The sequence below is a fragment of the Xenopus laevis genome, chromosome 1S (genome assembly GCF_017654675.1).
Source record: "Xenopus laevis strain J_2021 chromosome 1S, Xenopus_laevis_v10.1, whole genome shotgun sequence".
Taxonomy (NCBI): domain Eukaryota; kingdom Metazoa; phylum Chordata; class Amphibia; order Anura; family Pipidae; genus Xenopus; species Xenopus laevis.
This window is the reverse complement of record NC_054372.1, coordinates 21,891,224-22,035,402: the sequence shown is the minus strand read 5'-3', so window position 1 is coordinate 22,035,402 and position 144,179 is coordinate 21,891,224. Positions and strand designations below refer to the sequence as shown.

Here is a 144,179-nt window from a genome sequence, read left to right as displayed (position 1 = left end):
GGTTCTGTATCTTGCTTCTTTTGATCCCCAATTATTTCGGTGCAAACTCCTATTTTTTTCCCTATCTGGCGTCTTCTCCCCCTATTCCTACAATGGATTTTTGGCCAAAGTGCTGTAAAGCATCAGAAGATAAAATGAAGTCTTTTTCTAGTTCATCTCTAAGGATAATATGTTTGTGAAAAGGGTGAGGACATGGAAATAATAGACAAAATGCACAGAAGAACATCTGGTGAGAATTGACTGAACATATGAAAAATACATTTTGGGGGTTATTCATTAAAGTCCAATTTTTTCTAGTCAGACGTTTAAAGGAGAAGGAAAGTTGTTTTGCACTTAGTTATGCCAAATGTTAGGCACCCCCAAGTGATTGTATTTACTTACCTGAAACCCCAGGCCGGTTCTCCTATCAGCAGAAAACTGCGCCGGGGTTATACCAGCGAGCACCACGGAACGCTTCTCGTCTGTCTTCCGCTTTCTTCGCATGGTTGCACATGTGCACTAGAGTGATAAGCCAAACTTTAACTAAAAAGTCGGCTATTTCCAACTACTGCGCATGCGTCTGCCCTGGGAAATTCAAAGAAAGAAGAGGCTGGAAGAGGATCGCTCCATGGTGCTCACTGGTATAACCCTGGGCCTGTGCAGTTTTCTGCTGATAGGTAGGGATGTAGCGAACCGCCGATAATGTGTTCGCGAACGCCGTTCGCGAACACCGGCAAAAAATGCGAACAGTTCGCGAACAGTTCGCGAACTTCGAACATCCGAAAATCGTTCGATTCGAACGATCGAAGGATTTTAATCGTTCGATCGAACGATTTTCGTTCGAATCGAACGAAAATCGTTCGATTTTAGCGGTCGAATGGTCGAACGATTTTGACGCGAACGCCTATTGGCGAACGTCGCGCGACGTTCGCGAACTTGCGGAGGACGCGAACATTCGATGTTCGCGCGAACAAGTTCGCCGCCGAACAGTCCGCGACATCCCTACTGATAGGAGCATTGGCCCTGGGTTTCAGGTAAGTAAATACATTCACTTGGGGGTGCCTAACATTTGACACCCCCAAGTGCAAGACCACTTTCCTTTTCCTTTAAAGGGGAAAAACACCATGTTTTTTTGTAGAAATGTATTAAACTCAGATGGTGTTAAAAGTCAGAATAAAAAAAGTACTCCAACTCAGACATGCCGAGTTCATGTAGAAGTCAATGGCAGATACCCCGTTGAAATCCTGATCTGCACTGGGTTTCGTTCACTTATTTATGTTTTCAATTGTTAAATCTGAAAAATTCTCATTTTCTGTTGCAAATCTGGAAAATCTGTACGATACAAATTTTTCCACGATTTTATCAAGTCTTTTCCCGCACAAGAAATTTTTGGAAACATTTATTAATAAATAGGAGGGAAAAGTCTGCACGGATTTGGTCGGAGTAGTTTTCAGAAAATAGTGAGAACTTTTCGGATTTTGATAAATAACCCCCTTAATGTCATGTAATATGCAAACATTGCACTAGGTCTTGTAAGCCATAGCAACCAATCATATGTTTGCTTTCCAACAAGTGACCAGTAAACACTACTTTCTGATTGGCTGCTATGGATTACGGTATCCCACTGTCCCAATTATAAGCAAAGTTACGCAATGTCTCATGCAGTATTTTTAGGGAATCCACCAGTGATTACACACATGGGAAGGGCTTTTTATCACACTGTGTTAAATGATTAACTATGAAGAAAACCGAGGGAAAAATGCCTGTGTAAAGTAAATGGCAACTTTATCAAGGTGACAGTTTTATTTTTCACCCCCACGAACGTCGTGTTTGACACATTACAAAGGGATTTTACAGAATAGTAAGTGTATATCTGTTGCTGATGGGTATATAATATGCAACATATAGCAGCAAAACTTCTCTACACTGAGTGACGAGAAAGGAAATATTTATATCCCAGTAGTTTTCCCTATGCAGATTCTCCGGCCATTTTCTTTATTGATTTGTGACAATGAAGAGCAGCCAAATCAAATATAAATACTGAAAGACGCCAAGTTTTATCCTTCTGTTGGAAACCTGGCACTAGTTGTCATATTCTGTAAGAATGGAAAATCGACTCTAATAATAATAATATAAAAGCAGAATTTCAGCATAAATGTTGAATACATCCCAGGTGGGAATGGAGTACACATAACAAAAAGTCCGAAGATTAGGGATGTAGCGAACGTCGGAAAAAAAGTTCGCGAACATATTCGAGAACTTGCGTCAAAAATGCGAACGGTTCGCGAACGTCGCGAACCCCATAGACTTCAATGGGAAGGCGAATTTTAAAAGCTAGAAAAGACATTTCTGGCCAGAAAAATGATTTTAAAGTTGTTTAAAGGGTGCAACGACCTGGACAGTGCCATGCCAGAGGGGGATCAAGGGCAAAAATGTTTCTAAAAAATCCATTGTTGACACAGCGCTGCGTTTTGTGCTGTAAAGGGCAGAAATCACACTACATTTCTAAACCTGTGTAATAAAATGCTTTAAAACGTCCGGCGTCTACATGCCAATCAAGTCGTGTAAAAGTTACAGCCTGTTCACACGCAAAGACGAAACGCGGTGCTTACTGCAACGCAAAAAGACGCAAAGAGCTTTAATGAATGATACCGTCAAGTGAGCAAATAATAGTTTTTAATTACTAGTTGCTTGTCACCTCCAGGATGTTCGTCCTGTTGGTGGCAATATTTCTGTAGTGGTGTGTTTAGCAGTCACCGTGCTTGTGCGCACGTGCACGGTCAGGCAGAGGTAATTCAATGTACAGTGAAGCGAACCAAAAAACACTGATTCTGCAGTGTGGGCCCAGTTTTGGTCTACTTTATTGATCACCTGCGGTGACCATAAAAGATGCGATTTTGCCACTGTTGCAGAACCCTGAAAAATTAGGCATGTGTACTTTCCTGAAAAATTATGTTTTTTTTGTCGCAGCCACTGAACCAGAAGTCCAGAAACAATATGCCATATAAATGCTGAAAATATTAATTTTTTTTTGTGGCAGCCACTGCAGCACAGAGGCCAGAAAAAATATGCCATATAAATGCAAACAATATTAATTTTTTTTTTGTCGCAGCCACTGCAGCACAGAGGCCAGGAAAAATATGCCATATAAATGCTAACAATATAATTTTTTTTTGTCGCAGACACTGAAGCACAGAGGCCAGAAAAAAATATGCCATATAAATGCTGAAAATATTCTGTTTTTTTTTGGTCGCAGCCACTGCAGCACAGAGGCCAGAAAAAATATGCCATATAAATGCAAACAATATAAATTTTTTTTTTGTCGCAGCCACTGCAGCACAGAGGCCAGGAAAAATATGCCATATAAATGCTAACAATATAAATTTTTTTGGTCGCAGCCACTGAAGCACAGAGGCCAGGAAAAATATGCCATATAAATGCTGAAAATATTCTGTTTTTTTGGTCGCAGCCACTGAAGCACAGAGGCCAGGAAAAATATGCCATATAAATGCTGAAAATATTCTGTTTTTTTTAGTCGCAGCCACTGAAGCACAGAGGCCAGAAAAAATATGCCATATAAATGCTGAAAATATTCATTTTTTTGTCACAGCCACTGAAGCACAGAGGCCAGAAAAAATATGCCATATAAATGCTGAAAATATTCAGTTTTTTTTAGTCGCAGCCACTGAAGCACAGAGGCCAGAAAAAATATGCCATATAAATGCTGAAAATATTCAATTTTTTTGGTCGCAGCCACTGAAGCACAGAGGCCAGGAAAAATATGCCATATAAATGCTGAAAATACTCTGTTTTTTTTGGTCGCAGCCACTGAAGCACAGAGGCCAGAAAAAATATGCCATATAAATGCTGAAAATATTCTGTTTTTTTTGGTCGCAGCCACTGAAGCACAGAGGCCAGAAAAACTCAGGATTTACCTGGATTCAAATTAAACCAGTAGGGTTTGCACCCTAGTTTGTAACGGTGGTGGAGGAAGTGTTACGTGGGGTGCCCATAGCAGTGGAGGATGAGGATGTTGTGGTAAAGTTAGAAACGGTAGAGGATGGGGTGTGCTGTGTAAGCCAGTCAACTACCTCTTCAGCATTTTGGGAGTTCAGGGTCATTGCCTTTTTAAAACTGGGCAATTTCCTAGGGCCACAGGATAGCATAGCAGCACGGCCCCTAGTGCCTCTGCGTGGCGGCCTGCCTTTGCCTGGCATTATTTTTAAAACAAAAACAACAACAACTCAGGTGGTGTTTCTGGAGACGGTATTATTATTGATATTTAGACAGAATGTGAACAAGCTCACAGAGCTAGATGGGAGTGGTTTGAAAATGAAGAACACACTGGGCAAATAATGCCTACAAGGTCAACGTATACACTACAGCAGTGGTGGATACGGAATATATTATTGCTGCTTGAAAAACGTCACTCAGGTGGTGTTTCTGGAGACGGTATTATTATTGATATTTAGACAGAATGTGAAAAAGCTCACACAGCTAAGTGGCAGTGGTTTGAAAATGAAGAACACACTGGGCAAATAATGCCTACAAGGTCAACGTATACACTACAGCAGTGGTGGATACGGAATATATTATTGCTGCTTAAAAAAACGTCACTCAGGTGGTGTTTCTGGAGACGGTATTATTATTGATATTTAGACAGAATGTGAACAAGCTCACACAGCTAAGTGGCAGTGGTTTGAAAATGAAGAACACACTGGGCAAATAATGCCTACAAGGTCAACGTATACACTACAGCAGTGGTGGATACGGAATATATTATTGCTGCTTGAAAAACGTCACTCAGGTGGTGTTTCTGGAGACGGTATTATTATTGATATTTAGACAGAATGTGAAAAAGCTCACACAGCTAAGTGGCAGTGGTTTGAAAATGAAGAACACACTGGGCAAATAATGCCTACAAGGTCAACGTATACACTACAGCAGTGGTGGATACGGAATATATTATTGCTGCTTGAAAAACGTCACTCAGGTGGTGTTTCTGGAGACGGTATTATTATTGATATTTAGACAGAATGTGAACAAGCTCACACAGCTAAGTGGCAGTGGTTTGAAAATGAAGAACACACTGGGCAAATAATGCCTACAAGGTCAACGTATACACTACAGCAGTGGTGGATACGGAATATATTATTGCTGCTTGAAAAACGTCACTCAGGTGGTGTTTCTGGAGACGGTATTATTATTGATATTTAGACAGAATGTGAACAAGCTCACACAGCTAAGTGGCAGTGGTTTGAAAATGAAGAACACACTGGGCAAATAATGCCTACAAGGTCAACGTATACACTACAGCAGTGGTGGATACGGAATATATTATTGCTGCTTGAAAAACGTCACTCAGGTGGTGTTTCTGGAGACGGTATTATTATTGATATTTAGACAGAATGTGAAAAAGCTCACACAGCTAAGTGGCAGTGGTTTGAAAATGAAGAACACACTGGGCAAATAATGCCTACAAGGTCAACGTATACACTACAGCAGTGGTGGATACGGAATATATTATTGCTGCTTGAAAAACGTCACTCAGGTGGTGTTTCTGGAGACGGTATTATTATTGATATTTAGACAGAATGTGAACAAGCTCACACAGCTAAGTGGCAGTGGTTTGAAAATGAAGAACACACTGGGCAAATAATGCCTACAAGGTCAACGTATACACTACAGCAGTGGTGGATACGGAATATATTATTGCTGCTTGAAAAACGTCACTCAGGTGGTGTTTCTGGAGACGGTATTATTATTGATATTTAGACAGAATGTGAACAAGCTCACACAGCTAAGTGGCAGTGGTTTGAAAATGAAGAACACACTGGGCAAATAATGCCTACAAGGTCAACGTATACACTACAGCAGTGGTGGATACGGAATATATTATTGCTGCTTGAAAAACGTCACTCAGGTGGTGTTTCTGGAGACGGTATTATTATTGATATTTAGACAGAATGTGAAAAAGCTCACACAGCTAAGTGGCAGTGGTTTGAAAATGAAGAACACACTGGGCAAATAATGCCTACAAGGTCAACGTATACACTACAGCAGTGGTGGATACGGAATATATTATTGCTGCTTGAAAAACGTCACTCAGGTGGTGTTTCTGGAGACGGTATTATTATTGATATTTAGACAGAATGTGAACAAGCTCACACAGCTAAGTGGCAGTGGTTTGAAAATGAAGAACACACTGGGCAAATAATGCCTACAAGGTCAACGTATACACTACAGCAGTGGTGGATACGGAATATATTATTGCTGCTTGAAAAACGTCACTCAGGTGGTGTTTCTGGAGACGGTATTATTATTGATATTTAGACAGAATGTGAAAAAGCTCACACAGCTAAGTGGCAGTGGTTTGAAAATGAAGAACACACTGGGCAAATAATGCCTACAAGGTCAACGTATACACTACAGCAGTGGTGGATACGGAATATATTATTGCTGCTTGAAAAACGTCACTCAGGTGGTGTTTCTGGAGACGGTATTATTATTGATATTTAGACAGAATGTGAACAAGCTCACACAGCTAAGTGGCAGTGGTTTGAAAATGAAGAACACACTGGGCAAATAATGCCTACAAGGTCAACGTATACACTACAGCAGTGGTGGATACGGAATATATTATTGCTGCTTGAAAAACGTCACTCAGGTGGTGTTTCTGGAGACGGTATTATTATTGATATTTAGACAGAATGTGAAAAAGCTCACACAGCTAAGTGGCAGTGGTTTGAAAATGAAGAACACACTGGGCAAATAATGCCTACAAGGTCAACGTATACACTACAGCAGTGGTGGATACGGAATATATTATTGCTGCTTGAAAAACGTCACTCAGGTGGTGTTTCTGGAGACGGTATTATTATTGATATTTAGACAGAATGTGAAAAAGCTCACACAGCTAAGTGGCAGTGGTTTGAAAATGAAAAACACACTGGGCAAATAATGCCTACAAGGTCAACGTATACACTACAGCAGTGGTGGATACGGAATATATTATTGCTGCTTGAAAAACGTCACTCAGGTGGTGTTTCTGGAGACGGTATTATTATTGATATTTAGACAGAATGTGAACAAGCTCACACAGCTAAGTGGCAGTGGTTTGAAAATGAAGAACACACTGGGCAAATAATGCCTACAAGGTCAACGTATACACTACAGCAGTGGTGGATACGGAATATATTATTGCTGCTTGAAAAACGTCACTCAGGTGGTGTTTCTGGAGACGGTATTATTATTGATATTTAGACAGAATGTGAACAAGCTCACACAGCTAAGTGGCAGTGGTTTGAAAATGAAGAACACACTGGGCAAATAATGCCTACAAGGTCAACGTATACACTACAGCAGTGGTGGATACGGAATATATTATTGCTGCTTGAAAAACGTCACTCGGGTGGTGTTTCTAGAGACGGTATTATTATTGATATTTAGACAAAATGTGAACAAGCTCACACAGCTAGATGGGAGTTGTTTGAAAATGAAGAAGAAGAAGAACACACTGGGCAAACAAGGCCTACAAGGTCAACGTATACACTACTACAGCAGTGGATACGGAATATATTATTGCTGCCTGAAAAACGTCACTCGGGTGGTGTTTCTGGAGACGGTATTATTATTGATATTTAGACAGAATGTGAACAAGCTCACAGAGCTAGATGGCAGTGGTTTGAAAATGAAGAACACACTGGGCAAATAATGCCTACAAGGTCAACGTATACACTACAGCAGTGGTGGATACGGAATATATTATTGCTGCTTGAAAAACGTCACTCAGGTGGTGTTTCTGGAGACGGTATTATTATTGATATTTAGACAGAATGTGAACAAGCTCACACAGCTAGATGGCCACTGGGCAAATAATGCCTGCAAGTGCACTACTATTGGTGCACTACTATGAAGAACAGCAAACAGTACTGGACACCTTAAAGAACAGTAAGATAAGTAAAATAAAAAAAGAAATTATATGTATATTAAAAAAAAAAATATTCTCGGGTTGGTGCTGCTGAACTACTAGGAGCAGCACAGTAGCACACCAGTCCCACTCCCCAACACTGCTAGACTAATAGCACTTGGCTGTTAAAGTAGCAAAGTAAAACAACAAAAAAGAAAATAAAAGCAGTCCTTACAAGGACTATTGGGTTATTACAGCAGTCAGCAGATGAGATCAGAAGAGATCAGTGCCCACAGCAGGCAGCTACATACAGAGCACTGCAGTAGAAGGTAGATTACTAGCCAGCAAAGCTACCCTAAAATGTCCCTCAAATCCCTGCAGACTTCTGTCCCTCCAATACAGAGCAGTATCAAGTAGATTACTAGCCAGCAAACTTACTATCAACTGTCCCTCAAATCAGTGAAATCACTAGCAGCTCTCTCCCTACACTAGCTCTTCCAAGCACACACAGGCAGAATGAAAAAACGCTGCAGGGCTTCAGTTTATATATGGAAGGGGAGTGGTCCAGGGGGTGTGGGGGTGGTCCAGGAGGGAGAGCTTCCTGATTGGCTGCCATGTATCTGCTGGTCTGGGGTGAGAGGTCAAAAAAAAGCTCCAGGTAAGGCGAACCCAAAATGGCGAACGTCGCGCGACGTTCGCGAACTTGCGGCGGACGCGAACAGCCGATGTTCGCGCAAACAAGTTCGCCGGCGAACAGTCCGCGACATCCCTACCGAAGATGCGATCAGGGTCATTTTAAGGCATTAGGTCAAAGATTTAGTGGGGCATCCAGCTTCCAACAAATGTATGGTAATGGTACCTTTAATATTGCTAATACATGCATTTGGAATAACTTGACTAAATAAAAAAAATAAAAAAGATTCCTCCCAGAATCAGCATAGCTGTCAATAGAGTCAGAGGTGATGCCTCTTTTATGACCTACTGGTGAGCTCTGACCAAAAGGCCATTTGACCATTTCTTAATGTGACCCTGGCTACTATCCCACCACAAACTAAGATACACACCACCTTCCCACTGATTGTGTTTAGACAAGACATTTGGTGGAGGGCTCAAAACAATGCCTTAAAATCAAAAGGGTTTTGGAGAAGGGCTACGTCTGGTGGATGCCATTCCTGTATGTGACTGCACAGATGAGGCGACATCAGGTGAAACTGATGGTTTTTGTTTTTAAAATCCGAAATGTTCTCATTATTTTCTGAAAACTACTCCGACCAAACCTGCACAGACTCCCCCCCCTTTTATAAACACATTTTCACAAAAATTTCTTGTGCAGGAAATGACTTGATAAAATCATGAATAAAATCCAAATCATACAAATCTTTTAAATTTGACACCGAAAACTGCAACTTTTTCATATTTCACAGCTGAAACTTGCAACTTTTTGGAATTTGATGCCCTGAAACCACAGGAAATTTTCAAAATGTCAACAGGACATCTGCCATTGACTTCTACATGACCTCGGCAGGTCTGAGTCAGAGTAATTTTTATTTGGACTTTTAACACTATCAGTGGTTTAATAAATCTTGAAAAATTTAAGGTTTTTTAATGAAAAAATTGTGTTTTTCCCCTTTAAAAGTCCGACCAGAAAAAAATTTCTTTAATAAATAACCCCCTGAAAGTCAAAGAGCAGAGGCAACAGCTCCAGTACACTTCATATCTAAAATCTCATATAAGGGGGGGGGGTGTGTGTGTGTGTGTGTAAGAATTTGTTTGTTAGATGCAGTATTGTGTGAAAGGTTCCTTATTCCCTAATTGCTTTTTCTCGCCTTGTTGTAGCTTGTGGCCACAAGAATGGAATATAATGCTATTCTGCACTTCCAAGTTCCTGCCCTATTCTTCTTACAGCAGTACAAACGTTACACAGGACTTTCTCTTGGGTGGGCTCTAGCTGCACTATTGGATGAATCTCTTGCGCACACTGTTTCACAATAAGTTGGGCGCCACGGTTCCTAAAAACACAGCTTTACTTGCTGAAACTGCACAAAAGACTTTCATCGACAGGTTGTCTTAATAGACTTCACAGATCTTACTAAATGGTACGCAGTATCTAGTTTATAAGTCATTATAGTCATAGACAAGGTATTAGTTGTATCTCCTCTTGTATTAGTGGTATCTCCTTACAGGAGCTAGCCTTCACTTTCTTTTCAGGACTATACTGGCCTAAACTTGGGATCTCTTCCCTGTTATTAACTATAGGATCCAACAGAGACCTCTGGCCAATTAGGAGGCTCGTATACACTACCTCTACTTACAGTATGTCTCACACTTCCCAACCAATAGCCCATAGCTTGAGTTAACCTAACTGGTGATTTTTAAGCAAGGGAAAGAAAAAATCCCTACACCCTACAACTACATACAGTATGCAATGTTTATATATAAATTGAAGATTATGGGAATATATATATATATGTGTAAAGAGTCCTTAATTCTGCCTCATTTATTTGTTGTATGTTCAAAGATTATGTTCTACCCTGAGAAGTAATGGAATAGAATGTTGTGTCCACTTTGGACACAACATTGTGCTCTTGCCCTTGATAGTAATGTCATTTAGTTGTGCCCTGAATGCACATTGATGAGTCTCCATTATACTTTATAATCACTTAATCAGAGGTTTGTTAATTTTTTGAATAAAAGGATAATTCAAGAGCTCAGCCTGACCATACTGAAGGGGGATCATAACAAACAATCCCAGATTTTAGTTTCCCTCTCTTCTAGTTACTCATACAGTACCTTTTTCAGTACAGCCTGGTGGTTGCTTTCCTTAAAAATATTTTTTGCTCCAATACTTGTTTTTAAGTTTAAGTTTCTATTAATGTAATTAGAAATCGCAAGCATTGATTAAAATGCTGTTTTTGCAGAAGTTTAGCATTGCTCGCAATTTAAAATCATTCGTTGGCGAATATTACTTGGCTAAGCAAAGGCTAGCGTTAACACCTGCTCTGGAGTTTTGATAAATATTTTGTCGCAAAACATGCTTTCCAATTGCAAAATGTTATTACATACACTGGGAATGTTCCCAAAAGTCATTTGGTTGCAAACTTTGCGAGGAAGTTGTTGAGGTCTGTAATCGATCAGAAAGGAAGCAAACATGGTCGCTAATATGTGCAATGGTCTATTTTTCTTAAATTTCCCTCTTATTCACTTTCCTTTGTTGTTGCTTCCAGTAACCTACTATGTGGTCTGTGTTTTCTTTTTGGAGATATGATCCTGAAATGCTTTATTTTTTATTGCATTAAATCAAATATCACAAAACCCCTGTCCATTCTTCTGTTTTCTGAAATCACTTGTGACAGAAGGTAACTAGCAGTCGTTGACCCCTCATTTTCTATTAGTTGTCCCACTCCAACATTTAGAAGCTTCTTTATCATGGGTCTAATAAGACTGATCGTAGTCGTAGCCCCTACTAAACCCATATGACTCTCCCGTGACAATATACATAAGTGTTTATGAGCTGGCCTAGACGTGATACTGTATTGAATGTTGATCTAAGAGCTGCCCATCACATGCTTTTGAAAGCATCTCCTTCCTCTATCTGACTTCAGACTGTGCAGTAGACCATGAATTTATTAAATTATATTCTGTTGGCTTTGTCTCATTACACATGGCTGTGATACTGTAACTCACAAAGAACAGCCCTAGGAAATTAGACAGCAGCAGTCTGAGAGATTACCTTCCTGGTGCTTTCTGAAATTTCTTCCACCAAGTCTCTAGACGCTAAGGCAGAAGCTTTCAAAGCAGCACATGATGTCAGGGAAGTCCTCTTATGAGTGAATGTGTGCTAGAATGCTGTCATTTTAGCATAATGGGAAAACATATATTTCTTTCTATACCAACATGGCAAATCAAATGTCTCCATATATCAATTATTCTTAATTATTAAATTAACCATATTTGTAAATGCCCTATATTGCTGGAAAGGTATCCAACAAGTTCATCAACCTAACTTTGTAGGAAATCCCAACTGTGGTTAAAGTAATGATGAACAACAACGGTGAACAATCTCAAAACAATTAAACTGGAATAAGTGTTTGGAAGGTGAACTACCCCTTTAAGGACATATTCTCATATGATTAGCAAGAGCAGTAATTCAGGTGCATTTTCTGTGTTCTTTTGACATTGCTTTGGTTTGTTTTACTCTAAAAAGTCTACAATAAGCATTTTATTTTGTCTTTTGCTGACTTTTCGGAGGAAATTATTATTAGGATGTGGAAATTGCAACATAGAGGAGGTGTGACCGCTGGCTTGTAACCCTCTGCTTTACTGGGTTGTTCACATTTGATATTTCAAATATGAAAACATGGTATTAAAAAATAAAACTGATAACATACATGCACCTTTGCAGCTTGTCCTAAGTTCCTTAGGAACTATGGGGCCGATTCACAAAGGGTCGAATATCGAGGGTTAATTAACCCTCGATATTCGACTGGGAATTAAAATCCTTCGACTTCGAATATCGAAGTTGAAGGATTTTAGCGCAAATAGTGCGATTGAATGATCGAAGGATTATTCCTTCGATCGAACGATAAAATCCTTTGAATCGAACGTTTCGAAGGATTTTAATCCAATGATCGAAGGAATATCCTTCGATCAAAAAAAACGTAGGAAAGCCTATGGGGACCTTCCCCATAGGCTAACATTGAGTTCGGTAGCTTTTAGATGGTGAACTAGGGGGTCGAAGTTTTTTCTTAAAGAGACAGTACTTCGACTATCGAATGGTCGAATAGTCGAATTATTTTTAGTTCGAATAGTTCGATTCGAAGTCGTAGTCGAAGATCGTAGTAGCCCATTCGATGGTCGAAGTAGCCCAAAAAACACTTCGAAATTCGAAGTTTTTTTACTTCAAATCCTTCACTCGAAGTTAGTGAATCGGCCCCTATGGAAACATATAGGGGCACATTTACTCTATTATATTCGACCATTCGATAGTTGAAATACTGTCTCTTTAAAAAAAACTTCGACCACCTAAAACCTACCGCGCATAATGTTAGGTCCCCATAGGCTTTCTAGCCAATTTCTGATCGAAGGAAAATCGTTCGATCGATGGATTAAAATCCTTCGATCGTTCAATCGAACGAATAGCGCTAAATCCTTCGACTTCGATATTAGAAGTCGAAGGATTTAACTTCGACGGTCGAATATCGAGGGTTAATTAACCCTCGATATTCGACCCTAAGTAAATGTGCCCCATAATGTTATTTGTAAGCCAGGGTAAAGATTTGCAGAGAGATACGAGGAAGGAGAGTTCTCTGTCGGCTGGTTATGAATGTGCAAGAGGAAATCATTGAAGCGCTTTATATACAAAGCACTTTGCACTGACTTTTTATTATGTCTTATGAACAAATCACAACAAATTTTAATGTATGAAACGCTGATTCTTTTTTATAAGCAATATTGTACTAGGTTTTGTTCGCGTTTTACCTTTTCTACATAAGTTCAAGTAAATGAGCTCATTTTAAAAAAGGGGGGGGTCTATTTTCTTTTTAAGGTTTAGTCCTTTATTAATAATCTTCTGTCTAGACTACTTAACCTCCTTCATATTGGCCTGCCACTCACCTGCTTATCCCCTTTCTATTTGCTTTAAAATACTGCTGCAAGATTCGTTTACTCATTTACCTCACCCATCAAACCACCTTTATTCACCAAGGGAGCCTCTGACTCGAAGGGGCAATTTCCCAATCCCTCCCCTAAACTCATAGTTATTCAACCCCTTCCTCACTTTGTTCCATTGGGAAGTGAAGGATTCTGGGACTTGAAGTGCCTCTGCTTTCTAGAGAATCTGTGTACCACCCACTGCAGAAAGCAGAGAGACATCAAGTCCCAGAATCCATCACATCACAATGCACTAAGGTAAGGAAGGGGTGAATGGCATGGTGTGCATAATAGGAAAGGACTTCAAAGTCAGAGACTTCCTTTCAATTCATTTTCGAGAGTTCAGGGATTATGAACTTTTTTTTACATAAACCCAACTGAATGAGCTCATGTCAAAAATCCCCTTTAACAACAAAGTAGCCCATACAGGGGAGGAGGCCAAAAAAGATTTTAGAGAAAGATTTTAGTTGATGAACTTACTTTGTATAATTATACATTGGTATCTTTAAACCTCCCTAATTCTTTATTATCCCCCACCCATAAGCCTTTTAAATCTACAGGTTTTGTTATAGGCTTCTGCACCAACCCAAACCAGCCATAGTGATTTAACAGTGAAGAGCTGTGCCTTTGTAGAAGCCCCAAAACAATCGAATGGACCGGTTTGCAACATACAGTGTGTATATCCAATTTATCACTTTAATGAGAAACAAACCTCATTTTGCTCATTACAAAGACTATTGTAGATAAAGGTGTTTTTGTTGGTCTATAAGACTATAAGATACACATTGTGGCCTGGTTTTTGGAACTGAAATAAGTTGAGGCTTCAGCAAATATATTCCCATCTTTTGCATGCCTGCTCAGTTGGTCGTTTTCTAGATCTTGTTGCACTACAACCCCCAGCATGCAACTGGCAGCAGAATGCAACTGCCAGCAGAACGGTGTCCCGAGGGTTTTAATTTGGTAAAGCACTGCGTATCTTGACAGCGCTATTTAAATAAATGATGATGATGATCTGCAAGGGTTCCTGTGAATTTGTAGCAAGAAAAACATCGGTGGGGGACTTGGGCCGATTTTCAGTAAGGCTAGGGAAGGCTAAGACTATTCTCAACCACGGTACATCTTTTTCTTTACTCCTGGATTTTGACTTTCCTCTGCCGCTTTCCCCACAAGAACACAGAAATATCGAGGGGGGGGCACCAAAAGGCAAGGATGGTGTTAAAATGAAAACAAAAATGGGGTTTAAACTGAAATTTAAAGAGGAAATTCCAATAAAAAGAGGAGTAGAGGCAGGATAGAAACTACAACATTCTCTCCTTTACTTTCTTAACTGGCGATTAACCTCCCCTGTACATTAAACACTGTCTTTTATTGTGTATAATGTCTCTGGAGTGTCAGTACCCATGGCCTTTCACTGCTCATTTTGTGCCACCGCTCACACTATATGATGTGTTTGGGCAGTCACTACCCACTGCTTTTTGTTGTATAATGTACTATATACTCACTGATGTCACATTATTACATGATGGGGGTGCAATGCCTTTACCCATTACCCTCAGTGTGCACTGGATTCTACTCCTTTCCACTTCAGGTGCTTCCAGGATTCATCCTGCAGACCCTAGTGTTCAACTACACTTCTCAATATTCTTGGACAGGCAAAGCCATATAGAGGGTTTTATTTGTTAAAAAAGGGAAGTGAAAATTGGAGCTACTCCATGTTTGGTCCTTACAAGGCAGATAATAAGATTGCCAGATTCCCCTTTGTTGTCAGTGTTTTCAAAGCAGCAGTCTCTTATTTATTTTATGCAGGAGGAATAAGCTCTACATATACCCATCTTGCCATTAGCCATAGGCTAATAGCGTTTTATTTATTACTGGGTACTACTAGAGATTCATCATAAAAACTATAACAGCTTCCTTTATTCACCTACCTGCCACAGATATGAAATTCTAGATTGTTAGCAATCCTGTACCTGCCAGCACCTGGCCACGATATCGATTGGGAAGCAGGCCCGGACTGGCAATCTGTGGGTTCTGGCAAATGCCAGAGGGGCTGCTATAAGGTCCCATAGAAAGTCAGTATTTAGTGGGCTGGTGGGGGCTGTGGGCCTCTGTGTGGGCTGATTGGGCCTCTGTGTACCTGAAATGCCAGGGCCTATTTTACTTCCCAGTCCGGACATGTTGGGAAGGTTTCATTTTTTAGGCGATCGACCATCAGAGCCTATTGCCGAACGTTCGGAATATAGCCCTGCTGTTGGTTGGCATATCGGGGAAAGATCCACTAGTTTGGCGTATCTTATAGTGTATGGCCAGCTTAAGTGCCCTTTCTTATATGACATACCCTGTGTATATGGGACATAAGAAAGGTACAATGAAAGTGTCCTTGTCAATAAGAGGTTAAGTAGCCTCCCCAAACACAAAAATCCCCCTCCACCCATGGTGAGGGTGCATCATTTTCTTTTCACTGGTATCTGGCACAATGAATGAATCTGAAGAAATCACGTGACTCAGAAGAAGTAAACTGCCATTTCTTATAACATATCCCCCGGCTTTCTGAAAAGAATTATCGCACCCAGCGCCTACAGGAAATGTAGAGTGGGGGGTGTTTCTTTCCTATAATCTATAATTGGGCCAGTTGCTTAACATGGGGGCAGTGACATCAAAAAATGAGAAGAGAAAATAGCGACGGAGAATTTGTTATGCATCCGGTTTCACTCTTCTCTGTAAACGCAGTTTCATTTATTTATAGGCGGGAGGAGCATTATTCTGGGTGCACGTCTTATTGCGCTAATTATAAACAAGGCATTTATTATCTGCCTTGTGCTGTGGTAACTGCTGTAAAAAGAACTGGTTTTAGGGGAATTTTTTTCTTAGAATAAATGCATTTTATATATGCTGTTTAAAGCAAGAGGTCTGGTATTTGTGAACGATGCCTTTATCTATTGCATTTAGTTGTTGTGTCTGTGGGCGGCACTATACTATTGCAGTCTGCGAAAGAGATTTGCTGCCAGAAAAATGGCACTGTAGGAGGAACCGTTGGCTTGGGATCAACATGCAATAGAACAGAGACAAGCATCAAAAGTTTTAATGGGGAATTATACCCCTTCCATTAACATATTTTATTGTAAATTATATTGTGCAAACAGCTTTGAGAACGTGAACTTATTGCAAAGGCTCAGTAGACCCGAGTAGCAGAAAAAGGGCTGGTCTATAGCCACCCAGGATAAGCATCCCAATAAATTGTATAATGTAAAATAATCACTGTGGTGTGGGAGTTGACCCAACAGTGTGCTCAAAGTTTTTGAAAATATCCATTGGATTTGTGAATTGTGCAAGGAGCTATCCAGATACAGAAAGATGCATATACTTCATTTGCACTCACAAAAGCACCTTCTACCTGCTGCACTTGGAATAGGTTTATAGTTGGGCAGCCACTGGTTGACTTGATCTATGTCAGTCAGGCTTGGTAATAATCTTGAAGTAAAGAGTTGTGATGTATTTGTTCTTGATGTGGTATTGCACCGAGTGAACCAACTGAGATGCTGATGCCTCATTCTCTACAGAAGGCATTTGGGTTTCCTCTAAAGTGTGAAGAGATAAGGTCACGGAACTTTCTTTACAAAATGCTTTGTTGGTGGAACCACAAGCATTTCTTAATTTTTTTGATATTAAGTACAGATAAAAAGCATACTGACTGCGCATTCATATTATGAAAAAATGTAAAGCCTCACACTAGATACTAACAGTACTCTAAATATAATGAATGGAAGAACAGTAGAGTAGCAAAGAGATGATAATCTAAATTAGAACATGGGAAATATATAAGGTGGGCCGATCTGTGGGGGAGCCGAGACCACTGTTTATTTGGATACTGGCAGGGAGTGTGTATTGCAAATCACTGAACAGTTTTTGTTGGGGGAAAATGTGGAAAGGGGTTACATTGCCTTTATGCAGCAAAAGAGACATTCTGTGGAAAGAAGAACAGGAGAGAAAGTTGTGTTTAGAACCAAGGTTGTTCATGGCTTAGTATTGGGAATTAAAAAGGGAATTGTAACGGACGGTGTCCCAAACCCAGAACTAACTCCAAGACCCGCTCTTGGCTCACTCTTTTGCCTATAGCAGCTGCCTTTGGCTTTGTAGGAGCCCTCCTCCAGGACTTAACGTGAGAGGACCAAGTAGAGAGTTCTGGGCGAGCAAGGGAACCAAACCTATAAGGAAGGGATGGGGGATTAGACAGCTAGTCGTTGAAGCCGGGTACCGAACAGAAGGCAGGATCGTAGTCGAGGGGGTTTCAGGTAAGTAAATACATATACTCACCTTAAATAGTTATAGGCTAAATTCTCCTGGTTCGCTTTGCTGAAAAATTTGTGAATTTCCCACAAAATTTGCGAAACATCGTAAAATTCACTGAAAAATCATGAAATTTGAACGTTCACGAAAAAATCATGAAATTCGTACGGTTTCACTAAAAAAGAGTGAAATTCGAAGGTTTCACAAAAAAATCTTGAAATTTTAAGGTTTTCACAAAAAAATCATGAAAATCTTAGATTTTCACTAAAAATTTTCACCGACGGTGAAATGGGGAAATTCGCCCCAAATTTGTGCCAGGCGAATATATTCGCCCATCACTAGCCTTAAACATCATGTAAGTAATATAGGCATTTATCCCTGGCTGCCCATAAAAGCCACTGGAATATCTTTGCCTTTGTTCTGACAAACATTGTAACATTGGGGAAAGGCATTGCCCAGCTTTTTAATGAATGGCCTCATCTAGCTTTCTTTCTAATCATTTTATGGACTCCATAACCAAAACTGTGGAGCGGCACCTGCTTTCAATACACTATGCAACAGTCATTTACTCAAGTGTTTCCTTTCTTTTGGAAATTACCTGTGTAACCAAACCTCTTGTTTGAAGAGTCTAAGTGGAGGGTTTGTGTAGGAAATTATCAAAGAGATGGATACGTCTACATCAAACTGTTAATAGTTGTAGTGTGTAGGAGGGCAGCTGTCTAGACTAATAATTCATACTGCTACTTTCTGTGGGCACATCACATATGACATTCAAATCTATTTTACAAGCAAAGGACCCACATTCTCTTACAGGCACGTCCTGCAGAGACATGAAAAGGCACAAGAAATCGAATCTTATGGTAAGATACATGAGGATTCTAAGTACATTTAGCAGGAACTTAATAGCTCTGAGTCACTGAACGGCAGCAGCCACAGGTGATGAAACATATGCCAATTTCTGAGGCTATACTTGTTGCTGAAGAGTAAAACAGATAAACCACAATGGGTAATCTTGTAGTAAGATCTGCTTTTGCAAGGTTGGTTTGCAAAATTGGAACATGGTATTATATAATGGAGCTTGCAAGCCCCGTGCTTCATTGATGGGAAGTGTGTAATAAGGAGAAGGAGGGAAATGTGCTGGTATGTACATTAATCAACAAAGCGCAAGATGTCTGAATGTGGAGTTGGAGTAAATCTGTTACATAGTTAATTTGGGTTGAAAAAAGACCAAAGGCCATCAAATTCAACCCCTCCAAATGAAAACCCAGCATCCATACACACACCCCTCCCTACTTTTAATTAAATTCTATATACCCATACCTATACTAACTATAGAGTTTAGTATCACAATAGCCTTTGATATTATGTCTGTCCAAGAAATCATCCAAGCCATTCTTATAGTCATTAACTGAATCAGCCATCACAACATCACCCGGCAGTGCATTCCACAACCTCACTGTCCTGACTGTGAAGAACCCCCTACGTTGCTTCAAATGAAAGTTCTTTTCTTCTAGTCTAAAGGGGAGACCTCTGGTACGGTGATCCACTTTATGGGTAAAAAGGTCCCCTGCCATTTGTCTATAATGTCCTCTAATGTACTTGTATAGTGTAATCAAAATCACGTGTCACGGTCGGCACCCGAAATCCAGAACCAATGCTAAGCACCCTGGTCTCGGCTCTTTCTTCAGCCTTTAACATCCGCCTTTCACCTCGGGAGGAGCCCTCGGCTAATCGGATGCCGCCAGGTCTTATTAAGAGAGGTGCCAAGCAAAAGGTTCTGGACAAGCAAAAACAGGCAGTGGTCACAACAGGAATCAGATATCAGAAGCTTTAAACAGCACCAGGAACTCACTAGGAGGAAACCTATAATGCAGGGGTCCCCCAACCTTTTTTACCCGTGAACCAAATTCAAATGTAAAAAGAGTTGGGGAGCAACACAAGCATGAAAAGGTCCCTGGAGATGCCAAATTAGGGCTGTGATTGGCTATTGATAGTCCCTATGTGGACTGGCAGCCTACATGAGGCTCTACTTAGCACTATACTTCGTTTTTATGCAATTAAATCTCCACCCAAGCCTGGAATTCAAAAATAATCCCCTGCTTTGAGGACACTGGGAGCAACATCCAAGAGGTTGGAGAGCAACATGTTGCTCACGAGCTACTGGTTGGGGATCACTGCTATAACGGCAGTGAAAAAAATACAAAATGTGCCTTTAAATACATTTGAATTTTGCGCCATTGCACGCTGGCATCAACACGCCATGCGCCTAAAAATACAGCAGATGCGTGCCGTGCGCACCCTAGATACCGGAACACACAGAGGAGCGGTGTGGCGGGCAACCCCGCCGCACCACTAGACCACCAGGGTGAGTCGTTACATTTCTAGAGGAAAAAAACCCAACCTTGACAGTTTCCTCTCATAATTTAAGTGATTTATTGAAATTTATAAATTTATAAAAATTACAGTGATTTACCTTTATACCTTTATAAATATGAAATCACCTTTATAAATATGAAATCACTTTTGACCGGAGACTCTAGATACCGGAACACACAGAGGAGCGGTGTGGCGGGCAACCCCGCCGCACCACTAGACCACCAGGGTGAGTCGTTACATTTCTAGAGGAAAAAAACCCAACCTTGACAGTTTCCTCTCATAATTTAAGTGATTTATTGAAATTTATAAATTTATAAAAATTACAGTGATTTACCTTTATACCTTTATAAATATGAAATCACCTTTATAAATATGAAATCACTTTTGACCGGAGACTCCAGTGGTCAAGTCACTAGGCTTTCCTCCAAATTTAATTCCTTGAGATGACTCCAGTCACCACCCTTAGTTGACTCACAGAATCCTTCTACGAGGAATTGGGTTAGATGGCTGTGTACTATGCGTTGTGCTGTATACAATGGAAATGTTTGTTTGGAGTAGAAATAAATGTCACATACATTATAACAATGTTACATTGTTCACTATCTTTGTATTATGCGCTGGTTGGATACTCGTTGGTTCTATTCTCAGAATAAGAAATTGCATTCCAGTAAAACATACCTAATAACTGCAGTTAAATTTGCTTAAAGTGATACTGACACTCCAAAACATACTAACAGCACTGGATTCCTGATACAAAAAGGTCCAGCAACCCTATTAGAGTAATGTCCCATGTCTTCAACATTGTTCATGACAGCTTCCATTATTTGGATCTTGTTAGACCAATGGTTCTTAATTTTAGCCCAACTTCATGAGAAGTTTTGGGGCCCAGGTATCCATCGTATACTATGACTTATGACTGGTGAGCATTGAGTAGGGCAAAAAGATATTCATTACTGGCCATCGGAGAGTTTTATAAATAAATTATATTTTAAACTTGTTTTTTCAGAAAGCTTCCTTTCCCTGTAGGATTCATGAGTGATGAATAGTAAGAATAGTAAAAAAATGGGTGGTTATCTGTGAGTTCCCTTTGTAGTTAAACAAGTGTCGGCTCAACATTTGTATAGCAATCGACGGCCAATGCTAACGCAGCTTCTACCCCTCTGTTATTAGTATTGGGATGTGAAATGAATCAGAGCAATAGCTTATGGGTAGGGGGGCACCAAAATCCACTATTTTGGAATTTGGCCAAATTGCAAATCTTTCATGAAGGGTTTAGCAGAATCCCAAACCAAATCAAAACCCCAATTTGCTCATGCCAATTAAGTCAAGGAAGGGTTAAAAAGAACCCAAAATCGCCATTTTCTTTTTGGTTCTTCATTAGGTTTAGGTACAGCCAGGCATTTGGATTTGGCCAAATCCAAATCCTGCAGAAAAAAGTCTTGAGTCCTGAAGAAAATCCAGGATTCACTCCATCCAACTTGTGAGGCATCTTTGGAGATACAGATCTTCACTGTTACAGGGCAGCGGTGGCCTTGGGTGGAACTAAAGCCCAAAATAATAAGTAAAATTTCTATCCTGTGGAGCAGAGGAAGTCCCAACCCCTAGCAATTAAGAGTCTCCATTCTGTCACTGTGATATTTTCAACATGAATGACATACAGTATTAAATACTAATTCTGAATTGAAATAAACGTTATGGAACATGCCGTGGACCTGTCACACAAAGAAACACAGTTAAATATTTAGAAATGCGTCATATTGATAAGGTTTACTATACATTGCTTAAAGAAGGTCATTTTTTCCATCTCTTTACGTCTCCAGGACATGTGAAAATTATTTTATCTGTTTCCCTTACAGAATTTCTAAACAAATATAATACATTTACAGATAAAATCTGAGGAAGAATGCCTTTAACTAATTAACCTGGATACTGACAACATACTGTATATATAAATTTGACAGGGGTTATTTATCAAAATCTGAAAATACCTCATTATTTTCTGAAATATACTTCGACCAAATCCGAACGGTAATATCCCCTTATTTATCAATACATTTTCCTGAAAAATTCCAGTGCGGGAAAAAACTAGAAAAAATTTTACGAAAAATGTAATCCTGAAAACCACCAAATCTTCAGAATATGGGACAAACCCATGGCGGATCAGGATATCTTCAGGACTTTTCCCATTGACTTATATACATCGGCAGGTCTGAGATGCCGGATTTTCGAATTCTGACTTTTTCCAGTCTCGGGGTGTAATAAATCCCGAAAAAATTCAAGTTTTTTTTTTCACTAAAAATTCAGATTTTATAGTAAAAAAAAACCCACATATTTTTCAAGTATTGGCATTCGAACGTTAATAAATAACCCCCTATTGTCCATTATATCAGCGATTCCCTTGAGGCTGAGACCAGATGCAGTAGATGGCAGTCGGCAGTCTGAAGGCCAGTTACAGCAGGGGTTTGGGGGTAAATGCTTGTTGCTGTCCCAGGTATTCATGGAAAGCCATCCTGAAACTCAGTTAGATATTAGATATGGCCTTAGACATTCTCTGATCAATCACGATGACTGATGACTGAACAAACCTTGTTATGAGCTAAGCAGGGCCAGAACAAATCTTGGACATTGAAGTTGGGCTTGAAAACAAAAAGTCTGAACACCACTGCTATTTTCCATTCAAAAAAGATATAACAATACATGATTTTGGAAGACTGAAGCGACACATGGGCTTTACCACCAGCGAGTTGCCTCAAGAGGAAACTTCAAGTGATTTTGGAAGAATGAAGTGCCACATGGGTTTTACCACCAGCGAGTTCCCTCAAGAGGAAACTTCAAGTGATTTTGGAATGAATGAAACGACACATGGGTTTCACCACCAGCAAATTACCTCAAGAGGAAACTTCAAGTGATTTTGGAAGAATGAAGTGCCACATGGGTTTTACCACCAGCGAGTTCCCTCAAGAGGAAACTTCAAGTGATTTTGGAATGAATGAAGCGACACATGGGTTTCACCACCAGCAAATTACCTCAAGAGGAAACTTCAAGTGATTTTGGAAGAATGAAGTGCCACATGGGTTTCACCACCAGCGAGTTGCCTCAAGAGGAAACTTCAAGTGATTTTGGGAGAATGAAGTGCCACATGGGTTTCACCACCAGCGAGTTGCCTCAAGAGGAAACTTCAAGTGATTTTGGAATGAATGAAGCGACACATGGGTTTCACCACCAGCAAATTACCTCAAGAGGAAACTTCAAGTGATTTTGGAAGAATGAAGTGCCACATGGGTTTCACCACCAGCGAGTTGCCTCAAGACAAAACTTCATGTGATTTTGGAAGAATGAAGCGACACATGGGTTTCACCACCAGCAAATTACCTCAAGAGGAAACTTCAAGTGATTTTGGAAGAATGAAGTGCCACATGGGTTTCACCACCAGCGAGTTGCCTCAAGAGGAAACTTCAAGTGATTTTGGAAGAATGAAGTGCCACATGGGTTTTACCACCAGCGAGTTCCCTCAAGAGGAAACTTCAAGTGATTTTGGAATGAATGAAACGACACATGGGTTTCACCACCAGCAAATTACCTCAAGAGGAAACTTCAAGTGATTTTGGAAGAATGAAGTGCCACATGGGTTTTACCACCAGCGAGTTCCCTCAAGAGGAAACTTCAAGTGATTTTCGAATGAATGAAGCGACACATGGGTTTCACCACCAGCAAATTACCTCAAGAGGAAACTTCAAGTGATTTTGGAAGAATGAAGTGCCACATGGGTTTCACCACCAGCGAGTTGCCTCAAGAGGAAACTTCAAGTGATTTTGGGAGAATGAAGTGCCACATGGGTTTCACCACCAGCGAGTTGCCTCAAGAGGAAACTTCAAGTGATTTTGGAATGAATGAAGCGACACATGGGTTTCACCACCAGCAAATTACCTCAAGAGGAAACTTCAAGTGATTTTGGAAGAATGAAGTGCCACATGGGTTTCACCACCAGCGAGTTGCCTCAAGACAAAACTTCATGTGATTTTGGAAGAATGAAGAGACACGGGTTTCCCCACCAGCGATTCACATTATTGCAGGTGGGAAAGCTTTTGCAGCAGATAAATCGCCCGCAGAAGCAGAGATTTATCGCTGCCAATTAATCTGCTGGTGTGCGATTGCCGGGGCATATCTCCATAAATCTTGAATCCAGTTTGTTGCCTTTAGTAGCTGATTACAAAATATGAATGCAGAAAATTTCTGTTGAACAAGTATGATCCATTATTTTCTCCTTTGGAAAACCCACAACTACGCTACAAAAAACACCTTTCTTTGCTGATGCCTCAATCACCTTTTCCTCCAATATGATCAAATTTGTACTTTTTTTATTTTTTTTAAATTTTCCTGAATAAAAATGAACCTAATTTTTAATCCGAGGATGATTGATTGATTGATTGATTGATCAACTGTCTATGATTGTAAATTTTTACAAGAGTATTATAAGAGTATTTGAAAGAATGTGGGGTAAGTAGAATAAAACTGGAGTGGGGCAGAATATTTACATATAAATATAGAGAATATATAAGTAGAAGTAAACTAAACTGTAGGGCATAGTCTACAGACAGAATTCTATTAAATTAGCATTATCTATTATAATAATTATTGAATTGAGTTAACTAAACATTTGAAGGTATTGTAAACCCTTGGAACAAATTAATGTAAAACTTATTTTTATTTTTTAAGATATTATCAGTTTTTACACCCCTATATATATAATTAATTTCATTTTTGCCCCAAGTGGACACAGCTGGAATGTTTGTGAAAAAAAGGAAGTGGTGTTGCTGTGCTAAGTAAATGAAGTTAGTGAGTAGAGAAGAGTCATCTGATGTTTCTCAGGTCAGCCCTGGTCAGTTCTTAGCACAGCAATATCACAAGACTTTTCATTCCCACAAATGCAATTTTATACTGATTGTGTCTAATAGGTCTAAATAAACAGCAGATGGAGCTTCAAATTCATTATATTAGCATTGTAAAAATGTCTAATTTATGAAAAATTGAGGGGAAAAAATGGGAATTGCCAAAGGTGCTTAGAAAAGCAATAATTTGGTCTCAGGGTTTACGCTCCTTATAATAAAGAAATCCACATCTGGAAGCCCAGTGGAAGTGGATAACATACCAAGCTGTTTAAATAAAAAGCACCTCGTGGCCCCATCAAGACAAGACTGGGAGAGATATAGTAGCTTCCTCAGGACTGCTTTACAAATGGCAGCTGACAATCATTGATACAGCAAATAATAGTGAATATTACAGGCAAATTGGGAGAAACCATAATAAAAACAGGAGAGAATCAAATTTTTCGAGGTAAGAATGATAATACAGAATTCTTGTTAGTAAGCCTCAGTAAACCCATTCCCTACTCAAAACAGCTCCTTTCCACCCAGACTCCTGTTCCCTTGTCATCAGAGTTAGCTCTGCTAATAAGACTGGTCACTTCTCAACCAAAAACCTGCATTATATGCCAGATCACGTTACACAACTAGTGTAAAATTTGGACCCAGTCTGTAATTATTCTATTGAACACCATGTAGTTGAGCTTTTTATATATCTGTTCACTCAGACCCTCCAAGCTAAACATTCTGCATGGAATTATCTCTCCCGCAATCTGTGCATGGAAATTTTAGCAAATGAAAAAAAAGCATTTCGGTATGTATGTATTGAGAAAAATATGTCCAGAAATAACATTCAGACTGACATTAGTTTACCCCACAGCGTTCCTGGGCAGCAGTCCAAAAACTGCAATATTCTTATCTTCAACATAAATAAATGGAAGAAAAAGAAGGGGAAGAGTGACATTTAGTAGATTTAGTAGAGCAGATTTACCAAGTAACAAACAGCAAATTTATTTATGAGAATACAGACAGCATCTCAGGAACTGGATTTATTAGCATGTTACGTTTTTCTTCCCCATTGCAACTCTCCACAAATGCAAACCCTCAAAATAAATACATAGAAACATAGTACGTTAGGTTGAAAAAAAGACACATGTTCATCAAGTTCAACTTTTAAATCTATTTATAACCTGCCTAACTACCTGCCTAACTACTAGTTTATCCAGATGAAGGCAAAAAAAAAACATTTGAAGTCAGTTTCCGATCCATGTGCAAACGACTTCATTAAGCCCAACAGACCTTAGTTTAGAAAGCAGTTGTTTGTGGGGCACAGTATCAAATAATTCTTTGGCAAAATCCAAATAGATCACATCTACTGCCCCCCCACTGTCCAGAATCTTACTTACCACATCATAAAATGCAATCAAATTTGTCTGACATGACCTATCCTTCATAAAGCCATGCTGATTGCTGCTCATAATGCCATTCACTGGGACAAAATTTTGAATGTGATCCCTTAACAAACCATTGAATGTGATACCTTCAAATAGTTTGCAAACCACAGATGTCAAACTTACTGGTCTATAATTGCAAGGCTGAGATCGTAACCCCTTTTTAAAAATTGGAATTGCATCAGCTTTTTTCCAATCCATAGGTATCACACCAGATGAAATAGAATCTGAGAAAATAAGACATATGGGCCGGTCTAAAGCTGAACAAAGCTCTCTTAGAACCCGGGGGTGTATGCCATCAGGCCCTGGAGCCTTGTTTACATAAACAATGGATCATATCCTGAGTCAGCCACTGACTAACTTGAGCTGAGCCAACAGTGCAGCTATGAAGTGAGCCTAGGAACTCTGACTCCTCTATTGTATACATTGAAGAAAAGAACTGATTTCGCACATTTGCCTTTTCTGTATCTGTTACAACCATACTGGTACTATTATTTAAAGGAGCAACACTCTCAAACCACATCTTTTTTTTATTAATATACTTAAAAAAATGTTTTGGTTGTTAGACCACTGCCCCAATGCTCTCCTCATTTCCGATCTTTGCCTTCCTGATTGCAGTTTTACAACATTTATTATAGCATTTATATTCATTTAATGCGGCTTCTGTCCCCACAGACTTGTAGTTTTTAAATACCTTTCTCTTCTTTCCAATTAACTTCTTTACTTTTATATTATATTATTTTATATTAAGCCACACAGGGTGCTTCTTGGTGCTTCTACATTTACTTCTTAACACCAAACTCTTGGCAATGCATTCATCTCCCTAAGCTCCCGCTGTCTTCTTAACGTTGCTCGTGGCACAGGTAATATACCTGAGAAATTACCTTGGAAGTCCTTGCCCTAAATTTACACTTCGTTATTTAAAATCATTCTTGAGGACTTCACCCCCTCCTCTAACTTTCTCATTGGTACCTCTGTCATTGGTGAATCTAAAGTTGTTCAAAGTACCCTTCTAAGCACGTATATAGTTTTCATGAATAATTTTTATCCTAAATTTAGAGCTAATTTCCCACTGCTAATTGAATGAAATAGAAACAACAGTGTTGCCTGTTAGTCAGTTCTGCAAACCCTGCTGCAGTCAGGAGAAATGCTTAGAAGAAGAACAGGGAACTCTTCTCATGTTACTCTTTTTAAGAAAGACCAGAGAAAATTCATGTGATATTTCTCATTCCTAAGCAGAACAACATCTGAAGCATTCTGTCTTTCAGTGGAAAATTTGCTAATTTCGTGAAATCTAAAAAAATCAATTTATTCAAAAAGCAGTTTAACATTAATTTCTTTTGAAGGTTTCCATTAACTTTACATGAATGTTGATAGGATTTTAAAATCTCTAGATTTTTTTCTTTTAAATTGGGAGATTTCAAAGAAAAATAAAAAACCTCCCCAACCACCACCAGAGATTACTTGCATAAATCCGGCGGTGGAGCCGGGGGGGGGGGGGTGATGGGGTCAGCCAGGGATTCCTGGGAGGAGTGATGCCACAAATACTGTAGCAGTTATGACATCACACATCGTAGAAGTTATGTCACGGCAGGAAACTCCTCCGTGTGACATCATTTTTGTAAACTGGGGTTACAGATATGCCCAGTGCTTAGGGTGGCAGTGGACCTAAAAACAACATTGGCAATGTTGAAGGTCTGAGATGTTGACAGTGGGTGAGATTGAGACATGGGGGGTGGTGTAATAACCTTTGAGACAGGGTGATGATGTTCCATTATGATGTCAGAGGGCAGGACAAAGGTGTGGAGAGTAGAAACTGGTGTATTTCAGAAAACCCAGCAGCAGAGTTTTGTCTTGGTTTCTGATCTCTACAACCAGAAGAGTGCCGACCATTTACCGTATATATTACGCCCTGGATGAATGCGAAGTTTTCATAGAGGTTTCCTACAAGAAAAGCTGTGCAATGCTGTAGCGATCCTTTAACACAAAGCTGGATCCTTTTAACACTCCTTAATTAAACAATTTGAATCTCTCCTTCCTGTATGTGAAATCAGAAAGGAATTTTCTCTCTTCCCAGTGGTGTTGAAGTTTGAAGTAGTTTTACTGGAGTTTTATATCTGCCTTCCTTTGGGTTGCTGGGAATAAGTTCAGCTTGAAGGATTTAGGTCTCTTTTTTTCAACCTTATTTATTATGTAATTGTACAGTACAACATGCTGCTCATAATCTGCTTGCCCTGGAGACAAATGAAACCATATTCTGTACTTTACTGTAACTGGTAAGGATTTAATATAATCCCTATTTCATATAATCAGTATTTCCCTTTATCCGAATGACAGTTTTGTTTTTATAAAATATTCTTATCTAGTATTAATAAAGAGCCAGCGTATGTTTCTATGTGGAAGGTAAGAGTTGGTCATATACTGTACTTTTATTTCTTTTGTGCCTTTTTATAAGAGGGATCAAAAGAAGCAGCTTCTTGGCTCATTTAGTAAACGGGGGCAAAGCATGAAAAAGTGCCCACAATAAACATTGGTTCATCCCATTTTTACCCACCAATTTAGTTCATGAAAGGAGGCTCAACCAGTCAATAAATTGGTGCTAGGTGCAAATAGCAAGGCAATGCGAAGATGAATTGTATTTGATTGCCCACAGGTTTGCAGTTTGGACAATGAATGTTATAAATAAGCAGGAACTGCAGGCAATTCTGCGCTTCTCCCAGGCTTAGTAAATGAACACTTTTAACTCCACCTGAAGGGAAAAACATTTAATCTATGTTAAATTTCTATATGTTACTCATACTAGCCTTGCACTGACATGCAGTGATACGGCTGTCCCTAGGCACCGAATCTCTTTGCGCCCATTGTCGCATGCACAAAAGTGACATCACAATGTGACGCACATGCTTGTGACGTCACTTCTACTCCCTACTCTCTACCAGTGCAGCCGGATTTTGTGGCAATACATCCAGCAGCAGGGGTAGAGGTTTTGGGTTTTTTTCAGTTTTTTTTTAAAAAAAAAAAATGTATTTACCTTATAGGTATCCTCCTCTGAAAGCTGCTATCCTAGGCACAGGCCTTTGAGTGCCTATATGGAATATACGACCCTGGCTATAAGGGCTGAACTCCACGGGCGTCTTTCGTTGGATCGCCTCGGATCGACAAAACGCAGGAGACACGTTGGATGAAGTCGCACTGAACGAAAAGTAGTAGGTTAGGACTAAATCCATCCGAAACTACACAACTGTCGGATGTGAACGCAGATTTTCTTCACCCGTCTTATCGGGTGGTTCTTACCTGCTACTTTTTGTTCAAATTAGATTTTGCTGCCTGCGACTTCATCCGACTTGTCTCCTGCATTTTGTCGATTCGAGGCGATCCATGAAAGACGCCCGTAGAGTTCAGCCCTAAGTCTCAGATGCAAATCTTAACGTCCCCTGTCTAAACACCGGGGAATAGGTCACACAACAGGAAAACCCAAGACTATCAGTCAGGTCGTCAAGCTCTTGAACACCCCTCCATTACTCTGTCAGTGGTAGGGAAGGAGGTATTTAGATAATAGCAGATCCCTTCTAAGTAATGTTAGGGTGGTTTTGCCCTCTGCCCCCTAACATTGCTCCATGTTTGGTAATACAAGTAGGGATGCCTAGGACCCTAATTCATGCCTTTACCTACCCCATCATGGTGGCTTAGGAGTCCCTAGGAACCTATACCCAGTACATGGATTGCTTATCTGAAGAATCTGATTCTTAGACTGATGATGAGTATATTGGCTTCTTTAGCTTTTGACAGAGCCAGGCTGATCTTTGAGTGTTATAATTCCCAGTGGTTAGTACCGTAAGTGCAGGTAAGTGCCTGGCAAGACATGCTGCATTGTACATTGTACTACTGTGAAACACTATACTCAGATGGCTTTCTCATTGCACAAGACCAGATCTGTGCCTCCTGCTCAGGAACCCCGGAAATACCCCCTATCCCAGGGCAATCACTAGAGCTTTAAGCATAGTGCTCCTGCGAGTAGCAGGTTTAGTAAACATCCTGCAGTAGGTACTGGAGTTCCATGGTTTGGCACAGCAAAAGGGCTGTGTATTATTTCTATTGTTTTTAAATTGTAACATCCATGTAACTCTTAGCTGTATTTTTGCTAACAGAATGTTTAGACAATGTCTAGACAATTACGGCATCTTACTGGGGAAATACTAGTGAGGTTTACTGTACATCATTAGCTCAAGGACAGTTTAATGCTGTAAAGAACTGGCAACAAGCCACCGATGTTTTATGGGAGGGATAAGGAGATTCTCAGGCTTCTGAAACCAAGATTTTGGTAGTGGTGCTCACAATAAACTAAGATATAATAGCTGCTCTCAATATAATAAGCAGCTCCACCAATGATTCCAGCAATAATTCACAGGGCAATCCGATAACACGTGGAAGTAAATGCAAGACAATGGCGATATATTGGCATATAATCCTCCCTGTTTCAAACATACGGGGGAAATGTAAACTTAACGCTGCGCAGATAAGTTCAGGGGCCAAACTTGGATATTTCCTGTTTTCATTTGGTGAGGCTGAGGTCATTTTGGAGGGTCAGCACCAAATTTCCCGTAGTTTGGAGGAAAATGTAATCAGTTCTGTACGCGAACATGAATAACTCCCAGCTCGGAATCTATTTAAATGTTTATCAAGCGGGGACAGCGCTGGCTGTTGCATGAGGGTGTCATACTTTGTAAATTGTGATAACCATTGTTCACAGTCAGTAGAAATCTTCTGGATAAAGGGGGACACCCTTCCTGACTGCCCTATGACTTCTATAGTATTGCAGATGTTTTCTTGAGAAAAGGTAGATAAACCTTATTGTCTTAGAATGACTAAGAATGACTTTTTACGTGTTTTTCTTGGGACTAATAGCAACTTTCCCATAAATAGTCTTCACCTGTGTGACTCTGAGATCCTCCTCGAATCTAAATAGCACATAGACAGGGCAGTTCCTGCCATGAAGCAAGGTGAGCACCTTGCCTCATGTGGCAGAGAACGGCCAGTTACAAGGGGGCGGCAAAAAGCCGCCTCCTGTAACTTTAAGAGCCGAATTTCTGTTTTTTAAACCGGAAATTTGGCTCTGCTAGTGCAGAGTGCAGAACGCGCTCATTACACTAGCAATGCCACACCTTTTCACCCGCAAAGACGCTAAACTTTTAAGCACGGAGCGGGAGAGGGGGGAGGCATCGGGGTTGCTGCCTCAGGCGGCAGCAGCCCACGGATCGCTCCATAGAGCTTAGGCTAATGCCAGACATTGCACTTCTCGACCTACGGCCTATGCCAAAAATCTACCCCTTCTTTGCCTGCAGCCGGAACCATTGCGTTGGCCCAGGTACAAGCATGCGTGGCAGATTTCAAAATGCTGTATTCAGACCATATCCAGACTACAATTATCACCTAGATTCAATTGGTAGAGTACATTTTAAAAAAAATCTGTTATTATATATTATATTAATACATATTTTATAGAGATTAGACATCATTCACACGAGTCCCTGCCCTAAGAGGGGCATTACTTACCTGCCAAAGAACAAAGGTGGTCTTGTCTTGGTCTGCCCTATAGCCTTTTATGCTTCTATTTTCTTAAAGTTTAACTTCTCCAAGTTAGATGCTGACCCTCCTGCATTGTGGCAAACAGCATATCATATTGGTCTGCTCTAAACTTAACCAAGTGGCATGGGGGGAAAAGTTAACCGGAGTCAAGTGGACTGGTCTCAACACCCCTGACTGTGTCACCATTGCTCTGGTATGGCTAAGGACATGGGCAGAGTCCAAGCAGCAGCTAGATACAGTCCCCAGAAAGGCCCTGTATACTGACATTGTACAAGATTATTTTGTTGCTGCCCCTGTGCTCTGTGACTGTATAGGTGACCAGAAAAGTCACTTGGCCACTTGATCAGCAAAGCTTTACCTGCCAAACTGTACGACGTTCTGTGTCTCTCTCTGCATGGGAAGCTTAAGGTGAGAGGGAATTATCATCAACGTTCTAGACTGGAGAGGGTGTGCCCCTGGGGATGTGCCGATGAGGAGACTCAAAGCCATTTTTTGGTTCATTGTCCAGTGTCAAAAGCCATAAGGTGTTCCCTAGCTACAGAGTTGCAGTTTTCTTCCCTGAAGGTGGCCACCTGGTCTATGGAATCCTGGACAACTCGTTTTACTGTTTTCTACAGTTCTGACCATACCTACCTCATTGGGTCAGTTTTTAAAGGGGACCTGTCACACTAAAAAATAATTCTAAATCCTGTTATATGATGTTAAGTCAAGCAAAATAAACCGCACTTACATTAATTAAATTATTCAAATGGCAGCAGCCATTTTGTGGACACAGTTATTAAGACAAGCTTTAGATCAAGCCAGAATCGTGTTTATGCACCAAAATGGAGCACCTGATGCCCATGCACTGGCTACAAAATTAAATGTTGGAGATGGAGGGGGAAATGTAAGGGATGCAGTGACATCTAGAAATTGCAGAATGGAAAGTGAAAGTAATAGCTTGCCCCACCTCTATGCCTAAGGCATAGAGGAGGGGCAGGCAATATATTATTGATAGCTAAGAGTTTTAAATGAGTTTATAACCAGTATGGTTGTTGTAATAAAAAAAGAATTTGTGGTTCATGATTAATTTTAAAATAACTTTTAGTATACAGATTTTCAGGTGTGGGTGAATGGTTCCCTTTAAGTACTTTCCTTGGCAGGTCAGATTCAAGCAAACTATGGGTCATCCAAACATTTCTGTAGACTGTATAGTAAGTAACATAGTAACATAGTAAGTTCTGTTGAAAAAAGACACACTTCCATCAAGTTCAACCTTTTAACTCTACTTTAACCTGCCTAGCTGCTAGTTGACCCAGAGGAAGGCAAAAAACCCCATCTGAAGCCTCTCCAATTTGCCTCAGAGGGGGAAAAATCTGAGGACAGACTGAGAGATACTTGCATTTTTAATTGAATAAAAGATGTTTATTATGGCACACACAACAGCTACAGCACATATTTTGAGGATCAATTACAGGGGTAATGGTGGGCAGGAGACAGTCCCTTGCTCTTGTTCATTTCCTTAACCCTTGTACATCTCCCATGTTTTCTTATTTCACAGAACAGAACTAATCTGAAGGTTTAGAAAAGCTTCCTACAGCTCCACCTGCTGCCTGTCATGATTATTGCAGGAATGCTTTTCTAAACCACATAATGTGGCACCCTGGGCATAAAGCAAATGAGAAGGAAACACAGAGGTAAGGAAGCTGGTCAGTAAATATCTATAAGGAGAAGAGGGTAAAAGTAACAATACTGCACATAGTACTGTTTCTGATAGGAGTGATCATGGATAAATACTAGGGTTGTCACTTGCGATGCACCGAATCCAGGATTTGGTTCGGGATTCAGCCTTTTTCATCAGAACTCGGATTTGGCTGAATCCTTGTGCCTGGCCGACCGAATCCTAATTTGCATTTGTAAATTAGGGGCGGGTAGGGAAATCACATGACTTTTTGTCACAAAAAAAGGATTTTTTTCCACTTTTCCTTTCCTGCCCCTAATTTGCATATACAAATTCGGATTCATTGCGGTATTCAACCGAATCTTTCACCAACGATTAGGGGATTCGGCCGATTTCCATGGCTAGTTGCCACCACCAATAACGTGGTCTGGTGGGTCAATGAGATAACAGGGGCGTATCTCTGCAGTCAGGGGTGGGGCTATTGTGGAGCTGTAATTGGCCAATCACCGTGCCAATCTCAGGTAATCCAGCCCAGTTTTCCTAATTTGGAAAACTGGGCAGGCAGTTTTGACCTGGACAGCCCTTCTAATACTGGACTGTCCGAGTCAAAATTTGACATATGGCAACCCTAATAAATGCACAGAAAAGAACGAACAGAGAGAATAAATTCACTTATGGCAGAGGCCCCAGTGAGAGGAAATATATGGCAAAAAAGAACTAAGGCTAATGGCAAACAAACAGCTGAGTTCCTCGGAGATGAAACACCAATATGAACAATAATAAAGCTTAGGATAAATGCAAATATCTACAGATTTGGTGCCAATCAATAATTAGTATTGTCCTAGGATGCTTAGTGTTTCTATCATTTAGGTTCCTATTTTGCCTCTTCCAACGAAATATAAAACGTGTCCTTGTTGTCTTTATCTGGCAATGAACCAAAAAGAAATAATATCCTCGGTGAGGCTACATTTTTTTGTTGCTGTTATTAATTATTATTAATTATTACTTACTACTATACAAAATTCATGGATAGGAATAATGTTCATATAAAGGAGAATTAAAGCTTAACTAAAGAAGTAGCTAGAATTGTTGTATATTTTGTGCTTCTGTACCAGCCCAAGGCAACCACAGCCCTTTAGCAGTAAAGATCTGTGTCTCCAAAGATGCCCCAGTAGCTCCCCAACTTCTTTTCTGCTGATTCACTGCACATGCTCTGTGCTGCTGTCCCTTACTGAGCTTAGGGACCCACTCACAATATACAGTACACATAGAATAGAAATGTCACAATATAAGGCTGATTTATACAGATAATTACTACATGGCAGCACAGAAACCAGTGCAATTAGCATCAGAATTTAATAATCAGCCCTGTAGCATCAGCTTATATTACAGGGGAAGCTCATTTTCTGCTGGATAATTAGTGATGACCCCTAAGCTTAGCTTCTCAACAGCTGTTCAGAGCCCACTGAGCATGTGAGTGTCACAGACACTTTCCAAGATGGTCACCCCCTGTGACAAGTTTGAAGTCCTGGATCATTGCTGCTATTGACAAGCTGAAACTTTAGGCTGGTGCCTAAAACATGGCATTTTTAGCCATTTCCATGTTTAGGGTTTAGTTCTCCTTTAAGTCATAGTTGAATGAGCGGAATGTTTGCAGTCTGCTTTTAATTTATGCTTTGCACTAGTTTAGTAGCACACATGGGTCTATTACTCAGAAATGGCCAATGAGGCCAAAACTATAAATGTCCGTTTAATAACAAGATTCTTAGGTTCTGAGCTCATATTATGTGCCATAAAACAATAGGGTTAAACACAAGTCAATTAAGATTTGTTCATCAAACTTGAAGTAGTATAATAGCAGAGAATGACTGGGTCTGTGCTGTATAAAATAACGAAGAATACAAGTGGAGGATATAATCAATAACATTTAGAGCTGTGTATAACATGACATCAATAAGGAAAACCAAAGAAACACAGACAGGACATGAGGTCCCCCTGGAAAATGGAACAAAACAGACCAGAAGATGCATTTGCTGACCTTGCTAAATTTAGGATAAACACACAAAGGGAGCCATGTATTTAATGATTGTTCAAAGTTGTTAGTGCAGGTACGGGACCTGTTATCCAGAACACTCGGGACCTGGGGCTTTCCGGATAATGGGTCTTTCCATAATTTGGATCTTCACACCTTAATTCTACTAGAAAATCATGTAAATTAAATAAACCCAATAGGATGGTTTTGCTTCCAATAAGGATTCATTACATCTTAGTTCAAGTACAAGGTACTGTTTTATCATTACAGAGAAAAAGGAAATTATTTTTTAAAATTTGGATTATACAGTATCATTATAATGGAGTCTATGGGAGACGGCCTTTCTGTAATTCGGAAGTTTCTGGATAATGGGTTTCCGGATAACAAATCCCTGTACTGTTCAATATGTTCTGCACCAGGTATCTCCAGGATTATAGTTTTATCAATAACAGTGCCTAGATGGCCATTCCATGATATGCACCACTTATATGGGCTATAAAGTCTATGTTCTGTTCTATTAACACTGTCAGGGTTATTATGTATGTATGTATAACTTTATTTGTAAGGCGCAGGGCCGTACAATGCATAAAAGTGCAATATAAATAAAAGAGCTTATATAAGGACACAGAGCTTTAAGTACTATGTGGTAAGAGTCAGTGGAAAGGAGGTCCCTATCCCATAGAGCTTACAGTCTAAGTGGGTGGCTAACATACAGGCACAAATTGGATGGGAAAAAGGGAACAAGGCATTGTCCAATAGGTACCAGGACTAGACTAACGTTCTCGTGCTCTAAAAGGTAGACTTGTATGTTTTGTTAGTGCAAAAAATGTTTGTGAAAACCTTTGCGAACGTTAGTGACCATGTTTGGGCCATTTTGGACTGATTAAAGACCTCACCAAATTGCTTTTCCAGACATTCAACGTGTATATAATAACATTTTGTAATCACAAACCATTTTTTGCGACAAAATATTTAACGAAACTCCAGAGCAGGTGTTAAAGGTTCGCAATGCGCAATTAAGATTCACAATGCAATTAAAGCCGAACGAAGAATATTACATTGCAACAATTTTTATTCGCAACGTTTTTGAATTTTATTACATTTCCCCCATAGTTTTTTTTTCTTGAAGATACACATAGCAGTCCTCACATAATTGCCTTGTGTTTTTGGCAGCGCCGAATTTCATTGACTGGCGCCCCTAGGCCGCGCGGCCCGACCAGGCGGCCGCGCGGTCCTAGCACCCAACTCACCTCCCCAGCGCACCGGCGAAAAAACGCCGGTGCAGCTGCTGTAATTGAATGGGGACGCACACGTCCCCATAATGCGGCTGGGCGGCATGCCGCCCCTATTTTTTTGCCGCCCTAGGCCCGGGCCTATGTGGCCTTGCCGCAAATCCGGGCCTGGTTTTTGGTTGCCATGTATAGTATCTGATGCACAACATAACTGAGATGTAGATGTATATCCCCAGTGTAAGATATGAGGGGTCATTTATTCCCAAAAATACAGTTGTGTGATTGTGGACAGCAGCCAATTGTGCAAAAAAAAAACATTAATAATCGGAATAAGCATCAACATTCTACTGCTTAGACAGGGGAACCCAGGAGCTTCTATCATCTCTGAACCAGGCAGTAGCTCAACTCAACTGTCCCATTTTTCGCGGGACAGTCCTGATTTAGACAGCTCAACTCACAGTCCTGGATTGTTACTGAAATGTCCTGACTTTCTCTTTCATCTCCTGCACTGAACAGCCAGAAAAGGCTTTAGCTAGTTTAGTAGCACACATGGGTCTATTACTCAGAAATGGCCAATGAGGCCAAAACTATAAATGTCCGTTTAATAACAAGATTCTTAGGTTCTGAGCTCATATTATCATAAAAGAATAGGGTTAAACACAAGTCAATTAAGATTTGTTCATCAAACTAGAAAGTAGAATAATAGCAGAGAATGACTGGGTCTGTGCTGTATAAAATAACGAAGAATACCAATGGAGGATATAATCAATAACATTTAGAGCTGTGTAAAGAAACACAGACAGGACATGAGGTCCCCCTGGAAAATGGAAGAAAACAGAATATGCATTTGCTGACCTTCGTAAATTTAGGATAAACACACAAAGGGAGCCATGTATTTAATGATTGTTCAAAGTTATTAGTGCTGGTACGGGACCTGTTATCCAGCACACTCGGGACCTGGGGCTTTTCGGATAATGGGTCTTTCCATAATTTGGCTCTTCACACCTTAATTCTACTAGAAAATCATGTAAACATTTAATAAACCCAATAGGCTGGTTTTGCTTCCAATAAGGATTAATTATATCTTAGTTCAAGTACAAGGTACTGTATTATCATTACAGAGAAAAAGGAAATTATTTTTTAAAATTTGGATTATTTTGTAACAATTAAAGATAAGCAAAGAAATAATTAAATAATTTTAACAATTCAAGATAAGCAGGTCTCTTGGGAAAACCGTGACTTGCAGCTTAAAGGACCAGTAAAATTAAAAAAAAATTAAAAAAAATTTGTTAGTGTACATCGAAAAAAAACCATCAAGACAAATTAAACTTTGAAATTGCAAAGTCTTTATTAAGAAATAACTCCGCTTGCGCTCCTCTTCAGATAGCAATCGGGCATTCCACCGTGCGGGCTCAATTTCTCCTGCCTTCCTTATAGGAGTGAGCCAAGGAGGAAGAATCGAGCGCTGCGCTCGTCACCTTTTCTGAAAAGGAGCGCAAGCGGAGTTTTGGTAAGTTATTTCTTAATAAAGACTTTGCGATTTTAAAGTTTAATTTGTCTTTGTGGTTTTTTTTCTATGTATATTAACAAATTCTTTTTAATTTTTATTTTAATGTTACTGGTCCTTTAAAGGGCAATTCACCTTCATTAGAAAAAATGTAATAACGAATAAAACCACAGAAATGTGTTCAAACTTTCATAACCTGCCAATTTCGTAAAATGAACATGACACCAACAGACTTTGAGCACAATTGTTCTGCATCTATTTTGATGCATTGGATGCATTTGCTTTAAACCCCCTAACCCCCACCACGCTTACGCAAGTTCCTTTTTAGGCTTTCCTTTTCCTTCTGAAAAACTAAAGGGGAAGTTAAAAAAAAGGAGAGATACTCAGAAACCCCTTCTTCTCTAGAATGCTCTTTTGGCCAATACATTTTTATGGAACATATTAGTGACCCGGGTGTTTATCAGTTGCACAAAAAGCCTGTATTTGCAATAACATAACATATTCCCCTCGGTATAAAAAAAAAATGCAATGTTTCCATATGAATCTGTCTCTCACTGCTGTTTTATTGTGTTTCTTTCAACATATAGGTGGAGGGGGTACAGAGCAAAACAGTGGTTAATTATTCATGTCAGCTTCATTCCCCCCCCCCCCCCGAATTAAAAAAAAAAAATTGTGGAAAAAACATGTAATTTGGATTCCTTTCAAAGCGGATGTCCAAGTGGCTGAGGCTTTGTGAGAATAAAGCAGCTTTTGCTGCATGCGTGTATGGAAGTGATTAGTATTGGAAAAAGAGAATTGCTCAAGCATACTGAGTGATTTGTAGATATCACCTACCAGCAGTGTAATGGAAAAGCCATTCTTCTCATTTCCATAGAAAGATTATATCATTTTTTTCATAGGATGATGATATCGGAATAATGCTTGAACAATCCAACACTGCTCGTGTGTGTGTGTGTCTATACTGTATATTGTGCTATTGTGACTGTTTCTCTTAAAGGGCATGTAAAGGCAAAAAAATAAAATCCAATTTTTACTTTCTTTAATGAAAAAGAAGCCTATTTCCAATATACTTTAATTAAAAAATGTGTACTGTTTTTATAAGAAACCTGACTGTATGCAGTGAAATTCTCCCTTCATTTACTGCTGTGGATAGGAATTGTCAGATGGTCCCTAACTGCTGAGCAGGGAAACAATCATACTTATGAACAGCAGGGGGAGCCCCCACCTTACTTCCCAGCCATGCAGCTTTGTTTATGACGATCCCTAAGCAGCCCAGACCACACTGAGCATGTGCACAGTCTTAGTCTTGCAAAGATGTTTAACAAAGTTACAAGATGATGACCCCCTGTAGCCAACTTTGAAAGCATAAATCATTTGTTTGATTAGGCTTGTGGTGCAGTAAATTCATGTTTATATTTAGTATACAAAATACAGCATTTCTAGCCTTATTCTATTTTAGACTTTACATGCCCTTTAAAGAGATGCTGTTGGTGTTTAAAGATACAAAGTGGCAAAATCACTAAAGGGCGAATTTTCGCCTGCGAAGGCTTCACCACACTGGCGCCACTTTGCCAGGTGCAAATTCACTACCACTACACTAATTCACTAAAAAGCAAAGTTGTGTCTCGGCAGCTGAACGCTGGAGAAGTTTCACTAGGGGTAATTCGTCAGCGTGAGCAAAGTTCATTTCTGCCAAGCGAAACTTAATTAATACACTTACGTTTAGGTCAATTTGAATAGGGCTGGTACATATGGGTCGTAGATATGTCTTTATTTGAGATGTTGGTTCCAAATGCTTGAAGTGGTCACTTATTATTACAAATGTCCAGGGAAGCAAAATAAAGACAAAAGAAATCCTCTAATGTCGTAGACATGAGCCCACCCTGAAAGAAATGTGGCATGCAGAGCCGGGCCACGGTAGTTTGGCACCCTAGGCAAGGACTTCAATCAGCGCGCCCCCCGTTTTGTAGGACCATTTACCACCTAATCACTTACAGTTTTTTTTAATAAAGAAACCTTACAATACATTAATGAATAAAACTTTTCTTTTATATAAATATGTGATGTTAACAAACAAAAATAAAGTACACTAAAAAAATATCATACAAACCAAAACAGTAGGATAATTTTATCCTGTTAAACAAAGTGCAAATACTAAAATATCCACAACATTTTACTTTTAACACAACTGTGCCAGCTAGCAGCACCCAAAATATTGCCCCCAATCTGTACCTGTGCCAGCCAGCAGCACCAAAATATTGCCCCCCTGAAGTCACTGTACCTGTTGTGCCAAAAAATGCATTGTGCCATTGCCCCCCCCCAAGTCTGTACCTGTTGTGTGCCAAACAGCTCCAACTCCAAAAGCAGCAGTCAGCAGAATAGTCACAGGCAGTCAGGCAGCCACCCACAGATTAGACAGGACCCCAGTCTCAGGAGGAGTCAGAAGAGCTCAGCTCAGGAGGAGAGAGCAAAGAATGCCGCACGACGCGCCAGGTCACCTGACCTGGTCACCATGACCACACAGACGCACTGCCGCGCACAGCTCCCTCCTGACGTCACCGCGCCCTCCAGCGCTCCTCTTGCTGCAGCGTGCAGCCTGCAAGCTCATGATTGGATGCGCATTACGTGCGCTGCTGCCTCTGATGAAGGATCCGGATCCAGCCAGCAGGGAAAGTAAGAGACTGGCTGGGTCTCGGGGAGGGTGGAAAGCAGAGCGGAACTCTGCTGGGGGCCTGGGGCAGCCCCATTGGGGAAAAGGGAGTTAAAAATTAAAGAAATTAAAAAAAAAAATTTTTCTTTTCAAAATTGCGCCCCCCTATGACTGCGCCCTAGGCAGGCGCCTACTCTGCCTACCCCTAGTTCCGGCCCTGGTGGCATGCCCCTCAAATTGAACTGGAATAACCACAGGGGTCTCTTTGGGGCCTGTGGCACAATGGAGGGAAACAGTCATTAGAAAATGGAGAGACAACTGTTATAAGAATAAAAAAAAAACATGAAATTACTTTTGTGCCAGAAAAAGACATCCCTGCACTCAACCCATTATCAATATATTTAAGACATAATGACATTTTTGGGGGGGAATGTAATTAAAAGTCACAAACGTTATTTAAAATGGCGCCTTTGCGAATGTTTAGCACGGCTCCTAATGTAAAATAAGTTGCTGCTGAAAACGACATTGCACATTTTCGCTAAGGTTTAGCGTTAACAACTGCTCTGCAGTTTCGTTAAATATTCTGGCACAAAAAAGGTTTTACGATTGTGAAATTTTATTACATCCACTTCGATCTTTCGCAAATGCCATTTGTTCGCAAACTTTGCAATGAAGTCGTTGAGGTCTTTAATCAGTCAAAAAGGCCACAAACATGGTCGGTAACGTTCACAATCATCTTTTTGCAGGTTTTTTGCACTAGTGAAACATTATATTCCCCCCAAAGTGCCTTAAGCTACTAAAAATGCCTTACCCTTTAAACAAAACAGGGATTGTTTGTCCATATATTGCAATATATTTAAGCTGCCAACTACGTCAAAGTCATCCCAGTGTCGGACTGGGGGACACACGGAGCACCGGGCCTACAGCTTCGGGGGCCCCCATACCATTCCCCAGACCACCCAGCAGCAAGTCCTCTCTGCTGGCAAAACTTCCTCTCCTCCTGTAAGCATGCATGCATACCTTTTTCCAGTGCGTCAACTAAATGGGGTCAGGGCGGGAGGTTACGGAGAGAGTCCAGGGAGCGGGGCCCAAAGGAGCCGGGCCCATCAGGTCTTTTTCCGCTGGCCCAGTGCTTCATGGCCAGCACCTAGGCCCTGCCCCGGGTAGTTGCGTTACTTATCTACCCCAAGTGATACCACAACGTCTCCAGTGCCACCTCTGCCAATTTCTTCAGTGCATGACTTTAAAGGAATAGTTCAGTGTAAAAATAAAAACTGGGTAAATAGATAGGCTGTGCAAAATAAAAAATGTTTCTAATATAGTTGGTTAGCCAAAAATGTAATGTATAAAGGCTGGAGTGACTGGATGTGTAACATATCAGTCAGAACACTACTTCCTGCTTTTCAGCTCTCTTGGTTTCCACTGACTGGTTACCAGGCAGTAACCAATCAAAGAATTGAGGGGGGGCCACATGGGTCATATCTGTTGCTTTTGAATCTGAGCTGAATGCTGAGGATCAGTTGCAAACTCACTGAACAGAAATGTACCATGTGGCTCCCCTTCAAGTCGCTGACTAACTCAGAGTTAGAGAGCTGAAAAGCAGGAAGTGTTCTGGCTATTATGTTACACATCCAGTCACTCCAGCCTTTATACATTACATTTTTGTCTAACTAACTATTTTAGACACATTATTTATTTTACACAACCTATCTATTTACCGAGTTTTTAATTTCCCCCTGAACAGTTCCTTTAAAAGTCAGTATAATTTGCACAAGCACTCTTAAAGGAACAGTAGCACCAAAACATTTGTGTTTTAAAGGAATGACAATATAATGTACTGTTGTCCTGCACTAATTAAACTGGAGTGTTTGCGTCAGAAACACTACTATAGTTTATATAAACAAGCTGCTGTGTAGCCATGTGTGCAGTCATTCAAGCACAGGATACACCGTAGATAACAGATAAGTTCTGACAAATCCCATTGTATACTACAGAGCTTATCTGTTATCTGCTGAGTATCCTGTGCCTTTTCTCCTTTGAGTTTCTAAGCAAACGCTGGATATACCAGTGCAGAGCAACACTATAGTATAATGTAATTCCTTTAAAACACTATAATTTTTGTTATTACTGTTCCTTTAAGAAAAGGAGGGGGCTTGTGTAACCTCAAACAGAGGTGTAAATGAAAAAAAAAGTCTACGGCTTCAGTGTATAGTTCTAGGAAAAAGAAATCTGTAACATGAAGAGGTCAAGCTCGCTACAAAGAAGTTATCACCTAACGTGCACTGGAGAGACAGAGGTCCATGCAAAGTCACAGAAATAAAATACAAGTCTCCTGTTATAGTTCCCAGTAAAGGCCAGTTGGGAAATGCCCTCTCTACAATGATAACAACTTGAGAGACATCAGAATAAATGCTCTGTATTTCTGTCCACTTGATAAGAAACAAAAATGTAAATGTTTGCTATATTTATACTTTGTACAAAAGACTAAACAGGCTACACAATATACACATTTTCTGGGGTACCGGCACAGCTCCACTCTATTTTCTGGAGAAAGGATCAGACCACACTTTCAGTCCTGTAAAAAAAGAAATAGTTAAATGAATGAAATAGTAAAATTAATGCACACTGGATACAGGAAAGTAGACTGTCTTGCAGTTTACCATAACTTTAACCCTTTTATTGCTGCCTTCAAATGGCATCGCATGTTCTCACTTACATTCTACAACCTACCAAGCCTAAAGAATTACATCATATGCAAATAAGCTGTTTAAACAGCAATAACCCTCAAATGAAAATGACAAGCATCATATAAGACACACAGGGGGTAATTTATCAACACTGGGCAAATTTGCCCATGGGCAGTAACCCATGGCAACCAATCAGATTGCTGCATTCATTGTTCTACTTGCCAGCTGGCTTTAAAAAGCTAATCACTGATTGGTTGCTATAGGTAACTGCACAGTGTTGATAAATGAGCCCCACAGACAATTTTGTCCAACACTGCTGTGATCTGTGGCAGTGTAATGGAATCCAGGCAACATTTATCCCATTTACAGAAGCATCCTTTATCCACTTTTATTCTTAGACAGACAGTACCTACACACATGCAAAGTCTGACTTACTGTATACATTGAGCACATTCTTATTTATATCAACTGTACAGTGTTGCAGATACAAGCAATGCTATGGAAAAATATATTTTGCACCAGGGTTATAATTGAATTCCTATAGGTAACAATAAGAACTGTATCTACATTTTCATGTTGGTGGTCTTTATTATATGCAACGCTTCCCTGCATATTTACAAATACAGTGGTGTAAGATTTAGAAGTGCATTTTAAAGGAACAGTAACACCAAAATATTTAAGTCGTTAAAGTAATACAAATATAATGTACGGCCGTTCTTTACTGGTAAAACTAGTGTGTTTGCTTCAGAAACACTACTATAGTTTATATAAACAAGCTGCTGTGAAGCCATGGGGACAGCCTTTCAAAGCTGAAAAGTAGAAAAGGCACAGGATACACAGCAGATAATAGATAAGCTCTGTAGTATACATTGGGATTCTTAAGAACATATCCATTATCTACTGTGTATCCCGTGTTTGATTGGCTGCACCCATTGCTACACAGCAGCTTATTTATATAAACTATAGTAGAGTTTCTGAAGCAAACACACCAGTTTTACCAGTGCAGAGCAACACTACATTATATTATCATTTCTTTAAACTACTTTCATTTTTTGGTGTTATTGTTCCTTTAAGAACAAAGGAAACATTGTATTTAACATTCAAACAGGCAAAATAACCTCAGCCATGGCAAACAGAATGTCCACTTCAACTATCTATCCCAGATAGGTACTGCAAAATGATTTTTGGAAATTGACTTTTGAAACCTTCATATAGACTGATGGGTAATTTATTTTTATTGATAGCAGAAGAAAGGAATATTAATTATAATTTCAGATTAAATAGAGGTCACTGAACAGCAACCAAAAAAAGTTAATGCTCTGTGAGGCTACAATGTTATTACATATCTTTCTATTTAGGCCCTCTCCTACTTATATCCTGTCTTTCTTTCAACCCCTGCCTTGTTGCTAGGGTAAAACGAACCAAAGCAACCAGGCAGCTGCTGAATTTCAAAACTGCAGTGCTGCTGCGCAAACAGCGAAATAATTAAAAAAACAGCAAATACAAAATAAAGACCAATTACAATTTTTCTCAGAATAGCACTCTGAACATTACAATAAAAGTTAATGCAAAGGTTAATCTCTTTCAGTGGCTGATATAAGTTATGTACTTGTGCAATTAACATGGGGATTTTACAATACAATACTGCAAATCTTCTGTGTGTCAAACACACTGAATTTAGCAGAAATCTTCTTAAACTCATCATCCTGGGCTGGTTTCCAAACAATAAACAAGTAACATTTGTGAAATTCCCAGTGTGCTCATGTCAAAACAGATATGGAGGTTGCTTACCAGGGGGCTGTACGTTTTCCTGGATGACACCAGTTCTGTTTATTGCTTGTTCATTCTCTAAGATAAATCGACAAAGAGAAATATTGATATATTTTACTATGTCTTCACAAGCCGCTGACTAAAATGTGTTTATTTATTCTATGGGACAGGCTACATGGACTACACCATGGTGTGCTCACTGCTCCCACTGGAAACAACTGCACTAACCACAAACATAGACACGGATAATTCCCCTGCATAATAAACAAATGCTTATCTGTGCACAAAATATTTATTATCTACCACCCAAGAACAAAACAATAGTTGAAATTACCACGTTTAGCTCAAGAAACAACTTAAACAGTAGTGATTTTGTGATTAAAACAAAAGCGTGTTCCACAAAATCCATATTTATAGACCTCATGTCAAACAAGTGGGCACTGCACCTATAAAAAGTGTATGTCTACTCAAAGATATTTTAGTTTTTCAAAGAATTTGAAGAATCCTGAGAGCTTGTTTAACTACAGCAGCAATGCCCAAGTTTTGTGGGGAGTTTTTTTTTTTAACAGAAACCTTTCTATGCGGTTCGTTTTACCTGCATCCTCTACCTAGTGACAGACTGTAGTATCTATTACTAATTACACTAAAAAATATTTTAAAGTCTGTGTAAAATAAAAAAAATCAATGAAAAGCCAAAAAATGACCCCTCTATTTAGGTAATTTTTTCCAAATTTACTTGATGTTGACAAACATAAGAATTGTTATAGCATTATCCCAAAGTCTGAAAAATGTTTGGGAAAAGAGCCGACCGAAATCGGCAGAAGACTTGGATATCGGTCGGCTCTTGATTGGGCTGGACGGAAATTTTGATCGGGTGCTTTTGAAGGCACCCAAACATCGTCCATTGTTAGTGCTGAATCGTCAGATACAGGTAGAATTCTATTGTTTGTACCTGTATATTTGACAATTCAGCTCTATTGAAATGAACTTTCTTTCTTGGAAGAAAGATCGTAATTGTTATGTCTGTGGCCACCTTTATTGTGAATGAAAAAATCAGTGCACCTGGCATCACAGACTATTAAGCCACCATTACATGTATTTATATTGCTATAATAAGTCATGTATTCATTCTCCTCACTATATACTAGTTGTCAATTGTTCTTTAGGTGGGTGTAATTCCAAAACTTAAAAGTTCAAAGGAACGTTCCAATATCGATTCATTACAAATATTCAGTGGTATTAAAGTTGTTTGTAAATATAACTGCAAAACAAAACAGCATTTTTCCACCTTTCTGCACTCATGGTTCTGACTCTTGAATCAATTTAGCAGAAAGCTGCCTTGCATGTTTCTTCACAGGGCCGTGAGCCTCCCATAAAACCTTAGACAGAGGACCTTTCCAAACTAATATTCCTCCTCTATTCACTCAACCTCTTTCATTTTCCTAGTCTTTTATATATACTTACAATATTCTCACATTATTAAGCATTTTTTCCCAAAATGAAATAGGGAATGACCATGAAATAGGCCAAATGTTTAGAGACAAGAGGGGCCACTAACACCTGGGCCCACCGGGAGCTTTCCTGGTATCCCAGTGGGACAGTCCGACACTGTCTCCAAGCATCAATTCTCTTGATAATTCCCAACTCAACAACCACCGGAGTTAAAATATCATTAAATTACCAGCTTTAAAATAACACTAATCTGTTATCAACCTTCAATTGATTCCAAAAACTCCTGTTAAAGTGCCTGTGCCATTGAGTCAATTCATTCAATTTCTAACTAGAGCTCAATTAAATTGGTGCCTTAACGTAATTATTATAGTGGATAAATTGGAAGTTGTTAATTAAGGGTATCATCTATTTCCCTTAAATACAGTTAAAATAATGATTTAGTATTAAGTATTTAAACAGAGAATGAGAATAGCAGTATAAATACACAGAGAATCACTGGGAATGTCACATTTTTGTTTGCTGGGCATTTACATAGAATTCCAGGCAAATGTTTATGTTTATATCTCCTTTACAATTAAATATGTCCATATAAACTCATAAAATTATTTACTGAACTCTAAAATCCCCCAAACGATATCACTAACCATGTGAAGTATTAGCACCTATCTACCAAGGCTGCCCCGTCTCATCTCTACCACTCACTGACACGTCACTCACTGTATTCATCTATGTGCATGAGCGGCCGGAAGAATATAGGGTAGAAAGCTGCTGCTACTGCAGTGATAAAACCACCGAAAATAAGAACTATCCTGGTGTTTGTGGACATGATCAGAAGGGACCTCAGTCAGACATAGGAGAAAATGACAAGCCAGGAAGCAACAAGGACACCAAACAAATACGCTTATGTGTTGGGCGATCTGATTTGCCGCTATAGCAGGAACTAACGAAAGCTGTGCTCGGATTGGCTGATCAGTAGTGCACCTCTTGAACTGTTCCCCCAACCAGCAGAAACAGAGCTGTGTTAACTTGGTTCCGCTAGAAATACTGCGTGCAAAGCACCTGGCAAAGTTGTAGTAGGAAACATTTTATTTTGCCAATCGCCTCAGCTTTACCAATATCGCTTGTGTTCTTCACAAAACTTGGTATATCAACTAAATGAGGGAGTTTTTATGTGGAAGAAACATGTTCCTTTTACAGACAATACCTTTCTGAAATAGTTTTGTTTAACCCTTTCGTTTCGTTGAAAGAACGTGGTTTCACTCGTTGACCTAAAAAGACATAGTAATCCCAAATAGTGTAATAGTCCTTTGGTGACGTGTTTGCTCAGGACGAAAAATTTAGAATTTTTCGTCCTGAGCAAACACGTCGGTACTGCACTATATAAGTTTTTTCCCTACAGACGTAATTATCCTAAGAATCAGACATCGCCGGCAATACTTTAAAGGCACCTATGATATATTCTGTCTGTGAGTAGATCCGATTCACCTAAACATCTTTATATCACCAAAGGACTATTACACTATTTGGGATTACTATGTCTTTTTAGGTCAACGAGTGAAACCACGTTCTTTCAGCGCACCCTCCCCCCCCTTTCTCTTTACATATAAGTGGACCAGTGGATCCATTCCTTTTTTGGGTGCTGCTTCTATCTTCACGGAAGCGCGACTTCACCTTTGTAAATAGAGTCCTTTCGTTTCGTTGACAACGTTTTAGCTCAAACCATACACTGAAAGGCATAGTGGCTCTCATCTCGTATTGCAGCAATACAGCGCCCAGCGTTCCTGATCTAGGGATTTAAGGGTTTTGTAGTTCTGCAACATCTGCATACCTCACAACTGTCCCCTTTTTCGGAGGGACAGTCCCTCTTTTGACAGCTCAACCTGCTGTCCCTCGTTTGTACTGGAAAGTCCCTATTTTCTCTGCACTGAACAGCAAGAAAAAGAAACAAAATTTCTCACTTAATTGGCTTTTAGCAGAGAGCCCAGAACAGCTAACAGGTGCAACTAAGATACGTTGTAACAATTTTGAGACACAAAAAAAACAGTTTAGATAAGGAGAAATATTTTCAGACTTTCATAACCTAACTAATTTTGTAAAATTAACATGGTAATTAGGGGGTGTGGCCACAGAAAGGGGCATGGTCAAAAAATGTCACTGTTCTACGTGCGATAAAAAATTTTGTCCCTCTTTTTACTTCCAAAATGTTGGGAGGTATGCATCTGAAGGGTGCTGAAGGATTTTTAAACCTACATTTAGGGGCAGATTTACTGAGCTTGAGTGAATGGTTCGAATGTCAAAAAGTTCAAATTTCGAAGTAAATTTTTGGGTACTTCGACCATCGAATAGGCTATATTCTACCATCCAACTTCGATTCGTACGTTTCGAAGTAAAAATCGTTCGACTATTCGACCATTCGATAATCGAAGTACTGTCTCTTTAAAAAAAACTTTGACTTCATACTTCGCCAAATTAAAGCCACCAAAGTGCAATGTTAGCCTATGGGAACCTCCCACAGCACTTTTCTAAGTTTTTTTTGGTCGAATAGAAATCCTTCGATCGATCGCTTAAAATCATTCAAATCATGCAATTCGAACTATTTCCATTTGATCGATCGAATACGCTAAAAATCCTTCGACTTCGATATTCGAAGTCGAAGGATTCCAATTCGAGGGTCGAATTTCGACGTTTTTTTAACTTCGAAATTCGACCTTTAGTAAATCTGCCCCTTAGGGTTGCCAACTTTTCTGGAAAAAATACCGGCCTTCCTATATATTTATATTTTTTCCCTATAAATAACCTTGGGATCAGGCCAGGCCGGTAAATAGGGTTGCCACCTGGCCGGTAAAAATGATGTTTGATCCCAATGTTATTAATAGGGAAAAAAGATAAATATATAGGAAGGCCGGTATTTTTTTCCAGAAAAGGTGGCAACCCTACTCCAAACTGTCCTGTTTTTAGAGGGACACATTTGACAGCTCAACCTGCAGTCCCTCATTTGTACTGGAAACTCCTGTTTGTCTCTGCACTGAACAGCCAGAAAAAGAAACAAAGTTTCTAACTTAATTGGCTTTTGGCAGAGATCCCAGAACAGCCACAGCAGGAGATAAGATACTTTTGTAACAATTTCGAGATAAGCAAACAAGTAATTCTAACAATATAAGATAACAGGTCCCTTTGGGAAACTTAGACTCGCAGCTTAAAGGGCAATTCACCTTCATTAGCAAAACTGTAATAACTGAAAAAAAACCACAGAAATATGTTCAAACTTTCATAACCTGCCAAATTTTGTAAAATGAACATGGTAATTAGGGGGTGTGGCCACAAAAATGGATGTACGCGCACCAATTTTTTTGTCCCTCTTTTTATTTCCAAAATGTTGGGAGGTTTGCATCAGCAGTGGCATAACTAGAGGCCCCACTGCAAAAAAAATCTTCAGATGGGCCCAGCGCACTCCGATCCCCATCCTCCCCCCACTTTCCTCCTCCACCCACTTCCCTCCTACTCCCACTTAGGGTTGCCACCTGCCCGGTATTTTACCGGCCTGGCCGCTAAAAATTATGGTTGATCCCAATGTTATTAATAGGGAAAAAAGATAAATATATAGGAAGGCCGGTATTTTTTCCAGAAAAGGTGGCAACCCTATGCAAGGGGCACACCCACTATGCGCCCCTTGCCCACACTCTCTGCTTCCCCGGCGCAGGTAAGAGAGCAGGTGGGGAAGGGGGAGTTCTTGTTGGCTATAGAGAAAGCAGACCCATTTTCCCAGGACCCCCCTTTGACTGCGGGGTCTGCTTCCTCTATAGTTACTCCACTGGACATCGCCAATTTACAAACAGACGTAGAGGACAATTCACTAGTTCTCTGAGATATAAACAATAACATTTCCTGTTACAAATTGCAGAGATACAGAAGCAACACCTCCCACTTAGGGAGGAGATGATGAACCTGCCTTACACACCTTTCCTTGCACAGCCTCTGCTTCCACCTTGGCAGTGGGTTGTCCCAAGCTCTCAGAGGGAATAGTACAGGAGCGAGCAGGTAGAGAGTGTGACCGAGGACTGGTCAGGAGGGAGAGAAGAATGCTGGGATGGGCTCAAGTCCCCCGTCTAACATGGCAGGACCTAAACGCCCTTTTATTCCTCTGCTTGGTGAGAACCTGATAATACACTTCTTGTTTTCTATTCCTCTGTCATGTGATATTGCCTCTGTACTGTCTGTACTACTGAAAGGGAGCTGCACCTGTGTGCTGGGCTTATGACACAGTAATCTCATTATTATTATTAACATGTATTTATAGAGCGCCAACATATTTTGCAGCGCTCGTTGAAACATCTCTTCTGGAACTCAGGCCCCAGTGAAATCTTTGGTGCCATGTCTAAATGACTAACATTTTCTTCTAGTGACAGCAGCACCTGCAGAATGACACATAGATTCTGCCTTATACACACAAGCTGCTCGCTCTGCCCTCATCTACTTATATTTAGATGTTAAAAGTGCATTCTTGCAATCTGTATCCTTGTTTGTTTTGAGGTATTGCACTCTAGGAGCCAGTTAACCCCTGGTAGTCTGATCTCTTCTCCATTATTAACACGCTCCTCACTGGCTGTTCATAATAATTCTGTATCAAAGGAAAATGCTATAGGAAAAGTAGCACATCAATATCAGTTATTACTGTACGATTGTGCAATTTCGTAGCCTTAAGTGAATTATTTATCTGCGAAAATGAAAATGTAATATCAGCTTCATCATACTGAAATAAGAAACCTTCTAAAAAACAATAAATTAAAAATTCAGTACCATTTCTGAAATAATCAAGTTTATCTTCATTATCCCTCTCTCAGCATCTGTTTCTCTTCATTCTGTCTTCATGCAGCAGTTGGGTGTCAGATATTCATTGTCAGTTAGACCTATCATATATAATAGGGGGGCTCATTTTGCCTAGAAGATGTATTAGAGCTCACTCTATTAAAATAACTGTCATTCCTGTCTCTCTACATGCAGAATTTGTGCAAAAGGCAGATATTTAGTTTTGTTTTTACTGGACTCAGTTATTTTAGTGAGCTCTGATACTGTACATCTGCTAGGAAAGGAAGCCCCCCCCTTATAAAATATATTGGATCTAACTGTCAATGAATATCTGACACCCAACCGCTGCATGAAGACAGAATGAAGAGAAACAGATGCTGAGAGAGGGATAGTGAAGATAAACTTGAATATTTCAGAAACGATGCAGAATATTTAATTGATTGTATTTACAAAGTTTTTTATTTCAGTATGATGAAGCTTATATTAAATTTACAATTTTATGATAGTTCCCCTTTAATATGATTTCGTTAGTTTCATGTTTGCATGTCTACCTGGGAATTCTGGGAACACAGAGGGGATTTTCAGAGACCACAAGTGACAAACTGAAGTCAAACCAAGCATTGAGGAATATATAAAACAGCTCATAAAATGTTCAGAGCATAGATTTAACCCTTATCACCCATTATTGTATTGTTTAAGACTCAATTCTGTGAAAATAAGTTCTAAAATAATTTGGTCTCTTGTTGCAATTAAGAGAAATTAAGTATGAACCCAATAAAACAATGCAAATTAAGGGTAGTAAAGTGGTAAGAGTGGTATTTATTGTGTCACAAACCAGGCAGGACATTACCATGCTGCATTCTGATTGGAGGCAGGTTGCATTTTATGTATAAGAATTTGGAATACATCCAAAATGGCATATTTCTTGTTATATATCTTTCTTACTTCAAGGTAAAACAAAAAAAGGTTTTTAAATGTGATACAAATTACATTATGCCACAGACTGTTCTCCAATTTCAACAGTGACGTTAAAAAGTTGTATACAATTTTGGGCATCGTGCTTAATCCTATTGGAGTCAAAGAATGATAAAAATCAGAGTGAGAAGCTCAGGCTGTTATAGGTGTTTTTATTAAAAAGGGATTCATGTTACATGATGCACAATGACTTTCCTGTTGGTTAGTGTAGCATTCATTACCCAGCACAAGCCCAGTTGTACTATATATTATATAACAAAACATCTGTTCTAGAATATAGGTGTGGGATCTGTTATCTGGAACCAGTTATCCAAAAGCCAGTGGACTACATTTTATCCACATTTTTAAAAATAATTTCCTTTTTCTCTGTAATAATAAAACAGTTGCTTGTACTTGATCCAAACTAAGATATAATTAATCCTTATTGGAAAAAAAAGCCTATTGGGTTTATTTAATGTTTACATGATTTTCTAATAGACTTAAGGTATGAAAATGAAGGTATGAATGGGCTACTACGACCTTCGACTACGACTTCGAATCGAAGGATTCGTAGTAAAAATCGTTCGACTATTCGACCATTCGATAGTCAAAGTACTGTCTCTCTAAAAAAACCTTCGACCCCCTAGTTCGGCATCTAAAAGCTACCGAAGTCAATGTTAGCCTATGGGGAAGGTCCCCATAGGCTTGGCTAACTTTTTTTGATCGAAGGATATTCCTTCGATCGTTGGATTTAAATCCTTCGAATCGTTTGATTCGAAGGATTTAATCGTTCGATCGAAGGAATAATCCTTTGATCGTTCGATCGAACTATCTGCGCTAAATCCTTTGACTTCGATATTCGAAGTCGAAGGATTTCAATTCCTAGTCGAATATGGAGGGTTAATTAACCCTCCATATTCGACCCTTAGTGAATCAGCCCCCAAATGTGTTAATGAAGAAAAAGATCAATGAATGTGCATGCATATAAAAAGAGGAAAAATTGGAAAAATTGTTAAAATCCAGATACTGAGGAGGGCACTGTTCCAAATAGCATGGGATTAGGGGGATTATCCGGAGTGGTAGTGTTTGCAAGTGAAACCACTAAGCCATGATAAGGGAATACTGTCTCCTGTGAGGGTTGGGCAACACCACCCTAATTATAATGGCCAGGTCGGTATGGGGCTATATTAGATGTAATCAACATTTGAGTTAGTATAGTGTTATCTGGATTTTAACAATTTTTCCTCTTTTTTTATGCACGCTCATTCATTTACTGTACATAAATAAGACCATCCGCAGTGGCTCTCATGAGGCATCTATCTCAAGTCTGATTTATCTTCATTTTGGATCACTTTATCGCATGCACCTCTCACGTGCAATTCATATGAATCGCTGAATGAGCACATACTTTCAATGCAGCACTGCTTGTTTTAAATGTTTTTAATTGACACACGGCATGATGGTAAATAAATATTGCCTTTTAATCTCATTCATAGAGTTAAGTTGTGATTCGTTATATTAAAATTATGGTGGACTATATAATTGGTGGCGAAGTCCCGTTTTCTATATATACACATAGAATAGAAATGTCACAATACAAGGCTGATTAGTAATTAATACAGATAATTACTACATGGCAGCACAGAAAACAGTGCAATTAGCATCAGAATTTAATAATCAGCCCTGTAGCATCAGCTTATATCACAGACCAACATAATTTTCTGCTGGATAATTAGTGACGACCCCTAAGCTTAGCTTCTCAACAGCCAATCAGAGCCCACTGAGCATGTGAGTGTCACAGACACTTTCCAAGATGGTGACCCCCTGTGACAAGTTTGAAGTCCTGGATCATTGCTGCTATTGACAAGCTGAAACTTAAGGCTGGTACAATAAGTTAAAAACATTCAATTTTAGCCATATTCATTTTTAGGGCTTATTTTTCGTTTAAGAAATTAGGGAAGCACTGTGTTAGTGCTGGATATTCTTGGATCTCTCTTCTAGTGTAAAAGGCCCACGTGGACCTGTACTCATTCCCATTATTATCTAGGAACCAATAACAGCCAATAATTGTTAAGCACCAGCAGTGAAACATTCTTCTTGTAGAGCAGTGATCCCCAACCAGTAGCTTGTGAGTAACATGTTGCTCCCCAACCCCTTGGATGTTGCTCCCAGTGGCCTCAAAGCAGGTGATTATTTTTGAATTCCAGCCTAGGAGTCAAGTTTTAGTTGTATTAAAACTAGGTACACTGCCAAACAGAGTCTTAATGTAGGTTGACATTCCACTTAGGGGCTACCAAATGGCTAATCACAGCCCTTATTTGGCACACCATGAACATTTTTCATGCTAGTGTTGCTCCCCAACTTCTTTTACTTCTGAATGTTGCTCACGGGTTGTAAAGGTTGGGGATCCCTGTTGTAGAGTATGTGAGGGGGGAAGCAAGGAAGGGAATACACAATAATTTTTCTCAGTATAGAGATGATGATATCACTTTCACTCTTAAAAGGCAAACATCCTTATGTTAGTAACTCTCCCTGCTTTAATCAAGATAAGCTATATCTATACTCCACCCTGAACTAATCCATTAATCGCTCAGCTTCCACAGCAAAATGCCCAGCCCTTTCATAATAAGGCATAATTGCAGTAAATCCAGGCTTATTTGTACAGTTACTTATACTAAATATGTGTTTACTTGTTATCTTAACTTCTTTTTGGGTGCAACTATTGCTGTATATGTTCTATTCTTTAAAGAAGTATCATCTCGTCAGTTTTTACTACTATAAAGCGATCTCTCTCTCTCTCTCTCTCTCTCTCTCTCTCTCTCTCTCTCTCTCTCTCTCTCTCTCTCTATATACATACAGTTCAAAAGAACCTTCACTCCAAAGTTAGTGAACCATTGTGCATCCACAGAAGTTTACACAAGAAAAATAAATAATGATGGTTCACTAACTTTGGAGTGCGGGTCCTTTTGAACTTTATATATTATGTTCCTGTTGTTGTTTCTCTATTGTATGTATGAGCATAGTATGAGCATACTAAAGGAATGACCCAATTACAGCAGTACATCACATGAATGACATTGAATATGTCTTGTCTTGCAGATTCCATCTTTATGTTCCACCAAGGAAACATCTTCTGTTACAAAACTGCAGGATCAACACTTAAGCCAAGGAGATCTTATAGAGTTACTGAACTTGCCAAGAGACACAAGCAATTCAGTTATCACTGTCAGGTACATTTGCTCCAGGCCTTGTCGGGTCCATGTTGATGTTGTGGCCTCCTCAGAATTCTGGACGGGAGTTTCAGTATTTAAAAAACGATGGACAAATGAGCAATACAGTCATCAGCCGAGGACCCGTACAGTGAAATTGAAATTTCCTAGCATTATGATTTATAGGAATGATTATTTCCTAAGGAACTCTGTGAATGTATATTATGCAGCGGTCAGAGCCTGGCTTGTACCTAGTGATACAGTGGATGTAAAACACAATGAAAGTATTCTGTTTGCAGTAGCAAAGGCATATGATGTCCTGAACACAATTCCACCTCTTCTTCGTCCTTACAAAGATCACCAGATATGCCTAACATGGGGTTTTGAGCAAGTGAGGAGACAGAAAGAAAATACAATGTTTGTTTGTCCATGTGAATCTGGTAAGCAGAGTAGTTGTATCTTCATGGTGATGGGTAATATCCTCATATTTTGCAACTGGGGGTACTTTAATTATTATAATACACACGTTTCAGTGAGTCATGTGACAGAAATGACATCAGAACTCACCATTTATAACTGATGACATCAGAACTCACCGTTTATAAGGATATAATTTACAGGATATTCATGGCTTTTGTGTATTATATTCTTATAAATGGTGCTCAGTCAGGTCATTTGTGTCATGTGACTCTGTTCACTATAAAAAGTAATCTGCCCCCTATTGTAAAGTATAAGAATAGTATAAACCACCAATGCGTTCGATAAAAAGCAAGTGGTGAAGGCAGAGTGCTTCAGATCATGCAGCTGTCCCTATATTATATATGCACAAAACAACAAACACTGTGGTACCGTGTTAACCAGTAGCAAAAATAACAAATAAAAAAAAAACAAATACAAGTTTTGTAGAAGTGATACCTATATTGGCTAACAATAAAAATACATTGCAAGCTTTCGGAGCACCAATGCCCCTTCATCAGGCAAATTACAAATGAAAGCTGGAAAGGCACAGCATATATACTGTTAGATCATTGAAAAGTATTTATGGGCAATACATTTGGAAGTTATAGATAGAGATGACCCTAAATTAAGGCACTCTCTTAATGTGTTAAATAACTCCATACATTTGAATTCATAGACCTTCCTTTCCCGTTCAGTTTTAAAGTTTCCTTTTAGAATTAAGACTTTCATGTCCCGTGCCTTTCCAGCTTTCATTTGTATTTTGCTTGATGAAGTGGCCTTGATGCTCTGAAATTATCAAATCTCTAATTAGTTTGATACCAAATATTATTTTATATATGAATACATACACACTCCAAACCTGCCTCAAACTTAATTTGACAGTATTCTCTGTTCCCATTCCAATTCCTTCGAAGCCGCCCAATGTTTGCCAGAATGAAGACTAAACTTATTATATAACTGTGTGGCACTTTTACGTTTGTGAGCCTGGAATATAGTACTCCTGAATTCAGTAGTTGTTATATGAATCCCATGTTTAACTAAGTAATGGAACTAGTTATAAGATGCCTTGCTTTCAATTTTAGATGCAGTGAAGATGCTTGATTTTCCCTTTGCCTCCAGCAGTGAACACTTTGGCATTATCACAACATTTCAGAACTTTAGGAACCGAGAACTGGAGTTGAGAAGAAGACAACAGTCTAACAATAATGCAAAGTAAGAATAAATGTGGACTGGTCTGTTTGTATTATTACCAGTATAGATTAATGATAGTTACTGTATTATATTTTTCTAGTTATTAGTGTTATGTATAATGTAAAAGCATGCAAAGACAATGTTATGATATATATATATATATATATATATATTTTTTTTTTTTTTTTAATTTCTGAAGCCAGTATCTCTTTTATAATTGAGTAAGAGAGGGACCCCCGTGAAAATGTCTGTAGCAGGCACTCAAAGGCAATCTTCCATCAAATAGTAGAACTCAAGTAGAAAAGATTTATTGTGTCCTTTGCCTTACGCGTTTCGTGTTACAAACACTTAATCATAGGCTAACTATGAGTATTGAGTAAGAGAGGGACCCCATCCTGGTATATGCTGTATACCTCATTCAACATAGTTTAGAAATATTCCTACAATTTAGTTAATCTTTAGTTTGTAATGTGTGAATGAGACTCTTTTTGAAACCACCAGATAATCTGGAAAAAATATCTGGACATAAGTCTAAGAGGGACCCACAGGCCCGGATTTGTGGGAAGGCCACCTAGGCCCGAGCCTAGGGTGGCAGGATTTTAGGGGGGCGGCATGCTGCCTAACCACACCCACATTGGTTCAAAAACACTGGGGATGCGCAGGAGATTCAATCTCCATGAAAATTTGCATGAATAAAGGGTAGGGGACAGGGGGGACAAACGGCAGTGGGCCTAGGGGCACCCGCTATGTAAATCCGGCCCTGGGGACCCAACATTGCCGAATGGTAGCAAGTAGGCATCCCCCCAACCTGCCCCCTAATCTGTGCTTAATTTGGAAGTGGAGGATGCAGTGAAACCCTGTTCTTACCACCTGCCCAATGACAAGAATGCTGCTTTTGTCCCTTTTAGTGCCATTGCACTTCTTGCCTCCAGATTCATCTGGGTTCCCTCTATGTATCTTTTTTTACAGCCCCCTCTCCTTAGCTTTCTTTTACTGTCTCTGTTATGATAGGTCTCCATAATTGGATTTTTCCAATTAGATATCTCTCTGCTTTTCAAAAAATGGCACAGTTTAGACCAAGTCCCCACTACATATCAGTTACACCCCTGTAAGCCCAGACATAGGTCCAATCTGTCACAAACATCCATAGACATTTACATATGCTGCAAACATAAATGACTAGGGTTGGAAAGTCCTTACAGAACTGTACTAAAGTGTTCCAGTGCTAATCATACTATTCTCAATGAATGTCCTGTTGTTCCAAAACTGTCATTAGATAAATCTTTATATTGCTTTCATGTATATTGTTGTTCCTCCGAGTGAAGGTGACCTGGAACAGGATACATGTCATGTGAAATCTACTCAATTTTCTTGTTACAGATTTACTTTTTCAGTCTGGATTTATTTACTGAATTATTGTGCACATAAAGAATGTGGTATTATCCATCATGTGGATCACAGTAAAATGTACGCAACACCCGTATTGTTCCTCAATGATAAAGGCAAGTAAATTAGAAATGTATGCTAAGAAATCTACAGTATTGAATTGTGTATAATAAATATTATTATTTTGCAATTGTGTCCTTACATTACTGAGGGTATTTGTTTAGGCCCTACTTTTCACTTGCAACCCATGTCTCATACAGTATTTCTCTAAAGTCAGTTCTTTATGAAAGTTGAGATCCTTATCATTTTTACTACAGTAGTAAATGCAGTTGGTGAAACTGAATCATTTGCTCACAAACTGGATTCTAAATTTGGCCAAATTCTTAGGGTATGGATTAAAAGTCAAATAATGTATATAAAGCTCTGCACAACCTAACTTTTTTCATTTATAAATGATTATTTTTTTAAAAATATGTTTCTCAAATCTGAATATGTAAAGCAGTTGTGTTTGGTAGCCAAATCTCTTGTGAAGCATATGGTTTTCCTCTGAAACCAACAATTATACTTTTTAAATATGAACCAATAACTCTCTACAAACTGTAGTCCCTACATGAATGTGGCCCCTACAGCAGTGTGATGATTATTTGAAACAAAATGAAACAAATTTCACTTGGTTTGTTAGGTAGGTGCTAAGGGGGATTAAGTAATAATGTGATAATTACTAACTAGTGACAGCAAATACTTCTTCTGATCATGAATAGCCAAGTGCTTCGGCAAGTGTTGAAAGGGTAAACTCTAAGTGGGTTATTTATCAAAATCCGAAAAGTTCTCACTATTTTCCAAAAACTACTCGGACCAAATCCTACTTTTTCCCCCTATTTATCAATAAATTTTCCCGAAAATTTCTTGCTCGGGTAAAAAATCTATAAAATCGTGGAAAAATCCATATTGTACAAATTTTTGGGATTTTTTGTCATGTGACTTTTTCAGATTTGACACCCGAAAACCACAAAATCTTTGGATTATTGAATGAAACCCAGGTCAGGATATAAATGGGACATCTGCCATTGACTTCATGAACTCGGCAGTTCTGAGTTGGAGTACTTTTTTGTTCTGACTTTTAACACCATCGGAGTTTAATACATCTCTAAAAATTCCTATGAAAAATGGTGGTTTTCCCCTTTAAAAGTCCGAACAGAAAAAATCAGACTTTGATAAATAACCCCCTAGGGGGTTGCTTTCAAACAAGTGACCAGTAAACTCTATTGTTATAGGTAAATAGAACTCACAATTCTTGTGTTTGTATTCGCCTACAAGTTCATCTGTTAAATACATTTGCATTGTGTTCCAAAAGAATTTTTGGTGTCCCTATTGATTGCTTATTAAGCTACAGTAATAATAGTGGGCCTCCTGGGATACTTTTGTTACCCCTATAATTTTCTAAATTATCTCCTGGATTTGGCACCCATTGTTGCAAATCATTAATGGACATAAAGACCTTAGTAATAAGTCTCAACTAGTTTCATTGCTATTTTGCAAATAGTTAGAAGATGTTCATGTATTTAAAACATAACTTGTGTGCAAATATAGGTTAGACTCCAGCAAAACGGTGTTAACGTTGCATACCAAACACACATTTAAAAAAATATCAATATCTTTACGTTATTGTTATTTTTTATGCAGGTCAGATCCATGTTCAGATGAGACTAGTTTCCGAAACTGATACCGCATTCCTAACGAGGTTTAAGGTTCCTTTACACAGATGGCTCCGTCTGGATATCGCTGGCTATGGCAGAAAGGTATTTCATTAGTTACTACAGGTGTTGGATTCATTATCCAGAAACCCGTTATTTAGAAAGCTCCGAATTACAGAAAGGCCATCTTCCATAGACACCATTTTATCAAAAAAATCCAACTTTTTAAAAATGATTTAATAATAAAACAGTAGCTTGTACTTGATCTAAACTAAGATATAATTAATCCTTATTGGAAGCAAAACCTTATTGGATTTATTTAATGTTTACTATGATTTTCTAGTAGACGTAAGGTATGAAGATCCTAATTAAAATAAAGATCCATTATCCGGAAAGCCCTAGGTCCTGAGCATTCTGGATAACAGGTCCCATACCTGGATTACCTTTTTGAATTTGTGATTTTTCTTTAATTTGGTTGCAGAAATGGTAGTTCAAAGAAGTGTAATACAGGTATAGGACCCGTTATCCAGAATGCTCAGGACCTGGGGTTTGCCGGATAACGGATCTTTCCGTAATTTGGGTCTTCATGCCTTAAGTCTACTAGACATTCATTTAAACATAAATAAACCCAATAGGCTGGTTTTGCTTCCAATAAGGATTAATGATATCTTAGTTTGGATCAAGTACAAGCTACTGTTTTATTATTACAGAGAAAAAGGAAATCATTTTAAAAAATTTGTATTATTTGGATAAAATGGAGTCTATGGGAGACAGCCATTCCGTAATTCGGAACTTTCTGGATATCGGGTTTCCGGATAAGGGATCCTATACCTGTATATATATTTCTGTCTTGAGAAAGGTCCAGACTGTACCGAAACGTTGACAAATAAACTTCACTTTGCTTGATCTCATTATGAAGTCCTGGAGTGCGTCATTCCTTGGAACACAACTATATATATATATATATATATATATATATATATATATATATATATATATATATATATATATATATATATATATATATATATATACCAGAAGGAGGCTCGCACTCACAGGTCTTACAAAGAAATTACGGTGTTTATTAGTCAAAAATAAGAACTACAGAATGCATTTAATGCTCCTTTAGGGATTGCAGCACAAAAGTCTACAGCTTTGTATCTGACTGGCATAGTAAGCAAACTCTATTAAATCATCTTCCAAAAAATATATAAAAATATTTGTAGCCCACAAATCTGTTTCCTTGTCTCGAGACGGATACAAGAGAAAGGAAAGATGTCGATAGAGAATGTACTGACCCATAATACAGATTGGCCATTTCCATCTAATCTTTCCGATATTTGACACTGATATGAGTGTATCTCAAAGAAGCTTTTGCAACATTTTGGTGTGAGCTCATAGCCCGTAATCAAAAGCTTAGTTCAAACATAACTCTTTTGGCACATGAATGGTCAAGCCAGAACAGGTTCTGACCAGGATTCATTCAACAAATTATAGTTCATTAATGTGTTATCTGATTGTTTAGGTCAGAGGGTGAGTAGGTGTATCACTGCAGTATGGCCTTTTTGCATGTGACCAAATTGCTAAATATGCTATTATAATACACAAAAACCATGAATATTTTATAAATTATATCCTTATAAACGGTGAGTTCTGATGTCATCAGTTATAAACGGTGAGTTCTGATGTCATTTCTGTCACATGACTCACTGAAACTTGTGTATTATAATAAATAAAGTACCCCCAGTTGTAAAATATAAGGATATTAGAAGTTACCTTGGAGTTCCATGACCTGTATAAAAACACTCGGCCTTCGGCCTCGTGTTTTTATATGGTCATGAAACTCCTCGGTAACTTATAATATCCTTATATTTTACAAGAGGGGGTACTTTATTCACTATATATTGCCCATATTTCAGGATATCTGGCAGACAAGCCTTTGGTCCAGTTGGTAGGATATTGTTTTAATACCATACAGAAATAAATGAATGCATTCCTATTGTCAAGACGAGTTATATTTGTGCCATATTCCACGTGGCTATGATTCCCTGAAGTAACAGACACATCCTCCTTTTCTCTCTAGATAACATTTACTGTACTTCTTGGAAAGGAACTGGAAAGGTTTGCTCAAGAAATATACAAGTAAGAAAACTTTATTCCAAGTAATTTACTTTGTAAAGCACAATTGTTGACCTTTGTGTCCATACATTGCCTGTGATGTGACACAATTTGCTCCTTACATGGGTGTAAACATGCCCATAATAGGAAATAATAGGATTAACTTTCACAAGTCTGTGTTGTCACTGTCTCCCCACCTATATTACAGGATTTTAAGATAAATCCAATTGATATGAGCTTATTCAGCCCTAACAAAATGTAACTATGTTCTAATGTTATTTTTCATACAAAGAAAAAAATATTTTTTTCATTGTATGCTTTAATAGATGTTGTTCAGTAAAAAATGAACCTATAAAAAGGGTCCTATTTATTCAATATGCATGTAGAAGCTTCCCAGTGTATCATCCATATGGGTTATGTAACTACAGGGGCAAAGTTTGCACTAGTTTTGGACAGGCAGCATTTATTGGTCACCTGTTAAAAATGCGTTTAGTTGCAATGAGTGACTAGACTTTTTGCCCCTGTGCTTTTTTTTTTTGATTACAGTAACTCCCATATAAGCCAAATAAATAGTATAAAAAACAGTTGGTGTGCTTGGTGAAAAACTTAATTAAACTAAATAGACACACCCTTTTCAACTATCATGAAAAAATAATATTTTGCTGTGTTGTCATGTCAAACAAGATGTTTGCATCTTGTCAGTTGTAATACTTCTTCTTACTTATGTATTGAAAATTCAGCACCCTTTAGATACTCATGTCTGTTCACACTATTCACTGCTCTAGACTTGTGCCTTACACCCTTTACACATGAAGAAGATGGGTGAGGCCATCTAATATAACTTTTTTTCCTTTGTCAGTCTGCAGGAAGATGTATTACATGATGATACTGATGGATATGTGGCTCTTGGGGGAACCAAGTTTGTAAAAGGCATTATGGGATTCTTTGGACCTGTAAATTATTATAGACTCAGGACTCTGAAAAGCACAGAGGTAAATGTTATTACCAGAAATTCATAGATCTTATGTTGCCAGGGTCGGACTGGGCTGGTGGGACACCGGGAAAAAACCTTGTGGGCCCCCAGCTCTTGTAGTCCCTGCCTGCCCAGAATTGCACCCTGCACTGCTTCTTTTCCTTCTGCCACAACCTCCCTTATTAAGACCAATCGTGGCAAAACCACACACGTGGTGCAGCAGGGGGGCCCTGCAACTGCAGCCCTGGTGGGCGCCGGACCACCACTCCGGTCCTATCTGTTGAGAAATGTTCCATGTACATTTGCAAAGCATTTCTAGGCTTTGACTATTCCTTGATAGATACTGATACTATTTCTTAATTTGTTCAGATTTCTAACCCTCTAGTGGATGAGATTTATCACCAGATTGATTCTTACTACCAAAGATGTGCCAGTGTTCAAGACATTGTGCATTTGTATATCAGTAATGTGGGAAAGGAAAATGAACTACCGACACAAAGTAAGTGTATTAAATGTACAAAAACTCTTAATCTTAATTGCTGGATTAGCAGAGTAAACTTTGGAGGCTCTTTGTATAGTGTTCTCTTTAAGAAGTAGCTGCAAAAATAAAGAATTAACTTTCAGTCTCTCAATAGGCTCCTGGGCCCCAGTGATGGTGTTGACTGGAAGGATACAACATTATTGCTATAAGGGTCAGGGCACATGCTCAGATTCGGGGAGACTAGTTGCCCCGAAGTTTCCTCATGAGGCAACCCGGGCGACAGAAAACGAAGCGATCCGAGTGCCATCCTGCCAGTGATTTACATTCTAGCAAACTGGCTGCCTGTACATATCATTTTTGGGGGAAATTAGCTTTGGTAGGCACGTAAGTAGTGATGGGCGAACTTCTCCCGATTCACTTCACCAAAAAATTCGCAAATTTCCCGCAAAAATTTGCGAAAAATCGGAAAGTTCACGAAAAATTGTAAAATTCGACCGTTTTCACAAAAAATCGTGATATTTGGAAGGTTTCACTCAAAAATCATGAAATTTTAAGGTTTTCACAAAAAAATTGTGAAATTTGAAGGATGTCACAAAAAAATCGTGAAATTTAAGGTTTTCACAAAAAAAACATTAAAATCGAACATTTTCACAAAAAAATCGTGAAAATCTGATATTTTCCCGAAAAAAATTGTGAAAACCGGAAATTGATGCCGGCGAATTCGTGCCGGAGAATTTATTTGCCCATCACTACATGTGAGGATCAGGAGCATAAAGACAGGCACACAGCATCTTCAAGCAAAACACAACTTTATTTCAGTAAACTCTCCCAACATAAAGTCACTGGCATAAAGTTCATTAGCGTTTCAGCATCATGCATTCAAACTTTTCCCCACCTGGGGTTCTCACCATACAGGGTGGTTTCTCACTAAGCCCTTCTGACTTTCCCCTCCAGGCAGAGGCATAACTACAGAGGAAGCAGAACCTGTGTCTGCAGGGGGGCCCAGGAGTTATAGGGGGTCCCATGAGGCCCTAATTAATGAGGAATTTTAATATATATTGGTAAAACAGGACAACTTGTGGATATTTTGGGGACCCTAAAATTATTTTGCTTTGGGGCCCAGAAACATCTAGTTATGCCACTGCCTCCAGGGACACAAATTCACCTGCTTCAGGCCTGGCTCACCTTCTGGCAGCACCGCAATCACTTTAGACTCCATCACCTGGTCTCCCTCTGCTCCTTGCAGTGTCAGGCAGCACCCCAGCCCCTCAGACAGGTAATCTTACTGCTCTGTGCCTGCTCAGAGAGACCTTCCTAACACTTAACTACAATTAAATACCTTTCCACTTTTCCTGTGGAAATTTAGCTCCAACATGGGAACTGTACCACTGGAATGGATTATCTGGCTCACGTGTTCTCACATTCTAGAACACTACAACTTCCAGGGCAAGACAGCAAAATTCTTTAAGCAGAGAAACCATTCCCTGTTGAGACACATCTCCCTTGCAGCTTTCATCTCCTATTGCGGAAAAGTAAAGGCAAAACACACCTTTTTACACATTGCCTTGGGCATTCTACCACATATTGCTCTGACCACACTGAACTGTATGGGAGGCACAAAATAATCCATAACAGAAACAAAAAAAAATCATAATTACGACCAGTTTTCTTGTGGAAAAAGGTTTTGTTTCCATATGAGAAAAAGAGTTTTGGGACAATGTTTATGGCTAAATCTAGCATAAGTCTAGCACTGCTCACACCTCCAAAAACCCGTACTGACAATGAAGTAGGGTGGCGATACTATCATACAGAAGGTCTGCTTTTCATCAGACTAGGCAAAATACAGGGAAATGCTTAATTTTTTTCTAACATAAAACAATGCTCATGGCTCATGAGTACAGCATTGCCCCTTTGTGTTGGCTATGTATACTTTAGCACTGAAGTGTTTATTTCTTATGCAGATAAATCACACAACTACTACTTGAACTTGCATTTACAATATGGAAGGCCTTGCTGCAAGCCATTTTCATGGAAAAAAGAAGAAAAAGAGAAATATGGTCATTTGTTAAGCCTACTGCAGTCCACAGAATGGATGCCATTAGGTAAATATATATATTTACCTATATATTTATATATATATATAGATCTCAAGTTTTTCACCACACTTGACTGCAACTAGGCACACACAGGCATTTGACATGCACTATAAATTCAGTGTTGTATTCCTTTTTTGGGTTCATCCATTGTCCACAGGGCAAACTGACATCACTTTGCTGCGTATTGGAATACGTAAATATTCATCACTTGCCGGATTCAAATAATATGGATATGTAGCCCTAGGGAGAGAATATTCATGTGTGTGCAACAAACATTGTGTGTATGCTGTTAAAGGCAATACAATTTATATTCTTTTGGCATGCTCTTTATACACAAGTAGTACTTGATAATAGGCATTAGGTAACATAAGGTGGGTGCATATGGCAAACCTCTGTTGCCTCATATTTTGTCGGGTCCATAGGACAAACCTGTGACAAGGGTTATTTTATGTATCATATTGCCACCTTGTTGATGTAGTGCTCAGCAGGCTCAGAAAACAAGGAAATTGCCAACAGTTGTTAAATATCTATCATCTTTCCTATGTTTCATAGCACAACTTTGTATGGCTTCTATGTTTTGCTTTGCTCTCTCCAGGATATTCCTTAATTACCCGGGCGTAACTACAGAGGAAGCAGACCCTGCGGCTGCAGGGCCCCCCGGGAAGTATAGGGACCCCATTAGGCCCTAATTCAAATACAATTTCAATAAATATTGGTATAACTGTTCAACCTCTAGACATTTTTGGGGACTGAAAAAATGTTGCCGTGGGGACCAGTAATATCTAGTTACACCACTGTTAATTAGACATGGTTTTTAGATGTTGAGTGCTAGTTAGTATGATTTTGGTTGGTTGAGCTCCTTTACTGTTTTTCAGACTGGCGGAGGTTCGCAAGTAACACTGTTGGAAATACGTAGTGTATCAATATTCTTTATGCAAAGAGGGTACTTATGTTGTACAGGTATCCATTATTCGGATAACCGTTATCCAGAAAGCTCAGAATTATGGAAAGGCCGTCTCCCATAGACTCCATTTTATACAAATAATCCAAATATTTTTCTCTGTAATATTAAAACAACACCTTGTACATGATCCAAACTAAGTTTGAATTAATCCTCATTGAAGGCAGAACCAGCCTATTGGGTTTATTTAATATTGACATGATTTTCTAGTAGGCTTAAGGTATAGAGATCCAAATTAAAGACAGATCCTATATCCAGAAATCCCCAGGTCCATAGCATTCTGGATAACAGGTCCCATACCTGTATTGCCTTATGAAACTAAATATTGTTATTTTTATGTCCTTAGATTCCTCGAATGAACTGATGATGAGATTTGGGATTATAATATATGACAGTATCATAGAGAAGGTATCAGGAGGCCTGGACCATCTTGGTGCTGCTGTACCCTCACTGATAGAAGCAAGTTGTTCTGGATACCACAAAGCATCTTACCTCCTGGCAGTTATGTATGAAACTGGCTTACATGTGCCTGTAGATAAAGTGCAGGTAATGTTCTAGTGAGCTATCTCCAAAATATGTCAAATTTGTTAGTAGCGTGTATACAAAATCAAGTTCATTTAGTCGGGCCTGCATTATATGAGTCAAGGCTACATGCTGGACTTTGCTGCTCTGAATGTTCATTGTACTCTTGGCTGCTTTAGAGAAACAGAGTTTAGGGGCACAATTATGAAACAGCAGACAAATATGCAGTGTCGGACTGGGATGTCAGGAGCCCACCAGAAAACCTTAGACCGTGGGCCCACTTTTCAAACTATTATTCCTTCTCTCCTCAATCAAGCTCTTTATTCTCCTAAACTTTTATATCTACTTACTCTATTCTTCCATTAATACACATTTTTTCCCCATAAAACAATAGGGAATGGCCATGAAATAGGCTAAATGATTAGAAGCAAGAGGCCCACTGACACCTGGGCCCACCGGGAGTTTTCCTGGTATTCTGGTGGGCCAGTCCGACACTGCAAATATGTCCCATTGTTGTGTATAGTTATTAAAACCTTCAGTGGGTTCATAGAATTGTGGAAAGAGCAACAAATTGCATTTTTATACAGGTTGATAAATTGCAAACTAAGCTAAATTGCAGTAAAAATTTAAACTATGAACTTGTTTGATGGTGAGGTTACACTTCACATTGAATACAAAGTTAAGGTGAACTCACAAATGCTGATGGGCTGATAATTAATGTAAATGCAGATTACACTGGTTTTCATGTTACGTGTAATTTGAATACATTTTGCTTTCAGCCTTTTATTATTTATTTTATATAGTATATACAGGTATAGGATCCCTTATCCGGAAACCCGATATCCAGAAAGCTCCGAATTACGGAATGGCTGTCTCCCATAGACTCCATTTTATCCAAATAATCCAAATTTTTAAAAATGATTTCCTTTTTCTCTGTAATAATAAAACAGTAGCTTGTACTTGATCCCAACTGAGATACAATTAATCCTTATTGGAAGCAAAACCAGCCTATTGAGTTTATTTAATGTTTCAATATATTTCTAGTAGACTTAAGGAATGAAGACCCAAATTACGGAAAGATCCATTATCCGGAAAACCCCAGGTCCCAAGCATTCTGGATAACAGGTCCCATACCTGTATTAGGGATGCACTGAATCCATGAATCCTTCATGAAAGATTTCGCCAAATACAGAACCGAATTTGAATCCTAATTTGCATATGCAAATAAGGGTCAGGAAGGGGAAAAACATTGTTTACTTTTTTGTTTTGTGGCAAAAAGTTAGGCGATTTCGCTTACCATCCCTAATTTGCGCATGGATTCGGTAATGCCAGGCCGAAATGGAATCCTGCTGAAAAAGCCAGAATCCCAAACCGAATCCGGGATTCGGTGCATCCATAGTTTACTGTATATTTTATATATTGTTTGTCCCTAAATAGTGACTGGCAGCAGCCCAGAGAATGTACTGCGAGTGCAGAAGATGATGCACAGGTCTTCACTGCTAAAGAATAATGTTGGGCTTGGGTTTGTACAGAAGATTATAACATGAGAAGGCTCAGTTACTAATATAGTGCAGTATACGGAGTGTTAATATCCAAATTGCCACGTTTTAAACCCAAAACCAAGCATTCTAGCATAATTGTTGTAGAGCAAAAAACTGCGATACAACTCCATATTTGACTGTAAGGGTGCAAATCCTGCTCCACTGTTCTGAATCTGGTAAAAGTTGTGGTGAGGCTGCTGCCAAAATTTATTTTTAATCGATAATCAGCATTTGGAGCACATAAATAGGCACAATTAGGAACATTTATTGGGACAACATGCAAAGGGAAACAAAGACAGGTGCAAAATACAGGGGTTCCGTTTGCCAATATGCCCACTCCAAGGGGCAAATTCACTAACATTCGTAGTTTCGCCAGGCGCAACTTCGCCGCGCTTCGCCGCACTTCGCCAGGCGTAGTTTCGCCAGCGCTCCGCAAATTCACTAAAATCCGAAGTTGCGCTCAGGGGTAACGTAAGGTTGCAAAGTTGCGCTAGCGTTGATTCGCTATGTAAATCGAAGTTATGCTAGCGAAGGCTAATTTGCATACGGCGCCAAATTCAAATTTCAATGGAGGAATACGTATCAGCACTACAAATGCCTAGAAAACCTTAAAATCAGCAAATAAAAATGTTATTTTGCCCTACACATGTGCCCACTGTCTAGGTAAGTTGCCATGAGTCAGGAAATGTAGGGGGGAAGGAGGGGAGCCCCAAAAATTTTTTCGATCTTTTTCAGCCTATCACCCATAATGTAGAAAACACGCCAGCGTTTTTTGGGACTTAGAAAAAATTTTGACTTTTTTTGAAACAATCCCTATCTACTCTATTGCGCTTCGCCAGGTCTGAGGTGGCGAAGGAAGTCTGGCGTAAAAGGTAGCGTTCAGTACACTGCGCGCGTTAGTGAATTTGCATAGTTACGTCGCTAGCGAAAATTCGCCAGGCGTAAGGGTGCGAAGTAACACTAGCGAAACTACGCCAGCGTTCGTTAGTGAATTTGCGCAGTAACGAAAATGCCAAACGCTAGCGAATTAATGCTAGCGTTCGGCGCTTCGGTGCTTAGTGAATTTGCCCCCATGCTCTTTATTTTGCAGGAGCAATTGGCTTTTGGAGAACTATTCCTCTATAATAATAATAATAATAATAATAATAATTCCAGAAGTATAATTTTACATGTGGCTTGCAGCCCTCAAGAAAACCAAATATAGAGTTTGTAGTTCAAATGCTGCCTTCTGTGTTTTAAGCCTAAGTAGTACATAACCAAGTTGTGATCTTAAAATTGTAGTTCAGATCCTACTCTTTTGTATTTTAGGCCAACATAGGGCCTAACAAATTATCACCTGTACAAACTGTCAGGACACTAAAACGATTTTTCTGTATAAAGAGATTGTAACCATAAGAAAGGACAATTTGTAGAGTTGAAAAGCCTTGGGGACTGAAGCCTTGACTGTGTTAAAGGTAAAAGGTCATAGAAAACTAAAACTGCTATGCTGAGTAGAACTGTCACTGACCAGTCAGCAATGCAGGGAAGCCATGGGAGAATATTTACATGGAGTCTAAACCACAGTAAAAGCTATTTTCAACAAACCTAACAATAATAGGATATGGCATCCAGATAAACTCATAGGAGATCTATGTGCTTGTTTCACTCTTTCTAGGGCCTCTTATACAGTCTGGTTGGAGCACAAGGGGATGACAGGCTCGCTTTGCTGAAACTCGGCTATAAGCACTTCCAAGGAATTGATAGCTACCCTCTGGATTTAGACGTGTCGTGTTCTTATTACATTAATATTGCAAAGAAGACCCCAAAAGATCAAAAAAACAAACAGGAAGAACAGGTAACATTAATTATTTTCTCCCAGAAGAGAAATATCATAAATGACAGTGGCCCAGCACTCTGTCCATGCAGGGGGCAGCAGGGCAATTTCACATTTTATACTGAACATTACATTTTATACCTGGTATATAATTGAGTTTGACACTACTATCCTACACTGAAACAGAAACAAGACAAGCACACAAACTAGGGGGGTTATTTATCAAGGTCCGAATTTATCTCAGTATTTCTAAGTTAGAAATACGACCAACTCTGATTGCCCGAATGGACCTTATTTATGAAGAAAAAAGTGAAAAATAGGGTCGGGCAAACTCCAGAGCTTTCCCCGAAAACAATGAATTGTTCGGAGTTCTTTGTGTAGAAACCAGGAACTCATCGGATATCGGTACGGACATTGGATATCGGTACGGACATCAGCGCTGACACTCGAGAGATTTTAGATGCCGGGGTTTCAGATTCTGAGTTTTTAGACCATCGGACTTTAATAAAACTCAAAAAATTCATAGGTTTTTTTTCCCTCCGAAAACCACAAATTATTAGAGGTTCAGATATTCGGACCTTGATAAATAACCCCATATGTGTTCATACAATGTAGCCATAGGACTAGTAGCTCTGGGCCTGCCTTATGTTCCTTCTTTGATAAACAGGTTTCCTAAATGACACCCTGTAATCACCTGAATTGCAACAGTACTTCACTGTCATCAGAAAAGGGAGAGACACCCAAAAAGACAACAGACACTTCTACAAAATAAATATATTGCACATTGTAAAGACATCTCATGCTTTATCACAGCAGGCATATGCAGAAGCCATTCGGCTCACGGATGATAATATGCTCAAAGAACAAACCAGAGAAAATGATGATTTATTTTTGTGGCTTAAACAGAATGCTGAAAGAGGGGATCCATATGCCCAGGTAACTAAGCAGTGCTACAGCATGTAATCCAGGGCCCTATGACTTTTGTTGAACTGTTGGAAGATTCTGGGACTTGAGGGTCAGTACCAGCTGGGGAGCCAGATATGCTTAATATCAATCCAGTCTGTGTGTAAAATACAGGTTATAAGGGCCATCTGCTCACAGCTTTAAGGGATTCGATCAATTAAAAAAAACATATCTTTTCACAAAATGCATCAGTTAAAAGTGTTCCTCCAGCAGAATCCTGCATTAAAATTAATTTTTCAAAGGAGCAACCAGATTTTGTATACTTAGTTTTTAAATTTGACAAGGGGCTAAACGTGTTTTTAGTTTCCCAGGTGCCCCCAGCCATGTGCTCTGATAAACTTCAGTCACTCTTTACTGCTGCGCTGCAAGTGGGAGTGATATAAATCTCCTCCCCTCCCCGCCCCAAGCAGCCTATCAAAAGAACAATAGTCAGGTAATAAGATAACAGCTGCATTGCTAAAAATTTAATTTAGTAATAAAAATTAGGGATGCACCGAATCCAGGATACGGTTCGGGATTCGGCCAGGATTCGGTCTTTTTCAGCAGGATTAGGATTTGGCCGAATCCTTCTGCCCAGCAGAACCGAATCCAAATCCTAATTTGCATATGTAAATTAGGGGCTGGAAGGGTAATAACGTGACTTTTTGGCACAAAACAAGGAAGTAAAAAAATTGTTCCCCTTCCCACCCCTAATTTGCATATGCAAATTAGGATTCGGTTCGGTATTCGGCTGAATCTTTTTTGAAGGATTTGGGGGTTCGGCCGAATCCAGATAGAATCCAGAATAGTGGATTCGGTGCATCCCTAATAAAAATCTACAACATAAAAATCATGGCAGGATCCCTTGAATGTAAAAGTTTAAACAAAAAAGGAACCTAAGAATTTAGGAGCAAATTTACTAAAGGGCAAGTGGCTGTTGCTAGTGAAAATTCACCCAAAAAACACTTCCAAGGACAACAGCAATTTACTAAAAGAAGTAGAGGACAGTTCGCTAGCGAACGAGTTCAGCGCTAACGTAGTTTCATGCCCTTTCGCCAGGTGAATTTTCGCAAACAATTGTTACTCCACAAATTCATCAAAGTGCGAATTTTCCACTGCATTTTCGCCAGAGTCTGTTTCGCCCCGGTTATAACTGGTGAACTGATAAGATGAAGCCACATCCTCCTCAATCTTATGTCAGTGACATCATATCCTGTATGCCGAAAAGTCATAAAAAAAAGACAAAACACTGGCGTTTTTTCATATCTTCAAGTGGGATTATGTTTAAAAATTGTAACTTAAATATATTATATATATTTATATAATATATATTATATATATTTTTTTAACTATTTGAAGCTCATGCCCCATTTGTTTTAGGGTGGGACTGGTATGTCAGGGGCCTACCAGAAAACCTTAGACTGAGGGCTCACTTTCCAAACTATTATTTCTCCTCTCCTCACTCAACTTCTTTATTCTCCTAGTTTTTTATATCTACATACTATACTCTTTTCTTCCATTATTAAGCCTCTTAAAGAAATAGGGAATGGCCATGAAATAGGCCAAATAATTAGAAGTAAGAGGCCCACTGACACCTGGGCCCACCGGGAGTTTTCCTGGTATCCCTGTGGGCCAGTCCAACACTGTAGGATGGGCTCACGTCTAGGACATTAGAGGATCTCTTTTGTTTTTATTTTGTTTCCTTGGACATTTGTAATAATAAGTGGCCACTTCCAGCAATCTCACCATCTATAATAAAGACATATATATGACCTATATGTACCTGCCCTATTCAAATTGACCTACGCGTAAATGTAAAGTTTTGCTAGGCAGAAATGAACGTTAGCGAAAGTTTACTTTGAAATGCTCACGCTGACTAATTTTCGCTGGTGAAACATCGACAGCATTCATCTGCGAGACATAACTTTGCATTTTGATGAATAAGTGTATGTGTTGCAAATTAACGTCTGACGATGTTGTACAAAGTGTGGCAGAGCCTTCCGTGGTGAAAATTCACCCTTTAATAAATTTCCTCCTTGGTCTTTGAGTCTCTGATGTCAGTGGTTGCACAAACCATTTTTGTTCCCTTGTAGCACAGACTGGCACAGATGTATTTCTGGGGACAGCAAGGTGTGTCCAAAAATATCAAAGCAGCCTTGGAGTGGTACAAGAGAGGCGCACTAGAGAATGAAGACCCTATAATAATGTATGACTATGCTGTAATACTTTTTAAGGTAATAATCTTGTTTTTAGTACTTTTTTCGACTTTTACCATTTTATTTACATTTATTTATTGGGTCTTTATATTATCTTACAATATATCTTACAAAAAATATGTAAAATAATGTCAGATACACTAGATTTTTTTCTGTGCAATCTGCAATTCATTATCTTCCACTTCCTCTTTACATGAGTGCCATTAGAGGATTAAATGATCATGTAGGCTGCAAGTTTACCTAATGTTATCTAATATCAGGATTATAATTATTACCCACTACTTTTTTATTTAAGGGTGAAGTTATTCGGAAGAACATGAAGCTGGCCTTCAAACTAATGAAAACAGCAGCAGACAAGGTAAACACAGAGGTTCACTAAAGACATATGTCTGAGTTTAGCTGAGACTCTTCATTCTGCACATCAGTTTGTTATCCAACATGGGTAAAATACCACAGCACTTCAAACTACTAAATATATAAAACCACATTTATTATTCTGGCATGGTCACAGCAACATTTCATACATATTAGTCATTTAACAACTTGTGGAGACATGGTGCCTTGTAGCTGTGAGAGGTAATAGGAGCAGCATAAAACTGCATTCACGAGGAAAGCCAATCCTTTTGAGGACCAGGTCATGTGTGTTAAAAGGGTTGTTCACCTTCAAAACTTTTTGTCAGTTCAGTAGGTTTCAGATCACCAGAAAGAAAGTCTTTTTCCTGTTACTTTCTATTTTCTATTGGTGACCGTTTTTCTAATATTGAAGTGTATAGTTAAATTTTTCACCTTCTAAAGCAGCTTTGAGGGGGGTCGCCGACTATTTAACTGTTCTAAATTGATACTTAGTTGATACATTTGTTATCTTTGTCCTTGCTGAGCCGAATCCCTGAGTTTCATTAAAGGCAGCTGTTAGAATTGATACAATAGTTGCTAATATTCCACAGATACTGCTGAGAAATGTATCAACTAATTGTATCAACTAAATGCAGCAAATTGTAACAGTTCAAATGCTCCTGGATCACTGAGCTGCCAGACTGTGTATATATATATATATATATATATATATATATTTTAATATATTCCAGCATTCAAATGCTTATTAATGAGCTCTGTAAAAATGCTCTGTAAGGCTACAAATGTATTGTTATTGCTACTTTTTATTATTCATCTTTAGTGATGGGCGAATTTATTCACCAGGCGCGAATTCGTGGCAAATTTCTGCGGTTCACCGATTTAGACGTCAGCCACAATTAAACGGACGCCCATTGACTTTAATGCGCGTCATTTTTGACACCGGCAAATTGTCGCCAGCAACAAAATTCGCACTTCACAAATTTTTCGCCTGTTACATCAAAATGGGACAAATTTGCCCATCACTATTCATCTTTCTATTCAAGCCTCTCTCCTGTTCATTTTCCAGTGTCTTATTCATATCAACACATGGTGGCTATGGTAATTTGGACCCTAGCAACCAAGTTGCTGAAATTGCAAACTGGAGAGCTGCTGAATAAAAAGCAAAATAATTAAAAAAAACACAAATAATGACACATGAAAACCAATGGCAAATTGTCTCAGAATATCACTCTCTACATCATACTAAAAGTTAACTCAAAGGAAAAAAATCTGAAATATAATTTACTAATTAACTATAATACTACCACTCGAAGACAGAAAAACTGAAACTTCATCTGCAAACAGAAACTTCTACTACATTAAATTAAATAAATTTAGCTGTATCATTTCAGATATTTAATGTCAGATGTAAACACTTCAATAGATACAGTATTTAAATGCTTTGTGTTTACAGGGAAAGCATGAAGCACTTAATGGTTTGGGATGGTACTATCATAATTTCCAAAAGGATAGTTTCAATGCTGCCAAGTACTGGAAGAGAGCATATGACATGGGAAATCCAGATGCTGCATTTAATCTTGGAGTCCTGTATTTAAATGGAGAATACCCAGGGGAACCAGGAATTAATGAGGTAAGGCGTTAGACCAGTGACCCCCAGTGAGCATCATGTTGTTCACCAATCCCTTGGATGTTGCTCCCAGTGGCCTCAAAGCAGATGGGTTTTTTTTTTTAATTCCTTTTGGAGGCAAGTTTTAGCTTCCTGTAGGCTACCAGTCCACATAGGGGCAATCAAATGCCCAACCAGGAATTATTTTCATGCTTGTGTTGCTCTTCATCTCTTTTTACATCTGAATGTTGCTCACAGGTAAAAAAAAGGTTTGGGATCCCTGAGTTAGACAATGCATATTGAGAATTAACTTCATTCCACATCAGTAGTTGGTGTGTCCATGAAAACAGCATCAGAATGACACATTCCTAGGATTTGCTTACATAGAGATAAGCAGGATACTAAGTAAACCCAACTAATAATTCCCAAACTGCCCAGAAGTAATCCCTAGTATGAACAAACCCATAGAGGCACATTTACCAAAGGGCGCATTGTGGTTTTAGGTGAAAATTTGTCAAAATAAAAATTCGCAACAGCATTGCCTATTGAATAAGAGGTGAAGAAGACAATTCACTAGCGAAAAACCTCGAGAACTTTCTCGCTGTTTCGCCAGGCAAACTTTGGCTCAGGCGAACGATCGTTAATCCGCAGATTTATCAAAGTATAACCTTTCCAATATGTTACACCTTTCGCCAAAGTCTACTCAACATGTCAGTGTCTACTATGTCAGTGACATCATATCCTGTATTCAAAAATATTCATATAAAAAGAAAAAACACTGGCGTTTTTTCATATTTTAATGTTAAATTATGTTAACACATTTTAACTGTTAAATACTGTATATGTTATTTACACTTTTTTAACCATTTGAAGCTCATGCCATATGTTTTAGGGTGGGCTCATGTCTAGGACAATAGAGGATATCTTGTTTTTATTTTGTTTCCTTGGACACTTTTAGGGGCACATTTACTAAGCTCGAGTGAAGGATTCGAAGTAAAAAAACTTCGAATTTCGAAGGTTTTTTTTGGGTACTTCGACCTTCGACTTCGAAACGAACAATTCGAACTAAAAATTGTTCGACTATTCGACCATTCGATAGTCGAAGTACTGTCTCTTTAAAAAAAACTTTGACTACCTACTTCGCCACTTTAAACCTACCGAGCACTAATGTTAGCCTATGGGGACCTTCCCCATAAGGTTTCTAAGCTTTTTCTGATCGAAGGAAAATCCTTCGATCGACGGATTAAAATCCTTCACTCGATCGATCGAAGTATCGAAAAATCGAAGTCGAAGGATTTTACTTCGATGGTTGAATATAGAGGGTTAATCAACCCTCGATATTTGACCCTTAGTAAATGTGCCCCTTTATAATAAGTGGCCACTTCCAGCAATTTCACCATCACTAATAAATACATACATATGACCTGTATATAGCCGCCATATTTAAATTGATGTAAGCGTAGGTATATTGAGGAAGTTTCCCTAGGAAGAAAGTACCGCTAGAGAAAAATCATTTCCTGATAGGAATTTTCGCATTTTGTTGAATACTCGTAGACGTAGCGAAATACGACTAGTGTAGTTGTGCGAAGTATGGCGAAGCTTTCTGAAGCAAGAATTCTGACCTAAGTAAATGTGCCCAATAGACTTTGCAGAGATCTACATATAGAAATATTTTGTTCCATAATTTGTGTTTGCATAATATTGCATTTGAAGATCTTGTCATGGGCAACAGGGTAATAATATACTAAACAATATTCTCTTTACAGACTCGGGCTTTTAAGTACATCTCCAGAGCTTCAGAAGGAGGCCATATTGACGCCATCATCTTTTTAGTCCAATATTTAATGATGGGAAGTTTGAAGAGTGTCCCAAGGGATCCAAAAGCAGGAATTATGTAATTGCCCATTATAGTAACATCAGGTTAAAATGTATATTTGTGTATGTGTGCCTGTATGTATTTTTCTCTGTCACTTTTCAAATTGTTAATGGAAAAAAGTGGGTTCTCTAATTAGAAAAAAGTATAATTACTGAGTTTATTGGAACATTTTCTTTGAATAGTAATATGTTATCGTAGGTGTTATCAAGACATTTCTCTGGGGGTGGTGTAGGACCAACTGTGTTTGACTGAGGATATAAAGGAAGCACCATTGCTGGCAGACAGAGAGAGAGAGAATGTTGGGAAATCTCCTGTATCATTATTAATAGAAACCTATATCTCCTTAATACCCATAAGACTCTGCCTCTGCACGGGTAAGGCTCCCACATCTGTAGGATTACAGACAATATCAAAATCACCCTAAACAGTACATAGGAGGATCTTGTATAGCACATGAAATAACATAACGTTCTTAGTTTAAGATCTTAGAACACCGAATATAAAGAGATACATAGGGATACATATGAATGAAATACATAAACATCTACAGTAGTGTTTAGAATAATAGCAATGCATTTAAAATTTGAATAAAGCTCAATATCCTTATAATAAGTTTTATTTCCATACATGCAAATGCATTGGGAACACTGTACATTCTATTCCAAATCAAAACATGAAGAAACATTTAAAACACCTGTTTTTTTCACAGAATCAATGACTTCACTAATTGAACCCACACTGCTATTATTTTGAACACTGCTATTATTTGGAACAAGCCTCAATGACACAGAATCAGCAGCATGTCATGACTGTTGGGACTGTTGGGTTTCTATTACTCTACTACACCTACTAGTAAATAATTTGCCATGTAGAAATCACTACAAACAGTGATTGATCAGATTAGTGATGTTGGACTGCTATTATTCTGAACACAACTGTAATAAAATAATGAGGATCATTTGGTACAATGAAATACACTGATGGGCCCAATGTGATGGACAGCTGGGTTTAAACCCAGGTGAATTATGTAACCGTGTAACCATTTTCAGTTTTTTTTTTATATATCTTCCTGGGTAGGATCATTATAAAGAACTAAAAAAGGAGAGAAATTGAAAGAACTGGCCCTCACAGTTACACCTTCCCATATATAACCTCCGAGGTAATTGGAAGTATTAAGATTAAAACATAACTTTTAATCAGCATTTAAAATCCATGTCCAAACAAAAAATATTTAAAAAGACAGCTAGAAACAGGACATTGAATGACCGGGTAAAAGGAGGGTTGTCACGAGTGGTGCTGAGCAACTGTTTAACCAAGTGATTGGTTAATCCTAGTGGGTGTTAGGTATAGATTATGAACCAAATCAGCAAATGGCTTTCTTGCCGTGCTGGTAAATACCAGTTCTGTATTTAACCCACGGTTCATTCAGCCAGTTCCAACCCCTTCACCCTCATAGTACACCACCCGCTTTAAAGTACCCTTCAATAGTAATGCCGTGTTCCTTAGGCACTTAATTTCTGCAAAGAGCTAAGGTTCTGGCCCACGGATCATTTGACCACATCCAACCCCTTCACCCTTGTGATGCACCCTCCCCATCCGTTTTCCCATTAAAGTCCCTATCAGACGTCCTGTTTCTAGCTGTCTTTTTAAATATTTTTTGTTTGATCATCGATTTTAAATGCTGATTAAAAGTTATGTTTTAATTTTAATACTTCCAATTACCTCGGAGGTTATATATGGGAAGGTACAACTGTGAGGGTCAGTTCTTTCAATTTCTCTCCTTTTTTTGTATATAATTATTATTTGGCCTTGCACACCATACACTGTGTTTGATGGTTGGTGCTCCCCAATACCACACTTTTTTCATTATAAATAACAAACATTCTAGTCTGCTCTGTGTTTTGTTTGTTTGTATTTTATTTTATATCAGAGCAATTTAGTTCATGTTAGCCTACATACAGAGTTTCCAGTTCTATACATTAAATGCAACTTGCTTTGGGATATTATGAATGTAAGATATATGTTTATAGCTAAATAAATATGGTTTTGTAGTTGTCGTTAGCTTAAATAACTTTTATTCTCTTATAATGTAGATGGGCAAAGTCAGTGGCAGAGCAAAATGGACATATAGGGCATGTCATAAGGAAAGCTCTGAATGCATATCTGGACAAGTCTTTGTAAGTATCACAGCCACGTGGCTTTTGCCATCATTAAATAGACTTTATCTGATTAATAATGACTTTGTACAGAACAAGGGATGTGTCTTTTGTCTCCTGCAAGCGCCACCAGCTCAGCACTCGCTACACTATCATGGTGTGGATATAAATTAGGGTTGCCCCAAAAAAATTCCTGCCTTCCTATATATTTATCTTTTTTCCCTATTAATAACATTGGGATCAGCCATCATTTTTACTGGCCAGGCCAGTAAAATACCGGCCAGGTGGCAACCGATCCACTGGACAGGGAATGGTGTGATAAGGGCTAATACTGATCAGTATTGATGAAAATATTATAACATCTATAACTGAGATTATAAAAATATCTCCAGTTTTAAATCCAACTGTGGTGGAGCAGTTCATTTTTAAAAATGCGGTATTTGATTTGAATTTATTATTTCCATTTATGACCAGTAGTGGGTGTCAGTGGTTCATAAGAAAAACCTGGCAGCTGCTGGGCTGTACTCACAGAAGCATTGCAGTGTGCTGTGCAATAAAGAACTATTGTAATAAGGTGGCACTTGTATGTCTGAGAATTATACGAATTATTGGGTGTATGTTGTGAGTTTGTCATGCTGTTCATCATTTTGTGTTCATGACATGGGCACTGCCAACCATCATACACAATCTAAATACTTGTAAGAAAAGGATGGAATCCCGATACTGATCAGTCCGTGGTACTTCAGTGGTTCTTCTGGTCAACGCTAACACTTGTCCATCAACAATAAAGGTGTTTAATGAATAATAAAAAACTAAAGGACGTAATTTACATATAAATACACTTGTAAAAACCATTTATTTGCACCACCTTATGGTCATGATTGTTCATATGAGTGGAGGCAACTGCCATACACAACCCTGCATGGCCTCCATGGCAGATAAGATTAGTGGAATTCAGACAGAGTCGGCAGCTTATTGGTCCATGTGTGGGGCCATCCGACGGGCTCCCCTGGTCAATATCTGGCTGAAAGTTGAACAGATGCCAATTCGGCAGGGTAAAAAATCCTATCAGATTGCAGCCACATCTGTTCGTTGTTGCAGTCCCGCGATCTGACAGTCCATATCGCCTCCATCCTGATCCCTAGGGCCCACGATTGGATCAGCCCGATATTGCCCACCTCAATGTGGGAATATCGGGGAGAGATCTGCTTGTTTGGCGACATCGGATCTCCCTGTGTATGGTCACCTTTAGGTGGAAATAAATAAGGGTTTTTATTATTTGTGGTTTTCATATTTTTTTTTTAACTTTTTATTCAGCAGCTCTCCAGTTTCCAATTTTAGCAGTCTGGTTGCTAGGGTCCAAATTACCCTAGCAACCATTCCTTGATTTGAATCAGAGACTGGGATGTGAATAGGAGAGGCCTGAATAGAAAGATTAGTAATAAAATGTAGCAATAACAATGCACTTGTAGCCTTACAGAGAGCTTAATTTAAGATGGATTAGTGACCCCCACTGAAAAGCTGGAAAGAGTTAGAAGAAAATGGCAGATAATTAAAAAACTATATATAAAAAAAAAATAATGAAGACCGAATAATAATGAATAAATAATGAAAAGTTTCTTAGAATTAACTTAAAGATGAACCACCCTTTACGTTATTAGTTATAATTAAGTTCCTGGATATTGAGGTATATTGAGGAGGTGCTGGAGAGCCCTCTACCACCTCTTGACCTAGCTTGGCTTTCCATTTGGCTGCTACAAATAGGTTTTATTGGTTTCTAGAAAAAAAATGAAATGCAGGGAAGCAGGAATTAACTTTTATGATTTCTAGGACATTGGGATTGCCTAATTTGTAAGGATGGTGTAAAGGAGGTGTAGCAGGTGTAGGCATACCCTATGGGTGGGTTGGTAGGGCAGTAGCCATATACATTCTCTCCCCTCAAGGAGAAGGTTGGATGGTGCTGAGAACCTGGAGTAAGGAATGACTGAGTGAGGAGAAAGACACAGAAATCCAAAAGGTACAGGGCTCATAATTGCTCTAGGAGTGAAAGATTGTCATGGCTATTTCATAGAGCAGCCTGGAGCTATAATGAGAAACTAGATCATTAGTACCATTGTGATAAAGGTCTGGTCTTCTATAGCAACCAATCAGCAGGAAGCATTTACTAGTCTACTATTGTGTCTTTTATTCCATATGGGGGATAATGTGTTTCCACCAGTGCAGGGGCCTCTGTGTGTAGACCAGTGATCCCCACCCAGTAGCTCGTGAGTAACATGTTGCTCTCCAACTCCTTGGATGTTGCTCCCAGTGGCCTCAAAGCAGGTGCTTATTTTTGAATTCCAGGCTTGGAGGCAAGTTTTGGTTGCATAAAAACCAGGTGCACTACCAAACACAGCCTCAATGTAGGGTGACAATCCACATAGGGGCTACCAAATGGCCAATCACAGCCCTTATTTGGAACCCAAGAACATTTTTCATGCTTGTGTTGCTCCCCATCTCCTTTTACTTCTGAATGTTGCTCACGGTTGAAAAGGTTGGGGATCCCTGGTGTAGACTAAGCATTGCTGAGGAAAACACCATTGTATTCATGAAGCTTTAAATCCTTTCATGTCAGTAAACACCACAGAAGGCTGAAATACATCAGCTTAGAAGTGCTGCCGGTGCAATTGGCCTGAACAACCCTCCATAAATACAGGGCAGTTTTACACAGTGATGCTGTTACACCTGTTAGCTCATATTACAGGTACATAATTCCTTGTAAAAAAAAAAGGCAAAGGATTACCATAATAAAGCAAACACTGTGGAATTGCATGGTCATTAGCTTGCATTTCATTTTCTTTACCATGGAAATCCTTGTTTACAACTGATCATATTTAACATGAGATTAACAAACACTTTAACAGAGATATGAATCTAGGATGGTTATTTCCTATTTACAGCACATGTTACAAGCACTGAATTCCAACAGTCCATGCAGATGGAAATCCCAAGTTTGGGGGGCCTTATTTATCAAAGTTCAAATTTATCTGATTATTTTAATGAAAAAAGTCTGACCAAACTAGAATCCAAGATCGGACCTTATTTATTATTTTAAAAAAATCACGATTTAATCAGATCGGGGACAAATACGAAAAAATGTAGTGAAAATCTTGTGATTTTTTCAGATTTTTTCCCCGAATACCTTGATTTTTTTTTGTTTTTTGCCCGAAAAGTCAGAAACAGTCGGATTTTTGGACAAATTCCAGTGCAGACCACAGTAATTTCCAGATAGGATAGGGACATCTCCCATTGACTTATATACAACCTCACTAGGTCTGAGATGCAGGATTTTCGGATTCGAACATTTTCCATCCTCGGGGTATAATAAGTTACAAGTTTTTGTCATTCGGACTTTAATAAATAACCCCCTTAATGTTGGCCCAATGTTCTATTTTACTACTCTTCTCTTTCCGTTTCTTTATTCTCTGCTCTTTTTCAGTCTTCTCCACACCATGTTCAACTCTTCCCCCTTCACCTATTGCTCAGTTCTTCCCTTTTCTCTTCTGGTATCTAAAGACAAAAATGAGGAATAGAAAAAGACAGCAGCTTTGAGCATTACATTTTGCCATCCTGCATTTAATGGCTTAGCGTGTTATTGTTCTATTGTTTTCTCTTCTTCCCTCACCTGAGAGCACAATCTTGCAAAGCTGGACATTAAACACGTGTGTTTTGCTATTCATCCCGACAGACATGTATCGGTTCTAAACTACATCCTAACTGCTGAGGCTGGAGTAGAAGTTTCACAGACTAACATGGCTTATCTTTGTGAAGAACATCCTGTAAGTATTTTGTTCTTCTATTTCCATGAATTGCCACCTGTTTCATTTCAAATGAATAAAGAAGTTGTATTTGTTGTATTTTCAGGAGTTTGCTACTACATACCTGAGAGATGCCTGTATTATGCGGTACTACAACCTTTCAGTGTACCAAAACAATCCTCCCTCTGTTGGTAGGTACTGCATAATCTGCACTTAACACAAAATCCTGTGAGTACAGTGCTGAAAGTGATCTGCTGTATATGTCTCAGAGCATGGGCCCCCTGGCAGTTGAGGTCATCTTTGCTTTATTTTAATGACAAGGGTTCTTTTAATTTACTAATAAACTAAAATAACTATTTGGTGCTAAACACTACCCATGATTCCGTTAACTCCTTTCTGTAAGCCAGCTTTCAATACTTTGGGGATGGTTTTACAAAAATTCGATTTCCTATTCTTTTCCACAAATCATAATTTTTTTCAAAAACTGTGTTTCTTTTTGTATTACTCTAACGTGGGAATGTAATAAAAGTCGGTAACGGAAAAACTATTCACAATGCATTTGCGCAAACAAATTTTGCTTCGTGCGAATTTAATATAGCTTTTGCGAACCCTGAAACTGTTTAGCGACCACTTCCGACAGTGGAAGACCATTTGCGAATTTTATAGTAAATGTAATAAAACTTCTTACTGAAAAAGTCGTTATGTTTGCTCCAAAAGATTACGACACCTTCAAGCATTTTTATTCGTATTGGTGCGATTTTTTTTTTCTCTTTGCAACTTTAATTACATTCCTCTCTAAAACTCTAAAAATGTAGGACTCTATAAAAATATATTGCTTAGTTTTCTAGTAGTATGTGCCATTGGGCAATAATAAATGTAAAATTGCCATTTTAAAAATTAATGGCAGCCCCCTGGGATTGTAGGATTCACGGTGCACACAAACAAACCATACATGTTAGGACACATGAGCCAATTAACAGACAGAGTTGTGTCTTTTGCTTCCTCACTTCTTCCTGTTACAGTTAGAGCTGCAGTATTTCTGGTCAGGTGATCTCTGAGGCAGCACACAGACCATCACAAAATGGTTGTTCAAGGCAAGAGATGTAAAAGGACAATATTTACTTAAATATATATTCCAGTTTAATAAGATTCTTTAATATGCCACTTAATTTGATGTAAATCTGTTGCTTAAGTATTCATTTTGGGGGTATAGTTTTCCTTTAAGTATAAAAACCACCTGATTCTAATACAAAACTGCACCAGGTAAAAACTGTCTAAATCCTATAAAAGTCAATGGGAGCTGCGCTGATCCTATTGAATCATTTTGAATCAATTCGGACTTTTAGAGGTTTTCATGTTTCATGATATTTGTACTTTGTAGCATATCCTTCAGCAGTTTTTTTTTTTGATTATATTTGGATCTTTTATTAACTTTTATGGCATTCGTGGTTATAAAAAACTAGAGGACCTGAGGAGAACTGCGAGCATATGCACAAGCACGTGGTGGGGACGTGCAACTCGGCATGCGTCCAAGCAGGGTGGTCTGGGGAAACCATGTAAAGTGGCTGGCCTAGGGGCGCACAAATTTTAAATCTGCAAGGGGAATTTGTTTGAGCAAAGACCTTTTATAAATAGGCCTCCACATGAGCTCCACATGAATAGAATCACTGGAATTGTCTAGGGAATCTGTATACGGCATTTGACCATTCTAATTTTTGTTTCTAGCTTTACTGAAACTGGGTGACCTGTATTATTATGGTGGCAATAACCGACCCAGGGATCTGAGTATGTCTTTGAAGCTGTACATGCAGGCGGCATTACAGGGCGATTCCCAGGTAAGGAGTAAGCTACAATACTTCGTGTGTAGGCCTGGATTTGTGGAGAGGCCACCAAGGCCTGGGCCTAGGGCAGCAGGATTTTAGGGGGCGGCATGCTGCCCAACCACACCCACATTGGTCCGGAAACACTGGGGTTGCGGAGGAGATAAAATAGTTTTTTTAAAATCCCCATTGCTCCAGTCCTAATGATTACATTTTGTGCGAATAAAAGGGAGTAGTAAAATCCGGTCCTGTTTGTGTGTCTGTTGTTTTATCCGATTTGCCGCTAAGTATAATTAAAAATAACTTGGTATTTTTGATAAAGGCCATTAAGATTTGGCATGTACAGGCCTGATACACCATCTTCATAAATCCTCTGGTAAAACCATGTGTGCTTCTCTTTGTTTTTAAGGGATTTTATAACTTAGCCCGGCTTGTTCAAGAAGGCATTTCCATACCAGATCACTTATTACAGCACCTGAACATAGACAAATCTCTTTATCCTACCAGCGAATCCCTCACATTAGAGCTTTATCAAAGGTAAGAAATCCCTTCATGAGGGCCCTCTAACTTGTTCTTATTTATTGTACATAGTATGTTAGACATAGTGGGTCTTATTTATAGTGATGCAAAGTGCAAAATGTATACTAGGCAATAAATACCACATATGGGAGTACCATTTAAAGGGGACCTGTCACCCTAAGAAATAATTTCAAATTCTTTTCTATCATGTTAGTTGAGCAAAATAAACTTTACTTACACTGTATTTATTATTTACATTTTGTTTCCTTCTGTCTTGGAATTATACAATCACAATCACAATCACAAGCAGCAGCCATTTTGTGGACACGGTTATTAAGGGAAATTGTGTATCACCCCAAAATCTTGTGTTTGCACCAGAATGGGGGACCTAATGTCCATGTGCAGTGCCATACACAATTATAGAGCCTGAGGAGGGAAGGGGGAATGTGAGGAGAGCAGTGACATGTAGGAAGTGCTGAATGGAAAGTGAAAGTAATTGACTGCCCCTCCTCTGTACCACGGGCATAGAGGCGGGGCAGGTAATATCTGATTGACAGTTTAGATATTTAAACACCTTTATAACAGGTATGGATGTTTTAATGAAAACATTTTTGGGGTTTCATATTTAATTTGCAAAGGACTTTCATTATACAGCTTTTTATGTGTAGGTGACAGGTCCACTCTAAGGAGTAATACCTGCACACTTCTTACTTACAGATACAAGAATGAGTACATTTGCACTCACAGATCTAAAGGTGCACTGTAGTTGGCTGTTGCTTAGGCAGTAGTAGACAAAACACTCCTATGGTGCTTTTGGAATGGAAGAGTTCAGCTAGTGCTGCAAAAATGTTTTAATATATGAAATCTCACACATTTTATGCCTGTGTTCAGGCTATGAGCAAACTTGGTGTTGTTCCTGTTGCTACTTTGCTTGGTCTCCTTTATATTTGGCCACTTTCTCTTGGACGTACTGTAATGATACTGCACCGCAACGTATCGTTGTGCCCACATGTTGGTTTCTTGTAAGGGTCATATCAGACTGTCAAGAAAGTATGTGACATTCTAGAATGTACAGTAGATTAGTTCAAAGGCACACCAGGAGATTAATCTTATGGTGTGCCAGAATCTGCCAATCACTAACACACTTAGGGGGTGATTTACTAAAGCCTGATTTTTGTCTCATTAGCCTTTTAAAGGGAAAAAAAAAAAAAAAACCTCAAATTTTTCGGTATTTATTAAACTGGTGTTAAAAGTCAGAACAAAAAAGTACTCCAACTCAGACCTGCCATGTTCATGTAGAAGTCAATGGGAGATGTCACGAAGATATTCTGATCTGCACTGGGTTTCCGAAAAAGTAGCAGTATTCAGGCGTCAAATCTAAAATTCTGATTTTTAGCGAGTATTTTCCCCGCACGAGAAATTTAGGGGAAAATGCATTGTTAAATAAGGGGGGAAGTCTGTGTGGATTTGGTCTGAGTAGTTTTCAGAAAATTGAGACTTTTTGAGATTTTGATAAATAACCCCCTTAATCTTTTAATGCAGGCTGGCACAGACCGGACATCACTTGGAAGTTGATGCAGTTAAAAATAGTTTATTTAAAGGGATACTGTCATGGGAAAAATATTTTTTTTTCAAAATGCATCAGTTAATAGTGCTACTCCAGCAGAATTCTGCACTGAAATCCATTTCACAAAAGAGCAAACAGATTTTTTTATATTCAATTTTGAAATCTGACATGGGGCTAGACATATTGTCAATTTCCCAGCTGCCCCAAGTCATGTGACTTGTGCTCTGATAAACTTCAATCACTCTTTACTGCTGTACTGAGAGTTGGAGTGATATCACCCCTCCCTTTTCCCCCCAGCAGCCAAACAAAAGAACAATGGGAAAGTAACCAGATAACAGCTCCCTAACACAAGATAACAGCTGCCTGGTAGATCTAAGAACAACACTCAATAGTAAAAACCCATGTCTCACTGAGACACATTCAGTTACATTGAGAAGGAAAAACAGCAGCCTGCCAGAAAGCATTTCTCTCCTAAAGTGCAGGCACAAGTCACATGACCAGGGGCAGCTGGGAAATTGACAAAATGTCTAGCCCCATGTCAGATTTCAAAATTGAATATAAAAAAATCTGTTTGCTCTTTTGAGAAATGGATTTCAGTGCAGAATTCTGCTGGAGTAGCACTATTAACTGATTCATTTTGAAAAAAACATGTTTTCCGATGACAGTATCCCTTTAAGAAGAAAATATCTCGATATGTAGCCTTACGCATTTTATGCTTTGTGGGCACTTAGTCATAGACTAAAACAGTGCTGTCCAACTGCAATGGTACCGAGGGCTGGAATTTTTCTGGCCTACGTGGTGGAGGACTGATAATGGAAGCCAGTGTTTCCACCCATTTACACCACACCCATGTTATTTCAATAACTTTTAAAACCATATCCATATTAGTGGTGGTAACACACCAAAAATACAAAAAACAAATAGGTGGTGCTCACTGCAGGGATATCACTCATCACTCATATGAAAAATTTAAGTCATACCCTTAAATATACCACAAACATACCCTTAAATCCATATGCCGCCTCCTCCTCCCTTGTGGATAGGGTTGCCACCTGTTCCAGAAAAAAATACAGGCCTTCCTATATATTTATCTTTTTTATATTTATCTTTTTTCCCTATTAATAACATTGGGATCAACCATCATTTTTACTGGCCATGCCGGTAAAATACCGGCCAGGTGGCAACCCTACCTGTGGATAATACAGCACCCCTCCCAGCAAATTTGGCAAGTTAACCCTTTATACACTGTATCAGGTAAATAATGGATGTCTTCCTAAAATTTTTACTTAATCCCTGGCACAGCCAGATAAAGTTCCATAGCTACAATCTCACTGCTGCTTGGTTTCCTAATATTTCCATTAAACAAATACAAAGTAAATAATTAAAAAAATAGGTTTATAGTCCTTTTAATCTCAGATAAAGAAAGCACAGGACCCTAGATAAAGTATCTTGCTCAGGTTTCCAGCCCTATGTAAGCTTATGCTTATCTGGCCACAGTCTCAGTTTTTTTACCGTCAGCTATTTTTTTTAGATTTTCTTTACTTTACTATATAGACAGTCATGTTATCTTATTCCATATTGAGAACTGGTGATGATTAAAAGCAGATGAATCAAAATACATGTTTTTGAAAAAAAAAAGCAGACTACCAAAAAAAAACACAAAACTTGTGTGAATTTTTTTCTGAAATACTGGTAAGAAACACCACAAAAAAGTTAAGTGCAAGCAAGAATTTCATTGTTCCATTCATTTTCAACGAAGCTGAAAATATCGAATGTAAACGGGGGGAAAAAATCAAATAAAGTTGTAGTTAGAGAATATCCCCTTGACTTCTACGCAATCTCGACAGCTTTTACTTGCTGAGTTTTTTTCTGGCTACTTTTCGTGGTTTGACTATTCAAGGTTTGGGAACATTCGTGTTTTTTCTGTGTTTTTTCTAATCAAGAAAAAATGGCAACTCGATTTCTGATAAATCAGCCCGTAAGTCGTGGGTATGTTTTGATAGACTTTTAAGGGTAAGGTCACACCTGGAGATTCCGGGAGATTTAGACTCCCGGCGACTAATCTCCTCGAATGTCTTCCCCCTGTCTTCCGTCTGCTAGAATGAAAAAACGCCTGCGGCATGGCACTCACTTTTTTTCATTATAGCAAGACAGGGGGAAGCCGTTCGTGGAGATTAGTCGCCCCAAAGAAGAGGCGATTAGTCACTGGGCATCTAAATCTCCCCGAATCTCCAGGTGTGACATTTCCCTTCGGCAAGATGTTTGCAGTTATGATTATTACAAAACTATTTTTGTCCTACCAGTTTCATTAGCAGTTGGCCCACTGGGTTTATGTGCTTCATTCTGGGCCAACCCAGAGAAGGTTTTGTAGGACTTTACTCATTGTGGTTGCTTTGTAAATTGATTAATAGAGCCATGTTGTTTGTTTGCCAATGTGATCATCACAAATGCTGGATTCATGAATAATGCAGAATACCCGCACGTATTCAACTTCAATCACAGTAGGAAGTACTAATTAACTTGCAGTAAAGTCTAATCATTTACATAGCATGCTGCCATCCTATACTTTAACTGTGGCTTACACATCCAACAAACTGTAAGTAAATCCATAGTTGTGGTATATTAAAAAAAGAGATTGTGGTATATTCATTTGTCAGACATTATATCCACAGTTCTTTCATTTTATGGCCTTGTTGTCCACCTACTGGACAACCTACTGGGTTAGCCAACCTGGGTCCCCCAACAGCACGTAAATAGTAAAATGACCAGTTATTTGTATTTATCTTGCAATTTAACACCACGTATGGTCTATTTTATTTGTTACATTCTACAGGTGTCAGAGTCACAGCAGTGATGAAGAATCTTTAAGCCCTTGCTCTTTTATGCTGATTTATTTTCATATCCACACTGCGTGGCATTCCATCCTGTGCCCACATCTGGTACGTGTACAATAACTCTTAGTCTGTGATGTTTCATTGGCTTTCATTATAACAAAGTCTTCCTCAACTCTCATTAGATCTATGGAGTGGGATCCCTCTTACTGTCAGTTGCAGTTGCCGGTATATTCCTGCGAGCTCGGTTAGTACAAGGTAAGAAATGTATATCTATTAAACACACTTAGAGTTAGCAACTGGCTTATACTTACTAACATTATGGCCTATACAGTATAACTGTGGCTACACGGCAAATCAATCGTAGTGGCCTTCTGGCCTATTCGAGATCTTATCTTAGATTTCTGCAGTCAGGTTTATTCATGTTTTTATCTAAATATTACAAATACAGGTATGGGACCTGTTATCCAGAATGCTCGCGAGCTGGGGTATTCGGGTCAATTAGTCAATGCTGCTCATGCTTATAAGGCCTTATTGCAGTGATCCCCACTGCTCTGTGTTACTTTTGGAAGCTTTGCTGACCTTGGGAGAGTCCATGAATAGTGAGATAAGCAATAAGGCTGTTTTCAGGGTACCTGATTATAACAAGCAGAACAGAGGCAAAACAGAAGGCTCTAGGGAAGGCATTAAATTAAATTAAATTACTGTAAAAAAATGTGAAAACCCAGTGGAAATGCTGATTAGAATTGTCCCATCTAAAAATGTTTCATAGTGTAGTTCCACTTTAACATATTTTTCCATAAAAGTATACTATGCCTTCTTGAAAGCCTACAGCTGAAATTGCTGAAAACGAATAATCTTTTTAATCTAAAAGCCACTACCGGAGCATGAATAGTGTCTTCTTATACAAACGTATCAGTGGTTAAATATTTGTCTGTATGTGTGTGCTCTTATGTTGGCTCAGGCTCATTTGCATTGATATCTGTGTTGACCCAAAGTAAATGATTCTGAAACAGCTCACTTGGCCAACAGTTTTATTTGGGAATCATTATGGGAATTTGGGAAGGTAGGGGAGTGGCTCACAAGCTGCACAATGGGGGTGTGGGTGGAAAGTTATTAGATCATTAGAGACACAGACATAAAAGCATTGTGCTCTCTATAACATTATAATAAGGCTAGCCACATATATATCTGATTAGTTTTCCTTCTAAGGGCTGGGACACACTGGGCGATTTGGGGAGATTTAGTCGCCTGGCGACTAATCGCCGCGACTTTCCGCGACCAATCTTCCCAGAATGCCTTCCCTCGCTCTGCGCCTGGCTAAAATGAAAAATCGCCTGCGCTAATCACATGCGCCGATTCGTTTTCCAAAGTCGCCCAAGTTTCCTCATGAGGCAACTTCGGGCGACTTTGGAAAACAAATCGCCGTGTGTGATTAGCGCCTAAAAATTAGTCCTCAATTCGACAGAAAAATCTAAATCTGGCAAATTGTTGCCCAGATATCGTTTGGGGAGGCCTGTTGGAGGGCCCCATACCTGGGCAGATAAGCTGCCAGATTGGTCTAAAGGACTTGAATCGGCAGCTTAAATCTGACTGTGCTTGGTCACTGTTATCTTTGTCTCAGCAGTGTGGCATTTTCCTTTATTTCATAGGTAGGTTATTATTTCACTTCTCCTCTTGTCAAAAAAAAAAAGACAAAATGTTCTTTCTTTACAAAAAGGGCAGCTAACATCACTTCATATTCAAATTTGCCTCCCATAATGGTGTATATGGGAAATTTTTAGAACTGAAATCATCTAGTCATTACAGCTGGGATTGACTTGTACCCATTTAACCTTAGCTTAATGCTCAAATGAAGATTTACTGTATAACTCTGTTGCAGATGTTGGTCCTGAGTCCAGAAGACAGCAAGTTGTCCATAGTGCACCTTCTCCAGCAGCTGATTCTGATAATTCACCAGTCACAGAACAAACAGAATCTTCTACCAGAGACGTATCAAGCAACTCTGAGGCAGAAGCCTTACCATTTCATAGAGCAAGCGTACACTTCATCATAAGGAATATGAAGGAGATTATCAGAAACTACAGAGATATTTTGGCATCTATGGTGGCTGTGGGTATCTGCATCTACTGTGTGACATGTGCAATGTAGTATGTATGAGCACAAGTTGTCTTTGGACATGAAGGACATTTTACATGAAGAATTATATCTTCATTAGCGCCCAGAGCTTTAATATTATGGGAAGCTGATTGCACTGTATAAATGATACATTTAAATAAACTGTAAGATATATCAAGTGATAAATTATATTTGATCAAACTGTTTTTTTTTAAAACTTCTGTGGCTTGTCTAGATATATATACATGGCTAGGTACATGATATGGTCAAAGCTATCCAAAATTCTATTCTATGGAAGCAGCATCGGCAAAGGAACTATTTGTTTATGAGCAGACAGCTACACCTACATCACTGTTCTCAACACCAAGCATCAACTGGAGTGGTGTAAAAGTTCCTACTGTTGGAGTCTGGGCCATCAGAAATGTGTGTCTGACTCTGATCCTCCTTGTTACTGACTGCTCACCCTAACCATCGGACCAGGAGAGCATCCAGCAAGTTATTTGCTCTTCTGCTGGGTCTCAAGTTTAGCCATTTCACCCCAGCATCCTTATTGGTGGGCTAGGGTCAGCCAATCAGGACTGATACTGTCCTATTTAAGGCCAGCTCTCCTCACCACCAGTGTCTAAACATTGGCCTAATTTGAGCACTATGGCACTGGCTTTGGATCTCGTTCCCTGGCCTGTTCCAGTCTCTACGCCCTCGTCACCTTGTTCCTGTCCGCACAATATCAGCCCCTGCTTTAAAGACTCTTTCCTACCTCTGCCTCCTCAGTGCCCCCTACCTATCCTGATACTGGAGTAATAAATCATGTTTTGTTGTCTGATGCTTTTGCACATTCTAAAACACATCCTAAATGTGTAATGCCTAACGTAAAAACCTTAGATTCAAGCCTACACATTCTAGGCAATGATGTGTGTTCTACTACACAAGGGGAGGCTCCATCCTATTTCTGCACAATAATAGCTCCATGTCCAAACTCAGTTCTGTAAAGAATTGGTGTGTTGGATGGAATTGAAAGAATTTATAAGACCTCACCCAAACCAAACCCAAATGAACACCTGGTTGTATTAAAAATGCCAACTGCAAGCCAGGGCTGATCGGCAAACATCAATGCCCAACCTCACTAATACTACTGGGATCTAATGAAAGCAAATCCCACCAACAATGTTCCAAAGTCTAGTGGAAACATTCACAGAAGGAGAGAGACTGTTATAGCAGCAAATAGAAGGCCAACATCAAGTTAATCCCCTTGGTCTCAGAATTGAATGTTGGACAGAAAGATGTCTGGATAATATAATACAGGTACAAGGTTATTCTGGGTCACTGTACATACACAGCCATATGAAAGGGTCATCTCAGGATGTAAATTCTTTTCTATTTACGGCATTCAAAACTTCATAAAAATTTAGATGTATAATAATGTAATTCGTGCAGATTGTCACTTATTATCCAAGGCTCAGGTGATGTCTGCCCCCAATGAACTGTTCAAGTGAATGTGAGCTTTGAACCTTTATTGTAAAGCGGATTATATGTGATACATAGACATGTTTGCTTTGGAGAAAAGACGTGCACTGGAAGCCCATGATGGTTAAAAGGGGAAATTAGATAAAAATAATATTTCAGGCTGCCAAGTCTGGAATTCAAAAATAAGCACCTGCTTTGAAGCCAGTGGGAGCAACATCCGAAGGGTTGGGGAGCAACATGTTACTCACAAGCTAATGGTTGGGGATCACTGGTCTATAGTGTCCGCTAATGTACAGTGTAATCATGTCCCCTTCCAGAAAAAACAACCCCAACATTGACAGTCTACCCTAATAAATTAAGTGTAAGAAAACTACCTGTGCGGTGGGCCGCATGGTACTTAGCTCCAGCGCCATGTTGGTTCTAGGGCGCGCGCGGCGCGCCTCGTAAAGGCGCAGGCACGCTGGCGTGTTTGCGCCAGCACGTTTTTGCGCATGTTTTGGCACAAATTTTGAAAGCTATTTAAGGGCCATTCAGTGTACAGCCCCTTGCCCATGATAGAACTTATTCTAGTGGTTTTCCTGAGCCTTGTGCGTCCGTCTTTGAAATTCTGATCTGATTATCCGTGTTTGACCCTGCCTGTTCCTGACTATTCTGCATTCTGTATCCTGATCCTTGCCTGCCTACGACAACTCTCCTCCTTAACCCCTTGTTTGACTACCTGGTTTTGACCTTTGCCTGTTTGACGATTCTGATATCCGCCTGTCTCGACCCAGCCTGTCTGACCATCCTTCTGCCTAATCCTTTGTACCGTGACCTTCGGCCCAAAAGACTTTGCTAACAGCCGTGCCCCTTTGCCAGCCAGACCATCTCGCCTTGCACCCCTCGTTAAGTCCAGGTGGCACCCAAGTAAGCTGAGGGCTCCTCCCGAAGCCCAACGGTGGTCACACTACTGGTGAGGCCGAGCCGAGACCAGGGTGCTTGGCATTTGTTCTGGTATTGGGTGCCGGTCGTGACATTAAGTCTTCCATCCCTCTAACCAGTTTAGTTGCACTTAGTCTCTACACTTGTTTATATATCATATGCTGCAAATTCTCTTCTGGCAGACATTCTTCAGTGTTTCTTCTCATAATGATTCTCTTTGGAGACAAGAGAATTGGCTACAACATAAATAGAAGTATAAGCTTTTCATAAAACAATACACATTGAAAGGCAAAAAAACTCCCCCCCTTGTGTGATCTTCAACATGAGCTCATTTTAATCTGCAAAATAAATCTTACAAATTTATGGAAAGGGAACCAGGTAAAATTTAAATCTAGGCAAACTCACAGCCTGGTAAACCCACAGCAATGTGGGCCAGAGCTCACCAGCTCTAAGCAGTGGCTACACCATCCTATGTGTCCTGTTTACTTCTAGCTCCAATAAATGTAACCTAATACATCAGTTTCCAGGGACAGCTATTGCACACCACTTGTATATACACTGCTACTGTCCAGTTCACAATGTTCTCCCAAACAGGGAATGCTAGAAGTATGGCTGCCATTAACCATAGACATCAGCACACTCCATGGGAGGAGTTTTATAAATTGGGTGTCATTTCCTGTTTTTATATGGTGGTAGGCTACAAACCTATGCATGACAACTGCCATGTAAAGATCAGCAAAAGGATAAGGAAGATCCTTATGTATAAAACCAGCCAAACTGGGATTGTTTCTACTGAAAAAATAGTGGTTAATTGGTGATCTGACTGCTAAAGGGCAGATTTATTAAGTGTTGAATATTTTTGTTGTGGTCCAAACTGTAAAATTCGACTATTGAATTTTCCAAACTCGAATAGAATTTTTTTAAAATTTTAATTCAATTATTCGCCACCTAAACCTCACGAATTCATGTATAAGTCAATGGGAGAGGTCCAGTGACCAATTTGAAGATGTTTGTAGCCTTCCTGACATTTCGGAGAAAATACACGATTCGTGTTTTGGTTTTCGGGTCGGTAAAATGAGTCAGAGTTTCAGATATTCAATTTTTTTTCCGTAAATAACCCCCCAGTCTAATTTAGAGTAAATATTAGAGTCTAATTTAGAGTAATGAATGTAATACAGTTAAAAAACTCACACGAATTCGAAATTCAACCCTTGATAAATCTGCCTCCCCGTGTTTAATAATATAATTATATCTGATGCCTTTTTACTGTAAGATCTTTCCAACCACAGGGTCATCCCTTCCGATGAAGGGAACATCTTATGGTTTGAAAGGGATATTCACAGCAAAAATGTTGATTGTGGAAACTTTGCTATTCCCATTTTATAAGGAAGCCATTACTTTTTTCATCCTCTGTAGTAAACTGGAGAAGGCATTACTGCTCCCAAATACGAGGAATATCTTAAATAGCCTACTTGCCATTCTGTGTGAGAAAAGAAAACCCATCGCAATATGTAACTTCAATTAACCAAACCACATATTCAAATAAAATGGATTTATTTTTTCTTATATATACACAACAAATTCAATATCTACAGCATGTACACAGTACACAGTGAAATTTGTAGAGGCCATTGCATTTACATTAAACAGATTGCGCTTCTCTAGAAATCAATGCTCTTTTGGTTTAAGGCTTCAAATCATCTACAAGTACCAACAGGTGCATGATACTGGTCTAATATAATTTAATATAATATGTCTACTTTAAACCTGCAACAGTCCTTATTTAGCTCTTTATTTCATTACTGATGCCATTTTTATGCTTCTTTCCTCCCAAGTTGTTGAAGAGGGATTTTTACCTTAGAATATCAGTCTATTTCATACTATAGTAAAATCATTAGAACATGGAAATCTCATATGATAGTTATAAGAATAGTGGAAACGCAGGGATTTTGGGTGGAAGTAGCAGTATTTTTAGTATGGGTGCACCAACACCTAGGGGGTTATTTATCAAAGTCCGAATTTATCTCAATATTTTCTGAAAAAATCCGCACGGGTTTTTCGGGCTTATTTATGAATATATTTTCCTGACAATTTTGATTGCGGGAAAAAAACTTGAAAAAATAAGATTTTCACGATTTTTTTCATATTTTTCATTCGATTTTCGTGATTTTTTCAGATTTTTCACCCGAAAACCTCAGAAAACTTCGGGGTATTGCCAAAAACCCAGCGCACATCAAAAAATCATTGGGATTTCTCCCATTGACTTATATGCAACCTCGACAGTCTGAGATGCTGGATTTTCTGACTTTTCCATCCTCTGTGTTTAATAAATTCCGAAAAATTTACGATTTCTTTTTAAAAGTCTGATTTTATATAAAAAAAAAAATCACGAATTTTTCGTGATTTTTGCATTCACTGTTTAGTAAATAACCCCACTAGTGTTTGTATTCAAATGTGAACACAACAGAAAATAAGGTATCATTTCTGAACAAAGATATTTTGCCTTCAGTTGTCCGAGGTTATAAAGTCATATGACATCAAGGGTCATGCTGAACTAAATCATTACAGCACTGTGATGGGTAGGGATGGGCAAATTTTTTAGCCTTGTTTCACCGAAAAAATGACGCCCATAGACTTGTATGGCATTGTGCGTCAAAATAAAAAGACGCGCGTCAGTGTTGGGTTAATCCTAGTATACCATATGACGAAAAGTTTGGGTATCCATGACTGAATGCCAAGTATATGGCCATGAATTTGGTGCATCCCTAATCAATCAAAGTATTTTTACTGTAATGTTGTGAAATGACATCTCACTACATCTTTACTGCTGCTTGAGGTCTGGTTGAGAACCCTTCAGTAGTAGAAAAAGCTCTAGCATAACTGTTACTAGCAGAGAAGCAAATATAGGCGATATATAAACGGTATGGGACCTGTTATCCAGAATGCTCGGGATGTGGGGTTTTCCGGATAATGGGTCTTTCTGTAATTTGGGTCTTTATACCTTAAGTCTATTAGAAAATCATGTAAACATTAAATAAACCTGACAGGCTGGTTTTTGCCTCCAATGAGAATAAATTATATCTTAGTTGGGATCAAGTACAAGGTACTGTTTTATTATTACAGAGAATAAGGAAATCATTTTTAAAAATTTGGATTATTTGGATAGAATGGAGCCTATGGGAGACAGACATTCTGAAATCCAGGGCTTTCTGGATAACAATTTTCTAGATAACAGATCCTATATATATATGTATATATCAATATGGCATTACCGGCACTCACGAAAAAGCTGCATAAATAACTGCCAGGGTGCCATTCTTATCACAAGTTACAATATAGTCCTTTCATGGAGCACTCACAGGTCTTATGATATTTCCTGTATATGAACCGTTTTTTGCACTGTTTAATCACTTTGAGAAAGGCTGGTGCCACCGCCGAAATGTCAGTTCGTTTGCCCACAATAAACACTTTTTTGTTTTTCGCCATAAGACCTGTGAGTGCTCCTTGTATGGACTATATATTTACATATATATATAAATCTCTGCTGGATTGGAGTGCACCACAGCCTGAACTGTGTGTGTATATGTGTGTGTGTGTGTGTGTGTGTGTGTGTGTGTGTGTTATATGGCCTTGATTGTCTTCTTTAGCCTGCTTCCATCTTTGCTTTATGTGTATGCAAATGGACTAAGAATGACCCAATATCATTCCAGGAGACATTTCATGGAGCCTGACTCCATGAAACTTTTAGTAGATGTAGAATAAATCTAAGTCAGGCATGTAGAATATAAGTGGTTCCACAAACTTCTAGAACCCATTCCACCTCCTATTAAAATGAAGTGAGATTCTGACTGTTCGGTTGCGCGTCATTTGTAGGTTTCTTGACTTCATCAGAAAGGTCGATCACATTGTCATGACATTCCAGCGCTTGGGGTTTGGTTTCAATGTAACACTCCTCATCCTCGTTGTCATGGCAGCACTTGCACCCTTTGCACTTTTTGCAGCAGCAGCAACAGTTATGTCTGCACCACAGAGAGGTTCCTACCATACAAGCATCCCATGGCTTGAGAGAATGCATCCACTTTGGAAGAAAGTCCCAGTCCTTGAGGAAATCTGGCAGAATTCTTGGCCATTTTGACTGCAAAACATTGACAGTAATCACAGCGACGATCATAGCCACAAATGGAACGGCCACTCCAACAAGGGCCTGCCAGCCGGCAACTGACAAACCAAAGACCAAGAGGGGCAACAAAAAGAAGCACAAGATCAGGTAGACCACTGCAAACCACCTGTATTTGGCCGTCTTGTTACCCAGCCCTTTAGCTAATCGAATGGGTATACGCATGAAAGGAATGGGGTACCAGATAAGGATGCCAGAAATATTAAAGAAGAAGTGGCATAATGCAATCTGCAAAACAAAAAAAAAAAGTAAATGTTAATTTGTTAAAGATTCCTAACATTTGTTTATACAACACTCTTACATATGCGCCTCTCCAATAATATTCCCAATTTAAAATTAACACAAGTGTACAATTCTGTCAGTGCTTAAAGGGATACTGTCATGGGAAAACATTTTTCAGTTAATAGTGCTGCGCCAGCAGAATTCTGCACTGAAATCAGTTTTACAAAAGAGCAAACAGGTTTTTTTTTTATATTCAATTTTGAAATCTGAAATGGGGCTAGACATATTGTCAGTTTCCCAGCTGCCCTTAGTCATGTGACTTGCTCTGATAAACTTCAGTCACTATTTACTGCAAGTTGGAGTGATATCACATCCTCCCTTCCCCCCTCCCCACCAACAAAAGAACAATGGAAAGGAAACCAGATAACAGCTCCCTAACACAAGATAACAGCTCCCTGGTAGATCTAAAAACAACACTCAATAGTAAAAGCCAAGTCCCACTGAGACACATTCAGTTACATTCAGTAGGAGAAATAACAGCCTGCCAGAAAGCAGTTCCATCCTAAAGTGCAGGCACAGGTCACATGACTGGGGCACCTGGGAAACTGACAATATGTCTAACCCCATGTCAGATTTAAAAATTGAATATAAAAAATTCTGTTTGCGCTTTTGAGAATTGGATTTCAGTGCAGAATTCTGCTGGAGCAGCAATATTAAATGATGTGTTTTGAAAAAACATATTTTCCCATGACAGTATCCCTTTAATAACTGCATTGATAAACTACTGTATGTAGTACCTTGTATTTGTTCTCAATATTTATACATAAATACAGTTCTTTCCCAAACTGACATGCCGTTTGCTTTACAGTCTTTAGTTCTTTGGCATTTCTCCTGCTGCTGGCAACAAAAAATAATACTGCTTTTATACAGATATGGGATCCGTTATCTGGACACCCATTATCCAGAATCTCCCATAGATTTCATTTTATCCAAATAATCCAAATTTTAAAAAAATCTTTCCATTTTCTCTGTAATAATAAAACAGTAGCTTGTACTTGATCCCAACTAAGATATAATTAATCCTTATTGGCAGCAAAACCAGCCTATTGGGTTTATTTAATGTTTAAATGATTTTCTAGTAGACTTAAGATCCAAATTACAGAAAGATCCATTATCTGGAAAACCCCAGGTCCCGAGCATTCTGGATAACAGGCCCCATACCTGTACGTATGTCGCTAACTCAAAAAACAATTTATAATACAAACCTGCACAGAGTTTTGCAATGTTTCGCCAGGGCTTGCTAAAGCTGCAAGTAGCGCAGTTGTTGTGGTTCCAATATTAGATCCGAGTGTTAGTGGATAGGCGCGTTCAATGCTAATGACTCCAATGCCTAAAAGTATGCGACAGGTGAAACGTCAAAACACATTTGTTAATTGCCTCGCCTAGGGAGATACATGACCTACTGACAGGCCCGGACTGGCAATCTGTGGGTTCTGGCAAATGCCAGAGGGGCTGCTATAAGGTGCCATAGAAAGTCAATATTTAGTGGGCTGGTGGGGGCAGTTTGGGCCTCTATGTGGGCTGATTGGGCCTCTGTGTACCTGAAATGCCGGCCTATTTTAATTCTCAGTCCAGACCTGCCTACTGACATAACTTTGTGGCTGTGAGATTTCCAAAAAAAGCTTTCAATCATGGAGAGGATGTACCAGCTATGATATGTTTCTGTTTGAAATCAAGAAAATACATCTCACCAATAAGGGGAGTCATTGCCGATGTAAAGACCGAACTGCTCTGCACAATAAATGTCATTCCGGCTCCAACCAACATTGCCAGGTAACCCGTTAGCCATGAGAAGGGGAATGGGAAATCTATGAGAGGAAGAAAAAAATGACAGTGTGATGCAATTGAGAAGCAAGAGAATAATACATAGAACCCTTTCTGGATCTACAGTAGATCGTTCATTGGTGATCCTAATGTACAGCTTTCTGGATGGGATTCCAAACATCTCACATGACCTTATTTGTATAAAAAAAGACCTCAATACATATGATATACTGCTTAGCCTTTCCAATAGAGCAGGGGCTGCCAATCTCGAGTGTTCTGGATGATTTGGATCAACAACTCCCAGCATTTAACTGCTGTAAGATAGTGACTGGTCTAATAAACTGATTCCAGTGCAACTGAGCAATGTGGAATGCTCAACTACAACACCTCTGAGTTACTTACAGCTGGACAAACAGTTAGGTTGGGTGAGTGTATCAAAGGGATTCTGTCATGATTTTTATGGTGTCGTTATTTCTAAATGACACTGCAAATAATTCACTCTACAATATAAAATTTCATTCCTAAACCAGCAAGTGTATTTACTTGTAATATTGGTGTGTAGGCACCATCTCAGGTCATTTTGCCTGGTCATGTGCTTTCAGAAAAAGCCAGCACTTTAGGATGGGACTGCTTTCTGGCAGGCTGTTGTTTCTCCTACTCAATGTAATTGAATGTGTCTCAGTGGGACCTGGATTTTACTATTGAGTGTTGTTCTTAGATCTACCAGGCAGCTGTTATCTTATGTTAGAGAGGTGCTATCTGGTTACCTTCCTATTGTTACTGTTGTTTGGCTTCTGGGGGGAAAGGGAGGGGGTGATATCACTCCAACTTGCAGTGCAGCAGTAAAGAGTATCAGTATCAGAGCACAAGTCACATGACTGGGGCAGCTGGGAAGCTGACAATATGTCTAGCCCCATGTCAGATTTCAAAATTAAACACAAAAAAATCAAATCTGTTTGTTCTTTTGAGAAACAGATTTCAGTGCAGAATTCTGCTGGAGCAGCGCTATTGACTGATGCACATTGACTGATACTGTCATTTTCCCATGACAGTATCCCTTTAAGTAACCATTATAAATCTTTAAAATATTCATAACATAAATAATAAAACTAAGTTTTGAAATATATATATATAAAATGCCCACTGCAGTTTGGATGCATTTCCTTGAGCTACGCTGTACATACCATGTGGCAGCAATGATACAACTATAAATATTCTATTTTTTAAACAAATAGCCTATTGAATTATTCAAGGCCCTCTACATAGCATGTCTCTTCTGTAAATAATTGCTCGCCTGGTACAGTTTTATTTTTCTCTTCTATTTCCTGAATAATTTCTTCTATATGCAGGTTTGGGCAGCCATCAAGGAAACCAGTGGGACAGTGTTAATATTTACCAGTGTTGATGACCTTCTTGATAAGAACAGACACTTGTCCTTTCAGCAGGGAGTTCAGGATCTTCACAATCAATATCAGACAGACACACAAAACAAAGAGCGACAGCGCCAAGAGTATGAGACCAACAGCGAGATCTGGCAGATTGGTGCTCGCAAACAGGTGGGAACCTAGGAAATAAAATAATATGATCAGTGATTTTATTCATCCTTGCTTGGTCTCTGCTAAAGCAATAAAAGTTTGAAAATTAGGGTCAGGGCACACGCTCAGATTCAGGGAGATTAGTCGCCCAGCGACAAATCTCCTCTTCTTCTGGTCCTCTAATTGGGGTTTTGGGCTTATTTATTAATAAACTTTCCCGAAAATTTTGTTTGCGGAAAAAATTGTAAAAAATCTGATTTCCAAGATTTTTTTTGGATTTTTCTTCTGATTTTCGCGATTTTTTCTGATTTTTCACCCGAAAAACTTTGGGGTATTGCCAAAAACCCAGCGCACATCAAAAAATCATTGGGACTTCTCCCATTGGGGCAAATTTACTTACCTCCGAACATCCGCCAGCATTGGCTTTGCGCACATCGCAACACTTCGCCAGGCGTAAATTCGCCTGGACAACGCTAATTCACGAAGATCCGATGTTGCGCACAGGGTAACGCTTGCAAAGTTGCGCTAGTGATAATACGATCAGCAGTCAAAGTTACGCTAGCGTTGGCTAATTTGCATACGGCGTGCAGTTAAAGTTGAATGGACATATATGTTGCAGCAAATACATTACATTACACAAGCCCAGGGAACCTTAATAAAGACAATAGAGTTGTTATAATGCCCTACACATGAGCCCAGTGTATAGTTTATGTGCCATATGTTAGGAAATGTAGGGGGGAGCCCGGGTACCCTAAAAAAAATTACGCACTTTTGCAGCCTATTACCCTGCAAAAAGGAAAAGACGCCAGCGTTTTTGGGACTTGAAGTAAGTCCTATCTACTCCATTGCACTTCGCCTGCTCTGAGGTGGCGAAGGCAAATAAAAAAACGTAGTGAATTTGCATAGTAACGCTCTTTCGCCAGAGCGAAAATTCTCCTTCAATAGCAAAATTACGCCAGCGACCGTTTGTAAATCGGCGAAGTGCCGAAATGACGCCACTTCGCCGTTTAGTAAATTTCCTCCATTGACTTATATGCAACCTCGACAGGTCTGAGATGCCGGATTTTCAGATTCTGACTTTTCCATCCTCAGGGTTTAATAAATTCCGAAAAATTTGTGATTTTTTTAAAAGTCTGATTTTATAAAAATCATTCGGAGTTTAGTAAATAACCCCCTAAGTGTAGAAAATTGCTAATCTGTAACACTGCTTACTATGAAGAAAAAAAGATAACGTCCTTATCTCTGTACTCACATTTAACTTTCATGGTCTCAAAGCCTTCAGTCCATGTCACGTTGTTTTCGTCGGTCCAGCAGAGTGATGGAGAGGTACAGTTCTCAGCACCAGGCAAACTTATATTAACTAAAGTCTGAAACAGAAAGAAAACATTTGTTTTACTGATACACTGAATTCATGAAATTAACTTTTTAAATGAGTTTAAGAATATGATACCTACAGTATATCATATTGTTAGAAAGGACACTGTAGATTATTTATTTATTTTTTTTGCTGCTGACACTTGCAAACTGGCCCTTGCAGCTATTATTAACATACACGCAGACCCTTACTGCTGATAGCTACAATTAACTGACTCTTGCTGCCATTAATTATTTATTAAAGGGGACCCGTCACCCAAAAAAAATATTTCAAATCCTATTTTATCACATTAGTCAAGCAAAATAAACTTTAATTACACTGTATAAATTATTTGAATCTTATTTCCTTCAGTCTGGGAATTCATAATTATAACAAGCAGGAAGCAGCCATTTTGTGCACACTATTATTAAGACAAGCCTTGTATCATCTCAGAATCTTGTTTGTGCAGCCAAATAGGGGACCTGATGTCCATCCCCATGTCCTGGCTACACAATTAAATGGTTAAGAGAACTGGGGGAATAAGGGGAGAGCAGTGACATGTAGGAAGTGCTGAATGGAAAGTGAAAGTAATTGCTTGCCCCACCTCTATGACTAAGGCATAGAGGAAGGGCAGACAATATTTGATTGACAGCTGAGATTTTTAAATGAGTTTACAACAGCTATGAACACTTAAATAAAAAAAAAGAATTTGGATTTCATGTTTCATTTGAAAGGGACTTTTATTATACAGATTTTTATGTCTGGTTGACAGGTCCACTTTAACGAGCCTTTAATTGATCCTTGTATCCACATTTATCAACACTAGGCAAATTTGCACCTGAGCAGTAACCGATGGCAACCAATGACAATTTTGTTTTTTACTGTTCTACCTGCGATTTACTGAACGTTGAGGGTATGATTTATGAGGAGGTTACAAAGGCTGCTGCGCCACAAGCTTAGATAATCAATGTAAAGAGCACGTGGCCTACCTTATAACTGCATTCTTTCTTTATCAGACTTTTGTTCTGAGCCAGGGGGTCTCCATTCGCAATTTCTTGTATGACATTCTTGTCAAGCTTCAGTAAAAAAAAGTTAGAAATGTTTGTCTTACTGTCTGTGAGCTGAGGGACACACCACATCAAGAGGCCCATTTATCAAAGGTAGAATTTCCAATTCATGTGAATTATTTTTAACTCTAATAAATTCGAATATACTCAAAATTAGAATTGGGGCTTATTTAATAAAAATTTCTAAAACTCAAACTAATTTTACCGACCCAAAAATGACATAGTAACATAGTGAGTTAGGTTGAAAGAAGACACACGTCCATCAAGTTCAAATTTTTGACTTTTTTTTTTTAACCTGCCTAACTGCCAGTTGATCCAGAGGAAGGAAAAAAACCCATCTGACGCCTCTTCAATTTGCCTCAAAAAAAATTCCTTCCTGACTCCAAAATGGCAATGGGGCCAGTCCCTGGATCAACTTGTACTATGAGCTATCTCCCATAACCCTGTATTCCCTCACTTGCTAAACACCATCCAACCCCTTCTTAAAGCTATCTAATGTATTAGCCTGTACCACTGATTCAGGGAGAGAATTCCACATCTTCACAGCTCTCACTGTAACAAACCCCTTCTGAATATTTAGGCATAAAAATTCGAAAAAAAATCAGGAAGGCTAGTAACATTCAAAATTGGTCCCTGGAGCTTACCCATTGACTTATACATGAACTCGGCAGGTTTTAGGCGGCGAATAGTCGAATTCTGATATTTAAAGGGCCAGAGTTATGATAAATCTCGAAATTTGAATTAAAATTCGAATTGAGTTTGGATAATTCTTAATTTCGAATTTGAGAGTTTTGACCATAAAAAACATTCGAAAATTTGAATTTTCAATTCGACCCTTGATAAATCTACCCCCAAGTGTTTGTAAATTCTATATTGCAGATGTATGCTGAAAGCTTAGTCCGAACATACCTGAATAATCCCTTTTGTGAGAGGCTCTGTGATAACTTTCAACATGTCCGGAGCATCCTCCCCTGACTCAATATTGAACGATTTGACAATGACATTGGTTAGGTGAAATAAATAGCCCGATGCCACTTCGATGGGCAGCAGAACCAGCACGGAGAGCCAGTTAAAGAAATCGTGCACTGTGGCTCCTGCAAAAGCTCTGCAATGTGGAATGGAAAATACATTAATAGGGTCACATGCTTTCTGGGCATGCTACTGGGACAACATATTCCTACATACTTTTAATTGGAGGATACTGCCATTCCTGTATAATAAATGACTGCCCATAACTGCACAGGAAGTTGCATTCTATAATTGCTCTGGGAATTAATATATGTTGTATACTATGGGGCAGATTAATCAAGGGTCGACTTTCTAGGGTTAAAAAAACCCTCGAAGTAAAATCCTTCGAATTAGAATATCGAATTTGCAGGATTTTAGCGCAAAGCTTTGATCGAATATAAATAGTTAGATCGGACGATAAAATCGTTCTAATCGAACGTTTTTAAGCTATCAATCGAACGATTTTTATTTAATCAAAAAAAGTGCTGGGGAAGGTCCCCATAGGCTAGCATTGCACCTCGGTAGGTTTAAAGTGGCGAAGTATGAAGCCGAAATATTTTTTTAAAGAGACAGTACTTCAATTATAGACTGGTCGAACGATTTTTACTTTGAATCGTTCGAATCATTCAATTAGATCGAATTCGATCGAATTTGACCAATGCGATGGTCGAAGTACCCAAAAAAATACTTTGAAATTCGAATTTTTTTCCATTCGAAATATTCACTCGAGCTTAGTAAATCTGCCCCTATGTGTTCGGAGCTCCCAACCACAGGCTCACAATTTTGCTGTTTAGGTAGGAATTAATGACATTTTATGACATTGCTTTTTCTTTTCACACAATTTAAGGCAGACCACTTATTACTATTAACCACGTGGCAGCTTTTATTAAAGTAAACTTAAAGGGATACTGCATCAAATGCTGCTCCAGCAGAAATCTGCACTGAAATATGTTTCTCAGAAGAGCAAACAGAATTTTTTATATTTAATTTTTTAATTTTAAAATATGACATGGGGCTAGACATATTGTCAGTTTCCCAGCTGCCCCCAGTCATGTGACTTGTGCCCTGATAAACTTCAGCCACTCTTTACTGCTGTACTGCAAGTTGGAGTGACATCACCTCCTCCCTTCCCCCCAGCAGCCCAACAACAGAACAATGGGAAGATAACCAGGTAACAGCTCCCTAACACAAGATAACAGCTGCCTGGTAGATCTAAGAACAGCACTCAATAGTAAAATCCAGGTCCCACTGCGACACATTCAGTTACATTGAGTAGGAGAAATAGCCTGCCAGAAAGCAGTTCCATCCTAAAGTGCTGGCTCTTTCTGAAAGCACATGACCAGGCAAAATGACCTGAGATGCACCTACACACCACTATTACAACTAAAAAATTTGATATGGTAGAGTGAATTATTTGCAGTGTAAACAGTATAATTTAGAAATAAGAACTACATCATAAAAATCATGACAGAATCCCTTTAAAGGAAACATTAGGTACCTTCTAAATTCATTGCGATCTCCAGACTGCATCAAAGCCACAATTGTATTGGTGACAGACGTGCCGATGTTTGATCCCATGATGATCGGTATTGCTGATCTGACTGTTAAAACTAAAGAGAAAAAGAAAGAAACGAGAATAGTTAAGCCCGTTTGCCCAATGCTTATATGATTAATTATAACATAAGTGCTTTATCCTATAATATTTTCTACTTAAAGGAACAGTAGCATGAAAGTGTTTTAAAAGAATGAAAATAAAATGTACTGTTGCCCTGCCCAGATAAGCTCTGTGGAATCTCATTGTATACTACAGAGCTTATATGTTATCTGCTACGTAACCTGTGCCTTTTCTCTGTTTTCAGTTTTGAATGGCTGCCCCCATGACTAAATAGCAGCTTGTTTAGATAAACTATACTAGCTTTTATGAAGCAAACACACCAGCTTTACCAGTGCAGTGGTACATTACATTATATTGAGTACATTATATTTTTATTACTTTAAAACACTTTAATTTTTTGGTGTTACTGTTTCTTTAATGGGCTAGGCCATCTAGCCCCGCCTACTCTCATAATACTTACTATTTGATGATACCATGCTGACCACAATAGACGTGGACGTGCTGGAACTTTGTACGAGGACAGTCACCAGCACCCCAATGACAAGCCCAGCAACAGGATTGGACAACACAGAATGGTTCTTGAATATATCTCCCGCAGCTTTACCTGTACCAATAGAAAGGAGAGGTAAGATTCAAGAGTGAACAAACAGAACACAGTACAGGTATGGGATCTGTTATCCAGAATGCTCAGGACCTGGGGCTTTCCGGATAATGGATCTTTCCGTAATTTGGATCTTCATACATTTAGGGGCATATTTATCAAGTGTCGAATTTCAAACTGAAAAAACTTCGAAATTCGAATTCAAAAAGACCAACCGAAATTAAGTTTTTTTTGGTCGAATAGGTCAGTTTTCGATCGAATAGGTCCGTATTCGGGCGAATTCGAATTGTACGAATCCAAGTAAAAGCGCATTCGATCGAATCTGATTCGAAGTTTTTCCCAAAAAATATTTTTCAAAGCTCACCAATTGACTCCAAATGACTCCAGCAATTGGGTAGGTTTTAGATGGCGAATGGATGAAGTCGAATTTTTAAAGAGACAGTACATGATAAATTTCGATATTCGAATTTCTGAATTTTTTGCAAATTAATTTGTACTATTCCCTAGTCAAAGTACACAAAAAATAACTCGAAATTCAAACTTTTTTTATTCAAAAATTCGCCTTAACCTTTGATAAATCAGCACCTTAGTCTACTAGAAAATCATTTAAACATTTAGGGGCTGATTTATCAAAGGTCGCGGTGAATTTTTTAATGAAAAAAGTTTGAATTTCAAGTTATTTTTTGTGTACTTCCACTAGGGAACAGTCCAAATTCGATTCAACATTTATTTAGTGACCCTGTACAATAATGCAGTTATCATATACCTGAATGAGCTTCTTTGGGATGATATGTAAAGGGCTGAACAGATACTAAATGATAAAATGTGGCAGTTTATCAAAGGAAGGAACAAATTCTCCGTTATCAGTGATATATAGGTATTCTGTACATGAATATATAGAAGTTGATCTTTTTTGGAGGGAGGCTAAGTTTTTATAAATATTCATTATTTTACCTTTGTCCCTTGTGTTATGGTTAAAGTGATACTGACACTAAAAAACTACTTTTTAAAATATGAATGTACATAAAGGGGCATTAAGGTCGAAGTGAAAATTCGAATTTCAAGCTAATTTTGGTGTACTTTGACTAGGGAATAGTTCAAATTCGATTCGAATTTGAAAAAAAAAATCGAAAATTATAATTTCGAAACTTATCATGTACTGTCTCTTTAAAAATTCGACTTCGACCATTCGCCATCGAAAATCTGCCGAATTGCTGTTTTAGCCTATGGGGGACCTCCTAGAACCTATTTAAAGTCAATTGGTGAACTTCGATCGAATGCGCTATTCCTTCGATTTGAATTCAGCCGAATACAGACCTATTCGATCGAAAACGGACCTATTTGAAAAAAAAAACTTTGACTTAATTGACTTTTTGAATTCGAATTTCGAATTTTTTAGAGTTCGAAATTGAACCCTTGATAAAAATGCCCCTAAAGAAATCAAATAGGTTGGTTTTGCCTCCAATAAGGATTAATTATATCTTAGTTCGGATCAAGTACAAGATATTGTTTTATTATTACAGAGAAAAGGGAAATCATTGATTTGGATAAAATGGAGTCTATGGGAGACAATCTTTCCATAATTCGGAGCTTTCTGGATAATGGGTTTCCGGATAACGAGTCCCATACCTGTACCGACATGCTCAACAACACGAGCCACGCGTAGATCAACATACAAAGGCATCTTTGTGCCAAGGGTAAGTCAATTAATTAAATAAATGGTATATTGATGCTGTGTTCCCTCCCTCCTGGGCGGCTGCCTCCTCACCTACTCACAACCAGTTATGCAGCTGCCCACACACAACAAAGCATTACAATTATCAGGATGAAACTGGGATCATTATACCTTTACCTGATACTAATCTGCAAAATAAACCGAAACCCAACCCAATTTACTTTCTTCAATAAGTTTTAATTAGACTTTATCTGCCAGCTCTCCTACATGACAGTTTAGCCTGTGTCACACATAGAGGCACATTTATTAAGGGTCGAATTTCAAATTTATGTGAGTTTTTTTAAACTTTTTTAAAAACTTGGTTAAATTGGTTAAAGGGGTGGTTCGCCTTGAAGTCAACTTTTAGTGTGTTATATTTTGGCTAGTTTTAAACAACTTTTCAATTGGCCTTTATTATTTATGTTTTACAGTTTTTTTAATATTTGCCTTTTTCTTTAGACTCTTTCCAGCTTTTAAATGGGGGGGGGGTCACTGACCCCATCTAAAAACAAATACTCTGTAAGGTTATAAATGTATTGTTATTGCTACTTTTTATTACTCATCTTTCTATTCAGTCCCTCTCCTATTCATATTCCAGTCTCTCTATTTCAAATTGAAAAAACTTCGAAATTCGAATTCAAAAAGACCAACCCGAAATTAAGTCAAAGTTTTTTTGGGGTCAAATAGATCCGTTTTCGATATGGTTGGCACCTGGCCGGTAAAAATTGGGAAGAAAGTTAATAAGGAAAAAAAGTTAAATATATAGAAAGGCCGGTATTTTTTTCCAGAAAAGGTGGCGAATTTGAATCGTTCGGTCGAAGGAATAACGTGTTCGAACAAATTACATTCTAAGGTTTTCCCCAAAAAAAGTCCACCAATTGACTCCAAATAGATTCTAGGAGGTCCCCCATAGGCTAAACCAGCAATTCGGCAGGTTTTAGATGGCGAATGGTTGAAGTCGAATTTTGTAAAGGGACAGTACGTGATAAATTTCAATATTTGAATTGTCTAATTTTTTTCAAATTCAAATCGAATTTGGACTATTCCTTAGACGAAGTACACAAAAAATAGCTCAAAATTCAAGTTGTTTTTTAGTCGTAAATTCACTTCGACCTTTGATAAATGTGCCCCTAACAGTTAACTCAAAACGGCACAACTCCTTTAAGTAAGAACCCAACGCCATAAACCCTTTCTCACCTCCAACTAACTGAAATGCGGAGCTCAGAATGTCCAAGGAGCAAACGAAAAAGTACAACAGCGTCACCAAGAGGACAAACTTTAGAGTTCCCAAGAGCACCGACACTATTCTTTGTTTGACGTTCATTTCTGTAAAGCAAGAATATAAATTATTTATCTTCAAAAGGGAAGAAGATTGTGGACCCTGCCAATCACCTTCTCCCTCCCAATTACTCATCCTAAATGGCTGAACAAATGCCAAATAATAGGAGACAATGATCTTCCGTACCTGACCATTTGGGCCCTGTGCTCTTGATTTCTGGCATGTCCCATGGATCAATCTCTTCCGGTTTGGGTGAGTCTTTGCATAAAGAAAGAGTCGAGTATGTAGGAGACAGATCCTTTTCTGGGTCAGAAGGATTTCCCTCTGGAATAAGAAATGGATGGACTGTAATAATGTGCCACTGTAAGACAACTTACTAATAGAAGACTATATGGGAAGACTCTTACCAGCAGGGCTGATGCCAGTAGACCAAACAGGCTTAGACGCATCCACATCACCCGCATCAAAGCCATGGTTGTCTAATTCAGGAAAGGGTGCCATTTTCTGTTAATAACAGAATTCATATTTAAAAGGATAACAAACAACTCCAACAATACATGCATCAGGTAAAAAATTGTACAAAAGAATAATCACAGCAAATTAGAACCTAGATGGTTGACTAGACTTCCTCCTTGTTCCATTCATAGGAGTTAAAGGGATACTGTCATCCCATTTTCAAAATGAATCAGTTAATAGAGCTGCTCCAGCAGAATTCTGCACTGAAACCCATTTCTCACAAGAGCAAACAGATTTTTTTATATGTAATTTTGGAATCTGACATGGGGCTAGACATATTGTCAATTTCCCAGCTGCCCCTGGTCATGTGACTTGTGCTCTGATAAAACTTCAGTCACTGAAGTGATATCACACTCCTCCCTTCCCCCCTCCCCAAGGGCTGGGTATATGTAGCACTATGCCCCGGCAGGGAGGAGGGGACGTTTGAACTGTGCATGATTCTATCATTCAAAAAGTCCAAATATTTAATTTATTTTTAAAGGGATACTGTCATTGGAAAAAAAAATTCTAAATGAATCAGTTAATAGTGCTGCTCCAGCAGAATTCTGCACCGAAATCCATTTCTCAAAAGATCAAACTGATTTTTTTATATTCAGTTATATTGTGCTCTGATAAACTTCAATCACTCTTTACTGCTGTACTGCAAGTTAGAGTGATATCACCACCCCTCCTTTTTCCCCCCAGCAGCCTAACAACAGAACAATGGGAAGGTAACCAGATAGCAGCTCCCTAACACAAGATAACAGCTCCCTGGTAGATATAACAACATCACTCAATAGTAAAATCCAGGTCCCACTGAGACACCTTAAGTTACATTGAGTAGGAGAAACAACAGCCTGCCAGAAAGCATCTCCATCCTACTAAAGTGCTGGCTCTTTCTGAAAGCACATGACCAGGCCAAATGACCTGAGATGGCGCCTACACACTAATATTACAACTAAAAAATACACTTGCTGGTTCAGATAAGAAATTTTACATGGTAGAGTGAATTATTTGCAGTGTAAACAGTGTAATTTAGGAATAAAAACTACATCATAAAAATCATGATAGAATCCCTTTAAATGAAACCAGTGTAGCGACGGTAAAAAACTACAACAACCAATCTGATATTTGCTTTGACTTTCCAGCTTGTAGGAGACCAGCAGCTGTTTGGCTGCTATGGGTAACTGCACTGGTCCAATTTCACTCCTATATTAAATAAACCTGTCCATGAGCCCCTACACCTACCTTGCTCAAACAGAACTGAATGTACAATTTTTACAATAAATGACATTTTGAATGGTGAACCGCCTATAAAAATGCACCTAAATTGTACTTAAAGAGATACTGACACCAGAAAATGAACCTTCTATAAATGAACCTACCATAACATTGACTTTGCATGCTTCTTATAATTTTGCCATAAAGTATTTGCACAATGCTTTTACATTACCTGATCCCCATGTTCCTGTATGAGGGGGCTGCCATATTTGTTAGCATTAGAAACTTTAACTGACAGGCTGAGATGCGACAGTCAGTTTGGCAAATGAGGTTTAGGAACAATTACTTACAAAAGCAAACCTCTCAGCAAAAAACAAAAAAAATCAGGTAACTTTATGGGGCAGATTTATGAAGGGTTTGTAAAACTTAAAAATTCAAATTCAAAATCACCAGCAGAAATTGAATCAAAGTTTTTTTTGTTTGCCGAATAGGTCCTTTTTCGATCAAATAGGTCAGTTTTCATACGAATCGAAGTAATAGCGAATTCGATCGAATTCGACTCTAAGTTTTTCCAAAGAAAAAACCTTTGATTTTTCAAAGTCCACCAATTGACTCCAAATGGGTTCTAGGAGGTCCCCCATAGGCTAAAACAGCAGTTCGGCATGTTTTAGATGGCGAATGGTAGAAGTTGAGTTTTTAAAGATAGATTTCGAAAATTCTAATTTTCGATTTTTTTTTTCAAATCGAATTTGAACTAAAATTAGCTCGAAAGCTAGTTTTTAAAATTCGAATTTTCACTTCGACCTTTATGCCCCTTTATGTACATTCATATTTTAAAAAGTAGTTTTTTAGTGTCAGTATCACTTTAACCACACCACAAGGGACAAAGGTAAAATAATGAATATTTATAAAAATATTAGCCTCCCTCCAAAAAAGATCAAATTCTATATATTCATGTACAGAATACCTATATATCTCTGATAACAGAGAATTTGTTCCTTCCTTTGATAAACTGCCACATTTTATCATTTAGTATCTGTTCAGCCCTTTACATATCATCCCAAAGAAGCTCATTCAGGTATATGATAACTGCATTATTGTACAGGGTCACTAGATAAGGTAATTGAAGTGGAAGCATCACACAGTGATCTTTGTATAGGATGGAGCAGGGGAGATGATGGATGCCTTCTAGATAAGCATGGCAAGCTAAAGCAATACTTCTATAGATTTAACCTGTTCTAGCAGATGACCTTTCTTTCGACACAAGATTTATTTCAATAGGTGAAATCCCTTTGGAACAAAAGAAGAATGGTCAATGTGGGGCTAGGCCTGCCTATTGCATACAATGAGCCTTTATCTGATAAGTCACTGTTTATTGACCTCTTCCACATTTCCCTAGCCTGGAATGCTACAGGGAATCTGCTCACAAGCAAAGGAATTTGTTTTAGGTTTTACAAAAGCATTGTGGTCAAACACCATTGCCCTTTGTTATGTTAGCATCTCACCTTGCCTTAAGGGCTAGTCCACACGGGGAGATAGCGACGCGTTTGCGGTCGCGGCGACAAAGCGCCGCGACAGTCGCCGCGACCGGCGCAGGCGACAGTTTTGTATGGGCGCCTATGTAAAAACACCTGTGCTAACCACACGAGGCGATGTGCTTTTCAACAGTCGCCTGAAAAAGCCTGGCGAGGCATTTTCAGGCGACTGTTGAAAAGCGCATCGCCTCGTGTGGTTAGCACAGGCGTTTTTACATAGGCGCCCATACAAAACTGTCGCCTGCGCCGGTCGCGGCGACTGTCGCGTCGCTTTGTCGCCGCGACCGCAAACGCGTCGCTATCTCCCCGTGTGGACTAGCCCTAAAGGTTAACGATCATCAATAAGTAATTAGACAAGTTTAAAAATAAAATATAACGTGATTAAACAGGTATAGGTATTTAAATAATCCAGTCTATTATTATTATTATTATTATACTGCGGCGTAATTTGTGAATTATATCAGTGTGGGAAATGGGAGTCCTGGATGTACTGCTGCAGCATGGTACATGCAGTCAGAACCAGCAGTGCAGGCGATAGCAAAAGCAGACAGACTCAGCTTTCAAGAGCAATTACAATTACAAAGGACTTTGCGAATCATTCAAAATCTGTAATTAATGCATATTGGAAAAGATAATTAGACTTATATTCTCTTATTTTAGTTTATAACCACTTTAAAAGAGTGAGCTGTACATAATTTGTGCAAGTCAACACAGAAAACTTTCAAATGCTGGTGGGAAACGTGACGACTGAAGGGCTGCTGTTTTGGCACAACTGAAATACAATCTTACTCTCCATTAGGACCGACTTCTGCCTTTCAGGTGGCACAGTATGAGGGGGCCCTTGAGAGTTGCCCTTAATTTTAAGTTTAAATGTATGTGATATTTTATGTTTTCTGCTAAGTTACACTGAGGGGCAGATTTATCAAGGGTCGAATTTCGAGGTGATGAGAGTTTTTTTAAACTCCCATCAACTCGAAATTCAAATAAAAAAAGACCAACCGAAATTTATTACAAAAATCTAATTTTTTAACTTCTAGTAAATAGGCTGTATTCAATTCGTTTGAATTGAATTCGGTTCTTATTCGAAGTCCACCAAATGACTCCAAATAGGTTCTACACTATTCCCTAGTTGAAGTACACTAAAATTAGCTCAAAATTCGTATTTCAAGATATGATTTTTCAATTCGACCCTTGATAAATCTGCTCCTTAGGGTAGGGCCACACGGCGCGATTTCGCCGCGATTCTGCGCTGGGCGAGTTGCGAGTTGCGAGTCGCTGCGGTTTTTAAGCCGAAATAGCTTTGTTAACTTTGGCGCTGGCGTCAATGCAAATCGCGGCGAAATCGCTGCGCTAATTCACACGCGGCGATTCGTTTTCTATTGTCGCCCGAAGTTGCCTCGCTGGGCGTTTCCGGGCGACAGTAGAAAACGAATCGCCGCGTGTGAATTAGCGCAGCGATTTCGCCGCGATTTGCATTGACGCCAGCGCCAAAGTTAACAAAGCTATTTCGGCTTAAAAACCGCAGCGACTCGCAACTCGCCCAGCGCAGAATCGCGGAGAAATCGCGCCGTGTGGCCTTAGCCTTAGACTGACTCTAATACTCCTCCTTTAATCAGAGATTCAAATTTTTCCGATTTTTTAAAATAAAAAAAGTCAGACCAAGCTAGAATCCACTATTTGACCTTTTTTAATATTAAAAAAAAGCACAATTCAATCGGATCTGGGGGAAACTGGATAAAATCGAGTGAAAATCCGAATCACTCTATTTTTTGCAGTTTTGCACAAAAAGCCAGAAAAAAATCTGATTTTTGGGCTAATTCCAGTGCAGACAACAAAACCTCAGCAGGTCTGAGATGGCGGATTTTCGGATTTGGATGTTTTGCAGCATCGGACTTTAATAAATCCCGGAAAATTAGAGTTTAAAAAAAAAAACAAAGAGTTTTGCACCAAAAAGCCCGACCAAACTTTAGTAATAACCGCCAAACAGTATGTAAAACACCATGCAAAGAGCGGGTTCCCTCTGGGATCATGCAGAGAAAGGACCAACAGTGAATTGCGCTGTGCATCGGGGGGGGGGGTTAACAATGTACCTGCATATTTTATTCAACTCACAGGAGAGTAATTAAAGTTTATGGCCCATGTATCCCTCACATTAACGTTGAAGTTATGCACAGGAATGACTATGTTGTGCCATTTACTGGTACTTCTGTAACAGTTTCAAACACCTGACAAAAGGCACATAATATCAAACTTTGAGCAACTCCGAATTCCCGAATGGACCTTATTTATAAAGAAAAAAACCCAAAAAATAGGGTCGGCAAACTTGGGAGCTGTCTCCGAAAACTCAGAATTGTTCTGAGTTTTCCGCAAAAACGATGTTTTTTTCTGAGTTTTCTGAGTATTTCGCACCAAAACCCTGAAATCATCGGATATCAGTACGGACATCAGCGCAGACACTGGGAACTTCCCCATTGACTTATACAGGACCTCGAGAGCTTTTAGATGCCAGGGTTTAGTATTCAGAGTTTTTAGACCATCGGACTTAAATAAATCTCGAAAAGTTTTATTTTTGATCTGAAAACTACAAATTATTTGAGGTTTGGATATTCAGACCCTGATAAATAACCCCGATTATGTTTTGGGGTTCTATACCAGCCCTTTAGAAGTAAAGATCTGTGTCTCCAAAGATGCCCCAGTAGCTTCCCATCTTCTTTTCTGCTGATTCACTGCACATGCTCTGTGCTGCTGTCACTTACTGAGCTTAGGGACCCACTCACAATATACTGTATAACTACAATATAAATGTCACAATACAAGTTTGGCAATTAATTCAGCAGCCCAGGGCAATTAACATCAGAATAATAATATTCAATTCTGTTTCATCATCTTATATGACCTAATTTTCTGCTTGATAATTTGCAACAACCCCCCAAGCTTAGCTTCTCAGCAGCAGCTCAGAGCCCACTGAGCATGTGAGTGCCACTGACCCTCCTAACAACATCCAATATGGGGGTCCCCTTTGGACAACTTTGGAGGCCTGGATCATTATAGAGATGTATGAATTCTAGCCATATTGGATTTTAGGGTTTATTTGGAGCTGACAATCCAAGTTCCAGAGTTATATATCAAGGGCCACGGCTAATTACCTGATCATGTACAGTGTGAGAAAGTAATAAGGAAATTAATTAAATAAAGTAATCGTAAATCCTGTGTATCCTTGAAATATGGGTGGTCCTTTAAAATGAATTACAATTATCTTTTAATTATAGCCGGAGCCTGAGAGCTTCTTCAACCTGCTGGGCAAGTTTGGCAAGTGATAAAGTATAATAAGTGAAAGGTAAATATATTTTTTAATATCACTGAATAATCTTGGTCAGGGATCTGCAGTCTAGGTGTGGAAGTGTAGCTGAACTATAGCATCTGCTCGCTCATAGTCTTACCAATTTTTCTATTTAACCAAACAGCAAAGCACAGCACAGTAGTGTTGCCACCTCACCCCTTTAAATCTGTATTTGGATGAAATCCACAACTCCCCGGCTAATTAGCAATAAATATCAGAATCAGAAACCAATTTGCTCTTCAGCAAGCTTTTAAAATGAATATTAAATAAATCCCTCTGTATGTGGATTATATGTATCCAATAATAAAGGGGTGAGGGTCAACCCTAAAATTTTGCCTCCACCTTCCACCATTCTACAAGCTTCATTCCATCCATTTCTTAGCCCAAATACTTTGTTTTTTGTCTGGGGGGATCGGTAAAGATAATTTCCTGTTCTTATATGGCATGCTTTGGACTGCATTTCTGTCCCTTTATAAAAATTATTTATGTAGACCCCATGCTGCACGGCTGATTAGCAGTCTGCTCATATGTACAGTACAATATGGTACTTTTCCAAAATAAAGATTTTCCCTGCAGCATGTGGATTTTATGTGAGTTAGAGGGAGAAGGATGTCACCCTGTTCTCTTGGGTAACGTTTACATTCTAAGGACAGGTTGTTTATTTGCAGAAAGAGACTGAAAGAGACTCTTTCCTCCCCAGAATAAAAACACTGCCTAGAAATAAGTGCAAGCTGGTTTCCCTGCTAGTATACCCTTCACCAGTACAAGGGTACCTTGTCATCCATGGTAATGCTACGTCCAGACGTACTGGGTCAAACAAAAGAAAGCAAATGTTACTTAGAAACATTTATATAACCTTTATACAGAAGATATATCATTGCCTAAATTGTAACATGCAGAATGTGTTCTATGGCAAAATATCTGTCTTTTCAGAACTATATTCCAGAGGGAAGCACATTTTTAAAGAAAAGGATAGGTTATGATCCTAAAGGGCAACTAAAGTCATGGTTTAAGCTTGCATATATAAATGGCCATTATGACATAGGGGTGTTGTGACACTTCCTAGCATATAGAGAATTCAACCTCAATTACAATGGATTCCTCTATAATTTCTAGTGCTGCAGGACATTATGGGGGAAGCCTATGGAACCAAGAAGGTAAGAAAATCTGTATTGGGGGCTTTATTATCTTATGCAATAAATATAATTTTTAGATGCAAACTTAAATCGAGGCTTTAGATCCCCTTGAATGTCCCAAATGTTTTCATAGCCTAGGGCACGTCTACAACTGCAGACCAGGTGAACCCCTTGTCAGAATAAGAGGTGCCGGCATGAGGACTGACAGTGGTTTTCTGGCATCCCATAATTAGTCAACATTGTTTTGTTTTTTTAATTGCCAACAATTGCAGCTACATGTGACACTCTAGCTGATGTTAACTACAAATCCCCTTGATTCTGGGAGTTGCAGTTTAAAGGGGTTGTTCACCTTCAAACAACTAGTTGCTTTCAGATAGATCACCAGAAATAACGACTTTTAACAATTACATTCTATTTTCTATGTGTCACCGTTTTTCTACTGTTGAATTATAAAGTGTAATTTTTCACCTTTTAAAGCAGCTCTGGGAGGGGGGGTCGCCGACCCTTTAAACTGTTCTAAATTGATACATTTAGTACATTTCTTATCTTTGTCCCAGCTGAGCAGAATCTCTGGGTTTCATTACAGGCAGCTGTTAGACTTGATACAATAGTTGCTAATACTCCAGAGTTGCTGAAGAGAAATTTATCAAATAAATGTTGCAAAATTGTAAAAATTTAGAGTCTGCACCTGAATTATTGAGCTGCCAGACTCAAACACCAGAGACAGGGACATTTAGGGGCCCATTTACTAAGCTAGAGTGAAGGAATAGAAGAAAAAAACCTTGAATTTCGAATGTTTTTTTGGCTACTTCGACCATCGAATTGGCTACTTCGACCTTCGACTACGAATCAAACGATTCGAACTAAAAATCATTCGGCTATTCGACCATTCGATAGTCGAAGTACTGTCTCTTTAAAAAAAACTTCGACCCCCTACTTCGCCACCTAAAACCTACCGAGGTGCCATGTTAGCCTATGGGGAAGGTCCCCATAGGCTTTCTAACAATTTTTAGGTCAAAGAAAAATCGTTCGATCAATGGATTAAAATCCTTCGAATCGAACGATTCGAAGGATTTAATAGTTCGATCAAACGATTTTTTGTTCGATCAAAATATTTGCGGTAAATCCTTCGACTTCGATATTCGAAGGATTTACATTCGGCAGTCGAATATCGAGGGTTAATTAACCCTCGATATTCGACCCTATGTAAATCTGCCCCTAAGCGTTAAACTTAGATTTTGGAAAAACAGTAAAAAAAAATAATAATGGAAAGTAATTGAAAAAAGTCTTTATTTCTGGGGAACAATCTAAAAACAACTGAACTGAAAAAAAGTTTTGGAAGGTGAACAACCTCTTTAACAATTGGATAACATAAGCAGAAATTAGTAGAGCACTCAAATGAAGGTAATCTTCTCCAGCCTCTGACTAAGTGTGTATAACACGAAACGCGTAAGGCTAATGATGACATAATAAATAATACTTTTACTGAATTCCACTGCCTGGAGAGGATTGACTTCATTTGAGTGCCTGCTTTACTAATTTCTGGTTGTAACCTCTCCCCTTTGCTGAACCTGGGCCTCTTCTATTACTTGTATATTGTAAGACTCTCTCTTCATTGTAAATTGGATAGACATTTAGCAAGCTACTCCCTATACATTTTACAGCAACGATACTGTAAGAAACAGCACCCCTGTCATAAATCTGAATATTCTGTCTCTCCCAGAGAGATAAACAGAAGGATATTATCTTGGAAGGGTTTCCGACAGCAGGAATGCAGTCACCTGATGCCCGGCAGCACTGCTGCAAACCACACAGCCTGGCACGTTCTCCTTGGCAATTATAACCAATCACATCACAGACACAGCGGTAATGGTGGGTTAAAACAATATAGTGTTATAATAATTTATAGGCAGCGATACTGAATCACAACTGCCCCTTGCAGTACTTGTGTGAAGCTAATGCCACTGGGCATCTCTCTCTAATCAAAGAAAGTTGCATTTACTACAAACAAAGGGTTGGTGTACTTCTACTTCTCAGAACTACAAATCCCAGCACCCCACTAACTGCAGATGCTAGAAGCTGTAGCGCAGACATCCCTAAGCTCCTACTTTAATGCACATTCACAGACACTAAGGGGCAGATTTATCAAGGGTCGAATTTAGAATTTACGTTTTTTTTATGATGAAAACTGTCAAATTAGACTGGGGAGTTATTCAAATTCGATTCAAGTTTCTAAAAAAAAAATTTGAATTCGATTTTCGAGATTTATCATTGAATTCTGAACTCAAATTTGACTATTCGCCACCTAAACCTGCCGTATTGCTGTGTAAGCCAATAGGAGAGCTCCAGGGATCAATTTGGCGATGTTTGCCGTCTTCCTGACATTCGAGTTTTTTTTCAGAGAAAAACCTCGAATCGAGTTTTTAAACCTCAAATCGAATTCGATTAGAATTCGATTCAAGTTTTCGGGTCGATCCTATTCACCCGTGTTTAAAAAAATTAGTTTTTTTTTTTTAATTATTTTATCATTTTAAATCATTTTTTTAAGGGGCAGATTTATCAAGGGTCGAATTTTGAAGTGTGAAATACTTCGAAATTCGACCATCGAATTAAAATACTTCGAATTCGAATATCGAAGTCGAAGTATTTTTCACCGAATTTGGCCATCATACGATCGAAGTAAAATCGTTCGATCGAACGATTAAATCGTTTGAATCAAACGATTTTAGCGTACGATCGAATGGTTTTACTTCGATGTGTAAAGACTTAGAAAATGGTTGTAGAAGGTCCCCATAGGCTAACATAGCACTTCGGCAGGTTTAATTTGGCGAAGTATTGAAGTCGAAGTTTTTTTTAAAGAGACAGTACTTCGATTATCGAATGGTCGAATATTTAAACTATTTTTACTTCGAATCCAATTCGAAGTAAATTCAAAGTCGTAGTATCCTATTCGATGGTCAAAGTATCGAATTTTTTTACTTCGAAAATTCCCTCAAATTCACTTCGACCCTTGATAAATCTGCCCCTTAATAAATTTTGAGTTCATGGGAGTTTAAAAAACACTCACATGAATAGAAATGCGAATTGATAAATCTGCCCCTAAGTCAAATTCTTTATCGGAACTGACCCAACTCTACCTGCACTTTCAAGGGCAGAAGAAAGCAGGGAAAGTCCTTAGAGCAAGAATGTATAAAGTCGCAACTTTAGGGGCCCCTAAAGTTGGCTGGGCCCCCCTGTGTGCCTCCATATGCCGCACCTGCTTCCAAATGTGTAACATGCAAACAACATGGCTTATTACACACGTTAAAGCGTTATTCTACATACCCCCTTGCTGTTCTGCAACTCCCAGCATCTCTGTGCAGCCGAAGGGATGCTGGGAGTTGCAGTTTGACGGAAGCTTTCCATCAGACAAGTGCAAATCTCCTGCGCTGTATTTTATATGCAGGGGAAAAAAGATACATTCTACTGACAGTAAAACAATTATAAAATGAGTAAAGTTACCTAGTGGCAAACAGATATACATGTGATGATGATACAATATATATATAAATATATATGTGTCTCTTACCTGAGGGTTGAGGAGAGTGTGGGAGAGAGAGAGAGGATGGGATGTCAGCAGCATGTACCAGTGCCAAGGCTTTATTTATACAGGAGCAGCAGGTCACATGACACACCCAGGCGACTTGGTGACACCCCAAGGGCACTGCCTACAACCTGCTCCTGCTGCCTCATTATCTCAATCATCCTCATCATCAGCCCATTCAGCAGCAGCACGTGATCCCAGGAGAGATAAGTTCAGCCTCCTTAGTGATCAGTAGTTGCTCCTCCGCCGAGCACTTCCAGTGCTGCTGCCCTATGGCCGGGGAATACACGTGGAGTGGGCGGGAGCCTGGAGGCGACTCTGTGGGACTTTATGACAGGCGCTAACGCATCGCTGCACCCGGTGAACTTGTCCTCTCCACAGTCTGGATCGATAATGTTGTGCGTGACTGAAAATTATATAATGGCACCCAGGGATCCCCTGGAACTGAATTCATGGGCACTAACCATTAGCTGATACTGTACCTTACACAACGTCACGTGAGGCACACACCATCGCTTCTGCCCCGGGTGATTCCATGAGGCGCTGCTGTGAGGGGGGAATTAAACGTTACTCTGTGATAAACTCAAACAAGTCAGTTCAACTTCTCCTCACACACAAAGCTAATATATTCCCGTTTTTATAAAGAAGCACAACTGATGTTGGTGAATTCACATGCCCTGGTTATGATTTGTGGGGACAGCACAACCAGGACACCCCCCCAAACAAATGAAATACACTGGAACCTCAATGTTACATCCTCTGATTTTAAGTTTTCCCTCATTTTCCTTTTTTTGTTTTGTACATATATGTTATATATTGTGCATAATACATTTCCCTGGTTTTACATTTTCCTGGATGTTACACCAGTTTTTTTCTGGTCCCCTCAAAAAACAACATAAAATGGGGGTTCTACTGTAGTAGCATTTCGTTGTGGTAATTTGTGGTGCGCTCTGTTTCACCTTTTCAAATACACCCCCATAGACATGGCCCCTAGTTACAACAGGGTATCCTTCAAGGAGTTTTCCACCTTTGAGTTACCTTTTAGTATGATGTGGAGCAGGAGCGCCCATACTTTACTAATGAGAGGTCTACTTTTAGGGGCAGATTAATCAAGGGTCGAAGTGAATTCGAGGGAGTTTTCGAAGTAAAAAACAAAATCGAAATTCAAAGTCAATTTTTGGATACTTCGATTTCAATACTTCGCCAAATCAAACCTGTCGAAGGGCTATGTTAGCCTATGGGGACCTTAGAGCATTTGGAAGTCTAGAGTTTTTGGAAGTCGAAGTAAAATCATTCGATCGATCGCTGAAATCCTTCGAATCGTTTGATTCAAAGGATTTTACTTCGACCGCAGGATACCCAAATTTGATTAAAAAATTTGACTTCGATATTCGAAGTCGAAGTATTCCAATTCGATGGTCGAATTTCAAAGTATTTTTAACTTCGAAATTCAACCCTTGATAAATCTGCCCCTTAGTGATGTTGTCCCATTATGATCTCCATAAAAGCATTGTTAGCATTCTGTTCCATAGAAAAATCACTTAAAGGGCATGTAAAGGCAAAAAAATAAAATCCCATTTTTACTTTCTTTAATGAAAAAGAAACCTATCTCCAATATACCTTAATTAAAAAATGTGTACTGTTTTTGTAAGAAATCTGACTGTATGCAGTAAAATTCTCCCTTCATTTACTGCTGTGGATAGGAATTGTCAGATGGTCCCTAACTGCTGAGCAGGGAAACAATCATACTTATGAACAGCAGGGGGAGCCCCCGCCTTACTTCTCAGCCATGCAGAACTCAAGCAGCTTTGTTTATGACGATCCCTAAGCAGCCCAGACCACACTGAGCATGTGCACAGTCTTAGTCTTGCAAAGATGTTTAACAAAGTTACAAGATGGTGACCCCCTGTAGCCAACTTTGAAAGCATAAATTATTTGTTTGATTAGGCTTGTGGTGCAGTAAGTTCATGTTTATATTTAGTATACAAAATACAGCATTTCTATCCTTTTTACATTTTACATGCCCTTTAAAGCAACAAGAGTACATTTCCAGTCCAGTTCTGTTATACAGACGATGAACACAGAGGCATATTGCACCTTTATTTCCCCTTACATATTGTACAATATAGGCAGAGTATTCTTGAGCAAACCCTACACCCTTTTAAAGGGGCAATATAGAGAGAGTAAAGCACCCCCTCCATCGAATTTGTGTCATTGAAAGCATCTCATAACTTGTCACCTGCATCTTTGTGCAAGCTACAGTATACATCAACAGTAGTGTAAATGCATTCCATTGTGAATCATACTATCTACAGAACATTCCACAATATATTTCCAATTAAATGTATAAAAGACTTTGTTTTTCTCAAGTTTATGGGCCTTTAAAGTTTCTGATAGTGACTCCAAACACTTTTATCTCAGGGATTATAAACAGTGATAGTCTTTGGCATCTGGTCTTGCATGACATTAACTTAGTCACATTTAATTTCACTCGATCAAAGTATAAAGCAAGTACATGGAATCATAAGCTCTGATTTATTAAACCACACAACAAGATGCACTAAAAGTCAGCTATTTAAATTGCTCAGAAATGTTTTTTTCTTCTTTCCAATGTTCACGTATCTAGAGTGTGATCCCTGTCGTCGTACCTTTTATTCCAGGACAGAGTTGCCTATAAAAGACTATGAGCCAGATTCATTCAGTGAGAAAAGATTATAACATGGTTCATCACCTGAAAAGTCATGGATGAGATTCAATTTGAGGAGAAAAAGGTTTTGTCTAAATTCAGTTCCCATCGACTTCAATAGAGTTTTCACATAAACCGTGAGATAAGTTTTCTGAATTGAATTGCATCTCAAATTGAATCTCATCCATGAGTTTTCACGTGATAAACCTTTTTCTCATTGAATTGAATCTAGCCCTATGTTTGGAAAGAATCAGTACCAGCAGACCTTCATTTAGAAAGGTTCAGTCAGTATAGAGCAATTAATAAATACCGCTCAGCAAGTACTAGCAAGTGGAAGAATTCTCCTTGTTAAAGGCTTGTGCCAATATGTTGGGTTCATTATCAGTTGCCCAAAACTGCTTTCCGGTAGTATTTTTTCCTACTTGCTGGGTGATCGGTTACTCTATACCGACTGAAGTAAAAACAACTTTTCCTAGGGATACAAATTATGAAAATTTGGTTTGTTATTCAGCTGAATGTTTCATAAAAGTTTCAGGACTTGGCTGAATCCCAAAATAGTGGATTTGGTGCATTTTTAAAATCAAACCAAAATTAAAAACTAAAATCAAAGTTACTGTTTTCAAATATTATAGTATTCCATCTCTTTTCTGCAGTAGGTGTAGTAAACGTCTTGCAGAATAAAAAGCAAGGCTTGAAATTATGTTGAATTTTTTCACAGAAATGACTACTTATAAAGCCATTCTCTGGGACATTATTTTGAATGTGATTGCAAGCCCATCAAATAACTTCCCCATTAAAGATGTCCAACCTACAGACCTTGAATTGAAGCCCCAAATAATTTATAAATACAAAATTTCATCAGCTTTTCTCCAATCCACTGGTACCATAGTCTATGAAAATAATGGCCTGTCAAAACCTGAACTTTTCATATAAACTTTGCTTAAAGCTACTGTAACAACCTGCCTGGAGTTGAACTGGGGACGTGATGTTCCTGTGCTGTCTGCATTGCCCCTGCTCTATGTAAGTAGACAGCTAAGGCCCAGGTTCACTCCAATGACTATGCTTTGTAACTGCACGTAAGCATGGCTTGTTTCACCTGTTGCCATGGCAACATGTGATCACTGTAAGCCATTAGGATATAAAACTCCCTACTCTGCTCTGACTCATTGCTCAACATACGTCTATTTCCTGTTCCTGGGTGTGATTTTGTCTGATTATCTGTTCCTGACCTTTGCCTGTTTTGACTTTTTCTCTATCGCTGCCTGAACTGACCCTTGCCTGTTTGACCATTCTTCTGGATCCTGACTTTGTAACTGTTTATCCCGACTATAATTCTAATTTTGTGCTGCACTGTCTTACTGGTAGTGTTCCGGCCTGTTTATCCTGACTACGCTCCTGGCTCCTGATTCTGTACTGCACTCTGTACTGTCACATGATTAAGTATACTGTTGATACGAAACGTGCCAGGTTGTGTCCTAGTTCTCTTCAATAAAGTAAATACTTTTTAACTGAAAGGTCTGCCTGGAAGATTGGTTTCTAGAAGTGCCTTCTCAATCTCTACATACGGTTATCTGTACTGTCACAGCCTGTTCCATGACTTCACTGTCTGTTCCTCGTTCCTCCTGTATACATTACATTTCTCTTGCCTTTCCATAACGGTCTCCCTGCTCCTCTCACTTTAAAGAACCAAACCCTTTTTATAAAAATCCCCTACCCTACATAGACCCCCTTCCCTGCTCCACCCCAGCCTAGGCGTTACCCTGGCTAAATGCCCCTAACTCTTTACTTACCCCTCATTGCAGATTCAGGGCATCAGAGTTCACGTGTGCCATTTTCTTCTCTTCGGTAATCTTCATGTCTTCTTCCGGCACTTTGGCAATTCTACTGAAGAGAAGAAGATGTTGCCCGTGAACACCGATGCCCTGATTTTGCAACGAGGGGTAAGTAAAGAGTTAGGGGCATTTACCCAGGGTAACACCTAGGCTGGGGTGGAGCAGGGTGGGGGGTCTATGTAGGGTAGGGGGGTAGGGGATTTTATTAAAAACTGTTTGGTTCTCCTTTAAGGCCTGGCGGTATCTGAGTAGAGTAGGGGCTCCTCCCGAAGCCAAAGGCTGCTGCTATAGGCAGAAGCGTGAGCTAAGACCATTGCTCATTGAACAGGACAGTATTATGGTCACTAATACTCAAGAATATTACTTGCACATTTGTGATCTGGAGATTAATACATCAAAAAAAAAATCACAAATTGAATTTGCACCCTTAACAATCTGCAACATGCAGCCCTCTATATTTACTGTCCACTAATGTGACTTAAAGGGCACCCATTAAAGAAAGTTTGTATACCCCACCACAGGTACAGGCTAACAGAGCCCACACTCTGCCCGGGATTGAGGAGGGTACGGTACTTTGAAGGGGCCTATTTTTGCTTTTTTATACTATTGTTTCCCCCATCAAGATTGGTTCTCTGTTAGCCTATATTCCTGTAGTAACTTGTTTTCTGTGATAGGTGGCCATTAAGGTGGCCATACCCAGGCTGACAAAAGCTACTGACTCCCCCCCCCCCGACCAATTCAGCAGCTTATTGGTTTTTGTATGAGGCCCTTGTATCTTGTTGAAAATACACATCTAGGACCATTTTGAAAATCCCATTGAATGTTGAGCAAATCTGCATCAAAGTGCAATCTTTCAATAATGGCAAACTGGGCAGATAAATAGTGCAAATAGTGGCTGTCAACTAGCTAATCACAGCCCTTTGGCATCCTCAGGAACTTTTTCATGATTTTGTTGCTCCCAAACTCTTTTTACATTTGAATATGGCTCACGAATAAGAAAGGTTGGGGAACCTTCCTCTAGTCTAGAGGCTGGAACAGTGTAGGTCAGATTTATTTCTATTTACCAGAAGAGTCTAGGTGATAAGGCCTTTATTCTTTCTTTTAACTCAACCCACAGTTGGGTTGATGTCAGAGCTCTGTGCAGGCTAGTCAAGTTCTCTCACTGCAGTCTCAGCAAACATATTCTGTACAGACCTCACTTTGTACATGGGGCATTAATTTGGGGCAATAGGAAGGGATTTCCCCATATTGTTGCCATAAACTAATTAAGCAAGGAACAATACTGAATGTTATTGTACAGTGTAGTATTGATGTCTGCTTTCAATGGAACAAGGAGCTTTAGCCCAACCATCAGATAATTATTCTTTCTCCACTTAACCTCTCAGTTAGTATTTTAGACACTGCATTTTGCACTGCTGCCTTGCAGAGCTTTGGTCATAGGTTTGATTCTGTTCCTGGCAAATTCAGCAAGTTCTGCATGGGTTGCCTCTTGGGTTCTTGAGTTTGATTTCACCTCACCGCCATCTATAAAGAGTTTGTATGTTCTCCCTTTATCTGTGTGGGTTTCTTCAGTGTTCTCCTGTTTCCTCCCACACTACAGAAACATACAAGCAGATTAATTGGCTCCTGATAAAATTGACAGTCATGTATATGAAAGTTATATGGATTGTAAGATATACAGATACAGAGATTAATATGACTGATGGATAATCTTTGTAAAACGCTGTAGAATATATTTATTATAATAACAATTCAGTTTTTTTGATATCCACCAAACTCATATTCAACTGTCGGACAAGTCTGGGTTTGGTGGATGCCAGGACAACTGGTGAATATGATATAATTTATATTTATTACACTAGAAAATGCATATTCACTGTTCCAGCGTTCAAGAGAAAGTTCAAGACAAAAAGATTTCTGACTCCACGTTGACTGTTTATTATCCCCTGTATGGGTCCAAAGCAATGGCCTTCCAAAAAGGTATGTGATAAACTGGCTGGAATGTCCCGTTGGGCAAGAATCACATCAGTCTTAGCCTGGTTATAGGCAGTTTAAGTAAATTATAACAGATTCTCTAAAATAACTGTTTTCCAGTTAACAACTACAAACTATTAAAAAAAACTAATTTTAGATGACATCCTGCTATAGTCACGACCTACATGCTTTGCATAGGACTTCCAATGTATTACCTTTCAGTGTATTATGAATAAGTCTTTATATTACTATGCATGGTGCATTTGTATGATAATTAATTATGCTCATGCCCTCGGAAAACTCTATAATAAGTTAATAGTAGAAGCCAAGCCGACAATATCTGTTCCAGCCCTTCCGTTCTATAAAAGAAAAAAACAAAAAACAAAAAAAGCAAAACAGGAAATCAGAGGCCCAGATTCACTTTAATTACTAAAGCTAACATTGTTACTATTTTAGGCAAATAAAGAGTGAAACACACCCAAAGCAGAGGAAAACCTGCAATTAAATGTTGTTTCATATCGACTATTGCAGCATGTGCAGTGTTCATATTGGGTGATGAAAACAAGACTTTTCGGTTCTAGGGTGGTGTCAAACTTCCCTAGGGAGGTTTCCCAGAATGTGCAGAATGCTTGATCATCGCTAATGATTTGCTGAATGCATTCACTTTGCCTTTAATCCACAGCTGCATAAAAACTGTATCTCTCATGCTGTGGGTCTGTGTCAGGTGCAGATAAATATTGTCAGTCGATAGTAAGGTGGTTCTAAATCTATCACTGCCTGTATGCAGGGCAAAATACCCTTCTTTACATTTCCAAAATACATTTCTCACAGACGACACACATTTTTATACATTACCCATGGTGCATTTAATGCATAGAAATGCAAATAGGCCTAAACGCAAGGCCTGTCTTCTACATGCCAGAAAAGGTATTCAGTATTCAGAGGTACAATATGAATTGGGCCCCTGCTGTGTAGAACGTACCATCTGAGTTACATAAAATAAAACCAATAATGGATTGCTTTGATCCCAAATTTCCAAAATGTTACTATTTTACTATTTATAGATGGCTAATACGTGCCAAACAGATTTTAATTACAATATTTACCCCAATTTCATTGTTTATTAATGTACGTATTAATTATGTATTTTAAAACTTTAATTGAACGGCATGGGGGGCATTTTGACGGCCAGTGTGCTCATGTGGAAACAGTGAAAGATGTATTTGTGGGTGGTGGTCCACAGGCAGATAGGGATGCTGTGTATGTCATTGTTTCCCTCCTGAACAAAATAGAGCTCGAAATGCCCCATGTGCCACAGATCTACTGCTTTAAGAGAGAAAGGAAACAAGATTATGGGGTCTCTCTAATACAGATTTGTCGTTAATTCAAGAGAACAGTTCAGATACACTGCATTGCTATAATTCCCACCATCTCATACATTGAGTCACCAGTAAGACTTTGGTTGAAGGGATTAAATGTGGTCTATCAAGTTTTGTTGATGATCACTGCTTAGAACCAAAGAAATTCCAGTCCCACACACTCTCTCCTATTTTGTTGATCAAATTACTCACCCCCTGCTGCTTTATCATTAGTGATTACTTGATCATACATAATGGTGTTTACAGATATTAAATACTAATTGGCAGCAGTTCTGTTTGCAGAACCTTGAACGTCTCTGGTTTCGAAGACATGCTTTTACGTGGTTATTTTTGAGTAATGGCTAATTTTGTGCTCCCTCTCATACAGGACAATGGTATGCAGTGCTCTTGATATGGCTAACCCATACCTATTATGAAGTATAGCATTGGTAGTATTAGGCCTGGGGGTCTGCTTTTCATCAATAGAAACTGGGAACCTTGGTAACAAAACTATAAGGGAGGCAAGCCCTGATTCAGTAGGCTAAAAGGAGTAGTATATTCCCATTTTCAACATATCACTTCAATAAATAGGGATTGTGATAAGGATACACTTTGTCTTTTGTTTTATTTATGAGAAATCGATGTTTTCTTGAGCTAAACAGGGCAAACCGGAAAACAGAAGCTATTTCATGTTTGGTTCTTGCTAAGTAGATATTTCAATTTCCAGTGCACAGATAATCCTCCTGCATAATGAATTCCTGCTACCAAACAGTCTCATAAAAGGCAGACCCGGATTTGTGGCAAGGTCACAAAGGTCCGGGCCTAGGGCAGCAATATTTTAGGAGCGGCCTCCGCCGCATCCTACGGAGAACTGGGGACTCAAAGCTCTCCAGTGCTTTGGTGCTAGAGAGCGTTTGTGCTTGCTCGCACATGCGCGAACGTTGGGAAGAGTTTGAAGATGAGCTGGAGGCATGCTGGGAGCGGGCGCGGAACTGTCGTTCCTCCGGTACCGAGAGCTCAAGAGCACAGCTGCTCCAGACTGCCCTGATGGAGACATTAGCAGATTTCCAGTGGGATCGGCCGGACATTACTTCTCCAAATAAACCCAATATGCCGAGAAGTCGCAGGGGGCGAATTGTCGTGCCAGCGGACAAACCCCTGAAGGCCGAGCCTCCAGATAATCTTAATAATCCGAACTGCAGAAACACCATATTCCTTTTGTCACCTTGCACGCGCATGCTGAGAAGGGTTTGCGCCTGCCCAGAGTTCGGCACTAGGACCATGCGGCCCTGAATAAAGGCTGAAGGGAGTGGGTTGAACACTGCTACTCTAAATATTTACCTTGCAAGGAAGCAAGATACTTACTTAATACAGCTGATGATCATAAAATGTGGGGGGTTTTAATGTTGCTATTTAGTGAAATGCAAAAATGAATAATAATTAATATATTATTAAGAGGCCTGAATAAGTTTGCATGTGCTATAAATATTAGTTTCCTCCAGCAGTGGAACCTGTTATTCAACTTTGGTATGAGAACATCCTTAAAGCCATGATGTGGGTGTACTTAAATTAAATGAAGTTTTAAACAGCAAACATTGCAACATAATTCTGCATAGCCTTATGTAACTTCATAAAACTGTCTGATATAAATCAATTTCTTATGTATCAAATGTACCCCAAAATCCATCCTTTGGTGTATAGTTTATCAATTGCAGTTGGCACTGTAGTATTATTCTGCAGTGCTTTACCCAGATTATAATCTAACATCCCTATCATATTCTCACACACTCAGTTTTGTCAGGAGCCTTTGGGGCAAATTCACTATGCGCCGAAGCGCCTAACGCTAGCGTCAATTCGCTAGCGTTGGGCATTTTCGTTACTTCGCAAATTCACTAGCGGACGCTGGCGTAACTTCGCTAGTGTAACTTCGCACCCTTACGCCTGGCGAATTTGCGCAACGGACGTAACTACGCAAATTCACTAACGCGCGCATTGTTCTGAACGCTACCTTTTACGCTAGACTTCCTTCGCCACCTCAGACCTGGCGAAGCGCAATAGAGTAGATAGGGATTTCTTAAAAAAAAGTTAAATTTTTTCTAAGTCCCAAAAAACGCTGGCGTTTTTTCTATATTATGGGTGATAGGCTGAAAAAGATTGAAAAAATTTTGGGGGCTCCCCTCCTTCCCCCCTACATTTCCTAACTCAACTTAACTATACAGTGGGCACATGTGTAGGGCAAAATAAAAATTTTATTTGATGTTTTGAAGGTTTCCCAGGCATTTGTAGTGCTGCTACATATTCCTCCATTGAAATTTGAATTTGGCGCCGTATGCAAATTAACCATCGATAGCGTAACTTCGCTTCGCGAATCAACGCTAGCGCAACTTCGCAACCTTACGCTACCCCTGAGCGCAACTTCGGATTTTAATGAATTTTGCAGAGCGCTGGCGCAACTACGAATCTTAGTGAATGTCCCACTTTGTGTTTTTGAAGTGTGGGAGATAACCGGAGAGCCCAGAGGAAACCCATGCCGACACAGGAAGAACCTACAGACTTGTAGATGGTATTGAATCTGAAATCAGACTCAGTACCTCAGTGGTGTAATGTAAGACATAAGTGACTGAGTCACTGTTCCGCCCAAAAAAATCAAATGGCCAAGGCAGTTTTCCCTTATTGTTGGATTGTAGTTGCCATATACTGTATGTATTAGCATTAAATATCTGACTCAATCTCCTAAAATAAACCCAGAAGTGAAATCTAGTCACTTTCTGCTTTTTGCTGAACAGCTCATTTGGGGTGTAAGCAGGTTTAGTTTGTTGCAGAGCTACAGTAATAAGGTCACATAATAAAAGCAATTAATCCAAACAGTAATGTAACTATAATTAACTTTTATTTACTAAGAGAATTAATATTCATATAATCCCACGTAAAGTTACAAAATAGTACAGTTGAGAAAACATAATTACTGTATGTGGTAATTCTGGAAAAGTGGATATCAAAATCCTCATTTCCACATCTTTAAATGTAGCAATAATTGTCTCCCTTTCTCATTAGGTGAAATTCCCTTTCCTTTACATAACAGCCACAAAGGCAACTTGGATCTCTTAGAGATGGGAGTAGGTCAGAAGCCCAAACTGAGTCACAGTCTGGCTACTTATGTCAAATTTCAAAAACAACAGGGAAGGTGGCACAGAAGACTGATATAAATAATTCACGTAATAAATGCAGTGGCTTAGGTGCACCAGCCCCAACCCCCCAAAGTTGGGGAACGAAAAACCCAACAGCAATCCCTATAGGCCTAGCCCATGATTAAGTACCTATAGGGCATGAAAAGAATAGGGCCATTGGAGATGTTCACTTTTTATTTGAATCTAAATACACTTGTGGCCCAGTGGATTCCCTAGAGTGCCTAGAGCCCCCCTTTAATGAGTATTACTTAGGTCTATGGCCAGCATTGGTGCTGCCTTCTTCCAAGGATGAGCAATATAAGCTGCAGTGTTTATTAGTGAGTTTCTCAATGGACCCTTGTGTTTCTGGATACTTGGGGGGGCTTTGTGGAGAATCTTTTGAGAATTAAAACCATAAGAACTTGGGCTTCCTCCTAACGTACACCTATCTTAGTATGACTTGGCTTTTTCAGTACTTGCTGCTCATCTTCCATCTAATAAAAAAAACAGTGAATAAAATGTGACTAAATTTAATTGCTTTGTCGTCCCAAGTCAACTGCAAATGAGATCAAAATGTGCAGCTACAAGTACTATCTGCTGTGGAGCAGTATTGTGCTGCCATTGTAAAGGGTTAACACTGGGAACATTTGGTTTTGGGCCCACAAAAAAACCCTTAGACACTGCTGCAGGGGGGCTATGTACAGGTGTTATCCATATCTGCCTTCGGGGACAATTCGGACTCACACCATTTGGGCTAAGAAGCTGGGCCATTCAGTTCTTTTGAGCAAAAGAATGGAGCCGTGAGCCTGGCACCTCAGGGTGGACAGTTACGAGAAATAATTTGGATTACAGGAAAGGATCCATATCATATCATAGGATTCCCATCCTAAAAACTCATGTATTAGTTATGAGGAGATCACATGCTTCCTAATGGTACCAAACAGGGGCAGCCGATACCCACAGTTAGGAGGAATGGTTCCTGGAGGACTAGGACATGAAGCACCCCTCATGTTTGTTATCATCGCAAATTTATAGATCACCCCAGGCCTATATTTATAATTAATTAATATTATATTACAGAAAACTGGCCTAAAACCCACAACCAACTACAGGGGGCCATTAATACTGGCCACTCCCGTATTGAGGGTGTGGGAGGGTGTCCGAGCAACCCATAAAAAGGGGAGGAGATGTAGCCATGGCAGCCATACTTGGGGACTCACCTATGTGAGAGTATGTGCTCTAGTTTCTAACTCTGGAGGACACAAAGAAATTCTAACTTGGGTTGAATGTAATTTAACCCTTTGGCTGTTGGAGTGCTTGTTGAACAAGTAGGATCTAACCCTAATCCTGACTGCAGTGAGAGAGAGATTGTTTGGTCCATTGGTGTTATAGAGGGCAGGGGAAAAGTCACAGTAGGTGTCTATCACCTGTTAAAGGAAAGCTAAACCATAAAAATGAATGTGGCTAAAAAACACTTTCCCAAGCAGCCCACATATTAAATACCTTGAATTATTGTTTTTTCAGTTCCCTTCTCTCTTTGAACAAGTACTGATAACAGTTATTTCTTTTAACTGGGTTACTATAAAGTTAAAATAATGGCGACTAATTGATATAGGATCCCTTTAAAGGTGAACTAAACCCTAAAAAGGAATGTGGCTAAGAATGGCATATTTTATATACTGAACTTATTGCACCAGCCGAAAGTTTCAGCTTGTCAATAGCAGCAATGATTCAGGACTACAAACTTGTCACAGGGGGTCACCATCTTGGAAAGTGTCTGTGACACTCACATGCTCAGTGGGCTCTGAGCAGCTGTTGAGAAGCTAAGCTTAGGGGTTGGAGCAAATTATAAAGGAGAAAATGTGTTTTGTAATATGAGCATGAGCTACAGGGCTGATTATTAAATTCTGATGCTAGTTGCACTGGTTTCTGTGCTGCCATTTAGTAATTATCTGTATTAATTACTAATCAGCCTTATATTGTGACATTTCTATTCTATGTGTACTGTATATTGTGAGTGGGTCCCTAAGCTCAGTAAGTGACAGCAGCACAGAGCATGTGCAGTGAATCAGCAGAAAAGAAGATGGGGAGCTACTGGGGCATCTTTGGAGACACAGATCTTTACTATTTAAGGGCGGTGGTGGCCTTGGGCTGGTATAGAAGCCCAAAACATAATGTACAACATTTCTACCTACTTCTTTAGTTAAGCTTTAGTTGTCATTTAAGCATATATGGTGTCACCTGTGCTAGAGGAAATGAAATGTGGGGCGACTAATCTTGTTTGTCAGTGGCCTAAGAGTGATGCATAAAAGGAAGAGATAATAAATAATTTGGACCCTTAAAAGACAAAGAAGTCTGAAATTCCATTCATTGATCTGCATACACATATAAAGTGCATCTATACACAACAGGGCTGCTGCACAGAGAGATAATACTTATTCATTGTGGACCTAAATAAGTGTTTATATTTAGGACGTTTGCATTTTTGGTGATGCTGTTCCTTAGCCATTGGATGTCATTTTTTTTAAAAGCACTGAATGCAGGTAACAGGGAAGGAGAAGCATCCCCCCTACTGGGAAGGGATTAAATGAACAACTGCACAGTAAATAATGGTGTTTATTTAATGATTTATGATAATCTCGTTTAAACCTAATTTGAAGACATACAATCAGCTTCCTCTGCAAAACATGTTTGCTGATGCTATCCTATTACATGTATTTAGAAAGATTCCCAATTTTTACCGTCCTCTAAATAGCTACTCTCTATATTTGCTTTTTGCACTTTACAGTAAAGACTATAATGGAAATTTTCCTAGCCTCGGGTAGTGCTTTGACAGGCCAGTCTGACCCTGATGCAACGCAAGCAGCCAGCCTATTTCATCTTAAAGGGATAATGTCATGGGAAAATTTTTTTTTTCGGTTAATCAGTTAATAGTGCTGCTCCAGCAGAATTCTGCACTGAAATCCATTTCTCAAAAGAGCAAACAGATTTTTTTATATTCAGTTTTGAAATCTGACATGGGGCTAGACATATTGTCAATTTCCCAGCTGCCCCAAGTCATGTGACTTGTGCTCTGATAAACTTAAATCACTCTTTACTGCTGTACTGCAAATTGGAGTGATATCACCCCCTCCCTTTTCCCCCCCAGCAGCCAAACGAAAGAACAATGGGAAGGTAACCAGATAGCAGCTCCCTAACAAAAGATAACAGCTGCCTGGTAGATCTAAGAACAACACTCAATAGTAAAAACCCATGTCCCACTGAGACACATTCAGTTACATTGAGAAGGAAAAACAGCAGCCTGCCAGAAAGCAGACACAAGTCACATGACCATGGGTAGCTGGGAAATTGACAAAATGTCTAGCCCCATGTCAGATTTCAAAATTGAATATAAAAAAATCTGTTTCCTCTTTTGAGAAATGGATTTCAGTGTAGAATTCTGCTTGAGTAGCACTATTAACTGATGCATTTTGAAAAAAACATGTTTTCCGATGACAGGATCCCTTTAATGATAATATACAATTGACTTCCATGTGACTAGTGAGAGGAGATTATACTTTGGTTGAACTATCTGTTTAAAAATATAATCTGACTGCGCGACATGAAATCAACTCGCAGTCGCATAATGCAGTTTAATAAACAGATAACACCAATAACATGGATTAGGAAACCATGAGGCCTTTTTGCTGCCAATAACAGCACAATGTGAGACTCGGATTCAGTCTGAATTATTGCAACTTATATCTACAGTAAAAGCACATAAATTCTATAGGGACCCTGCTTACCTGTTTAAAAGAAAGGTCTGTGTGTATCACAAACTGAAAGCATAAATAGGGTGGCTCCGTCGAACAATACAGTCACTGTTCTCTTGCCAAGCTCTGCTAAACAAGGTGCATTTTGTACCTGTCTTGTTTAATTAAATCTCTGCTTCTTCTTGATTTAAAATAACATCAAACATCATGTAGGATACCAAATACAGTAAATTTAACGTAAAGGTAGATGCGTATGTATTTACGCATTCCTTTTGAAGTCTACTAAAATATACTCTACTCATTGGAAATGTGATGCACCTGTTGCTTGTATGCAATATCCAGTAGGTACCCAGTCACAGTAATTTAAAAGTAATGTTACTTCCCATACCCGAGAAATGAGAGATTGTGACCTATGGAGAATTGGGGAGTATTGATTCCCAAACAAATGGAACAGTAGAAAGTCGGCCAGACTCATATATGGCCACCAATCAGATATGGCAGGTATCATGCACTCTTGGCCTGTGTATAGCAAACTATCTTAGAGTGACTAAACAGTTATTGCCCTGTGAGCTTACAATTTTTACATACATAATTATTGCTTTTTATTTTTTTATTACCAACCTTTCTATTCAGGTCCTCTCTGATTCATCTCCTAGTCTATCATTCGATCCACTGCCTGGTTGCTAAAGTAAACAAGACCCTATCAACTAGATAGCTGCTGAAATTCCAAACTGGTGAGCGACTGAGCAAAAACGCAAAATTGAAACGTCACAAAGAATAAAAAGTGAAAACCAATTGCAAATTGTATCACAATATCAAAGTCTAAGTCCCCAATCAGTGGCTCGTGAGCAACATGTTGCTTTCTCCAATTGAGGACCCCTGGTTTAAGTCATACTAACAGTCCATTTAATGGTGAACAACCACTTTCAAATTTACTGCCTATTCATGTTACACATTCATCCAGTATTCCAGTAATACCAGCTAATGTTCCTGGTATCTAACCTCTAGTTCACATTAAGGTGGCCATACACGGAGAGATCCGCTCGTTTGGCCAGGTTTTAAAAATTTTTAAAGTAAAATAAAATTCTTATACATTCAGATTAATTTGGTCTCCAAATACACCTTTAATTAATTTATTACTGTTTTCCTCAAAAGGACCTTGGGGATTTAAGGTGTGTTCCAGGCCAATTAAAAAGAAACGTCTCCTTAATGCCACATTACCATACCTCTATTAATTCTGATTTAGTAATTCAATAATAAAAGTACACTGGATAAAAATAGATCATTTTGTTTGTTGTGACTGATTTTAGACAAGCTGTCCAGGACTGTGTTCCAGCTCACAGAAATGGCAGAAGAGATCTGAATCGACCCTTTTATAATATTCGGTTGACCTTGATCACCATGGAAAAGAAAAGGAGGGCATGCATCTCGCAAATAAATGATAACTAAAATTTACTGTCTCCAGTTATATTTTCATGGCAATGGCTGATTGCCTGTTTTATATAGGCACATATTTATGTAGGGTAGAAGTTTTAGGGGCACATTTACTTAGCTCGAGTGAAGGATTAGAAGGAAAAATACTTTGAATTTCGAAGTATTTGTTTGGCTACTTCGACCATCGAATTGGCTACTTCGACCTTCGACTACGACTTTGAATCGAACGAATCGAACTAAAAATCGTTCGACTATTCGACCAGTTGATAGAAAAAAAACTTCGACCACCTACTTCGCCACCTAAAACCTACCGAGCACCAATGTTAGCCTATGGGGAAGGTCCCCATAGGCTTTCCTAGCAATTTGTGATTGAAGGAAAATCATTCAATCGATGAATTCAAATCGGAAGGATTTAATTGTTCGATCAAAAGATTTTTCCTTCGATCGTTCGATCAAACGAATTGCGGTGAATCCTTCGACTTCGATATTCGAAGTCGAAGGATTTAACTTCGATGGTCGAAGATCGAGGGTTAATTAACCCTCGATATTAGACCCATAGTAAATGTGCCCCTTAATGTATTTATAAACTACAAGTTCACTGGAAATATTCCATTCTGATACTGCTTTGGCACTTCTACGTACCTCTACTTAACAGACGCTATGGGGCAGATTTACTAAGCTCGAGTGAATGGTTCGAATGTAAAAAAGTTCGAATTTCAAAGTAGATTTTTGGGTACCTCGACCATCGAATAGGCTATATTCGACCATTCGACTTCGATTTGAATGATTCGAAGTACCATTCGATAATCGAAGTACTGTCTCTTTAAAAAAAACTTTGACTTCATACTTCACCAAATTTAAGCTACCGAAGTGCAATGTTAGCCTATGTGGACCTTCCACAGCACTTTTCTAAGTTTTTTTTGATCAAATAGAAATCCTTAGATCGATCGCTAAAAATCGTTCGAATGCGATAAAAATCCTTCAACTTCGATATTTGAAGTCGGAGGATTTCAATTCGAGGGTCGAATTTCGAAGTTTTTTTAACTTCAAAATTCGACCCTTAGTAAATGTGCCCCTATGTGTGTAAATCAGATATGGAAATAAAGTTTGTTTGCTTTTACCGGTGATCTGGGAGAGTGCAGTTCTATGAAGTGGTTCCGTAGTGCGCTGCTGAACTTGCTGATGTACATCTACTTACCTCACCCTATTTATAAAGATGTTCCCCCAACCACTTCAACCATAAGAACACTCTGCCTGGATGAATCCCTCTATTTTTTTAAGGCAATGATAAAGAAATTCCTTTTAGCAAAGTGAGAGAAGACAATAATATTGGTAATAATTTGGTTAAAATGATAACATTAAAGATGAAGAAGGTGCTCCCTTCAGCGTCTTAAATTAAGAAGAACAGGCTTTCCAAGCCAATACTTGGCTGGCACCTTCTAAAGTGATAAAAGATTGCTACAAATAGGGGCAAAAACCCCATCTGAAGCCTCAACAATTTGCCTCAGAGGGGGAAAAAATTCCTTCCTGACTCCAAAATGGCAATGGGACTAGTCCCTGGATCAACTTGTACTATGAGCTATCCCCCATAACCCTGTATTCCCTCACTTGCTAAACACCATCCAACCCCTTCTTAAAGCTATCGAATGTATCAGCCTGTACCACTGATTCAGGGAGAGAATTCCACATCTTCACAGCTCTCACTGCAAAAAACCCCTTCCGAATATTTAGGCGGAACCTCTTTTCTTCTAATCGGAATGGGTGACCTTGTGTCAGCTGGAAAGACCTACTGGTAAATAAAGCATTAGAGAGATTTTTATATGATCCCCTTATATATTTATAAATAGTTATCATATCACCCCTTAAGCGCCTCTTCTCCACATCCCCAATTTGGCCAGTCATTCCTCATAGCTAAGATTTTCCATACCTATTACCAGCTTAGTTGCCCTTCTCTGTACCCTCTCTAATACAATAATGTCCTGTTTGAGTGATGGAGACCAAAACTGTAAGGCATATTCTAGATGGGGCCTTACCAGTGCTCTATACAATGTGAATAACATCATATTTTTACACCAGCATTTCAGATTGAACCAACATCTTGGACGTTCTCATGAAGTGATTCCTGGAGACAGAAATTTCTTAAATGTCTTTGCGTTTTTTGGCAAATGCAGCAGGGCCCATAAATTATTATCTGGTTCACCTTTTATGATGCAACAGTAGGAAAAATGCAGGGGTGGTTGATGTCATAAATTCTTTTCTGTTATCTGCATAGAAAGAGCTCCAAAGTGTAACATTACGTATCAGGTGTCAAATATTTTTAACCATATGATAGTTCTGTTGCTCATAATGAAAAAAATGTAGGATGGAAGAAGGTATAGTTTGTTGTAGGTATAGTCAGATCAGAACGGTTTTCTTAGCATAGAACTAGGAAGAAGAGAAGCATTATTCTTCAATGAAGACCATGGGGCAAATTCACTAAAGCGCGAAGTGGCAAACGCTAACGCAAATTCGCCAGCGTGACATCATTTCGTTACTTCGCCGACTTGTGGAGTGGACCTACTCTAGCGCTACTTCGCACCCTTACGCCAGGCGAAGTTGCGCTATGGCGAAGGGACGTAACTACGCTAATTCACTAACTTGCGGATTTTCATGAACGTTAACTCTTGTGTCAGACTTGCCTTCGCCAACTGAGACCAGGCGGAGTGCAATAGAGTAGATAGGGCTTGCTACAAAAGAAATTTTTTCTAAGTCCCAAAAAACGCTGGCGTCTTTTCCTTTTTTAAGGGTGATAGGCTGAAAAAGATCGTAATTTTTTTGGGGGTACCCTCCTTCCCCCCTACATTTCCTAACATATGGCACATAAACTATACAGTGGGCACATGTATAGGGCAAAATAACAACTCTATTTTTTTTTATGAAGCTTTCCCAGCTTTTGTAGTGTAATGTATTTGGTGCTACACGTACGTTCATTGTACTTTAACTTGGCACCGTATGCAAATTAGGCATCACTAGCGTAACTTCGCTTTGCTTGACGAATAAACGCTGGCGCAACTTCACTACCGTTCGCCTCCCTGAGCGCAACTTCACATTTTAGTGAATTTGCGTAGCGCTGGCAAAACTACGCCTGGCGAAGTGCGGCGGAGTGTGGTGAAGCTGTCGCCGGTGCAACTTCGGATCTTAGTGAATTTGCCCCCTTGTCTGCTCCATCTACTCATCACCCTTTTTACTACAAAGGTACAAAGAGCATGTAATTCACTAAAAGGGTAATGTATGTCACATGTAACGCCACAAGTGCAGTCACGTTAAAGTAAAGACAAATTTATATATATATATATATATATATATATATATATATATATATATATATATATATATACTGTATATATATATATATATATATATATATATACTGTATATATATATATATATATATATATATATATATATATATATATATATATATTTAATATTGATGCTATTTTACCAAAAATAATCAATTAGGAGCCCCCCCCATTTTCATAGGAGTTCCAGCAGTGGAGCTTATACGTGTACTATATACATTAAACAATTTAGTGGATTATAGGTTTGTGTGGGATACTGATTGATAAAGGAGAACTGAACCCTAAAAATGAATGTGGATAAAAATGGCATATTTTATATACTGAATTTATTGCACCAGCCTAAAGTTTCAGCTTGTCAATAGCAGCAATGATCCAGGACTTCAAACTTGTCACAGGGGGTCACCATCTTGGAAAGTGTCTGTGACACTCACATGCTCAGTGGGCTCTGAGCAGCTGTTGAGAAGCTAAGCTTAGGGCTCGTCACTAATTATCCAGCAGAAAATGAGGTTCCCCTGTGATATAAGCCGATGCTACAGGTCTGATTATTAAATTCTGATGCTAATTGCACTGGTTTCTGTGCTGCCATGTAGTAATTATCTGTATTAATTACTAATCAGCCTTATATTGCGACATTTCTATTCTATGTGTACTGTATATTGTGAGTGGGTCCCTAAGCTCAGTAAGTGACAGCAGCACAGAGCATGTGCAGTGAATCAGCAGAAAAGAAGATGGGGAGCTACTGGGGCATCTTTGGAGACACAGATCTTTACTGCTAAAGGGCTGTGGTTGCCTTGGGCTGGTACAGAAGCCCCAAACATAATGAACAACATTTCTAGCTACTTCTTTAGTTAAACTTTAGTTTTCCTTTAAGCCCAAATATGGACTGGCTGCACCCATAACACCATGGGTATTTTATAGACTAATTCATTTAACACTACAACAGTATTTGCTAGTATCCCATGCAACTTGTAGAACTACACCATTTATATTCATACTTGATCATTGTGTATGTGTTCATCTGACATTCATTTCAGAAAGCACCTTAGGTCTACAGGACACCACAGATTTTAGTTGTTTTTAAGTCACCCAATATACAGTATACCGCCATTGACTTCTATAGCAACTCCTGGATGTATCAGGTCGTCAATAAAAATGTATAGATAGTCACATAGCTTCAGAAATTAGGAGAAATTCCTTGTCCTCTAGCTAGCATTCCATGTGTATAATGGTCCACTATAAATAAACATCAATTTAAGAGCACTCAATGGAAAAATAGCTTGCCTAGATCTAGTAAGGAACTGATTCATTCAAAATATTCAATTTTCAGCTACATTACTGTCCCTGTCACCCAGCTGTGAAAGACAGCCTAAGGGTCCTATTTCTCTGACTGAATGTGATGTGTTCTGTCGCTCCTGTGTGCACTTTAATGACAACTGCCATCCAATCCAG

At 39.0% G+C, this 144,179-nt stretch overlaps 3 protein-coding genes across 4 annotated transcripts; 1 reads left to right on the top strand and 2 right to left on the bottom strand.

The window, feature by feature from the left end:
* Positions 1 to 43,576: 43,576 nt before the first annotated feature.
* On the bottom strand, positions 43,577 to 47,993 carry LOC108706558 (small integral membrane protein 20). Its single transcript, XM_018243081.2, has 3 exons — positions 47,807 to 47,993; positions 45,659 to 45,715; positions 43,577 to 43,755 (listed from the first exon to the last, which is right to left on the bottom strand). The coding sequence occupies exons 1-3, from the start codon at positions 47,913 to 47,915 to the stop codon at positions 43,718 to 43,720; spliced, it is 204 nt and encodes a 67-aa protein (XP_018098570.1). The 5' UTR covers positions 47,916 to 47,993; the 3' UTR covers positions 43,577 to 43,717.
* A 3,048-nt stretch (positions 47,994 to 51,041) lies between these two features.
* Positions 51,042 to 93,269, top strand: sel1l3.S (sel-1 suppressor of lin-12-like 3 S homeolog). Its single transcript, XM_018243080.2, has 24 exons — positions 51,042 to 51,237; positions 55,949 to 56,498; positions 57,600 to 57,729; positions 59,089 to 59,210; positions 60,778 to 60,893; positions 62,872 to 62,930; positions 63,766 to 63,898; positions 64,249 to 64,378; positions 66,322 to 66,462; positions 67,764 to 67,963; positions 71,135 to 71,314; positions 72,107 to 72,229; positions 74,329 to 74,469; positions 74,747 to 74,809; positions 76,259 to 76,435; positions 78,178 to 78,305; positions 80,381 to 80,464; positions 84,171 to 84,261; positions 84,347 to 84,431; positions 85,966 to 86,075; positions 86,470 to 86,597; positions 90,980 to 91,085; positions 91,163 to 91,235; positions 92,860 to 93,269. Exons 1-24 carry the CDS (start codon positions 51,169 to 51,171, stop codon positions 93,126 to 93,128), a joined length of 3,408 nt encoding a protein of 1,135 aa, XP_018098569.1. The 5' UTR covers positions 51,042 to 51,168; the 3' UTR covers positions 93,129 to 93,269.
* Positions 93,270 to 99,030: 5,761 nt separating this feature from the next.
* Positions 99,031 to 123,599, bottom strand: slc34a2.S (solute carrier family 34 member 2 S homeolog). 2 transcript variants are annotated; one of them, XM_018243079.2, is made up of 14 exons: positions 123,172 to 123,248; positions 119,241 to 119,274; positions 112,284 to 112,380; positions 112,063 to 112,200; positions 111,795 to 111,923; positions 108,743 to 108,886; positions 108,166 to 108,277; positions 106,569 to 106,764; positions 105,582 to 105,668; positions 104,491 to 104,605; positions 103,100 to 103,267; positions 101,631 to 101,747; positions 101,145 to 101,269; positions 99,031 to 99,885 (listed from the first exon to the last, which is right to left on the bottom strand). In XM_018243079.2, exons 2-14 carry the CDS (start codon positions 119,250 to 119,252, stop codon positions 99,307 to 99,309), a joined length of 2,019 nt encoding a protein of 672 aa, XP_018098568.1. In that variant the 5' UTR covers positions 119,253 to 119,274; positions 123,172 to 123,248; the 3' UTR covers positions 99,031 to 99,306. The 2 variants fall into 2 exon arrangements, with proteins under 2 accessions (XP_018098568.1, XP_018098567.1); XM_018243078.2 differs by lacking the exon at positions 119,241 to 119,274 and having other exon boundaries at positions 123,172 to 123,599.
* Positions 123,600 to 144,179: the final 20,580 nt, after the last annotated feature.

Bases quoted from the DNA above. Each gene is read 5' to 3' on its own strand.
- sel1l3.S (XM_018243080.2), top strand. From the start codon at position 51,169: ATGCTGGGATGGGCTCAAGTCCCCCGTCTAACATGGCAGGACCTAAAC. The intron at 63,899-64,248 runs GTAAATGTTATT...TAATTTGTTCAG, and splicing joins GGACTCTGAAAAGCACAGAG to ATTTCTAACCCTCTAGTGGA. The intron at 86,598-90,979 runs GTAAGAAATCCC...TACATTCTACAG, and splicing joins ACATTAGAGCTTTATCAAAG to GTGTCAGAGTCACAGCAGTG.
- LOC108706558 (XM_018243081.2), bottom strand. From the start codon at position 47,915: ATGTCCACAAACACCAGGATAGTTCTTATTTTCGGTGGTTTTATCACT. The intron at 45,716-47,806 runs GTGAGTGACGTG...GATTTATCTTAG, and splicing joins CATGCACATAGATGAATACA to AGAATGAACAAGCAATAAAC. The intron at 43,756-45,658 runs GTAAGCAACCTC...CTTTTTTTACAG, and splicing joins GGAAAACGTACAGCCCCCTG to GACTGAAAGTGTGGTCTGAT.
- slc34a2.S (XM_018243078.2), bottom strand. From the start codon at position 123,225: ATGCTGCTGACATCCCATCCTCTCTCTCTCTCCCACACTCTCCTCAAC. The intron at 106,765-108,165 runs GTACCTAATGTT...TCCACATTGCAG, and splicing joins GATCGCAATGAATTTAGAAG to AGCTTTTGCAGGAGCCACAG. The intron at 101,270-101,630 runs GTGAGATGTATT...GCATACTTTTAG, and splicing joins GGCAATGACTCCCCTTATTG to GCATTGGAGTCATTAGCATT.